Source organism: Mytilus trossulus, chromosome 10 (genome assembly GCF_036588685.1).
Source record: "Mytilus trossulus isolate FHL-02 chromosome 10, PNRI_Mtr1.1.1.hap1, whole genome shotgun sequence".
NCBI lineage: Eukaryota > Metazoa > Mollusca > Bivalvia > Mytilida > Mytilidae > Mytilus > Mytilus trossulus.
Genome location: NC_086382.1, coordinates 60,748,107 through 60,892,285, shown reverse-complemented (window position 1 = coordinate 60,892,285; position 144,179 = coordinate 60,748,107). Strand labels below are relative to the sequence as shown.

The 144,179-nt window shown below is 31.3% G+C and overlaps 6 protein-coding genes across 9 annotated transcripts in view; 3 read left to right on the top strand and 3 right to left on the bottom strand.

Moving 5' to 3' along the window:
* Positions 1–56,638, bottom strand: part of LOC134688313 (excitatory amino acid transporter-like) — a 70,222-nt gene extending 13,584 nt beyond the window's left edge. The window contains exons 1-7 of one of the 2 annotated variants that reach the window (XM_063548894.1): positions 56,478–56,638; positions 51,336–51,423; positions 46,494–46,546; positions 21,729–21,782; positions 5,462–5,615; positions 2,963–3,161; positions 379–589 (exon numbers count right to left, since the gene is read on the bottom strand). In XM_063548894.1, coding sequence (XP_063404964.1) covers positions 379–589; positions 2,963–3,161; positions 5,462–5,581 — 530 coding nt within the window. In that variant the 5' untranslated portion in view covers positions 5,582–5,615; positions 21,729–21,782; positions 46,494–46,546; positions 51,336–51,423; positions 56,478–56,638. Of the gene's footprint in view, positions 1–378; positions 590–2,962; positions 3,162–5,461; positions 5,616–6,116; positions 6,193–21,728; positions 21,783–46,493; positions 46,547–51,335; positions 51,424–56,477 lie in introns of those variants that run through there. The other variant, XM_063548895.1, reaches the window with a different exon arrangement.
* Positions 56,639–56,837: 199 nt separating this feature from the next.
* LOC134688312 (histone deacetylase complex subunit SAP18-like) lies at positions 56,838–61,035 on the top strand. The gene is made up of 3 exons (XM_063548892.1): positions 56,838–57,024; positions 58,609–58,715; positions 60,130–61,035. Exons 1-3 carry the CDS (start codon positions 56,959–56,961, stop codon positions 60,407–60,409), a joined length of 453 nt encoding a protein of 150 aa, XP_063404962.1. The 5' UTR covers positions 56,838–56,958; the 3' UTR covers positions 60,410–61,035.
* Positions 61,036–65,040: 4,005 nt separating this feature from the next.
* LOC134688311 (actin-related protein 6-like) lies at positions 65,041–85,416 on the bottom strand. The gene is made up of 12 exons (XM_063548891.1): positions 85,146–85,416; positions 81,611–81,728; positions 80,963–81,031; positions 80,203–80,326; positions 79,554–79,692; positions 78,721–78,777; positions 77,438–77,536; positions 73,792–73,912; positions 69,375–69,498; positions 66,837–66,912; positions 66,270–66,332; positions 65,041–65,246 (listed from the first exon to the last, which is right to left on the bottom strand). Exons 1-12 carry the CDS (start codon positions 85,226–85,228, stop codon positions 65,117–65,119), a joined length of 1,203 nt encoding a protein of 400 aa, XP_063404961.1. The 5' UTR covers positions 85,229–85,416; the 3' UTR covers positions 65,041–65,116.
* A 5,128-nt stretch (positions 85,417–90,544) lies between these two features.
* Positions 90,545–113,946, top strand: LOC134688310 (uncharacterized). Of its 2 annotated transcripts, XM_063548889.1 has the most exons (16): positions 90,545–90,898; positions 96,399–96,569; positions 97,589–97,755; positions 98,200–98,334; positions 101,201–101,339; positions 102,437–102,518; positions 103,586–103,668; positions 106,280–106,378; positions 107,751–107,941; positions 108,728–108,745; positions 110,124–110,310; positions 110,963–111,076; positions 111,367–111,489; positions 112,040–112,221; positions 112,493–112,594; positions 113,288–113,946. In XM_063548889.1, exons 1-16 carry the CDS (start codon positions 90,692–90,694, stop codon positions 113,424–113,426), a joined length of 2,139 nt encoding a protein of 712 aa, XP_063404959.1. In that variant the 5' UTR covers positions 90,545–90,691; the 3' UTR covers positions 113,427–113,946. The 2 variants fall into 2 exon arrangements, with proteins under 2 accessions (XP_063404959.1, XP_063404960.1); XM_063548890.1 differs by lacking the exon at positions 108,728–108,745 and having other exon boundaries at positions 90,547–90,898.
* Positions 113,947–115,310: 1,364 nt separating this feature from the next.
* On the bottom strand, positions 115,311–129,573 carry LOC134688309 (T-complex protein 11-like protein 1). Its single transcript, XM_063548888.1, has 10 exons — positions 129,400–129,573; positions 123,556–123,745; positions 122,267–122,399; positions 121,214–121,334; positions 120,665–120,885; positions 119,903–120,039; positions 119,265–119,443; positions 118,558–118,739; positions 117,753–117,919; positions 115,311–116,852 (listed from the first exon to the last, which is right to left on the bottom strand). The coding sequence occupies exons 2-10, from the start codon at positions 123,731–123,733 to the stop codon at positions 116,629–116,631; spliced, it is 1,542 nt and encodes a 513-aa protein (XP_063404958.1). The 5' UTR covers positions 123,734–123,745; positions 129,400–129,573; the 3' UTR covers positions 115,311–116,628.
* A 937-nt stretch (positions 129,574–130,510) lies between these two features.
* LOC134688308 (DEP domain-containing protein 7-like) lies at positions 130,511–143,272 on the top strand. Of its 2 annotated transcripts, none has more exons than XM_063548886.1 (7): positions 130,511–130,697; positions 138,366–138,565; positions 139,255–139,469; positions 140,311–140,510; positions 141,131–141,651; positions 142,101–142,302; positions 142,737–143,272. In XM_063548886.1, the coding sequence occupies exons 1-7, from the start codon at positions 130,607–130,609 to the stop codon at positions 142,934–142,936; spliced, it is 1,629 nt and encodes a 542-aa protein (XP_063404956.1). In that variant the 5' UTR covers positions 130,511–130,606; the 3' UTR covers positions 142,937–143,272. The 2 variants fall into 2 exon arrangements, with proteins under 2 accessions (XP_063404956.1, XP_063404957.1); XM_063548887.1 differs by lacking the exon at positions 130,511–130,697 and adding an exon at positions 136,899–137,029.
* The last annotated feature ends 907 nt before the right edge of the window (positions 143,273–144,179 follow it).

Here is a 144,179-nt window from a genome sequence, read left to right as displayed (position 1 = left end):
AATCCTGGATTGACTACGTATGCTAGTGATTGAAATACAGTGAATCAAAGAAGTTGATACATGTAATATGAACTTGGACTTTTTTTGTAATATTTCATTTGATTTTGTCTAAAATGCATGTACAGTCGACATATAATTGTAGTCATGAACTAACATATACTAGGTTTTATATAGATATGACCTATAATTTTCTATGTTGAAGACTGTACTTTGACCTATAATGGTTTACTTTTACAAATTGTGACTTGGATTAGGGGTTTTCTTATTGGCACTCATACCACATCTTCTTACATCTCTAGGGAACTGGCCATAAAATATACCTTATGAGACCAAGGAATGCATCAAGGGAACTAACTCTGTACTGGTTAATATACATACCTTATGAGATCAAGGAATGCATCAATGGAACTAACTCTGTCATCACCTTTACCGTCTCCTAAGTCTTTTGGTCTTAATTTTTCATCACCAGGGTGAATAGCTGTTACGAGGACTATTCCCAATATAATGGCACAAAAAGTAGTTCCAAAATAATACAATATGGCTCTGAGACCCATTTTACCACTAGTGTTTGCATCAATGGAAGCCAAACCTGAAAATAAAAATTAATAGATCAATTCAAAATATCTTATTTGAATTTGTCAGACATTATTTATTTTCCTTACTCAGGCTTACTGGTTCCCTTAATTAACATTGTCAATTTTTGTTCACCATGAGGTTATCTACAGATACATAAAACCCATAGGGAAGGTCAAGAAATTGGTTTCTAGGGGTAGGAGCACATCAAGAACTTCCTTTCTAGGGGCAGGGGATTCAAAGTTGAAAAAAAGTAAAACTTAAAGAAACTTAGATGCAGTAGGTGAACACCCAGGGGGGAAAAATAGGTCCCAATTCTCCCTCTGAGGGTTATGACTTATGGAAAAGAGATGTCGGTTTGACTAAGCAGGATACATAAAGATACAGTACATCCAATTGAAATGGGATCTTAAAACCTGATGCCCAGTCTTTTGATTTTCCAAGTTCTCTTCCCTTTAAAGTATCCTTTGAACAACACTTTAGGAGGTTTATATGTTGCCAGTGACCTCCTATTTTACATGCCTTTATTTTACAGGTCAAATTCCACACCCTTCATCCATGTGCACCCTGCTTGGAGCCCCAGTCAACAAAGGAACCAAAACTCCTTTACCCAGATTACCATGTAAACAATTCAATAGCAGGCAATTTATGTAAGCCTATACAGAGAGCTGTCATGTGCACATGTTTTTATTTTTCCTTTCTGCATATTAACACAATATACATCTCATTCTGATCAATACAAAAGAGAAAATGTTGCAAATATAATTGATTTGAATTCAGTTATATCATTTGTAATTCAGATGGGAAATTAATGTTGATTTCAGTTTTATCAAGTTTTTGCATTTTTCAAAAATATTCATGTGATAGTTGTACAGTATAATATTCAGAGGCATCATGATTACAAATTGAGTTTATCAACAAAGCCATCAATGATAAATATTTACAAATAAAGTATCATTTACATATCAGGTATTAATCAGATCCACCCATGTATCATTATTTTAAAAAGATGATGATAAAAATTATGATATACATGTATCGGTTTTTCATCATAACATTTTGTTGAAGAATTGAAATGAAAAGTTCAGCAATTTTTCTATTTATTAAGGGGCATTACTCAGGAACAGTAACATTTCCTGAAAAAAAAAGAGATGACTTTATAGTAGGTTTAACTGTACTCAAATAAATATTTCTTCATTTAACAACAAAATTATCGCTAATTGTAGTGTCATCAGGATAGATCCTCAATCTCAAAAAGCATTTTATATAAAGTCAAGAATTATTACCAATAATTAATTCTGACCAGAAATTTAACACCTCATCTGACAAGCAAATAACCATAAACTTGAAACAATATTACATGATATCAACAACTTAATGAATTAAAAGCAAAATGTCATTATCTTATCATCTTTGTCCATTATATCTGATGGTTCTGGGTGAACTTGGTTTTTATCTCAATTAGCCAGAAAAACATTCACTAGATCTATGAAATGACTATAGGCCATGTTGATGAAAACAAGTTTAATGTTAACTATAACATATTACTGAAACTAGAGACCATTGTAGTGTGAATTGAAAACATTACTAAAATCAATTCCCTAATGGCTTCATCTACTAAAATTAATAATGCAAACAGAACGTAATAAAATTGCATCAATGATTTCCTAAATTATGAATTCTCCTTAGATTTAAAACTAATCATGTAAAGGGCTCTTTTATTAATAAAAAAATAATTGTGCACAACAATATGAATGCATTTAACTATGGAACAATTTGTTTCACAGTTATTGTAATACTTTATGACTACTTTTTTTCTAACCTATTTCATTTGTATTTTAAAGTACATTCTGCTGAGCAAAAGATTGACAAACTTATACTGTCTGTAAAAAATTACACACTGATTGAAAAGGTCTATAGTTAATTAGTTATACATTTTCAAAAGGGTGTGTGTGGGGTGGGTTGGAAGGGTACCAATCCAGGATTATGTCTTATCTTAATTAATTATTTTTATTTTAATCAGAAGTAAAAGTGTTGGTGGCAATTCTTTAACATTTTCTGTTAAACTTATACACAACTTTTTTTGCTGTCTGTTAAGCATCTCTTGTATTCATATTCATGAATATTATTGTAATTGATTTACACTTTAGAGAAAGGAGGGTTGGCCATCACATATTTTCAAGCTTTATGTTATAGGTCATGTTGGCAAAATGTCATTATTAAATCTGATATCAAACACCAACACTTCTCTATGGATCCTGAATTATGATATTCTAAGAGGATTGTGTATCTAAGGGGGACAATTCTATAATTCATATAAGGGAGGTAATTATATTACAGGTATCAAATACGGGAGATAATCCACTAATCTAATTGAGGGTTTTCTTACCTGTTATCATACAAGAGGTAATCAAGGGAAGAATCATTAACTTTAACATCCTCATCAACACATCTCCTGGGAATGATATAAGTAGGATGGCTTGCTCAGAAGGTTCTGCTACCCGTAAACTAAACCCTAGAATTAGTCCTGCAAATACACTGGCTATTGTCAACGTTAATAGCAGATTGTCTCTACCCCAGGTTCCTAACTGGAAAGGAAAAACAAAATATGCTTAATTAATTTTTAATTCTAAATGCATACTATATATGTTCAATAATAAACATTTCTTTCTTGTTTTACAAATATAATTATCCCTGTTAACATGGTGACAAGTTACAAGTCACCCAATCATACATTTATTTAAGCTAGAGTAGCAGGATATGCTCACCCTTCCATCTTGCATCTAGGATTACTTTTTATTCAATCCTTGTTTGTCTGTGTTTGTTTTAAGAATAGCTGTTTGTTTTTGTCTTTTTTCTTTTGCCCTAATTAAGTGTTTGTTTGTGCATCTTAAACATACGTCTTTTAACAATCTTCTTAGCTTGTTATATTTTCCAACTATAACCAAGACTTCTCTTATTTTGACTGTAGTAGTCTTTTTTTTTTTCTTATTTTGACTGTAGTAGTAAATTTTAACCTGGATGGAGAGTTGTCTTATTGGCACCCATACTAAGTTTTCTTATATCTATAAAAGGTACTTTTTATTCAATCCTTGTTTGTCTGTGTTTGTTTTAAGAATAGCTGTTTGTTTTTGTCTTTTTTCTTTTGCCCTAATTAAGTGTTTGTTTGTGCATCTTAAACATACGTCTTTTAACAATCTTCTTAGCTTGTTATATTTTCCAACTATAACCAAGACTTCTCTTATTTTGACTGTAGTAGTCTTTTTTTTTTCTTATTTTGACTGTAGTAGTAAATTTTAACCTGGATGGAGAGTTGTCTTATTGGCACCCATACTAAGTTTTCTTATATCTATAAAAGGTGACAAAATGAAGGTCAACCATTGCAGAAGTTTACAATAAAGTACACGGTTCATCTATCACCACATGAAGTTACAATAACAAGGCCTTCTCAATATACTTGTAGGAACACTTCATGATGCAACTAAGGTTTGAAATTGGGAATTAAAAGGGGTAGACTGACTATATACACAAGGTTACTGTTTGTTAGATATCAAAAATATCATCTTCAATTTTTATCTTTCTATTTTTGTGTGCAGAGTTTCAGAAAGAATGGACAACTTTAGAATTTTATAATGCACTTTCCTGTAAATTTCTTATGTCATAATACAGTTACATGTATACTTATGTTATTATGTCAGAGTTGGAACCCATTGTTTGATGACCTTGGGTCATTCAGTGTAACTCATTCGTAAATAACAACTTGAGAAAAGTATTTACATCTTATATAATATGTTTTCATATAGAAGTTTCTATTGATATCTGCTTCTGCGTAAAAATCCATTGTTTCGTGTAGAAAGCAGGATCATTTTGATTTCAAAATAATTTTAAATTGTTCATTAGAGCATTTCAACTGGTAAAATCAAAAACATGATATTGTAATTAAAAAATATTGAATTTCAATGTTTAGTTGAATAAATGCTATGCCAGTTTTACAATGTATCGGCAGAACTTCCGAAGATTTTCTACCCTTCAATGAGAGCTAATTTCTGTCAAATGATATCCCTTTAATACTGTAGGATCAGACATCTCCTTGCTAATATGAAGGTATAGATTTGATCTGATATTAAATTACTTGTCATTATAAGCGAATTTCTTCAAGACCTGTCATGAGACAAGCCTGTCTTTCTTCATTGACTTTGACATGTGTCAAATCTCTGCACAGCACTATATTTATTTATTTATGTCGGTTTAATGTGCTAACAAACCTGCACATCTAAAAGAAAATAAATACATAAGATTTTTCAGGCAGATAAGATGCCATTTCTGGTAAACATTTTTCTGTGATATTTCTTGAAAAGAATGACAGATATGTGTAATATTTTTTTTTTTTAATTTGGTCACAGATACTATCAGAAGTTTAACTGAATGCAGAAAATGGTCCCTATTGTCTCTAAAAAGCAAAAAACTGAAACATCAGAAGTGTTCACTTATTATGCATTCTGATCTTAAGAAACAATAAAACTGTCTCTAAGGCTTCATAAATTATCTCAATGACAATTTCCCCACTAAAAAGTTAATTATCTATTGTCCCTGACTCACTATCATATAATGAATGCATGAAAATGAGAAGAAAAAAATATCACACCACCACTAATAAGAAGTCATTCTAATAGTATAAGTGAATCCACAGTATTAGGTACAACAAGTACTCAGGTACTGACTATTTTCAGGCAATGGTGCTGACTTTTTTCCAGAAATGTGATTTGTCATAAAAAAAGAATGTTGATTAGGTATCAAATACCATTGTTACAGAAAGTATATAATAAAGAATTGAATATTTTCAGGCATTCAACTGCATTTTGACTGGGGATTGATTCTCACATATTACCTTTTTTACTCTCTTCCTGACTTTACGAGGTTTAAGCCTGAGAAATCTGGACTTCTTTTTAGGCTTCTTATCTACATTATCCTGTTCCACCATAGGCTCAGACCCTTCCTGATCAGCCATCTTTTAATTTACAATGATTTTATCACTTTACTATCTGAAAAAGAAACACTATCATTATTGTCTATTAGATTGTCAAAAAATAATATTTATATGAAATTTCTGCCTGCTACCATATTATTCTTGATCTAAAACCTTGATCTAAAATCTTGATCTAAAATCTTGATCTAAAATCTTGATCTAAAATGCAAGAAGAATAGAATGGAGACGTTACATCTTTGTTGATTGAAACCTTTCAACAGTATCCAAATATTAAGCATAATTGTAAATTAATAGCATTGTCATGATGTAGCCCAGTATGTTTAAATTGGCTTTAACCTATCATAATGACAGTTCAGGATAAGTTAGATTATCAGCATACCAACAGCTTCATATTCAATCATTAATTAATGCCATAAATATTTCATTAGCTATATTGAAAAAAAAATAGTTTTCTTGAAAAAAAGTCATACGCTTATAAAATACTTGTATATAAAATTTATAGTCTAATAATACTTATTTTTGAATAAATTCCAATCAAAAATTAACTGTGACCTACCTACAACTGCCTTAACTCAGTGACTGCACATCTGACATTAGTTAATGAAATTCCCAAGAGTTAGTTATATAATATTAAGTATGTAACAATTTATAATAAAGTCAAAGTTGTCAGATAGAACACAATTAGACCACACATAACATGCTGCTAGATCTTTATTGATGTAAATTGTGGCAAACTGATTCAATTTTAGGACAGAAGCCTACTAACCTACATAGCAAAGTGGTTAAATAAGAAAGTTTAGTTTTAATATCATCAGAAATCATTAAGGCTACATATACAGATAAAATTAATTGAAATTCATTTAAAATATATATCTGAACATACACTGACTTATTTTAAATACTAAAATAATATTTTCAGATATAAAATAACACTGAAATCAATAGACAAACTGACAAAAAGTGTAAGTTGTAATTAAAACATACTGAGGAGCATTATCTACATATCAAACATGGCTGACCTGACATACATAATGTCCAAATATGGTATGTGCAAGTTTTACTCATTGTTGAAAGCTGTACAAAGTTTTACTCATTGTTGAAAGCTGTACAAGTTTCACTCATTGTTAAAAGCTGTACAAGTTTTAGTCATTGTTGAAAGCTGTACAAGTTTTAGTCATTGTTAAAAGCTGTACAAGTTTTAGTCATTGTTGAAAGCTGTACAGTGACTTATAGATATATTTCAATGTAATTTGGTCTCTTGTGGAGAGTTTTCTCATTGGCATGCATATCACATATTGACTACTAGATTATGAAACTGAAGTAACAAATACTTGATTACACATTCAAAATATTTCCAGAATTTCTTGTATTAATGTCTAGGTGGTACAGACAAATACTTGAAAACTTCATGACCCTTTTTGGTTAAACAACCACTATAGTGGAGCGTGAAATGAAGTCAGTCACATGGAGTTAGTAAATAACAGACTGACAGACATATGTTGACCACTAGCTGTTCGATCAAAATCCACAATCTCTATCCATGGTTTCACATTGTAAGTGTTATTGTTGGGTTTTGAGTGTGTTTGTACTTCGCGTTGTGTTCGTTTAGGGTTTGACTAACAATAAATACAATCGTGTGGTTCAACATTCAGTCAAAAGCATAGAATCATAAGATACAATATACATAATAACGCGACGTCACATCGTCAGTGGCGACAGCACACATACGAACGCATAACATTCCCGCAATCCTCGACAGTTACCATTATTTACAATATCTCCGGATATTCCCATAGTTATATCAATACTTATTATAATTATTTAGATTTCTATCATTCACATTATTGTGAAAATCTACAACAGTGTAACCTTTTATCTGTTTACTTCTCATAGTTTTACTAGAAAAGGCTATGGAAATCAGCAAATTGATCTCTTAAAAACTTCCATCCATGTCCTTCATTTATATTGGTAATAAACACAGAATAGCTAACAACTCTTAATCAACAAGTAGTTCCAAAAACTTCTAGTATGAAGCTTTACTGTAAAAATGTATTATTGTTCACAAATTTTGCCATACAAGTAAAACTAGGGATTGTTGCAAAAACTAACTGATATCAAATGAAAACAAATTAATTAGCTTTTCATCAACCTATTAGATTGCTAGGCCATTGCAAATTGTTACTTGCCGATATGTACATGAGGAATATGATTGTACATACAGTATAGAGTTGCACAAACAGATTCTGTATTTTTTAGAATGGTATTTTTTCAAATGAATGAACAAAAAAATAAAGGATACAAGTTGAAAGGTATCTTAATAAGGAATTCCTTCCAGTATATTAGTATCCTGAAATATTATTTACAAGTCAGGGTTCAAACATGGTGTCATTGTGGTACAATAGTTGAAAGGTGTCAGAGTAATAGTGTTAACATTTAAGGTTTCACTGTAATACGATCCTGTATAGTAAGACAAGTCAAACCAAATTGAAAATATGATATGATCAACTGTTTGACAAAAGTATAACAACAATCTTACCAAGAATGAGCGCTTTCTGTAAAAAAGGAAGTGTTGTAAGGTAACTAGTTGGTCAATGTACCATACATAACTCCCATACAATTAATTGTCAAATCAAACTAATATATGGTATGATGGAGAGAATATGAATTATCCTACCAAGTACAATGCAAGCTTTCTGTCAATAGTCTCTTAGCAATGTAGTAGTTCAGACTACTGTAAATCCCAGAATTATTTTGGTGAGAAATAAAATCACTTCATATAAAGCATGTTAAAATCCTTTACTAAATTGTCTTTTCATTTACTACGTTTGTATTTTACAAAAGATACCACTTCATCATTTGAGGTTTGACACTTATGAAGTAAATATACAAGAGGAATGTATCCTATTACCAAAGTGTTCAGATGTTAATTACATGTAATGCATTAAAGTTATCAGTTTTGATACATGTATCTAGTGAACAACACTGATAACTAATGTTTAACATTTAGAAATCAGTGTTAGCTATGTTTTCAAATTTTTTGTCTGTCAGAATGCCTTGATATTTATAGTATTCAGCTCAAAATGTAAGCTTATTGCATCATTAGGGTATATTTAAACTCAATAATTTAACAGTTGACTGTGACATTAATTCATTAGAGCCTGAACACTGATTGACCAGAATTGGTTCAATATCAACCCAGTTACACTTATAAATAACAAAGTAATGCCCCTTTATTTCACAATCTTCAAATCTTTAACTATGACACTGTTAAACACAACTTATTTTCTCTTTGGCCCTTTCCTTCTCAGACACCTTGATTCAAGTGCATTATTCCCAATTTTGTGATAGGCAGCACTATATAACTATGTATTTCAGCTCCCTACTGTTCTGCAGCTGTCCTTTTACATCTGCAAATGGTTAAATTGTGTTGAATGACATGATACATTAAGACAAGGTTCATGCCCCATCTATGAGAGTAATTGGTGTATGGAAATAGAGGCCCACAGAGCAGTTTCATTTTCACTAAATAAAATTTCGAACACATTGGTCAAACTTGCCAAAATACATGTGGTAATATTAAACTTAAAATAGACTTGAACCTAAATTAAGTAAATTTCACATCTATTTTTGTTAAAAAAATTGGAAATGCATATTATGCAGATTAATATATATGATGAAAATAGCTTCTTAAAAACAACCAAAAAGAACACAATGGAACAACTTGGATGAAGACATAATCAAGGCTAATGATAGAGATTGCATTTCAATTACAAACACTCATCAATCAAATACTAAAGGTCCCCCTTCTACATCCTCCATATCAATTCCATAATGAGGTAGATGACATGTGATGCACTGTTAGATAAGCCAAGGTGCATATTTGTTAACATATTTGACAGAGTGCATGTCTATAACATATGGTAAATATTAGTAAATACTGGAATAAACTTGTTTTTTTTTCTATAGTGTTGACCTTGTTGTACTACATCATCCAGCAATATGATATCTTTTAAAAGGTAAAACATTACATCTAGAAATGGGGTGGGGGCCTTTGGAAATTTGACATTTTTTTTTATGGTAAACATGATATACATGTGAAAAGTGCAGAATATTAAATTACATTTAAAGACACAATCGCTTAAGTAACGTTTGAAGAACACATCAGACCTCATTTTCTCAATTCTACAGATTGCTTGAGTATGAACCAAGAATGTCAAGGTCAAACAAACATGCACACCTTACAATTAGCCTATACTCTTGATAAAAATTGGCCTATTCCTTTTTGTAGATGGAAATTGATAAATGATATAATATGAAAAAGAGGTCAACGTCAGCTCATAACCCCTGTCAACAGACATGTTGGCCTATGGCTTAAAGTATTTGTTGCAAACAGACCTCACAACTAAAACTTATTATTGAAACAAGGTCATGATCAGTTGACCCTATCTGACAGAATTATACTTATACTGGTACATACATAAGTGAATTTGTTAGCAGTTGCTGAACCATAGAAATGAGGCCAAGCACAACTGACACATGTTAGACAGAATCTTTAGAAAATAGCTGGGGGATCTGTATTAAAGATATGAAGCATCCAATTCCTAAACCTTCTAAAATATAGAACTTTTTACAAATAATTTAAGTTGCCACTGCCATATTAGCAATTAAGCCCTTTGGCTTACATTCTGCGACTTTTGCAGGAACGTTTGGGTAAGTTACACAATTAAAGAACTATTGCAGAGATATATTGGTTTCCATGAGCATTCAAGGGATTGTTATATCATGTTTTATCATGTGCACTCACAGTGACTATATATATAACTCTCTCTTTTGTAAATTAAAATGATACAAAATTTACACCGTTCTGGTACTTTAAATAATCACTTACACATTTGATGGATAACTGTTTGTTTCCATATCCATTGAAATAATGACAATGATATACTAGTATCTCAATTGTTTGTAAAACAATTGAAAGGTCTTTCCTGTAAAAGTGATGCTTTCATAATGTACTTTGTACGACCTTTCGTTTGATATACGACAAGCATACCTTCTGAAACTTTTTACTTTTATCACTTAATGACCTCATCCGCCTACATTTTTGATATCGGAATTATTATATATGTAACATAGAGTAGATGAGCTTTCATTTGATATGCGACAACGCCATATTCTAGAAAGTTTGATTTTTGCACTCAATAACCCTATCTTACTAATTTTTGAAGGTCAGGAATTTGCTATTTGAAATGTACACATAATGACCTTTCATTTGATATACAACAACCCTACCTTAAAAGAACATTTATTTTTTGCACTCAATGACCCCATCCAACTCATTTTTGGGAGACGTCAATTTGAAATTTGAAATGTTCGCTTTATGTTCTTTCATTTGATATGCGACAACCTTACCATCTGAGAAATTTGAAGGTTTGCACTAAATGACCCCACCCGTCTCCCTTGGATGAAAAGGGGGTTTCAAATTTTCATTTTTAAGTAGAGTTTATTAAGACCTTCAATTTGATATATCAGATGACCCCATTTGACAAAGTGCAAATAATGATGCAATATCAACTATATAAATAGAAATTATGAAACTTACAAAGTCAATGCAAAACATGAAAATTTCAAATTGAATTTTTTAGTGTTTTTTTAAATGGAATGTTTTTGGTATTTTGTCAAACATATAACTATGTCAACCTCTTCAATTTCTTAAACATTTTAAGTGGTAAGCTCTTGATGATTCAGAAATACATGCCTCCGCTCGCAAAACTTAAAACTGCATTATCTCTAAAACGACAATAGATATCTCAAATCTGTTAAATGATAAATGATCTACAGTTAAAGGACAACATTATAGAAAAAGAATTAAGACAATTTTAAAGTTCACTAAGGTCACAATTAATCATCAAATATATGATGCAATACAAAACTTGAGAACCGGAAGTCGTAAAGACATCGGACTATCACCATTCAACTCAGGACCACTTGACCTTTTAAATATCACAAGGTCAAGGTCATAGTATAATGTGAAGGTCAAGGTGAAATTTCATCATGACCTGACATTGACCTCAAATTGAAGGTCTTGCACTACTGATCATCTTTTAAGTTTATAGTAGGTTGATATCTGTTACCTTTAAAAAGATATACACAAAATACTATACTTTTAATAATCATCCCGTTGTAACTTTTGAACAGACGGTCGGACATTTTTGGGCTTATTACATAAATTGTAGAGTTCGTCGAGAGGAACATTTTATACGCTGTATGTAGGCAGCAAAGTCTTATCGTTTTCCTAATATGTAAGCTTGAAATTGCAGCGTAATTTTTTTTTGCACTCTGTGACCTTTGACCTTGGGTGCATATTGAAGGTCACATGAATTAAAGATTATTGGTGAAGGTCCCAAGTCTCTACGACTTCCAGTTCTTGCAATAGATTTTTTCTAAAATTGTATACAATTTTTCAAGGGGAATAACTCCTTATACGGGTTAATAACAAAATGATTGTATATGTTCATTAACATTGCCATCTGTTCCTGTACATGTTGCCGTTTTCAAATCGATTCTATCTCTAACATTTTTTGAGAAATGAGCAAAGGAAAGAAATTGTTTCAAGGGGAAATAACTCTCAAAGGGGATGATGAAATTCTATGCAGCCTCATATGGTAATACATCATGATGAGATGTACCTATTGTAAAAATAAGATCATGATATCTTTAAAAACAACGAGGGGGGGTCATGTTGAAAAAAATCAATAAAAGGGAGATAACTTCTAAAGGGGATGATGAAATCCTACACAGCCTCATCTGGTAATACTTCATAATGAGGTCTACCGATGGTCCATATTTGGTTTTGATAACTCCAATAGAAACGAGGGGAGGCCATGTCAAACAAATGCTGGATGAAAAAAAAAAAAAAAAAAAAACTAGTATCTCAATTGTTTGTAAAACAATTGAAAGGTCTTTCCTGTAAAAGTGATGTTTTCGTATTGTAATTTGTACGACCTTTCGTTTGATATAAGACAGCATACCTTCTGAAACTTTTCGCTTTTTACACTTAATGACCTCATCCGCCTACATTTTTGAGATCGGAATTATGATACATGGAACAGAGTAGATGAGCTTTCTTTTGATATGCGACAACACCATGTTCTAAAAAGTTTGATTTTTGCACTTAATAACCCTATCCAACTAATTTTTGGAGGTCGGGAATTTGATATATCAAATGTACACATCATGACCTTTCATTTGATATACAACAACCCTACCTTAAAAGAAAATTTATTTTTTGCACTCAATGACCCCATCCAACCAATTTTTTGGAGACGTCAATTTGAAATTTGAAATGTACGCTTTATGTTCTTTCATTTGATATGCAACAACCTTACCATCTGAGAAATTTGAATGTTTGCACTAAATGACCCCACCCGTCCCCCTTGGATGAAAAGGAGGTTTAAAATTTTCATTTTTAAGTAGAGTTTATTGAGACCTTCAATTTGATATATCAGATGACCCCATTTGACAAAGTGCAAATAATGATGCAATATCAACTATATAAATAGAAGTTATGAAACTTACAAAGTCAATGCAAAACTTGAAAATTTCAAATTGATTTTTTGGTGTTTTTTTCCATGGAATGTTTTTGGTATTTGGTCAAACATATAACTATGTCAACCTCTTCAATTTCTAAGACATTTTAAGTGGTAAACTCTTGATGATTCAGAAATACATGCCTCCGCTCGCAAAACTTCAAACTGCATTATCTCTAAAAGGACTATAGATATTTCAAATATGTTAAATGATAAACGATATACAGTTGAACAACAACATTCTAGAAAAAGAATTGGGACAATTTCAAAGTTCATAAAGGTCACAATTTATCATCAAATATATGATGCAATACTAAACTTAAGAACCGGAAGTCGTAGAAACATGGGACTAGCACCATTCAACTCAGGACCACTTAACCTTTCAACTATCACAAGGTCAAGGTCATAGTATACTGTGAAGGTCAAGGTGAAATTTCATCATGACCTGACATTGACCTCAAATTGAAGGTCTCGAACTACTGATCATCTTTGCAGTTTATAGTAGGTTGATATCTGTTACCTTTAAAAAGATATTCACACAATACTATACTTTTAAGAATCATCCCGTTGTAACTTTTGAACAGACGGTCGGACATTTTTGGGCTTATTGTATAAAATGTAGAGCTTGTCGAGAAGAACATTTCATACGCTGTATGTATGCAGCAAAGTCTTATCGTTTTCCTAATATGTAAGCTTGAAATTGCAGCGTAATTTTTGTTTGCACTCGGTGACCTTTGACCTTGGGTGCATATTAAAGGTCATATGAATTTAAGATTATTGGTGAAGGTTACAAGTCTCTATGACTTCCGGTTCTCGAATATAAATTTTTGAAAATATATTTTTAATTTCTAAAGGGAAATAACTCCTTATAAGGGGTAATAACAAATAAATTGTTTATGTTTATAAACATTGCCATCTGTTCTAATACATGCTGTCATTTTCAATTAAATTCTATCTCTAATACTTTTTGAAAAAAATGCAAATAAAAGAAATTGATTCAAGGGGATATAACTCTCAAAGTAGATGATGAAATCCTATGCAGCCTCATATGGTAATACATTATGATGAGATCTACCTTTTGTCCAAATAAAGTCGTGATATCTTTTAACACATTTTGGGGGGACCATGTTGAAAAAAATCAACAAAAGGGAGATAACTTCTTAAGGGGAAGGTGAAATCCTACAAAAGTTCATCTGGTAAAAGTTCATGTTGAGGTCTATTGATGGTTTAATTTTGGTATTGATAACTCCAATAGAAGCGGTAGGAGGGCGAGCCAAACAAATGCTGGAAGAAAAAAAAGAAAAAAAAACATTAGAAAAACAATAAGGTCTTTCCTCACGGAGAGGAAAGACCTTAAAAAACTAGTATCTCAATTGTTTGTAAAACAATTGAAAGGTCTTTCCTGTAAAAGTGATGCTTTCATAATGTACTTTGTACGACCTTTCGTTTGATATACGACAAGCATACCTTCTGAAACTTTTATCACTTAATGACCTCATCCGCCTACATTTTTGAGATCGGAATTATTATATATGTAACATAGAGTAGATGAGCTTTCATTTGATATGCGACAACGCCATATTCTAGAAAGTTTGATTTTTGCACTCAATAACCCTATCTTACTAATTTTTGGAGGTCAGGAATTTGCTATTTGAAATGTACACATCATGACCTTTCATTTGATATACAACAACCCTACCTTAAAAGAACATTTATTTTTTGCACTCAATGACCCCATCCAACTCATTTTTGGGAGACGTCAATTTGAAATTTGAAATGTTCGCTTTATGTTCTTTTGATATGCGACAACCTTACCATCTGAGAAATTTGAATGTTTGCACTAAATGACCCCACCCGTCTCCCTTGGATGAAAAGGGGGTTTCAAATTTTAATTTTTAAGTAGAGTTTATTAAGACCTTCAATTTGATATATCAGATGACCCCATTTGACAAAGTGCAAATAATGATGCAATATCAACTATATAAATAGAAATTATGAAACTTACAAAGTCAAAGCAAAACATGAAAATTTCAAATTGAATTTTTGGTGTTTTTTCCATGGAATGTTTTTGGTATTTGGTCAAACATATAACTATGTCAACCTCTTCAATTTCTTAAACATTTTAAGTGGTAAGCTCTTGATGATTCAGAAATACATGCCTCCGCTCGCAAAACTTAAAACTGCATTATCTCTAAAACGACAATAGATATCTCAAATCTGTTAAATAATAAATGATCTACAGTTAAAGGACAACATTATAGAAAAAGAATTAAGACAATTTTAAAGTTCACTAAGGTCACAATTAATCATCAAATATATGATGCAATACAAAACTTGAGAACCGGAAGTCGTAAAGACATGGGACTATCACCATTCAACTCAGGACCACTTGACCTTTTAAATATCACAAGGTCAAGGTCATAGTATAATGTGAAGGTCAAGGTGAAATTTCATCATGACCTGACATTGACCTCAAATTGAAGGTCTTGAATTACTGATCATCTTTTCAGTTTATAGTAGGTTGATATCTGTTACCTTTAAAAAGATATACACAAAATACTATACTTTTAATAATCATCCTGTTGTAACTTTTGAACAGACGGTCGGACATTTTTGGGCTTATTATATAAAATGTAGAGTTCGTCGAGAGGAACATTTTATACGCTGTATGTAGGCAGCAAAGTCTTATCGTTTTCCTAATATGTAAGCTTGAAATTGCAGCGTAATTTTTTTTTGCACTCTGTGACCTTTGACCTTGAGTGCATATTGAAGGTCACATGAATTAAAGATTATTGGTGAAGGTCCCAAGTCTCTACGACTTCCAGTTCTTGAAATAGATTTTTTCTAAAATTGTATACAATTTTTCAAGGGGAATAACTCCTTATAAGGGTTAATAACAAAATGATTGTATATGTTCATTAACATTGTCATCTGTTCCTGTACATGTCGCCGTTTTCAAATCGATTCTATCTCTAACATTTTTTGAGAAATGATCAAAGGAAAGAAATTGTTTCAAGGGCGAATAACTCTCAAAGGGGATGATGAAATTCTATGCAGCCTCATATGGTAATACATCATGATGAGATGTACCTATTGTCCAAATAAGATCATGATATCTTTAAAAACAGCGAGGGGGGGCCATGTTGAAAAAAATCAATAAAAGGGAGATAACTTCTAAAGGGGATGATGAAATCCGACACAGCCTCATCTGGTAATACTTCATAATGAGGTCTACCGATGGTTCATATTTGGTTTTGATAACTCCAATAGAGACGAGGGGAGGCCATGTCAAACAAATGCTGGATGAAAAAAAAAAAAAAAAAAAAAAAAAAAAAAAAACATGCGAAAAACAATAAGGTCTTTCCTCACGGAGAGGAAAGACCTTAAAAAAAAACATGCGAAAAACAATAAGGTCTTTCCTCACGGAGAGGAAAGACCTTAATTATCTGGAAACATATCTATATTGTATTAACATGATTAACATACCAACAACCCAGTATCTAAAGTTTGGAGCAATTAATCAACATATGTAGACAATGTAGTAATGCAAATTTGTCTTTGAAGTTAAACTAAATATGTATAATTCACTACATGACAGAGAGATTAAGCTGATATAGCAAAGCAATGATAATTTTAACTTTACATAAAGTTAAAACATTAAGAGATAGACATTATCTCTGACCAAGTAAAGCCAAAAAACATGACTAAGATATAAGAAAAATCAAACATAACACCCATGTTAAAGTGAAACTAACTAAACAACAATCTACATAAGGCAGTGAAACCAAACAACTTTAATAAAAGGTCAAATGAAGCCAAAGCAACTATGATCAATGTCCAGTAAATCCAAAAATTAAGAACAGCAGCAACAACCAGAATTTTAAAGCAAAGGAAAATAGCCAGGCTAAAAAGATAAGACACAAAAACAAAACAAAACAAATCCACAATGCAACTTTGAAAACATCCATCATTTAGAAGAAGTGACATAACGTTTTCACTTTAAAACAGTACTAAGATAACCAATTGCTAAATCATGTTATTATCATGGTTCCAAAACCTCTTACCATGTTCACCTTACTTAAGTTCACCTGACCTAATAAAGTTATGCAAACTCTTTCTATGTCTAATTCAGTAATAAATTAGCTGAACCATTTCTTGCTCAAGATTAAATCAAGAAAGTGGTTTTGTAAGAAGTAGACAATACTAGTAGATTAGAGTACCAACACAATTCATACATATCCCTTGGTACAATAGAAAAGCATAAGTGTATTTGAGAAATTTTTAAGACAAAAGATGATATATTAGTAGAACTTTAACACAGAACATAATGTCACAATGCTCAAGAGAATAAAACATTTTTCCTGGAGACACTAAAGATTTCTAAGACAAGAATCCTTCTGCAACTACAAGATTTATTATTTCACTGCAGATGCTCCATTTTCAACACTGATGATCAATTACTAAAGATAAGTGCTGATAACATAAAACTCATGTATATCATAATTAACAAGCAATATAATGTAAGATTCTTTTACTGATAGAAAAATACCAACCCAAGATACTAAGTTGTCAATGGAATGATGGACAAGTTGGAGACAATATGATAACACACTGAACTATACAAATTTTGAATAAGTAACAATGATCAAAAGATATAGAAGGGAAACAGTCTTGTTGTAAAACTTGGTTGGTTGATAATATATCATAACTCAAGCTCATGTGGAGATGAGAATAAACATAACATAATAAAATATTCCATCATCTTTCTTTAAAACTTAAAGTTAATTATTTGTTGGGCAAAACTAGAAAAGTTAATGGTCCATGTGAGAATTTAAAATAAATACAGATATTATACACTTGTTAGATACAAAAATTAAATAGGTATAACATTACTGTTGAATTCTCCAGCTAATTGTGTACTGTGGATTCATTATTTTTCTTTGAATACTAAAATTTTTACATTTCAAATAAAAGAATATAAAATGGGAAAACACACTCTTTTCACATTTAAATCGTGTGTTAAGCCAATGTACCATAATTTTGATAAAGTAAAACTAGCCTACTGATCGATGTGAACCATTAGGCTCTGTGTTGAAGACCGTACTTTGACCTATAATGAAAAAATTGAGAATGGATCTATAATGGTTTACTTTTACAAATTGTGGCTTAGATGGAGAGTTGTCTCATTGGCACTTACTTATACATGTTCCACATCTTAGTTAAAATAAATCTGCATTCTATGAAAACATACCTTCACTTATCATTCAAAGATAAAATTTGTCTTAAGAATTTTTCACAAGGGAAAAGATAATATTATTTAAAATCTAGGAAAACTTAAGCATTATCAACAAGGACTCATAAAAAACATTAATCCTTAATAAATATCTCACATTTTATCATGTTTTAAGTCTATACAAATTTTTGTGTGCTTCATGATCATACATCCATATAAAAGCTTAAAACATTTCTGTTGTCATTTCCTTTTTCATAGAGATTTATTTCCTGTTCTGAGTTTTAAAAAACAACTGGAAGGCAAGTTATTCAAGATGTTAAAGCTAATCACTGGGTATTATAAATTTTCCTTTAAATTGAGTAATTGTAGTCACATAATAGAGAATCACATTAGCTGCACGAAAATCGATACAAAAACGGTCATTATTTTCTCAAGATGTTTTGTCTCCGTTGTAATAATTTATCTTTACTCAACAAGAAAACCTTCCTTCAAGCACTTTACAAAGATTTTTTTTCCAAACAAGAGTGATTTTTATCAAGTGTTAAACAACATACTACCTTAGGTGTCAATCCATTATATGACAATGATCGATACCTCTTAAGATCAATGGACAACAGAGTCTTCAGCATGGAGGAGTTATGCACCTATAGATTGTGTAATTAATTATGAATCATTTCAGATTTTATAGCTTAGAACATAAATTGCTTTATCAATATTTTTTTCTTTTAAATTTTAAATGAGATAATTCAATATGAAGGATCATTGATCAAAGTAGGGTAAAACAGAAAGGAGAGTATTTCTTAACAAATTATAAGGATCTGCTTAAGCATCCTGAATAAAGCAAAAAAATCAATCAAATGTATTCCTTTTTTCATCTATTCTTTAGCCACACAAGATAAATTTATATCAAATTTGATATAAAAAAAAAGAACTTAAAATTTGTGCACGAATCTAAAACTGCAAATTGTGCAATAATGTAAATGTTTTTTCAGTTATTTTCTAAGCCAAATGACAGGCTTCAACATAAGATTGAGAATTAACAATTAAAAATTTCAAAATGTTTTATCATTAAGACTTAAATTTGCATTAAAATGTTATGTTTAGAAGTAAAAGCTGGGTGTATTTCAATGATACACTACAAACAAATCAAAAGAAATCTAAAAGTCAACATGCAATCTTTAACATTTATATATAGGTGTTTATAAGCAATGTCAAGCTTTAAATTGCAGAGTCAACAAAAGTAGGAATAAATCTAACACAGATTGTCAATGATCCGACAACATCATCAAATTCAAGTTGTAAATGCTTTTTTAGGTGTATTTTGTTTAATACCAATACAGATCTTATATAATTCATTCTGATTAAAAAGTGGAATTCAGGTTGCTAACACTCTGAGATCTTTACATCATACAAAGATTGACTTCATCATCAAAATATACATTATATATGTGGGGTTTTTTTTACTAGTTTGTATCTTATTTAATTGTTTTAACATCAGATACAAACTGGACTATGCTGAAGTTTATACATATAGGTACCTGCAAAATTTTAATTAAAAATATATTTACTGTAAAAAAAAGTTTTGTGACTTAATTGGCTGCATGCAAGTGTCTGAACAAGATTGAATTTGACACAAGAAGATGGCCTTATTTCCTGTTTCATTTCCGTAAACTACAATTTAAGTCAAAATACCAATTTCATTCCAAATTGTATTTCAACTGAAAAACCCAAGGTTCCAAAGTCATATTGACTAATACTTCTAGTAAACATTGTACTTTCAGTTCACTTAGCTCTAAATCACAGACAAGAGAAAATTTCCATCAGTGTTAATTCAATATATATATATTGATGACATTCAATTATAGCCATCATTTCCTCAGTCAATCTGTAATGACCAGTAATTACAATGGTCTTATATTAATAAACATTGGTCAGTTAATCATGAAGGACATTCCATATAAATACTAAATATTGGTTATTTTTGTTCAATTCCGACAAGCAGATGATCACTTGGATTAAATGGTCACACTTAATAACATAATGACATCACTAAAAAGTTCACTTGATACTGAATTTATAAGTATTCACATAGTTTGTATAAGGTTTCACACAGAAACTTAAATTTAGATGGGTAATACAGTTATTGAGTACAGACCAGTAGTGGCTTCTTTCTCAAATAGAGGCAATATTCTTGCAATTTTCAGAAAAATCTTTTTGTATTCCTAAGTTCTAAAAGTGAAGGACCACAAAATAAAAAAAATCTACTTTAACCAAACAGCATTTTAGAAAACACTGAAGACTTAAGCCATTGAAAATATTTATTCATGTTCTTTTAAAAAAGTATTACTTTTAAAAAAAAAAGATTGGTTTATCATTTCTTGAATTAAATGGAAGAGACCATTTAGAAAAAGAGTTTTGAATTAACTATTGAGAAAGGGAAATTGTATTCTGAGTAGAATAAATATTTATTTAGTTGAAATGTTTGCACATGTGGCAGGGAGAACACATTAAATTACAATTTTCCCTTGAGAATTGTGAGAAGTCAGACTATCAGTTGATCATCAATCATGGGTAATTGTAATAAATCATCATACTATTATTATTTGAAATGTCAGGAAAAGATTAAAACAAAATACTCAAATATACAGAAAAAAATTAAATTCATGTTTACTTATTACATCATTAGATAACATTTTAAGTGCAGTTTTATTACGACAAATTAAGAACTGGGGGCTGAATATGAAATATGCAACCAAAATATTTAATGGCAATTTTCATGGATTCTTTACAATTTAAAGATCTAAATGTTAAAGTATGGTCTAAATTAAATCTATTCTGTTGTCTCTGTTTCAAATTTTGTATATTGCAGTGTTTGAAATCTTAAAACTTTCTATTCAAAACCCAATAATTTTCTATAATTCTTAGAGAATGACAAATTTGCTGGTTAATAAATAGTCCTGAAAACAATTAGTGTCAATAACTATTTTAAAGTTTTGCAAATCTTTTTTCATTGAACACTACAACATCAAACATGCATTATTTCGTTATACTTCAGTAAATACAAATCATATTTCTATGCACTTGTATGAAAGGACAGCATGACTGTCTTAACTTTTGCATCAAATTTATCAAAAATTATCTATTTAGAATAATTAAATATCTAGCAGTATAACAAAGACATGTTTTGATTAAACAAAACAAAGACCAGAATTATTTTTTTTCTCATTACAAGCATAATGAACTACTGTCAAAATAAATTCTACCACATGGGATACTTTCTAACAAAATTAATGATTATCTGTGATTCTTATTGTCTCATTAAAATGTTTTATCAAATTTTGTGACTTACCTTACTGACTGTAACTCTGTATAACTTCCGTGAGACTTAGAGAATCCTAAGAGACTGCAATGATAAAATAAAAGATCAATAAAAACACACGACAACAGCATCTGTTTCTGGTTTATATGACACCATTACACTCAAGGTTGAAATTCAGCATGCATGCTAAAAATAGAATAAATTAAAACCAATCTTTTGGTTACTAACAATGTAACAGCTTTTTCAAAATTTTAATGAATTTCAAACAGAGTTAAATATTGCAGGTGAAAAAAAAACCATATTAGTGAAATCAATACAACTATCTGTGTGAAATGTAATTATCTTCAATCAAAAAGTAATTATCAAATGAGGATGCAAAGGGTATATGGCAATTATATATTGAGGGGGCAGAAACTTGGGATGTGGGATCGCATGTTTTTAAGCTTGGGATTTGATCATTTCGGATCGATCATTTCAGGATCAAGAAATTCGTTTGTCAGGCTTTCAATTTCTTTAAATTCGGGATCAGGACCCCTCTGACCCCCTCTTTATTAGATCTTTATTCTTTTTTTTATAATAAATGTTTTGTTATTAAATGTATTACAGAGATCATACAGAAAATAAATCATCTGGTATTTATAAATTATTGGTAAAAAAAATTAAAGCTTCTATTACCAACAAATTCCCATGCAAATCTGTATAAAAGTGTTCTATTTTGAGTCATAATATTTTTCAATTATAGCATCTAAGTCACAGAACTCTAATATAACCACACAAAGAACATTATACAATAAGTTCAACGAATGCAGGTTAATAATAAAATCTCCATTGTAAACCAAATCTACAGCAACCATTTAAGAAACAAATTTTAGCATCGATAACAACACAAATCTGGTTTCAATTGGTTAAACACTGAAGGTATTTGTATCATTGTCATTGCACTATCTTGTTGGCACAATTCACAGATCCCAGCAATCAATTTTCATTCACCAAAGTATGAACAAATTTCATGAAGGCAAAACCTTTCCTGCTGATTGCCTTGGGCATTTATCACCTGAAAGCAGAAGGCCAAATTTCAAGGACTCATTTTAAACTTCAACAGTTTCTGACAGCCAGAAACTGTATCCATTTGTTATGAATATATTGGCAAAAGTTGCAAAATCCATGATATTGGGAACTGTTGGGCCATTAAATCACAATGGAAATTAGATGCACCACTGAATACCAAATATCATTGACTTTCCATATGTGGTTTCCCTTGCACTGACCTAATCATAATCTTAACATGTAAACTAGGCAAATGTTTAAGTAGTAAATTGAGGGCACAGCAAAAGTAATATCCATGGAAATATAATGTACAAATTCTTATATACAACTAAATACCAAATAAAATAGTCATTAGTGGTTTTGAGCTTTATCACAGCCAATGTCAAACCCTAATGTCAAGTATAATGGTCCAACCCTTATAAGGTCAAGTTAATTAGCTTTCAACTGTTAAAGTAGTTCAGATTTAAACAATTCTTTGATGCTTCAGTCAATTAGAAAAGGACATTCTTTTGAAGTGCCAATTCTAGCCTATTGAACTAAAGTGACAAACTTTTATAGAAATGTCATTATTTTTAAAGGTACTGGTTGTGCAAATTTTGTTCAAAACATGTATTTCAACAGAACTGGAAAGAAACTTAGTTGTTTAGTTGGGTTCATGTTTTGTTTTTTTTACTTTGTTTTTTATTCACTGATTCTACCTTAATTTGGTATATTTAATCTCTTTTTAACAACAGGATTAACGTTACGTTAAGTTTAGCAATACATTAGCAAAATTGCATGCCAAGCATCAGTGCAAACAACAAGTTGAACAACCGGCCCCAGATAAATAAAATGTCAATTTAAAAAAAAAGAAACACTAAGAGATGACCCAAAAATGTCATAGCCTTTGTCCCAGTTATTTAAACAACCAGAGTGGAAATCACATTCATGAGTCAAATAAGCCCTAAGATGCATGCCTTATAAGATGATAATGCTTTCGTCCATTAATTCAGTCATAATAAATTTCATGTTTTATAAAAGAAATCAATTAAAACCTTGATCATAATGACAATAACAATAAGTTGTAGAAAACTATTGAATATAAAAAATGTATAAAATCAAGCAGAAAATCCTAGAAGCCTACTTATTTTATTCCTACAACAGATCTGGTATTTACTATAACAATACAACTTTATAGACTTTCTCCATATTCTTCTGCAGAATTACATCCAATTTTATGCTGTATGCTTGGAAAAGAGATGTCCATAAAAAAATACATTAAACTTCAGTGATTTATGTTTATTTCATTTTTATGGAATTAGAGGGTCCACAAGATGATTCTATTTGTTGTGTTCATGGTATAATGCTAATTTAGCAATTCTGGCTTATTTGGCATCTGAAAAACTTTTTTTTATAATAATATTAAATTCGAAAATCTAAAAGCTAAAAAGTTCAACTTATGCAGCCTTAACTCCACTGAAACTGTAATTCTTATACTAAGGTTGCAATTGCACAAGGTTTTTTTTATGGATTTGTTCAGCTGTTTGATTAAGTGAGAAAAATGTCAAATATACGCTGTGTAACAAGTTTCTAATGATCTTTTTTAAAGCCTGGGAAATCCTAATTAATTCAATATATAACAAATCTTCAATTTATTTGTAAGATTTCCTGAAATGATGATTACACGTCTAGAAGACCTACAAACAGTCACTCTACTGACTGATGAAAACTATTTCATTGTTTGCTATTTAATGAACATCTTGTTCACCTTCAAAATATGTTTGCCAGTTGTTAAGAATTCACTAAAGAATTAGAAATATTGTAAAATCTAGATGTACTACAAAAAGTACAATATACAATATATATAGACATAAAAAGCTGTGTAACTCCTAAGATTCTTTGTTTCCTCTAAGGTAAAGGAGTAGGTTCAGTGAGACCCCTTTTTGGCCCCAAGATATAGCAGTTTTACAAAATGTTATCCTTTAGCTATTTATTGGAAAGCAGAATGCTTCTGCTACATAAATATGGGCTGTTTTTTGACAATACAATGCACATATATCGAGTTCTTACATCATTAAGTCATGCTTAATTACTGAAATCTTCACAATTTTAGCATTTAGTTTAATTTTAGACTGTTTCCGTCTTAAATGAAAGTGATTCGTGTTCATTCATAATATTGAAATGTAAGTTGTATTTGATGATAATACATAACATATACAAAGGACCTACTCCTTCATCTGTTCCTCTTCATACCCTCAGTAACTGACAAGATGATATGCAGCAATATCATAAAATGATTTTCATTCAAATATTGCAAAAAGTCAATGAAATAATATTTACAGTACCAATTTTCAAGCACCAAATGGGCATTTCCCTTCAGTGATGAAATCTGGTCAATTGGAAATATTCAAACTTTCATATCAATTCTGCTTGGGAAATATGTACCCATTATCAGGTTATCTGCATGTTGATATCGTAAAATATCAGCTTCGAGACATAATATGAAGCTTTTTGTCGAGTGAGCGTAGCGAACGAGATCAAAAAGCCTTCATATAATGTCAAGCAGCTGATATCTTACAATAGCAATATGCAGATAATATGATAATCGATTTATCGGGCTATATTTACTTGTTTCAGAAGTGTTTTCTTTGTTTCACCAGCACACAAAAAATGACTTGATAAGTTCGGGTCAAAGTTATTAACGTCAGTTCAAACAATATGACGTCGTTGATATGTCGGGGTCAAAGTTATTAAGGTCGGGTCAACGTATTTGACACAGAATAATATTAAGAGCTGAACAGAGTGATATAGACCGTGGGACGACCGATAAAGGGATGTTTTAGATAGTCTACATTACTTGTATAGTAAAGGCTTATAGCTTGAAAGAAAAATTCAGTCTGTAAAAAAAGCTTATAAATGAATACATATATTTTAAATGACAGTTTTGTTATATTTGATTCTCCAAGCTTTGAAAAGCAACTAACAATTTTTTCTATGAAACATTGAACTTTTCAGACATTATTTCAAGGTCAAAAAGCCATTAGCTACTTTAAAGAAGTTATTTAATTGGATAAACTTAATCAATTTACCCATAACAATTAAATTAGAACACATTATGTGCTAGAAATTGAATAAGATAACAGGTTTATAATTACAAAAAAATTGAATTAAGTCAGAATGGTGTCAAAAACAAAAGCTGGGTGTTTAATTGCACATGGTATTTCATTAATGGATTCCAAATATAGGATCTTTCTGGAAATAATGCAACCAATTGATCTGGTGTACTGAGCAACAACAGGTGTTTATTTACAGCCTGTTACAATGAGTGTGTAGCCTACTAGGTAATGGTAATATGTTTGTTTAGCTTGCTTGCTAGCTGAACCTTGAAGTCATTATTATGTTAGGTATACTACCCTCCTTCTAAAGTACTAGTCTAGCTGAACAGACAGATAGATTGGTTAGCTGTCAGACTAATCTACTCTTAAAGGATGGTAGTTTACCTAACCTAACAATGACTTTACAGTTCAGCTAGCTGGTAAGCTAACCAAAGATAATTACCTTTACTTACACACTCATTGCAATGGGCTGTAACATTTTCCAGCTGAATTGTTTCATTCAGCAGTTTGTGTGAATCTATTCAATTTTCTGTGTTCAGTTTGCTTGGCCAGATATGCACGAATAAAAAGTGGTCTTTTTGAAAAATATAAAAATCTATAATTTATATTATTTCATTAGAAATGCATTTTGGCTTCAAATTTCATAATTTTTTTAAACCAGTTAGCTTTGTTTTACATAATGGGATAAGGTACTACTTCAATATGAATTTCCATTATGACAAAATAAAGAATTTTTCAAGCCAAATTATTAACGCTTCAATAATTTTAATGTAATACTACTTGATGCTTATATGTTGAAATTAGAATCATTTTCATAACAGCGTGGGTCAGCACAATACTTATGTTGGTAATAATACTGAATCATTTACCTTTAAATTGGTTGTCATTGGCTACAGATAACAGTGATTTGAAGCTTACTAAGACAGTTTGGGATTTATATAAAATAAAATAGTAAAGTACATGCAGGTGCATGAGAATTTTTTTTTAAAAAAGCTTAAGTTTTCAAGATTTGAGTCAACACACAAGGTTTAGTCCTCTGCTAGTTATTATCTAAATTAGTCGTTTAGAACCTTTGGTCACCCACAGTTTAAAAGTCTATCGCATGTATGTGGCAACTAGATGAGTTTTACAGACAAATGCATGTTCACCAAATCTAACCCAGTAAATTGATAACCTTAGCATGTCAATAAATGGTCTTGTCCACACTGTCATGAAAATTATTCTACTTTTAAAAGAAATAGACATGTTGCATCCAATACTTTTATATCTTGTGAGAAAGACACCATTATAGCGACAATACAACACTATTACAAGGATAATCAACAGAAAACGCGATAAATGATGGCGAAGTCTATTGAAGTGGGGTAATCCAGGTTTAAGTCATTTCTCAGCATGCAGAGCCAAGATGACAACAAATCTCTGAATCAACAGAAAGTTAATTAGCAGCTGATTTACTTTTCAATTTACTTTCTTAATGATATTTTTTAATTTTTTCTTTCAGAGTGGTATAGATTTTAATTACCTTGCTGTGCATATAGAGAAATTAGTCCACTTATGATAGACTAAAATGGATGTTTCAGCACTCACAAAAATAGGAATATTTAAAGTAACAAATTCTTACAAAACGAGATGTTTATGTCAGGGTAAGTGGGTTAAGCAAACACGTAGCCCCATTACTTAATGACATCAACAAATCTTGACACTGACAGAGACAGATAATATAATCTATGTCAATCTATCCACATCAACAAACAACAGATTAATAAGCATCTGCTGTCATCATTGAAAACTCAATTGCAACTGTCAAATTCCATAAGCATATTGCTTTTCAAATATAGTATGAGATTCCATTATATTTTGATACATATAGTTTAACGCAGATCAGATCACTGCACAAGAAATATTACAATTACCTCTCTACACATGTGCAGATCAGATCACTGCACAAGAAATATTACAATTACCTCTCTACACATGAGCAGATCAGATCACTGCACAAGAAATATTACAATGGCCTCTCTACACATGAGCAGAGAGGATCACTACACAATAACTATTACAGACACCTCTCTACACATGAGCAGATCAGATCACGTCACAAGAAACAATGATCTCTCTACACATGAGCAGATAAGATCACTTCACAAAAAATATTACAATGACCTCTTTACATGAGCAGATAAGATCACCGAACAAAAAATATTACACTTGAGCAAATCAGAGAACTGCACAAGAAATATTACAATGACCTATTACAATGACCTCTTAACACATGAGCAAATCAGAGAACTGCACAAGAAATATTTCAATGACCTATTACAATGACCTCTTAACACATGAGCAAATCAGAGAACTGCACAAGAAATATTACAATGACCTATTACAATGACCTCTTAACAAATGAGCAATTCAGAGAACTGCACAAGAAACAATGACCTCTCTACAAGCAATTAGAATGAAGATTCCATCATTGGAAGGAAACACCTGACACCTTACAATAATCTCTATCAGAGGACAAAAGCCCTACAAGAATATTTTGACAGAAATTAATCCAGATAGCATTGTCAAAGACAAATGACCGATGTACAATACTTATCACTCGTTCTCAGTGATACATCAAGATTGTGAATACAATAGACTCTGAGACAGTGATAATACATCAAGTCTTAAGAGTTGATAACGCTGTATGGAGGAACCAATATTGGTCTCAATCAGTTAATAATTTCCCAATAACAACAAGTACATAAACTGCCACCTAGGGGCAACTCGTACTGTCTGTTTCAGTAAATCTTACAAATTGTAACTAATATCTTTGCACATAAATCACAAACAAGAGTCCATATAATATTGACTAAAAGTTCTCTCTGGTATAACTCTCTTATTCCATTCAAAGTTGTTTACATTTAATGGATGTTCCTTGGAGAATTTATCTGCCTGGTTTAGGACATGACCTGTTTACAACTTGCAGACAACTAAAAACATTACTATAGAACACAGAAAACCACTTAATAGCATAATGACTTCCCAGATAAGCACTTTTAATTATTCTGTTGTGAACTTTGTAGGATAACTGTTCCATAAGGGTTTAGAGAATACATCCAAGGGTTTAGAGACTATTATCCATAGAAATCTTGATGTTCAATAGAACATGTAGAGGGCTGGCAAAAGAGGAATATTTCTAATCAAAGATGATTTTTGTTGTAAATTTTGACAATAATATATCAAATAAAGCTACTTATTTCCAAGTATCACGGGCTTTAAGTACATCATAATCTATAAATCAGTAAACAGCTACAAAGTCTATGATCTCATGCCTTTTTTTCCTTATGCTCTGGAACAAATGAAATTCCATCAAACATGCAAATTTAACATTTAGATTTCGATAATTTCTATTAGCAAATTTATATTAAAGTTTAAACATATAGATTTTTATATAATTTTTTTTTTTTTTTTTCAAATTTAGTTGACAATATGTGTTGTTGTTCCTGTTGTCATTTCATCATTTGTCAAAGTATTGCTAACTCCTATCTGGCTTGCTATACCATAGTTTCACCAGATAAACTTTGTTTAATAATTCCTGTCAATTTATGTAAAGATAAAATGTCTTGGTTTATCTGCTAGATCATAGTTACAAGTTACAACATGAAGCAATCACAGATTTCAATTTTCAAACACAACTTCAGGTCTCTGAGGGTCTCATGGCTACATGCTTACTTGAGTGCGAGAACCAGTTGGTTTGATCTTGAAAATTAGAATTTGCCAATGTTATATGTCAGTTCGGTATGGTCAAGACATTTGGTTAAGTTAGCATTCTTTTATGAGAGTTATCTCTCCTTAACCAGTCATCGGGTTATGTGTATTGTTGATTGCATTCTGTAGTTGAATTGTATATTAGTTTGAATTGTTCTCTTCATTTATTGTGACCATTCAATGTACATGTGTTTAGGAAAAAGAATTATTAATTTGAAGATTAGTTATATTATCAATGCCAGAGTGAAGCATAAAATGGTGGTGGACCCATCCATGTAACATTTTTGTGTTAGAGCAAAGACTGATCAGTCTGGAGTCAGAATAATGTGTTATCTTGAGAATAAACATCTTACAGCCGCTCAGTGTATCAGTCTTGTACAAAGCAAGGTTTATATTTATTGCTCAACTTAATATTTCTCACCATGATATGCATTGTTAATTGGATGGAGAGTTGTCTCATTGGCACTCACACCACATCTTCCTATATCTATGTAATATTTGCCACTGGATGTTCAACACCAATTCATCATCATCATTTACTTGAATCAATGTTTTGATTTTTTTTAAAACAGCTAACATTTTGCAAGAAACAAACAATTAAAGGACATAGCAATATAATTATTGTATTTCTCCAAACAACATTTAAGGCCATACAAAATACATTTTTAGCTTCACATATTAGATTTCAAACCATTCTATGATATTTTTTTATAATTTCTAACCAAAAAATCTTAAGAAATATCTGTTAGTACTACTATAAATGATTTAATCGCTGAATTTATTTTGAAATTTTCAGTAGTTGAGTGAGAGCGTGGGAAGATAAATAGTTTTTCATTTGATTTTGCCTTTACTATATTTATGGTACATGTGATATGCAAAATTAACATTATGAAACCGATATTAGCCAATCACTAGTAATCTGAGATTATCCAATCCTATTTCTTTACAATGTTTTTGTTAAATTAATGAACTTCAAAGCCTGAAAAGGTTCAATTACAAATCTATAGCAAATAAAATAATATTTTCATTTCATTTTTTTATCTCATAAACAGAATGAAATGTTTATTAACTAAACTTAAAGTAAGCTATCAATTTACATGTGTTTAAGTACATAGTTTTGCTCCTAAATTTTATAATTCAACAAAAATAGAGGAATAATCAAAAGTCTGATAATCATGCCTCATACACCTATCTTTTGTTATTTTTTATGAATAAGTTACACTGGCTGACCACTGACCAGAGGTCAATTGGCATAAAACCATGTCACGGAACAATAAGTCCGGATAGTAAATTAGTAATAATACAAGTGAAACTGCGAGCTACTGCTCACTGATGATACCCCCGCCGCAAGTGGATAATATTAATAGTGTAAAAATATGCAAGTGTTCGGTAAACAGGAAGTTGTCAAGTGATGAATCTGAAAATGCATCACACGATATAGCTGACTTAAATAAATCCTGAAACCAAATTTCAGAAATCCTTGTATTGTAGTTCCTAATAAAAATGTGACGAAAATTTTCAACTTGGCTATCATGTGTAAAATCATACAAGTGTTCGGTAAACAGGAAGTTGTCAAGTGATCAATCTGAAAACGCATCCCACAGTATAGCTGACTTATATAAATCCTGAAACCAAATTTCAGAAATCCTTGAATTGTAGTTCCTGAGAAAAATGTGACAAAAATTTTCAACTTGGCTATCATGTGTAAAATCATACAAGTGTTGGGTAAACAGGAAGTTGTCAAGTGATCAATCTGAAAACGCATCACACGGTATAGCTGACTTAGATTAACCCTGAAACCAAATTTCAGAAATCCTTGTATTGTAGTTCCTGAGAAAAATGTGACGAAAATTTTCAACTTGGCTATCAAGTGTAAAATCATACAAGTGTTCAGTTAACAGGAAGTTGTCAAGTGATCAATCTGAAAACGCATCACACAGTATAGCTGACTTAGATAAACCCTGAAACCAAATTTCAGAAATCCTTGTATTGTAGTTCCTGAGAAAAATGTGACGAAAATTTTCAACTTGGCTATCATGTGTAAAATCATACAAGAGTTCGGTAAACAGGAAGTCTATGAATGATGAATCTGAAAACGCATCACACGGTATGGCTGACATATATAAATGTTGATACCAAATTACAGAAAGGGTGGATGTGTAGTTCCTGAGAAAAATGTGACGAAAGTTTCATGGGACGGACTGACTGACGGACTGACTGACGGACTGACGGACGGTACGACAGAGGTAAAACAGTATACCCCCCTTTTTTAAAGCGGTGGTATAATAATAAGCATTGTGACATCGAAAATGTATGACAAAGTTCACAAATTAAAAGTTGAAGACAGAATGATAGAATTTGTAGCAGTTCAGTTCTGGGCAGAAAAAAACACTAGAGCTATCACCAAATAGTGTTGAGGTCTTAAAATTCCCACCACTTTAACAGTAAAAACTTTTAGATTTTTTTTGTTGTTCCCAAAACAGCTAACAATCAGAACAGAATTAAAACAAAATTTTGAATTACCAAACGGATATGATGGTATTATAAAACCTATTTCAATTTAAATGGTAATTTTGTCACACAGTAAATGTATGTCATGGTATAGTCTATCATTACTGGGAACAGTATATCTAACGATCATTATAACAGTTCCTTAGACAGAGTCAATATAATGTAGAGTAAGCAAGTGTTAAATGGAATATATAAAAAATGTCTCAGATTCCAATTCTATTGGGAACCTAATCAATTATGAAGCTGTAAATCACATGTAATATAGCTAGCATAAGATATTAATGTAATAATAAATAAATTACATATTGGTACAATATTGTCTACTAGTACGGCAGCACATTTATAGTTGGAAAAATAAATCTGTGCGAGAGCAATCATTTCAAATCTACTGGTATAAGTACTCTAATGGCATTTGAAAAAAAGATTACCATATGATAAAAAAGTGATAAATAATGGAGAAATTTTCATGTAGGAAGTCATTACAGACATGAGAAAAATATTTCCAGGCGGAAATCAAATGTCAAAGGCGTACATGTATATTATGGTATCAGTAAAGCTGACAAAGGCCTCATCTGGCTATCGGGAGATTCTCTGTCATTACATATCATTATCTACTAATTACAACACTGTTCTAACCCCATAAATCTTTAATTATTTTCCTTTCCTTCCCATAATACATCACTTTTTACAGATAAAGTCGGGATATTGTTCAGGATTAGTAAGAAGCATTAAACTCTGGTATGGATGTTGTAATGTGTGGTGAATAATTGGAGCTGCTTCTTCACTTGGTGTGAATTTGCATTGTCAGCAAAATGGCAAATAAAATCGAAAATAGATGTGTCTAGTTTAAACATATTTATTTATAGTGGATTGGGAAACAAGTTTTGCAACTTATATTAATCCCTTTCCACTTTGCGGGTGCGAGTGCTGCCTTGTAGCAGCATTAGCCTACTCTTTTTCGAAAGCTACAAGGGTGTCTTTAACGTGCAAGAGATATGACTCTCTCTTAACATCTTAATAGATGTGTCTGAACAATACCAATGGCCCTGTTCACAAAAAAATACATATTGCCAGTTTAAGGAGAGCGAATTATTTTGGTGAAAAATCATCTACCTGGAAGCAAAAGTTAAACTTGATGTGTTACACATCATTTTAGTGGACTCAAATACTAAAAATTCAGCTCAATGATCCCCTACTACACTCCCCCCTTTTTCAAAGGATTCAGTCATCATTGAATATTTTGTTAGTTAACTATTATCCTTCATATCATCAACTGTAATTTTTTTGTCATCATATTATAAAGAAATCTGACACTTAACCTTTGTTGAAAAAAACAGCAAGCTCATCCGACTATAACAATGTCAATATAAAAACACAGCAGGTATCCTGAAATTATGAAAATAAGGGGTGAATCACCTAGCAAAGTAAACAGGCATGAGTGTCACATATGAATCCATTAAGAGTTTTAAGTGCACATCATTATTTCATCAATTGTGCAACAAAACTAATCACAGCTACCTTGATAAACACTTAACGGGTACTTTTTTACATTGAGCAATTGAATGTGGTTTTTAAGTCATTGAAGAGCAATTTATAATACTTATAAAAATAAGGAAACATGGTATGATTGCCAATGAGACAACTTTCCACAAGAGACCAATGATGCAAATGAAAGCAACTATAGGCCACCATCACAGCCTTTAAAATGAGAAAAAGACATACTTGAAACCTGACATCACTATAATAATAGATGTGCTGATCAAAGAGCCACAGGAACCTATTGTACTCATCACAGCAAGAAACCTACTGCTTGGCCTTAGAACACATTACAATAATCTGCAGCAAGAAACCTACTACTTGGCCTTAAAACACATTACAATAATCTGCAGACAGAAACCAACTGCTTGGTCATAGAACACATTACAATAATCTGCAGTAAGAAAACTGCTGATAGGCCTTAGAACACATTACAATAATCTGCAGCAAGAAACCTACTGCTTGGTCTTAGAACACCTTACAATAACCTGCAGCAAGAAAACTGCTGCTTGGCCTTGGAACACATTACAATTACCTGCATCAAGAAAACTGCTGCTTGGCCTTGGAATACATTACAATAATCTGCAGCAAGAAAACTGCTCCTTGGCCTTGTAATACATTACAATAATCTGCAGCAAGAAAACTGCTGCTTGGCCTTGGAATACATTACAATAATCTGCAGTAAGAAAACTGCTGCTTGACCTTAGAACACATTACAATAATCTGCAGCAAGAAAACTGCTGCTTAGCCTTGAAACACATTACAATTATTTGCAGCAAGAAATAAAAAAAAGGTAACATAAAGCAATAATAATCACACATCTCATACGATAGTCAAATCTCTGAAAGTCAAGGTCAGCCTGTTGAGAAATAGAAGGTTGTTTATGAACATTCTTAAACTGAGGAAATATTCAAACTAAACAGTTCTCAGATTATACTTACTTTTAACCTAAAATTGCCCTACATACAAATATTTCAGACTTAAATTGTTTGTCAGTTATAATTTACTTATCATTCATGAAAATACTTCAATTTCAATGGCCTAGCCCAGCAATGAACCATGTATATATATAATTAACCAGGGACCCAAATAAAAATTATTTATTATCATAACAAAGTTGTAATGGCCATAAATAAGGGTAATTGTTTGTACCTGTCAGCAGCTGCATACCTTAGGGAGGACACTGTGACAGTTACATATTATGTACTAATTTGTTAACATTTCGGTCATGGACATTCTTACCATTAATTTGTTATTTATTTATACAAATTGTGTGTTTGTACTTTTTTCATAAACTTTATGAAAGAGATTTTCTAATCACATATTTTATTATGTAAATTAAAGAAATTGGTCCAAAATCCATATGCATCCTTCATACTGGGGTTTTCATACCTGCAAACCTTCTTAGTATTACATAAGATGCACATTTAATTCTTTTCAGCATCAATAACTGTGAATCCATTGTATAACTGATTAACTAAATTTAAGGTTAATATTTTTCTTTTCAAACATCTTAGATGAACATGTTTTAACTTAATAATTATCAAATATGAAATTGTATTTCAAACTTTATTTAATCAACTGAAGACTCAGAACAAAATTTCAAAACACAGAAAACAATGTCATGTTTGCCAATAACTAAGCATATATCATGGTTTTTTTTCATCTTTAAATAAGAATGTGTCCATAGTACACAGATGTCCAACTTGGATTATCATTTTCAATGTTTAGTGGATTGGGTTCAAAACCCTGAATTTGACATTAAAATTAGAAAGATCATATTGTAGGGAACATATACACTAAGTTTCAGGTTGATTGCATTTCAACTTTATCAAAAATACCTTTAACCTGAAGAGGAAAAGACAGACGAAGGAACAAAACAATAGGCTCTCAAGAGCCTGTATCGCTCACCTGACTTTTCTTGGGTTTTTGAAATTATATAAAAAAAGATAAAATTTGGCTACAAAGTAACAACACTTGGTTAGCACCTCATAAGGAACATGCATGCTATGTTTAATTTTATTCCATTCAGTGTTTCTCTAAAAGAAGTCATTTGTTTGCATTTCCCATAGGGTCCTATGTTAAACTAAGTTCGCCAGCTGGCGGCCATCTTGGATGATGGATCGGCTACAAAGTAACAACACTTGGTCAGCACCTTAAAAATAACATTCATGCTATGTTTGGTTTCATTCCATTCAGTAGTTCTCTAAAAGAAGTCATTTGTATGCATTTCCCGTATGGTCCTATGTTAAACTAAGTCCCCCGCTGGCAGCCATCTTGGATGGCTGGATCAGCTACAAAGCACCAACACTTGGTCAGCACCTCATAAGGAAAATTCTTGCTTTGTTTAATTTCATTCCATTCAGTGGTTCTCTAAAAGAAGTCATTTGAATGCATTTCCCATAGGGTCCTATGTTAAACTAAGACCCCCACTGGTGGCCATCTTGGATGATGGATCAGCTACAAAGTAACAACACTTGGCCAGCACCTCATAAGGAACATGCATGCTATGTTTGGTTTCATTCCATTCAGTGGTTCTCTAAAAGAAGTCATTTGTATGCATTTCCCGTATGGTCCTATGTTAAACTAAGTCCCCCGCTGGCAGCCATCTTGGATGGCTGGATCAGCTACAAAGCACCAACACTTGGTCAGCACCTCATAAGGAAAATTCATGCTTTGTTTAATTTCATTCCATTCAGTGGTTCTCAAAAAGAAGTCATTTGAATGCATTTCCCAAAGGGGTCCTATGTTAAACTAAGACCCCTGCTGGTGGCCATCTTAGATGATGGATCGGCTAAAAAGTAACAACACTTGGTCAGTATCTCATACAGAACATTCATGCCATGTTTGGTTTCATTCCATTCAGTGGTTCTCTAAAAGAAGTTCAAAATGTAAAAAAGTTAATGACAACCACACCGGACGCCGGACGCGAAGTGATGAGAAAAGCTCACTTGGCCCTTCAGGCCAGGGGAGCTAAAAATGAACGGACGCTTAGACCTGAAAAAAACATATACTTAGTTTAGAAGGTAGGGGGAAATATTGGATGGTGACAGCTGCACGTTTTTTCTATTCTTTAATTTCTTATGGGGAATTCTCTTCTGTGAAATAGTAACTAACTGCCTTCCTTTTCAAAATAAGATCTGCAGTCTAGATGTTTTACTTAATAATCAAAATGAACAAATTTCAATGTCAATCACCTTTTTCATGCTAAAGAAATTGGCACCAAAAGTTGACAAGAATATCAAAAACACAAAAACAACATTCAAATATCATGATATGACTTAATTACACTACAGACAAAATATCACTTTCATGATGGGAAATATTATTAAATAAAAATTCACTTTTCTTCTCAAAATCAATAAGCAAGACGGGTTTTTGTCTCGTTTGTTACGGAATAATGATCCAAAAGTGCAAAGTGATCTCTAAAATAACTTGTAGTTTCAGTTTTAATCAGAAGAGATTTCTCCCGAGAAATTTTCATCGACACTTTAAAGCCACAGATTTATGTGAATGACACTCAAAATAAAATTGCTGTCTTTGAGAGATATTGCACCTCAAATTGTTTTGATACTTTTATTTTCAGATCAGGATGAAGATTTGATTACTATGGCATAGTATGCAAGACAAATTACTATATATTTGATGTAGTATTGTCTATGATTCCTCCAGAGAGTGATAATGTAGACCTGATGAATCAAAGCTTAGAATCAGCACTTTATTGGAATCAGAAATCTGCACGGAAATGCAATGATAGTAGTTTGAATCAAACTGATAGCTAGAATTCGTTTTTTTTTTTATAAAACTCATTACAAGTTTTCAATGGAATGACCTGATAAAATTAAATATAGGACTGAATAAATAGTTAAACATTTCCTGTGCTTCACAATATTAATGTCAAGTTTAAAAGGCCATTATGACAATTTAACCAATTTTAATGTACATATTCAAAAGGCTTTGTCCTTTAAATATAAAAATATCAATTTGCTAAAAATGTTTACCCATAGTTTGAATACATCATCTGTACAAACTGATGAACATTTTTACTCTTTGGTTCAATGAAAAACTGCAAGCAAGTACAGTGCAAAAAAAAATGTTTGTCTTTGGGATTAGCCCAAACTTCAAAGTTCAATCAACTACTGCTGTAACCTTGACATTTAACCTAAAAATCAAAGGCTGTCTTTTCTCCCCAAAATGCATTATCCCAACCCAGGTAAGGCTTAGGATCTGATACAGAACTACAAAGTATCCATGTGTTTAAAGTCTGTGTCTGTGACCCTGATCTTTGACCTTCTGAATTAGTAAAATCATTGAAGCTCCTTCTATCAAAGAGGTGTTTTCATGGAAAATTTAGTGGTGGTTGGAATTTAAAAACCAAATTTTGGCAACTGAATAATTCTAGTCTTATGTAACTTGACCTTTGACCTAGCGATCTCAAAATCAAAAGGTGCATTTGTCCTCTAATAGTGATAACTCAATCAAATTTAGTATCATTTAGGATCTTGTCCAAAACAGATTCCAGGATCCAATAGTTGATGTGACCATGACCCTCGAACTTTGAACTACAAAATGATAGTCCGTCAGAAGGGGTCGATAAATGGCTGACACATGTTAAGAGAGAGCCATATCTCTTGCACGTTAAAGACACCCTTGTAGATTTCGACAAAAGAGTAGGCTAATGCCGCTACAAGGCAGCACTCGCACCCGCAAAGTGGAAAGGGATTAATATAAGTTACAAAACTTGTTTCCCAATCCACTATAAACAAATATGTTTAAACTAACTACAAAATCATCAGGGGTCTATTTTTCGTATGGCATATTAAATTATAATCCTGGTACCTTTGACAACTATTTTCCCATTAGGCATTATCATACCATGTTTGGTATGATGATGATAAAGACTAAAAAGATTTTGTTCACTCTGACAAATTTCCATTAGTGTCCTGAGTGAAGAAACTTGTCTTATAATTTTATGACCATTTATAGATATAGGAAGATGTTGTTATTTATAGATGTAAAAAGATGTGGTATGAGTGCTAATGCATGCGACAATTAACTCTCCATCTAAATAAGCAATTTATAAAAGTAAACCATTATAGGTCAAGGTACGGCTTACAAAACAGAGCCTTGACTCACACCGAACAGCAAGCTAAAAAGGGCCCCAAAAATTAGTAATGTAAAATGCAACTGACTTTAAGGAAAAGATGACAGAATAATACTCTCTGGAGAAAGTTTCAAATGTACATCAACATCCTGGTGCATTCTACTACATTTGCCTTCACAGACATTTTCTTAAACCCAATGCCAATACAGAATATTTACTACCAAACTAGTCTTTAATTTTCAGTACAAGTTCAACTTTCTTTCACTTGAATACCAATCTGTCAAAAATTGCATTGAAGACAGCATAATAATTCTACAATCACTCAAGACTTCTCTGAGAAGAAACAATTTTCTTATGCAGTAAAGCAAAGCTTGCTGATAGATCTTATTGGTATCTACCCTATCAGATCAATTTCATTCTAATAATCGTAGAGATAAATAATGAACAGAGAGTTTGACAATGACGATCATTAAATTACGATGGCTTTAATTATTTATCATTTAAAGTCTGCTGAAGATTTCTACTCAAATGTTCCGTTCAGTTAAAGAAAGCTAAATTAGATTTAAAGATAATAACCACACAGAAGCCCTTATTACTGTATGCTAACTTCATCCTTAGCTATCTAAACGATATAATTATTTTGCCGCAAGTCAATCACATCACTGACACACTAATTATTTTCTCTAGAAAACGATCATTAGAAAAACAATGATCGATTCTTTTGAAACGTTTGAGTTTTTCAGTCATTCACGCCAATACTTTGACAAAAACAAGTTTTTAGAAAATGCTAATAACATCATCATTGTATAATCTGTGAATTATTGGTTGTGCATATACAATTTAAGATATAGACTTAATGTTTTTTGTACTCCTTCCTCAGTTGACTCAATAGCAGAAAAACTATCTTTTTAAGATGTAAATTTACTGATTAAGGTTCTGGAAAGAGTAATTGACCCCTGTATATATATAGTATGTCACCACTATCATGTATTCCAAGGAAAACTATATGTTTTGGTTCATTGGGTAATTCTTACCATATCAGTATGATGAATAAAAGGGGATGTTAGTATACACCAATGAGACAACAACCCAAGGACAAAAGTGACCAAACAAGTTATAAATTGTCCTGTTTGTCTACTATAAAACAGGAATGACGCTGATAGCTGGAAAACAATGAATTTGATACAGTACATATGTACCTTCAGCTCTTTTGAACATCTTGTTAAATAATCTCTCAAAATTCTTGTCAAAGCAAAAATTCAGCATGTAGACGACTTCAACAAATCAAATGGATTCTAACAGACAACAATTCTTTTCTTTTTTACTTAAATTTATTTCATTTTCTTTTAAATAAACAATAATAGATTACATGTCATGATAAAGACAAAAGATTGAGAATATTTTGAAAGAAATGATTGATCAGGAGTTTGAAAAAATTGATAATTAAGAGATTTTCTGGTAAAGTTTTATCTAAATTTTAAACAAATGACTGCTGGAGAATCCATTAAGTTTAAATATTAGTGACAACTTTCTTAGTTCAAATTACTCTAGAGGAATCTGATTTTGTAAAATATCTGTCAAACTATCAGACTAAGACATTATTCAAATATGAACCCATTCTATAAATGTTATATGTAGTTCAGCTTTTCAATATTTAATGTTTTAATGTAAAATAAAAACTGACCAAGTACAAATGACTTCATGTCATAATGAACATGCTCATTGTTGAAGGCCGTACTGTGACCTTCAGTTGTTAATTTCTGTGTCATTTGGTCTTTTGTGTAGAGTTGTCTCATTGGCAATCATACCACATCTTCTTTTTTATGTTTACATAGTTCTAAGTTGATGTGACTTCTAATTCATGGTAAATTACCTTGATAAAAACTTAAACCTCATACCAGACAGCTAGATGTGAGTACAGAATAACAGTCACACAGACCCGAACACATGTGTATCTACCTCAGTATGGTACAAGCTAAGGGCATAGAAATAAATTGACATTTTGCAATGGTAAATGTCTACCAAACTTTACAGTAATTTGAATTATTTGAAAGAAAATATATTAAACTTATATAACTATATATAATAGACTGAAGTGTGTATAGGATGTTATCTCAACAGAATTTGTTACAAACAATGAAAAATTTGTAGGAACAAATTAAAAGGTCAGTCACCTTTAATGGTCTGAAAAATACTAAACTGGAAAACTGACTAAAAGACAGCAATTATCAATCCATGGTCAGGGGTGTAACTTGGTCTCCTTTTGTAAAGATTTACCGGTACACAATTTTTCAGTTTTTTCTAACATGTTAAAAGTACAACAAGCAAAACAACTACTGATTTACTATAAATCCCATTACAGTAATTAAAACTCAATCATCTCCACATTCTACAGGTAATAAATTGTTGGTTCATGAAAGTGTGAAAACAGAACATGCTTGAAACTTGAAATACTGTTAAAAAATCCTCTCAAAGGTTAATTTTGTAACTTTTTTTATCATAGTGGAAAAAGGGTTGTATTTCAAGCAAATCATTATGTTTTGACCTTTGCTTTAATTTTATAAAATTTTATTCTTATTCAATTTTGCTTAGTTTCTGATTACATTAATAGTACAAAATAATTCTGCAATATTTTTTACCTTGTTATATTAAATTCTGTCTGATACATCAGGGGCGGATCCAGCCATTTTAAAAAGGATGGGGGGAGGGGGGTCCCAACCTTGGACAAAGGGGGTTCCAACTATGTGTCCCAAATGCATTGATTGGCCAAAAAAAAGGGGGGGTTCCAACCTGCTGAACCCCCCTGGATCCACCAATGTACATCTAAAATATAAGTATACATGTAGCATACACAAATGTTGATTGTTATCAGTCAATAAAAACAACTCTTTCAATAAAGAGAAACATTAAATACAATATCTGATTTAATACTGTAAAAAGACTCTTTTTAGTCCTATTATAATCCAAGCAAGCTGTTCATTTCACTATTGATTTTCAACTTTCTATTCAAGAAATGAAAAGATTCAGTAAGAGCATAATAAAAGGTGTATTGGAATATACAACAAAAGGTGTATTAGAATAGACTAATAGAACACAGTGTAAATTAGAATATACTATAAATACACATTGTTGACTTTAACAAAAATATAAAACATCATACATGTATGTCTATAAAATTATTGATAAAATAAAGTAATTCTGAAGAGGTATAAAAGACTCATGCTATCACCACCAATATTCTGAAGTTGTTGTCACTACACTATGTTATGGTTGCTATCACCAAACACATTTACTGGTTACATTCACAACAATCAGTTTATGATGCCATCCGTAGAAATATTCTACTGTTGCTGTTGTAGACCTAAGAAATAAAGGTAGTCTAACTAGAAGAGTTAGTAAAGCTCTTCACTCTATTAGAGTGCTGCCTTTAGATTCCGAGATTGATGGCTCAACTCCCGCTGTTACCATCCATGGATTTTCACAACATTGGTGCTGCAAGCATCAACCACTGGTACATGAGCATATGATAAGTACCTGTCAGTTTGATATGGTCATTAGGATTGACCAGGTCATAGAATGACTGGTACATATCTAAATGACATGCAGGGAACTGGTAAGAGGATTTCCAACTGAAAGACTCAGGGTTGTACAGTAGTGGACCAATAAGTTGCTGGATGGATAATACGGAGCCCCCAAAAAAGAGGGGGTAAGAGTGTTGTAGACCTGGAGATATAAGGGTAGTCTAACTAGTTGAGTTAGGGTAAATCTTTTTTGACTCAATTATAGTGCTGACTTTAGCATGTTTAGAGCACATGATTGAGGGTTCAAATCCTGCTTGTATTCTCACAACAATTGCAATCACTATTTAAAACAGTTGTATGTTGCTATCTATACAAACATTTTATGTCGCCACCATTAAAAACATTTTATGTTGCCATCTATACAAACATTTTATGTCGCCACCATTACAAACATTTTATGTTGCCATCATTACAAACATTTTATGTTGCCACCATTACAAACATTTTATGTCGCCACCATTACAAACATTTTTTGTTGCCACCGATACAAACATTTTATGTTGCCACCATTACAAACATTTTTTGTTGCCACCGATACAAACATTTTATGTTGCCACCATTACAAACATTTTATGTTGCCATCATTACAAACATTTTATGTTGCCACCATTACAAACATTTTATGTCGCCACCATTACAAACATTTTTTGTTGCCACCAATACAAACATTTTATGTTGCCACCATTACAAACATTTTATGTTGCCACCATTACAAACATTTTATGTTGCCACCAATACAAACATTTTATGCTTGTCATTCACTGTAACTCCTTTACCAGAACTAATGTTGACATCTATACTCATATTTAATGGTTGCCATCACTATCAACATTAAATGTTTGCCATTGATTTTAAAAATATCATTCTCTCAGCACACTGAGAACCTTTGCTATAACTCTTTGAGGAGTCAGTTGGTAGTGTGTTGCAAGGCTAAATTTCTATTCCTATCCATTACAGCAGTTCCAGGATATGATTTTTGGTTGATTCTGTAATGTGACTCCCATCACCATGTGACCAAAATATAGGCATAATATTTGAACTCACAATATAACAAGCAGCATCAAACCAAGATATTGTTACACCAGCTCAAAGCTTACCTAAACAGACATGTGCTTGATGGAGAAGCATCACTACTAAGTTGCAAGTCTTTGGAACCCATGACCTCCTACATTATCCTTTGACAGTATATGTACTTTTTATATCATTCCTTCCAATTCAATTCTATCAAAACATTATTTTCCTAAATTTTCATGACTTTATTTCATCTATTACAAAAATTCTGTAGTATTAGAACTGACTCTTGAGAAAATGTAACAATATTTTATGGCAACGTCGTAAAAATTGAAAACCTTTACATATCAATGGTAATACAACTGCTGTCAGGTTTTCAAGTGGAACATTGTCTTGCATTATTCATGTCAATTGTGATAAAAACTCATAAAATTCCATCAAGTCTTTTTTTCTTCAACATTTTATTTGTTTTCCTCTCAACATAATATTGATCATAAAGGGTTGAAATGCTACATTTTATTTGTTAACATAACGATGCCATTTTAAAGTGCTATTGGTGTGTTGATACCATTCATACTAAGGGTCAATCACTTTTGTAAAGTTTTATACAATAGGGGAGAGGTTTAATGTAATCCTGTTTCAATCTAAACAAATGCAAGATATAGATCTAAAACAAGATAAACATCAAACACTACAATAACCTAAAAGAATTATTATAGAAAAAAACTTATCAAAGTTCACAAAATCATCCCTCTTTAAAGCAAAGATCATCAAGATTAAACTATAAACATTACAACATTGGCAGTATGTATGATAGAGTGTGTGAGCAAGGCTTTGTTGATTCAGACTGTACTTTGACCAATAATACTTTTACAAATTTATACTTGGATGGACGGCTGTTTCATTGGCACTCATACCACATTTTCTTAAATCTATTTACCTTTTTGATCAAGTGGTTCAGATTAGCAGCAAAATTGCAGATACATGATGATTAGCATGATTATGTAAAAACTATAAAGAAAATATGCAATGAATACCCCTATTTTACTTATTTGGCTCTAATAATATTCTTGGACTAAATATTTAAGGTAAAATTCATCAAAGGTCCAATGGAAGTCGTTGAAGCTATCCTGCATAATTTAAACATTTGGCATGCTTAATTTTAGCCAGACTCAATCAATTATTTCTAAATACCTGGTAGTTCAGGTCTCAATAGATATAGGAAGATGTGGTGTGAGTGCCCATGAGACAACTCTCCATCCAAATAACAATTTATAAAAGTAAACCATTATAAATCAATGTAAGACCTTCAACACAGAGCCTTGGCTCACACCAAACAACAAGCTATAAAGGGCCCCAAAATTACAAGACACGTAAAACCATTCAAACTGGAAAACCAACGGTCTAATCTAAATAAAAAAACTCATTTTTGTTAATTTATTTGTCAATTTAAAAGAAGATTAATGATTTGAACTAATATGAAGAAATTTTACCATGTGAGGAAATATCAAACTTTGAAAACATGTATGAATAACAAATTACTATCATCTAACATTTTGAATGTTTAAGAATAGTATTTTCAGCCGGATACAGCAAAACTGAAGTGGTGTAATTCACAGGGTAAACAGTGGATCCAAATCGTAATTTCTATATCCTGTCTATTTAACTATTCCATAACAGAAAAGCTGTTATAAAGTGGGGTAATATTCCATATAATTTATTCAAGGTGGGCGGGGAAAACGATGATAGATGATTCCTTGTAAAAATAAACATAAACACTATTTTTTTGTTTATACTGTGACAACTACAGGTAAAAGAACATTTTCATTTCTGCTTCAAATAATAATAAAGATTACGTTTATGTCTACCAGTCAAGGTCGTTCCCTATTTTTCTAGAGGATGGGGTAGAAGATGGTCCTTTTATTTACAGTGTGATTTTGTGAACATTTATTTTTCTATATTCCTACAATGTATTCAACCACAAATTTTCTGCAAATGTTACTAGTATTTTGATTTAAATATTTTAAATGCAGATAAGTAGAAAAAACTGCCACTTTGATAGTTGAAATCAGGCTATATAAAGATGCATATATCATTTGTATATGTTAAGTGTAACATTAAGTAAGGTCAATAGAGTTCCAATATATTTTTGTCATCAGCTATGACATTATTTCTAAAAAAAAATCCTGAATATAGTAGAAAATAAAATGTAGGCTTAGGTAAAACTCACGGGGGGTCTCTTCCTATATAAAGGTATATACATATGTGCCGCTGGAATGGGTCCCTTTTTTGATCCGTCAAATATATCAATGGGGTGCAATTTTACCGTGGAAATATATCAATAGGTAGTAATAGACCACTTTCGAGTTCATCCGTCACCGGCAAAAACTCGTCAATTATACACGCCTTTATGACGTCATTTACCAGATAGAGGGGCTCGCCTGTATCCCTGCTCTATTTACGTTTTTCAAGCGTCTTAGTGATCGTCTTTGTGCAGGATAAACTAGAAATAATGGTTGCTCTGTAGGTACTTACTGACATTTCCCTAATGACAGCAGTGTTGATTGTCAATTTTGAGAATTCAATTTGCCGAATAATTCGTACAATATAGAATTATAGTTTTCCAACCACTCGCTCAACATTGGAAGGAAGTGACGACGCCCCTAAACGCACAAATGACGATGATAAAGGCGCGTATAATTGACGAGTTTTTTCCGGTGACGGATGAACTCGAAAGTGGTCTATTGACCGATCGTGATATATCAATGGGTCATAAATATATGAATGGGTTATGATTTCGCTGTGAAATATATGTATAGGTAGGGATTTCACAATTATTCAATATATGAATGGGGGGTGTTTTTAAAATCCCAGCTGCACACCTGTACCCAAAATCCCATGTTGAGACACCCCCGTGGTAAAACTCATTTCAAAGTTTTGTACAAAAGACTAACAATAGAAGTGACACTGGCCACCCACCATTATATTTGTATTTAGGTGACAACTGATGTAAAGAAAATGTTTTAAGTGTCAAGCCTTAATGAAAATTATTTCATGCAAAAACAACAAATTCCAGCATGCAATTTAATCATTAAAATTTCATGGACTACTTTCTATTTTTTTCCCATTTCCGAAAAAAAAAGTAAGATAAAATTCCTACCTTCTTTCAGGGGTCAAGCTTGCTTTTGACAGGATACAAAACTATGTCTTCCTCTGAAATCAATTAAAACAACAAATTACTGTCGGTATTGTCACCGTTCAGCAGCTTTTCACATACAGAAACTACCCTCAGGCTAATCCAACATACAAGCATTAAATGAAGTTAATCACCGGATGATTTGTACATGGTTGCTATTCAAAGACTAGATGAATGCAGTTTATAATCAAACTAATTTTAGGTATTGTGTTTTAATACAGTGTCAGTTTTAAATATGATTGTATTAGTGTAAATGGCTTCTGAATTTTTATAAGATTTAAAGATGATTTAAATATTTTGCAAAAAATTTGAACAATGAGAACTTATATATATAGTAAGTCTTAAATTCCATTTAAATTGCATGACATTTTTCCCTGTTATAATTCAAAAAAAAAAAATACTATGCAACTGAGCTAGGCCTACTGTAGTTTTACCTTGACTGAAAACCTGTTTGTTACATTGTAGAAAGGATACCAGTAAAAAACACTTCACTGTCTAACATAAGCTGCATTATGTATTTTCAATATCATAAGTTAACAAAATGTCTCACTGACTCACCATAGGGTCCTGCTGACCAGTTGACTTTTGATTTGATAGTCAGACGCTGATCAGAATCTATCAAATGTGACCTTTTAAGATTATTATTGGGTCCTGGCAGTCTACTTCTGATCTTTCATAAATGCTTAACAAAAGAGTTCTATTAGGTTCAATAATTGTTCTTGTCATTAACATGAATGAGACTTCTATGCATCAAAGTTTCAGTTCAATCCATTCTTTTTTTAACATTCACTGAACAGTGGTGTACTGCTGAAGTAATGAGAATAGACTCTTAGGTTACCTTTAAGTAGAGTCCCTTACAAATTGTTACTGCATGAAGTTCATTGTCATTACATTTGATATTTACCTAAACAATGGTTTAAAGCTTCTTGACTTCTTTAAAATAAAATTAACATACACTTGTTTTGTAACAGCCTTTCAAGTACTGCCGTGTTCAAACATTCTAGTCAAAGTTAAACAAATTAAATCAAATTATTCATGTATCAAAATGCAGACAAAATTTCAACATTGGGGTCTTAAGGCCATCGAAAAGGTATATCCATTGAGATGTTTAAGAAAGAGTAACTTTTCATGTTTTCCTCCGACTAAGATATAAACTGGAAAGTGGTACATCGCTATATAATACAGCAGACTTACATAAGCAACCTTTTCAGAAGCTGGACACTAGACTTACATAGGCAACCTTTTCAGAAGCTGGACACTAGACTTATATATGTAATCTTTTATAATGCTAGACAATACTTATACTGGTAACCCTTTTTTTATGCTAGAAACCAGACATATATATACATGTATGTAACCTTTTCTAATGCTTGACAATGGACTTAAATAGGTTACTTTTACTGATGCTAGAAAACAATCTTTAACAGATAGTCTTTCCTTACTTTGGACAACAAACTAGAATAGGTAACCTTTTACAATCCTAGACAACAGACTTATTTGGGTAAACTTTTCTTGTTAACCAGACAAACCCCATATATAGGTTAACTGTTCAAATGCTGGACAACACAAACTTATAAAGGTAACCCTTTCTTATGCTAGAAAATACTTATATATATAGGTTACCTTTGCTAATGCTAGAAAACAGACTTAAAGGGATAGCATTTGCTTATTTTGAACAACAAACTAGAATAAATAACCTTTTATAATCTTAGACAATATTCTTATATAGATTATCTCTTCTAATGGTTAACAACAAACTTTCTTACTCCATGTCAAATATTTGGAAACTGTAAAAGATCTATTAACATATTGTGTCATTTTTTTATTGTAATTAAAGGTGATTCAATTGAAAAAGTACAATTGGACACTTTTACTAGCAAAGCCCAGTTTTTATTCCAATAAATAACCCATGGGGGTATTTAAGCTTGACATAGAAACAAAATGTACAACATTAGAACATGTTTACCTCGTCAAATCAAAATGGAATATCTTATGGTTCTTTTCCTAGTATAAAAGTTCTGAAATTTCTACTAGAATCAATATAATTCTAGCATGTGCTCATTTCAACATAGATTGCCATCCTTTCTGTAAACATTTTACACCTTGCTTAAGCTCAGTGAAGAGATATTGACAAATGTAATGTCTATCCATGTTGAAGAAATTAAGTTTTAATATGTCCTGCAGCTTAACACAGAACTACTGAATCTGGTGGAAAACTACTCTACCAAATAGCATAAAAATCTTTTAGAATCAATACCATCATTAATTTAAAACATCACAAGAAAAAATTTAAAATGCAAATAAGAGTATTGATATCACTCCCAGATGATGAAAATACCTTGCAATTTGTTTTAATTATTGATGGTTATGATAACACATGGTGTTAAGTAGCATATTGTCAGCACATTGAAATCTGTCACCAAACACATAAAGGCACCTTACATATAAAATTGAGAATGGAAATGAGGAATATGTCAAAGAGACAACAACCCAACCAAAGAACAGACAACAGCCAAGGCCACCAATGGGTCTGCAATGCAGCAAGAAACTCTGGCACCCTGTCAGAGGCCTGCTTCAACTAACACATAAAGTAAAATTACACATAAAATAAACTTACAAATCAAGCATCTAAAACATAAAGGCACTATATTCTGTGGTTTGTAATTAACCATTATATGTAAATACTACCTGGTCTCTATAAAGTGTATCCAATGTCAAAAAGATGGGTTTTTTTTTTTAATGAAAATGAAGATTACATTGATTTTCAATATATATTTTAACAATATACTTTTAAAGTATAAAATGATTTTTGCAGAAACATTATTGACTGATGCATTGCAAATAAAATTAAATTTACAGTGTTTTTAATACTTTGATAGTCTATAAATGAAAGTCACAGCAAAATCTTACCAACATCAAATCTAACCAATAGGGCAAGAAAATGATGTCAAATTCTAATACATTTACCAAATATTCAATGTAATGGTACTGAGAAAAAAGCCTATTTTAAAAATCTGTTAACTAATAGACCACTTTCGAGTTCATCCGTCACCGGCAAAAACTCGTCAATTATACACGCCTTTATGACGTCATTTACCAGATAGAGGGGCTCGCCTGTATCCCTGCTCTATTTACGTTTTTCAAGCGTCTTAGTGATCGTCTTCGTGCAGGTTAAACTAGAAATAATGGTTGCTCTGTAGGTACTTACTGACAATTCCCTAATGACAGCAGTGTTGATTGTCAATTTTGAGAATTCAATTTGCCGACTAATTTGTACAATATAAAATTATAGTTTTCCAACCACTCGCTCAACATTGGAAGGGAAGTGACGACGCCCCTAAACGCACAAATGACGGTGATAAAGACGCGTATAATTGACGAGTTTTTTTTCCCGGTGACGGATGAACTCGAAAGTGGTCTATTGCTAGAGTTTAAAAACAAATTGCATATTTTGACATCTGTCAAATGAACTTGAACTTGTTTAAATCAATTCAGATGATAGATATTGTAGATCTCAGTTAAAAATCAGTGGCAGATCCAGAAATTTTCATAAGAGGGGGCCAGCTCCAGTAATTCCCTTTCAAGTCAACCAAATTTTTCCCAGGATGGGAGGGCTTTGAGCTATGGTTCACTAATTATACAAAGGAAGTAGAACATCTATGGACCTGAATAAGTATCCAATGGTTTGACATAGCCATATGAAGCTTGATGTCTTATGTCAAGATGCTAAGACTAGCTGTTATATTTGAAAGTTAATATGACAGTTAACAGAAATGATAATTGCTTTTTGTCATACAGGAAGTGGAACATTTAATTATTGCTCAGAATTTGGCAAAATTTATGGCTAAACTAAAATGAAGCTTAACTGGTGCTTCATATCAAGAAGCTATAACTTGTAGTTGCTTAGAAGAATGTAGCAAAAATTGTCACATGTGGGAAAAGGGATTTACAGAGGTTAACCAGCATACCCTATCCTCCTTCAGAAAATAAAAATAATAAGGTATGGTTTGATTGTCAATGAGACAACTATCCACTAGATACTGATAGAATATAATTTTTAAACTAGATACCACAAGGATGATTGTGGCCAATTTTGGTTCCAGTTGCTTATTATTTTCAGAGGAGATTTGTTGTAAAACATATACCAAATGATAACAACATTATCCCTTTATTCTTTGTATTTCAAAGGTCATTGACAAACATTTTTTCTACAGGAGCAAATGTTAAAATAGATCAAAGCCTTAATAAATCTGAGCGAATCATTTTAATTATTACAAAAAAACATGGTTCTTTTGTAAGCATACATGTATATGACAATAATGAAAATCGCTACATTATGAGCATCGATCATGCATGATAAAAATATCAAGACCTAAAATACAACTGGCTAAATGTTGTCCTGAAAGATGCTTTTAATTCTTATGACAGAAATTACAAATACATAAATTACCTTTATCAAATAGAGAACACAGTCCAATGTGATATAACTTTCCCAAATAAGTATATGCTTTACATAAAATAGCAACTAATGTTTTAACTTTCTTCTGCCTGAATGAAAATATTCTCTAAAATTTTAAATTACATTTAAACTTTATCATTTTTGGGGTGCATCAAAATGCTATCAAAACAGATAGTTACGGTTTATTTCTTTATAGCATTATTTACTGAAACATTTAAACAGCTTACCTATACAAGCAAATCCATTACCTTTAAATCAGTTTTACTTTTTTTTTAAATTCAAATATTATCATAATAACAATCAAATATAATAACTATTGATAAAATCAGAAAACAAATAATACTTACCGTTTAGTTTGTCCAATCTTCTTTTGAAAAGCTATGTTGCCGCCTAAAAACAGCTTTATGTTTACTGAAGCATGATAAAGGGCTGTCCCTGTTACAATAGACAACTAAACAGCTATACAATTTTCCTATAATAGATGCACAGCTCTGCTATTAACAATTTTACATTCAAATCACTACAGTATTGATGAAAGTTTTTTTCAACAATAGAATACAATCCGCTGAATACCTCAGAAAGACAAATATCGATAAATCTACCGATAGTGAAAAGGCACTTTGATTCAAATTACAACTAAGATTATATAACCCGTTAAAAAAAAGAGTAACAATGAACATTTAAAATTAAAAGTATCATTATTGTTAAAAATAAAACATTTACACTTTTTACAACATTGTTTAATATGGTAATTTCTTGTATTATCTAAAAAAAAAAAGAGGTGTTTATTTTCAAATAAATATAATGCTAATTCATGCATACATAGAAAATAGCTATTTTGATCAGATTCAGAAAGGGCTATAAAAAGTTATGTTCAAGGCAAAATTGAGTATCATTTTACATTAGGTGGTAAATGATAATCAGTACCATGGTTTAAAAGGTCTGTAACACATGATTTAAGCTCTGATCATAGACGGATTCGACTGGAGTGGGCCCCCTTAGGTCAGTCAGTGCCCCCCCCTCTTACAAAAAGTTCTGGATCCGCTACTGCTGATTATCAAAAAAGGTGATTTTCTTGCCCTGATAAACCCAATATCCTCTAAATCAGTAGTAACTAAAAGTTATAGTCTAATACTGGTTAAAATATTTTTTAAAAGCCTATAATATCATGAATACTGGTTTTTAAAAATATGGTTTTGAAAATTTATGAGAATTAAGAATATATGATTATAGTTCAATGATTATAAACAAACAGATTAAGCTTAGCATACAAGACAATGGTATTGGTTTACTTCTATAAATTTATATTTAGATGGAGAGTTGTCTCATTGGCACTCATACCACATCTTCCTATAACTATATAAGACAACACTTGATTGAATTGAAAGGATGTAAAGTGATGATGAAAATAACCCCTAGACGGAAAGAGCAAATCAAAACATGAGAGATCCCTTTTTTGCTACCCAATAGACATAACTCTCTTGTTTGTTGCATTTCCATCAAAACCTTTGGTTTTCCTGAACATCATTCTTGAATTTTTAAGGGCATCATCACTTCTGTTCCTATGTTGAGCGAGAGGCTGAAAAAATATGATGATATATTGCACTAATTTTTCAGCACATTAAATTCTTATGATTGATATTTAACACTGCTGTCATTTGGGAATCTTTTAGTTAGCATGCATAATGGCAATCCCAAAGATGCTTGATGAACTTGAAGAGAGCAGGAATACATGGAAAACAGGCGATATCCCTTCTATCTGGTAAATGACATCATAAAAACTCTTAAAATTTGTGATCCCTTCTATCTGGTAAATGACGCCATTAAGACGCTCAAAACTGACAAACTTTTCCAGTGAAGGACATATTAACTGAAAAGTGGTCTATTAAACAAACATTACAGGTCACCAAATCTAACCTGGCACATCTTTTTTTATTTAGAAAAGGGGGAGGGCAATTCTTCTAATTATCATAGATTTACTTTATAAAACATTTGTAATAGAGTACTCAGTGGTAATTTATATTTTATTTATAGAGGGTTTCAAAACACATAAAACAAATCATCCTTGTTCAGATCCTCGGAAAAATTAAATAAGTACAAATATAACAATGACATTCAAATATATAACCTACTATGTATATAAATCATACTGTTATAGTCCATCATGCTAAATTTGGAACAAATTATATTTATATAAGTGATGAAAATATTCACTCTGGTATTAAACTTTTGTTTCATTGATAAAATGGTTAGTTTGCATTTTTAATATTTTTTTGTAATAACATTTCTTCTTCAAATAAATCCACAGTTGAAATAGTGCTGATTGAGCATTTTATGTTTTACTTTCAATCAATGTTAGTAAAATACACTTTTAGAGTCCAATAAAAAATACAAGAGGCTCCTAAAACCTATCATCTAGCAACAAGATGACCACCAATTTGAATAAGGATATAAAAGATGTCATGTGTTCTGGAAAACAGGATAGACTTGAATACATGTTATAGGTTATTATGGTCTATTTTCTTGAATTACACATTTGTACAAAGATTTGTACAAATTGTTTATACTGCCATACACTGTCAGGTCAGCATGCACATCTCACCTTCAGATATTTTCACCAGACATAAATGGTATGTATTTCAAATACCAAAAATATAGATAAAGCTGACACAATTTTAGCTTTGATGGCATTCAAAACTTCATGCTGCAAACATGCTAAATTTTACTTGTCAGAACTTTTTTCCTTTGGTACCAGACAATTAGACAAGGGTTATTGTTATATAGCCCTTAAGAAACACAACTTGAAAATTTTACATTTTTACAATTTCAAAGTTATTAGATGGCAAATTGAATTTTCAGGAATACGGATAGTAAAGGGAGAGAAAGTACAGAATTCAACTTAATAGATTTTCAATATTGAAATTATGCTGCACAGCCCTACGAGACATGTGCAAATAATAATAGTACATGTGAACTTTTAGTTCCAGAATATTATTGTTTACAAAACTGCAATTTTAGCCATTAAAAAAGTTCCTATGGGAAGCATGGTCTTTATTTACAGAAGTGCAGCCTATATATATTTTGTTATATTGATATTAGATCATGTCATATATTTGTGTTCAATTTAACAAAATATTTACCAAGCATTTCGATAATGCAAATGTTGAAATTAAAGAAGTCAATGAACCATGACTGAAGGTACATGGCTAAACAATCTCCATGGAAAAGAGATTTGCCAATGCTTTTACAACTGCATACTAAATACCATTGACTTATCATATGTAGTTCCTTTTAAACAAACCTAATCCCCAACTAATTTATGTAAACTAAGCAAAATTTCAAAGTCAATAGACCGTGACAGAGAGGGCAGGACCAAATAATCTCCATGGAAATGAGATGTACCAATGCTTAAACAACTGCATACCAAATATCATTGACCTACCACTAGTAGTTCCCCATAAACTGCCTAATTCCAAACTAAAACATGAAAACTAAGCAAAAGTTTCAAAGTCATTAGACCATGACAGAAGGAGTGGGGCCAAATAATCTCCATGGAAATGAGATGTGCAAATGCTTATACAACTGCATACCAATTATCATGAATTTACCACAAGTAATTCCTCATTTAGTGACATTAACTGAGCTAATCACAAACTAATACATGAGAAATAAGCAAAATTTCAGTCAATAGACCATAACTGAGGCGGCAAGGCCAAATAATCTCCATGGCAATGAGATGTGCCAATACTAATACAACTGCATACCAAATATCTTTGACCTACCACTAGTGGTTCACCTTAAACTAGACCTAATCACAAACTAATACATTGTTGACACCACTGATGCTGCCAGAAACAGCATAACTAGGTCTTGCTTTTTGACTCCGTCAAGCGAGACATAAATGAATATTGTAAACAACAAAAGAACAAGAGACTCATAAAAACCTTGATTGTTCATGGGCGAAATAAACGACAATCAGATGTTCTTTTTTTAGCATTTTTTGCACTCTATGAAATATGTTTCGGCACTGAATACTTAGCTTCTAAAATACAGATTTTCAATAGCATTCATGTTATATCAAGGGAAATAATCAATTTTCGTTATTCAGTTACAGGGTCACAATAGTTATTTTCAAAAGAATCAAGTTCAGGATTAATTTTTTTCTAGCCAAGTCTTCCAACCCTCACAACTCCACTCCTCTTTTTTCCAAAATAGCCCTCAGCTATGTTATAATTATTATATCAAACAGAAATCAGATTGTTTTAAGATCATAATTAATATTGTTATTTAATTTTTTTTAGTATAATTTATCAGCTCTGTCTAACCATCATAACCAGTACTGTTGTCAAGATTATAACCATATACATAAAAATCATCATTGAAGCAAAAAACTCATATATGATGTCAAATGTCTGGTTCAGTCACGCGAGCATTTTTTAAGTTAATGCTTTACTGTTCATTTTGGCTGCTAACATTATTTGGACTTTATATTAAACCTTATTACAAAATAATAAACATCTTGCACTTTCAATAAAAAGATAATATATAAAGAACTTGTGTTCTGGTTAATAATTGGGGAATATTTTATATTGTTGCTTCAATGCTAAACAAGATGCTCCACAGGACGCAGCTTTATTCAACCGCAGAGGCTGAACCCTGAACAGTAGGGGCAAGTATGGCCACAACATTCAAGCTTGATACAGCAAAGGTTTCTGTACAGAATGAATGTGGTCTAAAAAAACTTAAATTTTTTTTTTGCTTTTGAACACTATGCTCATGATGCTGTTGAAATTTAATCCTCAAAAAATAAAATATTTGAAAAATTTTCTTTTTAATTTCTGAAATCTGAAAAAATTGTTCCCTCCCTTACACTGCTTTTAAATTGTCTAAATTGTTCTTAAACCAGAAACTCCCTTGTTTTTCCACATTGTTTACCCCTAATTGCTATATGATTTGAGCCATAACCCCCATAACCATCCCTTGAGGCTTTGTGGTATGGAAACTTGTGATATAATTTCAGAGAGATTTATACACTTAAACACAATTAAGATATTGACTGGAAATTACAAAAAAGCTTATTAGGGCCCCTTTTTATAAACCTTTGGGACCATAATCCCCAAAATCAATCCTAACCTTTCTTTTGTGGTTATATACATTGTGTTGAAATTTTATTGATTCCTATTGACTTATAATAAAGTTATTTTCTGGAAAACATCTATCTTCAGACAACACTAGCGACGCTGGGATATTTTCTTCTTCTTCAGTTACAGAAAATCGTCAACATAGTGATGTTTACTTTCAGGCGCATGTCAGGTAAATATTTTTTAAATTTATAATTTATTTATAAATACTGTTTTACAAAGACAGTCAAGTTTTTTTACGTTGAAAATTTTTTATATTAACAATTTTTACAGTTTTTCTTAGGGTTTTTTTTTATTTGTAAATTTAATAACTCCCTGTTGCAGAGTCCCTGTTGTATACTGTATTACCCTTAATTAATTCATGACATTTTCATTACGCCTTTTGTGCCAACGTTTCACTAATCACAACAGTCTTTGTGACCATTGGCATGTACTTTATCTTGTAATCTGTTATGTCTTTTTAGGATGTACTGTAAGTGACAACTTCATAAATTTCGCGGGATTTAGAGTGACTTCCCTTTAAAATATTTCACAGTAAAGTGTTGAAACTGGGTCTAGATTTAGTTTATTTCTTAATCTGATAATATATTTCAAATATTTATTTTGTTTGGTTGTGTTTTTTTTTTTTTTTAAATCAACTTATTTGTTTTAAATCAATTGCTTAACAAAACCAGAGAGTGACTTTATGTTTAGCATACTTCTCAATATCTGTAAATGAACACTGTATTGTGCTCATACAAAAGTTGTTTCCCCTTGAAAAAAAGCTTGCCGGTTTGAGAAATAATTGTTTATTTTTAATTCAGAGGCAATATAGTATTTAAAGTTTAAAATGCCTGTTGAATCCGTTGTGGAAGAACAGCCGAAAGAGACTGAAGCTCCAGTCGACAGAGAAAAGGTATAAAAGCACAGCAAAATCCAAACAACAATGATGTCCCATTTGCACAGGCACTTGTTTCTCTCAAAATTTATTCTGTGTGGTTTACTATCCACATCCGTACGTTTAGATGGCTATATTTATTTGTAAAGATGTTTTTCTAAGATTTAGACAATAAAAAGTACAATATTTATTAACAGCACAAAAAAGTAAATACATTTGTTTTGTAAGTCAAATTTTCTGGACAACCACTTCTTCATAATTTTTAATCTTTCCCCTTAAGGTTCATGTGTCTAAAATGTCTGTGTTTTCACCTCAAAATTTACTCTTGGTGCAGACAGACCTGACTAAGTGCCGATTTAACCAGGTGCTGATTCCACATTTCACTTTAGCACAATAGACGTATTTACACTTGTATGCAAATTTGTCTGCCATTACGTAAAATCACACAGGTTCCCTTAAACTTTGACATCATAATTTAAAATATTTGTCGTCACAATTAAAAAGTGATTGTTGCTTGACGTAAAAAGGTGATTCAGAGTCAATCTAATTATAAGGTCATTCGGAGGCAAGATACAGCTAAATACAAAAAGTGTAAATACATTTATACACATAATTTGGCCTCCTTAAGGGGGGATAAGACCTTAATCAGGACCCCCTGATCAGGTGTTTTTAGCTCAGGATTTCAGGATCAAGGAATTCTTTTTAGGAATTTCAAGATGTGACGTCAGGATTTCAATTTATTTTTAAATTTCGGGGCCTCAGGATTTTGGGTTTGAAAGCCCGGGATTTCAGGATCCCTTCATAACCCCCAACCCTTTTATTTGTTTTGTGTTTAATAATTTTGTAATTTAGTTTTGGTAAGTGTCTAATACACTTTATCATGTTTATTGATATTTGGAATTCTACATCGCTTTACCTGAGAATTTGTGCCTCTTGAACTTTTGACGAATTTGTGCCTCTTGAACTTTTGACGTCATATAACAATCACTTTTCCAATGTGTTGTCAAATATTTTTAAGGTTATGTAAACATTTGTAGGGAACCAGGGTTAACCTTTGTGATGTCAAGTAATTGCAGACAAATAGCCATTATATTATGTGTTTTGCTAATAGCTATGAATATATATTTTTTCTTTCTTTTCATAATAAACATGTACATGATAAATGGACATTCTGAAAATGTTTTTTGCGTTGAACAAATCTTAATTGTGTTTTGGTAAAGTGTTTTGCTATAAATATATATTTTTTTCAATTGTTCTAAATAAAGTCATTGAAAGTGACACTCTGACAAAGATTTTTGTGTTGAATAAATCTAAATCAAGTTTTGGTTAGTGTACTTGTATTTCTATAAATATTTGTTGTCATGCATTATTTTCTTTAAAAAAGTGCCTTTCTTTCTTGTGTTGTATTTACCTTTTTTTGTTGAATAATTTTTGTATAAATTTTTGGGTGTGTACAATGTACATGAATGATGGATTCTAAACAAATGCTTTCTGGGACATTACATTGAAGCCAAGTCACAAAAAATTTAAAACACAGTTACAAACAGAAAATTATATTTGTTGTTACTTCAATGATAATTAATAACTTTCTTGTAATTTCAGACATGTCCTTTGTTACTGAGGGTATTTTGTAATCAGGGTAGACACCATCAGTTAGGTGATTTCCAGAGAGGACAGACACCAAGTAATGAACTTCAAATTTATACATGGTAAGTTTTATTTGAGTGTACAATAGATTTGGTTTTTTTACCAATATTGCCATTTTTGTCGAGCCTTCGACTTTAGTTGAAAAAGCGAGACTAAGCGATCTAACATGTCGGCGGCGGCGTCCACAAATATTCACTCTGTGGTTTTTGAAATTTTAATAACTTTCTTAAACTATACTGGATTTCTACCAAATTTGGACAGAAGCTTGTTTATGTCAGATCATAAGATAGTATCCAGAAGTAAATTTTGTAGAAATAAATTCCATTTTTTTTCTGTATTTTACTTATAAATGGACTTAGTTTTTCTGCGGGGAAACATAACATTCACTCTGTGGTTAACGTTTTTAGAATTTTAGTAACTTTCTTAAACTATCCTGGGTTTTTACCAAACTTGGACAGAAGCTTGTTTATGATCATAAGATAGTATCCAGAAGTAAATTTTGTAAAAAAATTAATCCATTTTTTCCGTATTTTACTTTTAAATGGATTTAGTTTTTCTGCGGGGAAACATTACATTCACTCTGTGGTTAAAGGTTTCAAAATTTTAATAACTTTCTTTATCTATACTGGGTTTGTACCAAACTTGGGCAGAAGCTTATTTATGATCATAAGATAGTATCCAGAAGTAAATTTTGTAAAAAGATAACTCCATTTTTTCTGTATTTTACTTTTAAATGGACTTAGATTTTCTTCCAGTTAAAATTACATACAGTCTGCAGTTAGAGTTTTCAAAACATTTATTAGATTCATTAACTATCCTAGATTTTTACCAAACTTGGACAGAAGCTTCTTAAAATCATAAGATAGTATCAAGAGGAATATTTTTATTGATTTTTTTCCTAATTTTGGTTGTGCCTGCGATTTACAGCAAAAGTAGGCGAGACACTGGGTTCTGAGGAACCCTTACAAATTTTTTAAACTCTTTTCCGTTGTTGGTATATCCTTACATGTTTCTGCAAGCATGTTCTAAAATAAATCAAGTTTTGCTAAAATTTACACATTAAAGGCAATATCAAAATAAAAAGATGAAATATAAAATATGATTGCCAATGAGATGTAAATATCTATGAAGACCAAAGACAACAAAAGAGGCATACTGTGATTACTTGAACAAAGAGTTAAGGCGAAAAACATAAATACTGTAGTAAGCTGTAAACATTATTAAATTATAGGACAAAACCCTGAAATGTCATAAATGAAATAAGTCAAATCCATTTTAGATCAAATTTGCCTTAGTGAGTGGAAAAGTTCCCTACTGGCTAGACCTACATGTACATGTATTAGAATCACTGTAGAAGAAAAAAATAGAATAAAGAGAATGATAACAATACATGTACATGAAGTTTGGTATTTTTTAAATGCTGAACTTCATTGATAAATTATTCTTACAGTAACAATTTTACATTAATATTTTCAGGAAAGATGCAACATTGAAGGAATTAACAAGTTTAGTAAAAGAAGTAAATCCAGATTCTAGAAGAAAAGGAACATTTTTTGATTTTGGCATAGTGTATCCAGATTTAAGAACTCCAGTGTATAGACTACGGGAAATTGGTACAACCTGTTCTGGTCATAGAGGTCAAGATGATAATGTTACTTTAGCCTCCAAAAGATTTCAGACAGGAGATTATATTGACATAGCCGTCACTCCACCAAGAAGTGGTCTTCCAATGAGAAGAGGTGGTCGGCCATTTTGAATTTAATGTAAAATATTTTATACTTGAATTTATGAATTGACTTTTGTTAAAAAAGAAGGGTCGACAGAGAAAGGCAGGAGAAATATTATGGTTTACTTGAATAATATAATAGGCAAAACTGTTTAATACATACATTGATGATAATTTGAATTGTGCTGATGTGGTAATAAAAGAAAAATGTGTAAACCCGGGACAAAATGAAAGAAGTATTGTAAACGATCATGTACTGTCATGTAATATTAAATTGTAAGATATGTATGACACTGTTTTATTAGCTTAAACATTTTTTTTTAACTATTTAGATATTAAGTAATTAAGGTCATTTAAAAAAAATGGAAATAAATCATTTAAATTAGAACTATAAATATACAGGATATTCCAGGAAAAAAAGGTGTATTCTGGGAAAAGGCTGTCTATATATATATACATATATATAGCTAGAAAATCAAGGAGTACCACCAACAGAATAAAACTAAAATGCAATATTTGTATTACTTTCTGTAATAGCCCTGAGGAAACATTCTTTCATCATGGTTTAAATAAATCATCTGATTGTTATTTTAGCACCTGAATCAAATTTCATTAAATCATTTTACATTGTACAAAATAAAAGTTTCATTTTTAAATGGTTTTATTATTTTTGATCCAGAAGATGTGGTATGATTGCCAATGAGACAACTCTCCACAAGAGACCAATCAACACAGAAATTAACAAATATAGGTGACTTCAACAATGAGCAAAGTCCATACCACATAGTCAGCTATAAAGGCCTCAAAATGACAAATATATAACAATTCAAACAAGAAAACTAACAGCCAAATAATGTACAAAAAATAAAATAAAAACAAATATGTAGCACATCAACAAACTATAACCACTGAATTACAGGCTCCTGACTTGGGACAGGCACATACACACAGAATGTGGCGGGGTTAAACATGTTAGCGGATCCCAAACTCCCCTATAAACCTGGGACAGTGGTGCAACAGTACAACATAAGAACGAACTATAAAGATCATTTGAAAAAGGCTCAACTCATCAGATGGAAATAAATAGAAATACTACACAGAGTGGACATCAGTGTAACATGGCTGGGTACTATCCCAACAACTAAGAATACACTAAGAACAGATCTGAGATTACTTTCAGTTACTGTCAGCTAGTTCAAAGCCACTAACAACTAATAAAAAAAATCATGCATCTAAGCCTAATTATCAATGAGTACACATCCAACATCCAATGGATTTAGTTTAATGTTAATGTTCTCCAGGGACCAATAGTGTTGAGAACATTTCATAAAAGTGATAGTATATATATATATATATTCCCTGTTTGCCTGAATACTACATGTATAAGAAATTTGTGGAAAAAAACATTGGATCATTGAGATGAGTGTTTGACGTATAATTCATACCAACTGGACAAAAAATGTGTCCATCATTCACAGATTATGGTTATTTCTCTTTTATGGAAATTTATCTCTTTCCAAATCCATTGTATCAAAAAATTATTTAACATGTGGTGTCTGTTGATCTCAGGAGATGATTGGGTGAATTTGAGGGTCATCAACTTCATCAGCTCACTGAATGTATCAAAATATGCCAGCAGATGTTAATGAAATTGAAAACTACAGGAAATGGTGAAGGCACTCCAAGAGGTTTTTCCTTTAACGAAAAATGAAAGTTTACTTTTCAATCTTTAAAGAAAAAGATTCTCAAATAGTAACTCTTGGATAATGGGATATATCCAATCTCACCAAGGCCCACTCTTTAAAAATTCATAATTTAACTATAACAATTGGATAAATCTGATAAACAAATAGTATCAATATAAGAATCTATATGTATGGCCTTTACTGATGATCATAAACAAGCCCAAAATGTCTGTATCAGCACATCCCGATAATATTAGTATATCTTTTCAGCCCATTTCTAGTTGCTCTTCCTGCCCCACAAGGTAAACAGATGTTGAGAAACCCTTGAGAATATTTGTCAGCGGAGTTAATTGGTAGCTTGTTTTCGTTAACTATTGCAGCACATTTTGATATAAAAAAGAAGATATGGTATGATTGCCAATGAGACAACTATCTACAAAAGACCAAAATAACACAAACATTAACATTTATATGTCGCCGTACGGCCTTCAACAATGAGCAAAGCCCATACCGCATATAGTCAGCTTTAAAAGGCCCCGATAAGACAATGTAAAACAATTCAAGCGAGAAAACTAAAAGCCTTATTTATGTGAAAAAATGAACGAAAAAAAAAATATGTAACACATAAACAAACGACAACCACTGAATTACAGACTCAAACTATCAAAGTTGTGTGCTATAATTCTAATTTCCCTCATTCTAGCATAGTTAATGTAACTTTGTGGTCATCTTGTTGGTAGCTGAGCTGTCTGTATTGTGAGTTTTACTTTTTTATGCCCCACAACTGAAATGTTGTGTCACTCAGACATAATATGTAAAAGCAAGTACTACATTGACTTTGTGAAAAATGCACACATCCAACTCCTGGTTGTTAAGCCTGCCACTTCTGTCGCAGAAAGCTCAACATCGGGTCTGGAACAGTGATCCAGTGGTGGTGACCAAGTTATTTCACTTCTTAAAAGCTTTATTTTAGAAGGTGGAATACCAGGTTGCTTCATATATCCTGTATATAAATGCCTTTTGTTACAGAGTTTCTGTATTTATTATGTCCAATGTCCTTGGCCTTATGTGTATGGTTCAGTGATCATTTGATAAAAACATTAAGATTGTTAAATGTTAATACTTTCTTATTATGAGTAATATGATATTTATATTTAGCATACATGTACCTGGCAAGGTCCTCCTGCCCACCAGACAGTTTTCATTTGACCTCAACCTCATTTCATGGATCAGTAAACAAGGTTAAGTTTTGGTGGTCAACTCCCATGTCATATGATATAAGCATTATGCCTTCTCTATGGTCTTCTATTGTTGGTGTATGGAATGATTGCAAGGTGAACCAAATGGCAGGTGTCATGTGACCTTGACCTCATTTTCATGGTGCATTTGTCAGTTTTGGAGGGTTTTTTTCTTTTTCTTAAACTTTAAGCAAAAGGTCAACTAAACTTGTTATATGAAATGATTGTATGGCTTATTGTTGACCCTGCAACTTTTGTTGGAGAAAGCACGACATACGGATAGTGATGCGGCGGCTGGATACTTCATACTTTGTATATAGATGCCTCATGTTACAAACTTTCCATCAGTCATATGTCCAATGTCCTTGACCTCATTTTCATGATTCAGTGACTACTTGAAAAAAAAGTTAAGATCTTTTGTAATGTTGAATTCTCTCTTATAATAAGTAATTGGATAACTATATTTGGTATGTGCATTCCTTGCAAGGTCCTCATGCCCGTCAGGCAGTTTTCACTTGACTTCGACCTCATTTCATAGATCAGTGAACAAGGTTAAGTTTTGGTGGTAAAGTCCATATCTCAGATACTATAAGCAATAGGTCTAGTATATTTGGTGTATGGAAGGACTGTAAAGTGTACATGTCAAACTGGCAGGTGTAATCTGACCTTGACCTCATTTTCATGGTTCAGTGGTTATAGTTAAGTTTTTGTGTTTTGGTCTGTTATTCTTATACTATATGCAATAGGTCTACTATATTTGGTGTATGGAATGATTGTAAGGTGTACATGTCTAGCTGACAGGTGTCATCTGACCGTGACCTAATTTTCATGGTAATCAGTGGTCAAAGTTAAGTTTTTGAGTTTTGATCTATTTTTCTAATACTTTATGCATTAGATCAACTATATTTGGTGTATGGACATATCTTATGATCTATATTTCAGTTGCACAGGTTTATTTGACCCTGACCTTATTTTTACAGGTCATTGCACAGTGTTAAGTTTTTATGTTTTGGTCTGTTTTTCTTAAACCATAATCAATGGTCAACTATATTTGTTGTCTGGAAGAATTGTTAGTTGTACATGCCTGCCTGGCATGGTTCATTGGTCAATGTTTAGTTTTCTTGGTTAATGTTAAGTTACTGTGACAGTTGTAATAAAGCTTTATATTTAGGACTATAAACATAATACCAATGATTAGTAAACAAGGCGCGATATTTCAGCGTGTGCACTCTTGTCTGACCTTAGACTCATTGTCTTCTCATGGGTTCTTTGATATTTTGACTCTCAATGTATTTAGATTTTTCGTATTAGACCATAATAGGTAATTGTTCAATTTCATACTTTTAATTTCTTAGACCACATTCATTTTCAGTCAGAAACCTGGTCAATCACAATCACAATCTAAATTTAGAGATGCACCAAATTAAATATTGTGTCCATACTTGGCAAGACTGTTCAACTCAACTTTTAGAGTTGTATCAACCTGCACCCTGCAGGTCAGTTTATTTTTAACTGAAGACAAATTTTCATATTTTTATTGCATTTGGTAGTACATGTATTACATGTATTATATACAATAGTTGACAAAAAGCATAAAATACAATTTTCATTGTCTCTTTTTAAATGTGTTCGTTACTAGTCTAGTATCAATCTCATAGATTGTTCACAACAGTCTCTTCTCTGTTTTCAATCTGCTTTTTACACAACATTATAACTATGAAACACATTAGTCTAATGTTGTTGTCATGCTATAACAGGCTTCGTAAGATATATTGTACAAAAATCTTGTTCCGGATTATGGGAGTTTTTATCTTTCATACATCAAACTTCTCAAAACAAATGTTATGTCCATTCTCTTCGTATTCCTCCCTGGTGACTGACATTTTTTTAATCTGTGGATCTTTGGCCAACAAGGTTCCTCCTTCCCATGCATATGTACTAGGACTAAGAAAGAGAATTGATAAAAATCTTTGAGAAACAATCATCATAGCTTCTTTAAGTGTTTACTTTATTAATTAACCATAACTTGAATAGTTGTACTTTTCTTGGTGAACATTTCTGTGTCATTTAGTATCTAGTGGAGAGTTGTCTCATTGGCATTCATACTACATCTTCTTATATCTATATAAGTTTTAGTACTATGTACTTTGTACTGGTAGGATTTCAAATACATTTTATTTTTCTGGTGTAATAATACTGATATTGTGATGCAATAAAAAAGACTGTCAAACATCTGACATCTAACTACAAGTCTAGAAGGAAAATTCCACAACCACAAATGACAGTAAATGATGTAAATTTGAGAATTATATACATTATCTGAAAATTATTCAGAGTAATATATTCTATTGTTGTTAATTGTGAAAATGTACAGTGTTTGACAATGCTTTCAGTCTTAATTTAATATTGTTTTCTAAGGGGCGTTTCATAATAACTTCTCTGAGGAGCATTTATAGGATTGTTTCTGCTGAAACATTTTTTAAGTGCTGCTTGACAATCATTCTAGTCTAAATTTAACTTTTTTTTGTATAACCATTTTTCTTGGGGGTTGTTTCATAACATCTTTGCCTGTAGCTTTTAAAACAAGAATTTGTCCATAGTCACGGATGCCCCACTCACACTATTATTTTCAGTGGACTGTGGAACTTGGGTCAACACTCTGATGTGGCATTAAAATTATAGAGATCATATCACAGGGAACATGTGTACTAAGTTTCAAGTTGATTGAACTTCAACCTCATCAAAAACTACCTTGACCAAAAAGTTTACCCTGAAGTGGGACAGATGGACTAAAAAACAAACAGACCAGAGAACATAATGCCCATAAATGGGGTATAATAATAAAGGGGCATAAAAATGATGTCTGTTCATTTTTAGGATTACATAGTTTATTTTAAGTTGAGAGTAATTTACAGGGTATTGTCTCATTCATTATATGCATACATCCTTTGTCCATCTAGTACTTACTTTTCAGGTTTTTTCATACAAAGGTCATACTCATCAGGGGTCATACTTCTGGTTTCCCTCTCCCTAAAATAAATCAAATCATTATAAAGACAAAAACTTAGGTGACTTCACTAGCAATATTCTTACCAGTAAATACTTCTGTAAATTTAGAAATTATTGTATGCATTAATTATTTAGATTTATGAACAAATGAACAAAAATGCAATTCTATTTTTGGAATTCAAGAAAAATTCACATACATGTATATCTATATTTAGGCTATCAAAATATGAGTTCTTATTATTGTGATACTCACCTTGTCACATTACAAAAACTTCACAACAATTTTGATTTGACAGTAGCTCTGTAAATACCTAAGGGGTGTTCCAAAAAATACTATATTTCTGTTGGTGGTGGGGGTTAATGAAGAGTGTCGTCCCTTGAGAGGGAATATCGTTTTTTTCTGTTATCTACACACATTATATTCTCTGTGTATACTCTATCCCTTGTGTACACTCATCTGTATTTACACATGAAGTCCTACTCAATTATTATGGGTTTTTTTTAACTACTCCATTATAAACTTACATTCTACTGTAAAAGCCTGGCATCTTACAGTTACCTCCTGTCAGTATTACATTATTGTACATATGAGGCTGCATTTCTGTATTAAAGCAAAAAAATATATATAAATATTATGAATTAGACAAAATGTTTACTTCAGAGACACAGATCAACAAGACATCTCTAGGTCACTGTTTACCTCTATCTAACCTCACAAACATAATCTGATGAATATTCATAATACAATGATAATAGACTTGTTCAATTCTGGAAATTATTTATTTTCACTGATCTTTGAGAAATTTCTTGTTAAATTCTGATACTCCATAATAGGTCGAACTTACAGAAAAGGAAAAAAAACATCTTATTTTTGTATGCTTTTGGTTTTATTTTATTTTTTTGTTGTTCAAATATATACATATATCAAATAAATTATTTAATTTGTATGACAAGAAGAGAAAACAAACTAGAGGCTCTAAAGAGCCTGTGTCGCTCACCTTGGTCTATGTGAATATTAAACAAAGGACGCAGATGGATTCATGACAAAATTGTGTTTTGGTGATGGTGATGTGTTTGAACATCTTAATTTACTGAACATTCTTGCTGCTTACAATTAATATCTCTATCTATAATTAACTTGGCCCAGTAGTTTCAGAGGAAAAGATTTTTGTAAAAGATTACTAAGATTTACGGAAAAATGGTTAAAAAATGACTATAAAGGGCAATAACTCCTAAGGGGGTCAACTGATAATTTCTGTCATGTTGACTTATTTGTTAATCTTACTTTGCTGAACATTTATTGTTTTTTACAGTTTATCTTTATCTATAAATACTCTAGATAATAACCCAAAAGAGCAAAATTTCCTCAAAATTACCAATTCAGGGGCAGCAACCCAACAACAGGTTGACCGATTCATCTGAAAATTTCAGGGCAGGTAGATTTTGAGCTGATAAACAATTTCACTTCCGTCAGATTTGCTTTAAATGCTTTGGTTTTTGAGTTATAAGCCAAAAACTGAATTTTACCCCTATGTTCTATTTTTAGCCGTGGCGGCCATCTTGTTTAGTTGACCGGGTCACGCCACACATTTTTTAAACTTGATACCCAAATGATGATTGTGGCCAAGTTTGGTTTAATTTAACCATGTAGTTTCAGAGGAGAAGATTTTTGTACAAGATTACTAAGATTTACGAAAAATTGTTAAAAATTGACCATAAAGGGCAATAACTCCTAAAGGGGTCAACTGACCATTTCAGTCATGCTGACTTATTTGTTAATCTTACTTTGCTGAACATTATTGCTGTTTACAGTTTATCTCTATCTATAATAATATTCAAGATAATAACCAAAAACAGCAAAATTTCCTTAAAATTATCAATTCAGGGGCAGCAACCCAACAACAGATTGTCTGATTCATCTGAAAATTTCAGGGCTGATAGATCTCGACCTGATAATCAAATTTACCATGTCAGATTTGCTCTAAATGCTTTGCTTTTTGAGTTATAAGCCAAAAACTGCATTTTACCCCTATGTTCTATTTTTAGCCGTGGTGGCCATCTTGGTTGGTTGGCGGGGTCACGCCACATATTTTCTAAACTAGATATCCCAATGATGATTATGGCCAAGTCTGGTTAAATTTGGCCCAGTTGTTTCAGGGGAGAAGATTTTTGTAAAAGATTACTCAGATTTACGAAAAATGGTTAAAAATTGACTATAAAGGGCAATAACTCCTTAGGGGGTCAATTGACCATTTTGGTAAGGTTGACTTATTTGTAGATCTCACTTTGCTGAACATTATTGCTGTTTACAGTTTATCTCTATCTATAATAGTATTCAAGATAATAACCAAAAACAGCAAAATTTCCTTAAAATTATCAATTCAGGGGCAGCAACCCAACAAGGGATTGTCCGATTCATCTGAAAATTTCAGGGCAGATAGATCTTGACCTGATTAACAATACTACCCAATTTCAGATTTGCTCTAAATGCTTTGGTTTGTGAGTTATAAGCTAAAAACTGCATTTTACCCCTATGTTCTATTTTAAGCCATGGCGGCCATCTTGGTTGGTTGACGGGGTCACGCCACACATTTTTTAAACTAGATACCCCAATAATGATTGTGGCCAAGTTTGGTTAAATTTGGCCCAGTAGTTTTAGAGGAGAAGATTTTTGTAAAAGTTAACGACAACAGACGACGACGACGCCGGACGCAAGACGCAAAGTGATGGGAAAAGCTCACTTGGCCCTTCGGGCCAGGTGAGCTGATAAAACGTTGACAAAGAAATATGTCTCTCCTGTCAGCAGAAAATTCATAAAAGGCAATTTGATGATCAGAAACATTGCTGGACCATGACATACAGGGAGGCATGTCAAAATAATTGTCAAGCTGTGTAGAGATGTAATGTTAGTAATGCAGATTATAGTCCTATCAAATTAACTTAAGCAAGAAACTTAAAGGCATACAACTGATATGTACTGAGTAATGCAACTTTATAGAAATAATCATTGATTTATCATGTGTAGTTTCTATCAAACTGATTAAAGCAGAAAACATAACTGACCTTCAGGTAGAGACTGAATTGTATGGACCACAGCTTCAGCCACGCCCATTTCATGGATACCAACATCTGAGGGGTGAAATAAGAGTTCTGGTATGGTGAATCTTTCATTATTCATTCTTATAATCTAAAAAAAATAAAGAATAATATGAAAGTGATGGAGAGAAAGAGTTCTACTAAATTTCATGAAATCCTGATTTGTACTTCCTGGGGGAAATGCAACAATATGTGTTAGGATTGACAAACAGATGAATGGACAGAGGTAAACTAGTTTGTCTCTTGTCTTTACAGGAGGAGAATATTGAGAAGGTTATGCATGTGTCTCCTAATCCTCCAAATAGCACTAGGCAATATAATTGATACAAGTTTTAATATAAGTGGGCAAAGTTTTCATATGACAACTTTCAAAATCTCTTCTCTCAAAAAAAGGAAGTTAAAACTTATTTTTTTGGTTACAGCAGCAATTTTTGAATATATGCTGCCAAACCTCAGCATACTTAAAACTAAATTCACTGATATTAAATTGAGAATGGAAATGGGGAATGTGTCAAAGAGACAACAACCCGACCAAATAAAAAAACAACAGCAGAAGGTCACCAACAGGTCTTCAATGTAGCGAGAAATTCCCGCACCCGCAGGCGTCCTTCAGCTGGCCCCTTAACAAATATATACTAGTTCAGTGATAATGAACGCCATACTAATTTCCAAATTGTACACAAGAAACTAAAATTAAAATAATACAAGACTAACAAAGGCCAGAGGCTCCTGACTTGGGACAGGTGCAAAAATGCGGCAGGGTTAAACTTGTTTGTGCGATCTCAACCCTCCCCCTATACCTCTAACCAATGTAGAAAAATAAACGCATAACAATACGCACATTAAAATTCAGTTCAAGAGAAGTCCGAGTCTGATGTCAGAAGATGTAACCAAAGAAAATAAACAAAATGACAATAATACATAAATAACAACAGACTACTAGCAGGTAACTGACATGCCAGCTCCAGACTTCAATTAAACTGACTGAAAGATTATGATTTCATCATATGAACATCAGGCACAATCCTTCCCGTTAGGGGTTTAGTATCATACCATCATAACATATATGAGAAGAACATAACCCGTGTCATGCCAACAACTGTTTTTAGAATAAATGTCTTTAGTTCCGATGCAAAGACCTTATCAGTGACTCAATATTAACGCCAAAATATGCAATCTTTAATGACTTGACAACAGTATCGTAATCAGTCTATTTAAAGGTTTTGTAAGTTTCTGAGGTGAATACTGACACCTTTGTGCTTTATAAAGAATATTTCCATAAAAAATTGGATGTGAAATACCTGAACATATAAAAAGTCTGCATGTTGAGCTATATTTACGAATGATGTCTTTATACCGATGATAAAATTTAGTAAATGTTTTGACTAGTTTGTGATATCGAAAACCCTGGTGTAATAATTTTTCAGTAATACATAAATTTCTCTCGTTAAAATCTAAAACATTGTTACAAACACGAGCGAATCGTACAAGTTGAGATATATAAACACTGTAAGATGGTGACAAGGGAACGTCACCATCTTAAAACAGATAATTAACGATAGGAAATGAAAAATCATCCCTTTTATCATAAATTTTAGTATTCAGCTTTCCGTTAGTGATATAGATATCAAGATCGAGGAAAGGGCAGTGGTCATTATTAGTATTAGCTTTATTTAAAGTAAGTTCAGCAGGATAAATTTCATTAATATACATACTGAAGTCGTCATTATTGAGAGCCAAAATATCATCCAAATATCTAAAAGTATTATTAAATTTGTTCATCAGATGTTGTTTTGATGGGTCTTTGCTTATTTTTGTCATAAATTGTAACTCATAACAATACAAAAAGAGGTCCGCAATAAGTGGTGCACAGTTAGTCCCCATTGGAATTCCGATAATCTGACGATATACGGAATCCCCAAAGCGAACAAAACTGTTATCTAGTAAAAATTCAAGGGCATATATAGTATCAAAGCATGAACAATTAACATAGTTTTTTTGTTTATTGCTACTAAAAAATGACCTAAAAGAGTTTGAACATATATATTCACATTCTGATTTTTTGAATGCCTATTTAATTAGGTGTGAATTTTTTCTTAATGAGAATGTGAGGCAATGTGGTATACAGGGTAGAAAAATCAAAACTTTGAACAGATTCAAAATCACCAATATGAGCATGCAATTTATCAAGTACTTCCAACGAGTTCTTAACACTCCAAAAGTAATTTATTCCACTATTTTCGAAGGCCTTATTTGAACAATTTATTATAAGGTTTTTAATACACCTATCCACTCTACTGTCAATCATCAGTTAATTGACCAATCACATGTGGTCAATTTACCACATGTGTAAACATTTGATAGCAGCACGTGTAGTCGGACATAACCTCGGTCAAGCTTTCTTATCTGAACAGTTAATTTGATAGAATTTTTTTGAAATTTTCGCAATTAAATCATTAATAATATTGTTTTAGAGAAGTAAATAATGTAGGAGAGTAGAGGAAGGTCAAGTTGTCAATTTCCAACAAAATAAAAGGTTATTTCAATAAATGAAACTAATTAATAAATCAATTAAAAGGGAATAGGATGACAGTGCTTATTGATTTTAAAATATTGTTTACATGCTAAAAGTTTTTTTTTTTTAAATGATGAAAAATGTATATTTTGAAACGCAAGATTTTTTATTACAAATTAAATTAACATTCAAATTGATATTTTTTTCATTCATTTAAGACTTTATTATACTATAAAACATCCAAGTTAGAATGTATTCTTTCTTGAAATTTCATTATATTTATCATAATGTAAAGATTCAGCAATTAAAGAATTGAATATAGAAATGAAAGTATTTATGTTTGTAATGTACTGTCATTCTTAGAATTTTGTTAAAAGGTAGGGGAAACTTGAATAATTATAATAAAAAGACATATTTGAATAGATGCTTCATAAGTAAAATAAAGTGTAATTTTGATACGACTTGGTCTTCGGTAGGAATATTTACTGATTAGACAGGATTATTATTATATATTTTATAAAAAGAAAAAAAAAGTAGTGAGAAGTTTTGGATATTTTTTATTTTCTTAATTTGAAATTAAAAAGGTACAATGTGCAATATTTTATATCTTAAAAGGATAAGAGTCTATATGAATTTAAAGCCAAGACGAACTTCAATGACCAAATATACATGTAAGCAAAAAATAAATTAATTTTCTTTTGTTCTTTATTTTTTACTCAGTGATAGGAATTTTAAATATCAGTATAAGTTATCTATGGACATAAAAAATAAAATTGGCTAAATATTATTCAATAAACAATTATTAGGTACTGGAATAATGATGCTTGTTTTACAAGTTGACCCACTGCTGTATTTGTCTACATAGTAAACACACTTACCAACATTCATTAGCCATGCTTAATTAATCTTGTAATTTATCATTATAATTTATCTTATCAATCATATCATATTCTATATAGTGTTATAAAAACTACATTTTTTGTGAATGAAAGTAATCTAGTACAGCTTCAAATTTCAATATTCTATTAGTTTCTTTTAATTTAGTTTAAATGGTCAGAATTTCATAAATCTATCTCTCAACGTTTGAGGAGTAACTATTGTATCACATTTTAACACAAAAAACATATATATATTGCTCTTCTTTATATTTTTTATAACATTTTCTTTACTTTGTTATTATCCAATGTTCATAATAACCGCCATTTTGTTGATTAGCTTGACCTAAGATGCTGGGTTGCCATGTGTTGCTAAGGTGGGCGGGCTTATCAGTAGATAGTGGAAAGGTGTATTGTACCAAGTGTGCTGGTAAGAAGAATAGACAATTTAGTAGTTGAACAATGGCTTGAAGACGAAATAAATCTATATTTGTAAGGGGTTTTGTGTAGCTTCGGAAGCCAATACATAGCTGGGACTTTCATTGTATTTGGCTCTGCTTGTAAAGCGGTTGCTAAAAGTTTATGTTTGTTACAGATTTCGTTTTCTGAAAATGGAGTCAGTTGGAATGTTGGTGAATTGGTGATTTCCTTTTTCAGAACCTCAATGTAAAATTTACGTCAAACAATAATAATATTATTAGCAGCTTTATCAGCCGGGACAAAAACAAATTCCTTGGCTAGTTCTTTTAGTTTATTTTTGATACGAGAAATAGGTTCATTGTGGTTATTGTTAATAGTAAAATGTTCTTTAAAATGTTGAATACGTATATCAACTATCTTCATTACTGAATTAAAAAAAGAGTCCAAAGATTTTTTATCAGCTTTTTCCCGTTTCCTGATAGTGTATGTCATTGTAATAAGATTTTGATTTCTCTTTGGTTGTGTTTTTAATATATCTGTGCTTGCTTAATTTAACAGAATTAAGCATATTAACCTGTTCTCCATCTTTAGCTCTGCCAGTTGTCTCTTCTAAAGGTTTGACATAACCTCTCTTTATATGTGTATAGTCTGGTAAAACATAGTCTCTGGCTATTGTATTCTCTTTTCCTTTCTTCCTATTAAAATGAAATAGTCAGATTTTTAACATTATAGTCTTGAAAATAAGATTTAATTTAAAGAAAGTTTTAACAAATAAGCATTTTAGTTTGAGAAAGAGGTGTTATGGTAGGAAAAAAAGAAAGCATTCTTTCATGGATTCCTAAAATTAAATCCTCAATTCCACAGACCTGATAGGTGTAAGTCTGAAATTCCCACAAAAAACACTGACATCCAGAAAACAATTTGTTGTCCATCTATAGAGAATTGTATCACCCTGTATAACCCCGATACAGATGAAACCGGACGTTGACGCGTTCGAGTCGAGCACACCTTATAGCACTGAGTTCAGACAGTAAGGAATTCATACTTTTAAAGACAATCCAATATCTATTCTTCGTATATTTTGCGCCAATATATTCTTTGCCATAATACTCATGAGTTACTAAAAGATTTTTCAAAAATGTGACATTTTTTTATACAAACATCAAAAAACGCACGACGATATCAATGATAAAACGTGCTTGGTATTTTTAAACATTCAAAACTTAATGTTTCTCGTATCTCATAGTTTTTAAAACATACATTTTTGAAAACTTCATAGTATAAATTAACAAACTTATAAAGATCGTTTGTTTATGTTGTATCTAGAAACAAAAAAATACACGTTTTAAAATGTCTCTATTTTCATGTTGTGTACGCTTCGTTGTCATTACACCTTTTTATACTGTACGCTTCATTGACAAAATATTGCGTTTGTCAATGAATTTTGCATGTATTAGATTATGCTTTAATATGATTATAACCAATATGCATGTTTGAAAATAATAATTTACCACCATAATATGCAGACAGCAACCCATAATGTCAGTTGTATTGTCGAAAAACACTTGGAGGAAAATATTACATTTAAAAAAATCCTCACGTATACAAAAGTGTGAATTGGTAGGAAAATACTAGTACAATAACTCAACAGATGCAACTATGACAAAGCATACAGATACACACGTCCGATTTCTAATTTCATAGCATATTTGAAAGTGTTTACCATACAACAGTCAATGTACGGTTAGGTGGTGGGTTGGGTGCCCGCTAACATGTTTAATCCCGCAATATTCTGTATATGCCTGTCCAAAGCCAGGAGCCTGTAATTCAGTGGTTGTGTATATTTTTTTGTTCACACTTTTGTGCTAAAATTGAGCTGTTAGTTTTCTCGTATGCACTGACTACATTTGTTATTTCAGTGTGCTTAATAGCGGTGTGGGCTTTGTTCATTGTTAAAGGCCGTACGGTGACCTATAGTTGTTCATTTTTGTTTCGTTTGGTCTCTTGCTAAGAGCTGTTTCAATACCGCATCTTCTATTTGATATATAAAGCAATCAAAAATAATCAATGGATTATTGGTTAAGCCTTTTGGCCTGAATCTCAGAGGCGGGTCCAAGGGGGTCATAGATTACCATAGAGTTACATTAAGGCTCAAGCATAGGTGTATGCAAGGAACATGTAACTGATAGCCATCAATAGTAATACAGTTACTTTAATGTGAAGATATAAAGATGAAGAGACAACACTCAATATTTTTTGCTTTTTTTTTAAGGTATATATATATAAAGATTATGCTTAAATTCCTCGGAACATTACAGTCTTTCTACTGTGGTGCAAAAAATCTAAATGATTGGTCAGGTCTGGTTATTATAAACACCTTTAAAGTCTATACTCACCCATATGCATTTCATTCAAATTTTGATTTATTTCACAGAAGACCACAGGGACCATATTTATATTCCACAGTTACCCTTGGCGTCATTGGTAAATTATGGGTTAGCAAAGCATCAATCACTCCTTTGTTGATATTTTATGTACATGTATATGGTTTTTGTGCCTTGTACCGACATTTTGAGTTTAGCCAATTGCAACTGAACTTTTTTATCATGTTGTGCTGTTACGACAGTGTTCTAGGTTCAGGAGAGGGTTTGGGGCTCACATGTTTAAACCTGCCGCACTTTGTTTTGTCGGTCCAACGCCAGAATCCTGTAGTACATTAGTTATATAGATCTGTCATTTTTTTTTTCTTTACATAATTCATAAGTTATAAATTATTAACCGTTAGTTTTATCGTTTTTTTCATATTTATTTTTCATATCGGGGCCTTTTTTAGGCGACTGTATGGTATAGGTTTTCCTCATTGTTAAATGTTGTACATTGGACTATAATAGTTTATACGCCAACTTCATTTAAACTTTGATGGACAGTTGTCTCACTGGCCATCACACTACATCTACAAAGCTCCACATGTAAAAAAAAAAGTAATAAAAAAATTAAAGCAGTTGAAATGCCATCTATGGCATTCGGCAAATTAAGTTCAACGAGCTCCTTCATGTATGTCTGCTTTCGTCTAGGCGAATTTGGACCAACATCGGCATTTGGAAGAGCCTCAAATTGTGAAGAGGAAGTCATTAAAGTTTAAATGACTGTACTATATATACTTTTTGAAACTTTCTTTCCTCTGTAATATATTTATTAACTGTTTATTTCATCTGGAAAAACATTGAAAGTCTCAATTTTCAATAGAAACATTCCAAGCAGATGTACGCGGGTTACATATTTCAATTTTGGGTTTGTATGACAGATATTTCAAGTTCAACTACTTTGACTAAGTTAACAGATAAACATTGAAAATAAATTACAGAAAAAGGGTCGCCGACACCATCTCGAAAACCTTGACAAGAAAGTGTGTGTCATGATTTTTGTCAACGAACTGTACAGTGATTATTTCAAAACGCACAACGAACGCGACACATTTGGTGGAACGAACAATACAGTCAGAGAAAATTTATTTTGTATGATATTGCGTTTATTCTAAGTTCTAGGGCACATTTGAAGGCACGTAGTAATTCAATGTATAGTTATTTAGTATTGCTTAAGGTATTAATACTGAAAGGTGTATGCACGAAAAGATATTCAGCATTGTTTACATCGTAAACCGTATGAAATTGCACCATGTCTGTGCGTTTTGCATCTAGCAGTTTAATCAAACGTTTTATACAATATCTAAAACTTACAACAACTGTATAATTGAATAAAGATACTAACATGCTCATTGACATATTTATATATACTCAAATAAGTTCTAGAGAGGCATTCAAAGTTATTGTCATCCCAAATGTTGTCCTGATTATCGCTTCGAACGCGTCAACGTCCGGATTCATTTGTATCGGGGTTATACAGGGTGTGTATGAAAATATAACACATGAACTATATCGTCCTTTGGCCCGAAAAAAGAAAATACTTTAAAGTAGCGTCTTTTTTAAATTTGGATAAAATAGTGAATTCAGGAATCACCATGACCTATTGTTATGAACTTTAATAGTGCAGGGATACAGGTGAACCCCTCTTTCTGGTAAATGACCTTATAAAGGCATGCTACTTGATGAACTCTTTCAGTAAAGGAAAAAACTTTAAAGTGGTCTATTGGGTGATAACTTTTCATAAATGATCACATATTCTACTTTAACACATGAAGCATGTTATGCTATGTATAATACCTTCCAATCTCCATATCTTTCATGAAATCTTGAGAAACATAACAGACATCTTCCTTTAACTGATTAAGAACATATGTTTCATCCATTACCATTAACTGTCTGAAATATAAGCAATACATGCTATACATTGTATATTTTATGATTTGGATTATATTTTGTTGTTGAGGAAGGTTTCTGCAGATATTTTCAGGTTTGTTCGAGACATGTTGTCAGATGGGATCCATTAGTAGTTTCATGTGGGAAACTATCAGACCAATCTATTTGATGTCTGAGGGTTTTAGCTGTTCCCATAATGGATCGGTAGTTTCTTTTTGAGATCTTTTATCATAGGATTTTCGGCTTTCCTCTACCAGGAATACAGCTTGGCATTCAGTGGTATCAGTTTGGATTCCCGTTGGTTGTCTAGGCATTTGTGTGGCATCCGGGGTGACCTTATTCTTTATTTTGTATATTATTTTTTTTTTGTATAATGCATTTTTTTATATTTTTGAGGACAAGCAAATCAGGTGAGTGGGTGTGTTCGTATACATTATTACATTGATTGTACTATGTTTTGGGGAAGGTTAACTTTCTGGTAGTAAGACCCATCACAGCCAGGCTGGGGAACTGGATAGACAAATGCTCACATTAAATCTGTACCGATACAGTGTGTTAAATGTCTTCTTTTTTACACCATAACCCATGGTGGTGCTCCTACTAAAGGAGGGAGATACATGCACGATTAATTCATATAATTCTATTACTAGGCTAGATGCTATTTTTTTGGTTTCTTAAATATTTAGACCATTGAGATTTGCTGGCCATATAATGCATATTTAATAATGTACAGTAAAACTCCAGATGTTGAGCTTATTAAAACTCAATCATGGTGGAAAGCAAATAATATTTGAAAGCTGACAGTGACGTTTCCTTAAATATTTTACAGGAAAGCATATTCACAAATGACAAATATTTGATAAAGCTTTAAAAAAAAAAGTATATGGATAGTCTTTTCCAATATCATCCCATTGCATTAACTGATGGTCTGTTTTGGTCTAGAGGTGATACTCAGGACTGATATCATTCTTTTTTTTATAGCTCAAATGTCATTAAATTTCATAATTGTCCAATAGTGGCAATACTTTCAGCTCAAAGGTTTCTTTTTTTATCTCTGAAATGTCCATTGCTGTGACCATACATTATAAGTTAATAATTGTCCTCTGGTGGCTTGTTTCACAGGTAAATTTATAAATGATATTTTTAATTGAGTTTTTGTAAAGTGTAAAGTATTAAAGTTTTATTACCTGTATGAGATCACTTCCTTCAAATGGTTGGTCATCACTTTACCACCAACATCAATCCTGAAAACAATCTAGGTATTCTCAAAAACATTGTTAATTATATGGCTTCTAGAATTAAGATCAGAAGCTCAATCAAAAACATATGGTAGTTACAATCTTTTTTTAAACAATGTATGGATAACTGGGTGGTATTTCAGATCCTTATTAAATTTGTTTGGCATTTCCATTTGTTTGAACTGCTTTTTGAATATCGAAAAACATAAGAGAGTGTTTCTACTTCTAGTGATAAAATTGATATAAAATGTGTGAAATAGATATAAAAGTGTTTAAAATGCATGTAAAAAGCATTGTAAATATTTGTTATTTCTTGAAAACCAGGATTCACCAGATTCATTTTTTCAGTAGATATCAGTAAGTCTGGAGTCTCGGGACATGTACATGTAGAGTGAAAAAATCCCCATATAGACAAAATACTTGTCTGTAAATTGATTTCATTATATCTTGTGCTGCTTTCTCATTGTTTAAACTTGGACATAATCTACTCTTTACAAAAGTGTATGACACAACAAACATTTTGTATATTCTGCCAGTTTCTTCCCTTTACAACATGTTATGATATGTGTGATTTGTTTCACCTTTTTATACATTTTGATTTTTTCTGTAACAGGATTAATCACTCAATGATGTGCCATATAATTTTTTCGCACCTTTTTGTACATTCAGCCAGTTTCTTTCCCTTCCAATAGGGTATAACCATTTTGGAAATGTGCTCAACTTTTCAAACATTTTAATAATGAATTCTGTTACAGTATGCTATTACTGTAACTTTTCCTCACCTTTTTGTACATTCTGCCAGTTTCTTGCCCTTACAATATGGTATAATATGTGTGAATGAGTATCCTGCATCTAATACTATTGAACACAATGGTGTCTGATCCTTCTCTTTACAGTGTTTGTACTGGGATAAAAATGAGGCTGGAAAATAAAAGTATCTTTTATATAAAATGCACATTTTGTAATAACCAATCAAAATCAGAACATGGAAGACCAAAATATTCCAAGTTTTATTTTGCCTTCAAATCTTCACATAGAGTGGAACGAAAATAGAAATCATAGTAAGATTTTTATGTATCAAAAGGCTCTAGAGAACTAACATACAAATACATATCAATATTTTTCAATATCCTTTATCCCGTTTAAAGCAATTGAATTAAACCTAAAATTGTGTCAAAATATGAAAAAAGAAACTGATATTCTAGGTTTACAATATTAATTAATACATTTTATCATCTTAATTACTTTTTGTGTGGGCATGACCTATGCAATTACATGCAGGTCACCTCCTGGTGCGGGAATTTCTCGCTACATTGAAGACTTGTTGGTTACCTTCGGCTGTTGTTTTTTCTACGGTCAGGTTGTTGCCTCTTTGACACATTCCCCATTTCCATTCTTAATTTTATTTATATGTTACTTATTTCTACTTACAATTGCATCTAAAGACTGAGTTAAACTGATATTCTTCAAAGAAAATTTCATCCATGGCCTCTTGAACAGAGTGGAAGTTAAAATAGGGTTCTGTTACAATTATATTACTGTCATGTAAATCTACCTGTCAATTATATTATACAAAAACACATAAAAACTCACACATAAAGAATAGATCATTATTTTAAGTAGCAAAGAGGGGCCACGGTGGCAAAGTGGTCTAAAAAGTTGAACTAGTGGCATGTGTACTTGTCTCCAATCTTAATTGATTAGGATTGTCAGTTTTCCTTATGAAAGCCGGTGTTTATCTCAGGGCAAATTATCATTCTGTCTGAGACACAGACTCATACTTAATTACAGTGAGAAGAGTAGTGGGTTTGCCAATATGACTCACTCTGTACTAGTTGGATAAGTGAACACATGCACCTTTCTTTATTCTTTAAGAGAACAAATTTATTAAAAGTAAAAATATGTACAGTATATTTACTGCAAATTATTTGAAAACTGGTTTACTTGCTGCATGGGCCAAACTAAAGAACTGACAAGAATATACCTGTTAGTCAAATGTGTTTTGTTTAAATATACTTTTTCACTTTTCAGGTCTTTTTGAAAATATTGTTTGTGCTGTATTTAGACCCTCTAACAACAAAATTTGTTTTACATGCACACGTATGAAAATTGCTGTTTTTATCCAACGCAATCATAGGTTTGAACGTAGTTTTCAATTTAGACTCGTTTATATATAATATTATATACAAACCTTTAAACCATCTTTATTAAACATGTAATCCCATATCTGTCTCTGAGTTTCCCAGTTCACTAAATAACCCTAAAATAAAACATATAAAATATAACAACTTTAATTTGCTATTCATCCTGAACAATTAGGGAAATAGTTCTCTGTTGAAAAAGAAGAATGCACACAAATGCCCCTGCTAAAGCTTCATAATATTATAAGTTACAAACAAAAGATGAATGGGTGACTCACTGCCCAAATTTGAACTCTATCTGCTAGTGTTTGGTTATCAGCATTGTGTATGAGTTTCATCAAATTCGGATGCGGGAAACTCAAGTTAGAGAGTGGAAATAAAAATTGGACATGAAAAGACAAGATAGTCAGAACAATAGACGGTAGGGAAGAGGATTGAGGGTAGCAGTAAATGTCCCCATTGCCTATGCAGATGCATAAAAACAGAACAAACATCACCTCAATTATGTATGTCTTTTTCCATGCAGATGCATAAATACAGAACAAACATCACCTCAAATATGTATATCTCTTTCCTTTTTATTCTTTTTTGTATTGCCATAACAAATTACAATATATTTGACTGTCATAATATTTCATGTATTATTTCACAGAATGAAAACAAATCATCAAACAAATATCATATATATAACATCTTACCTTTTGAAATGGCAACAAATAAAACAGCCCTGACAAATCTTTACAATCATCTATCTGATCTCCTATAAAGGTTCTTGTTCTCACACTCTTTGCCTTGGTAATACAATTTGGCATAAGTCTGAAAATAACAAGAAAATAATTCAATATTTACCATGCCTAAATCATCTACCTTCTGTAAACTCCTGACCTTAGCATAAGTATAAGTTGGTGATGTTATGCCTCCACTTTTATTTAATGTCATGAGCAGATTATTTTAAATGATTCTATCAAAATATGTAATCTCTATGTGAATAATATATGAAAACCAATCTAGAGTTATCTTTCTTTGAACAGAAAAATAAATTTCTCAGGCAATTTCAAAGATACTGCAAATATGGTTTAGAATTGATAAAAAGGAATACACATCTTTAGAACTCTGTTGGATAGTTGTCTCATCAGCAATTAAACCAGATCTCCTTATCTTTAACTGGGGTTTATTTCATGGCGACAAACATTTTTATAACATATTTAACCTAATATCACAATGCAATTTGTATCGATAAGTGACATTTTTCAGTAAGTAAGAAAATGTGGTATAATTTTCAAAAGACAATAGAGCAAGGATGTAATCAATTAAAGAATACTATTTTCTTCATAAATATTTTTTTCCCCCACAGAATCTTATGCTGCTTAGCTGTCAATTTAAAGTTCACTTGCTCCCTTGAATAAATAAAATAGCTTTTGTTCTATATTGATTTTATTCATTGGGATCATTAAATTTATCCTTTGAGAAATCTATCACTCATCTTTATGAATTTACTTGGTAAAAATTATCCTCTAAGCAAATGAACAAAATAAAATCCACTCACCACTTTGCATGTGATGTATTTATTCAGTATCAATAATATTTTTCAATCTTTTTGGATTTTAGTATTTCAAGGCAGGGATCTGTTGCAAGGTAAAGGAAATTTTGAAATTCCCAAGTATCAATATATTTGGCACCCTGTTTTTGTAACCTTTTTATCTAAGTACATTACAAAAGGTTTAATAAGTATGAGAACAAAGATTTTTTTTCTTTAGAACAACTATACCATTCCCATAATTCTGACCTTAAAATTGAACTTGTATTTAAAGTTCATTAATTTAGTATGTAACATAAAGCTATTCAACCAAGTTCCTTATTGTGATTTATGTCAAAGGTTTATACAGTTCAAACAATAGAAGAAAAAATAGGCATGCTTTAATAATTTCAATTTTCCATTTTAAAAATATCTTTGAAGAAATAAAAAAAAAAAGATTATTAATAAATGAACATTATAAAAGATTAACTTAAAAAATATTTTATTGAACTTTTTTCAATATCTTTTTTACTTTCTTTACTTATTTCATTGGTTATTTTTTTTAAATTTTAATCAATTGTGTCAATTTTAAGAAAGTTATGAAATATGTCTTTGACTCATTTGTATACCTCAGTATATATCTATGAACATAATCCTCGTATTGTACAAAACTGTACATTGACATGATTAAAACCTTTGATAATAATCTACGAGAGGATCTTTTTCCAACCTAATAAACAATGCCTACATGAGTGTACTTGGCTTAATGTTTTAAGTATTTAAATCTATTTTCATCAATCTTATATTGTGGTGGTTTGACAATGGACATTACATAACCTGATAAGCAACAAAACTTCTCTCTCCTTAGAAGTTAAATGTTTTCAATTTCAAGGCAAGTATACTTTAATTCCATACTTTTACTATGTTAATTCACACATTTATAGGAAAAATCTAAAGCATGAATAAGTGACTCTTAGAAGTTTAAGAGCCAAAATTGCTCACCTTTTAAAAATCTGATATTTTGATATTTATTAATTTTAACTTAATTTTTTTATCCATCTAACAAATTTTTTTTTTAAATATATATACATAATAATTTTCAGTAATATTACTTTTAAGTTAGTTAAAGTGAAATCATTGGTAATATTTTTCTTCATAAGTTTCACTCACAATCACATTTTTAATAATGAAAAATCTCATTCAAATTTGTATTATTCTATTAAATTTCAAGCCCCTTACCCCATATATAAACCGACTTTTACTTAGCATTCATCACACTATTTAAATATTAATGGTTTTTTTAATTGTTGCCATGGTCATGATGGTTGACATTTCTGCTCTTCAATTTTTTTCTCTTTACCACTTGAGAATTCAAGATAATATCCAAACTTTTTGAAATAATCATCATTAAAGGGCAATAACTCAAATTAAGTCAGAAGAAGAAGAAAACTTACCAGCAAGATCTTTTTTATGTAGCAGGAAAAATATACTAAGGACTTGCATCAACATAAAACAAATTTAATTTATACTTTAGAATAATAATAAGATTGATAAGACAATTTATTAATATTAAATATTTTCAAATAACAAAGAAATTAAGGTCTAAGGCCAAAAAAAAATATAGGTCTGTTTAAGGTTACATACTCTAAATAAATATGGTAGGTAGGTCAGTATTTCCATTTTATTTTAATTTTTCATTCTATTTTTTGTGTCATGATTTTGAGTCATGCGGTTTTGTCTTGTCGTGGTCCGAGTTGATCATGGGCCCAGTTTACACGTATTTTTAATGATTGGATTTTTTCCCTTTGTTATTGGTTAGAAAAAAATGGCGGCAAAGTATTTATTTCATCACACGAGTCGCGAATTTCCTTAAAACAGCTGTCATATTCACGATTGTTAACATTAGGATGTATCAGGCAATTGATTTATATTATTGGCAACACTAACTTCACTTTTGACACGAGTTCAGGATATTTTTCTCTTTACGACGGAAATAGGATGACTTAGGGTCAGCGCTTAAAAGTATGGTAGGTCAGGTAACCGTAAACAGACATATATTTTTTTTTTGGCCTAATGATCAGTCCTTATTTTTTTTACTGTAACAAGCCTACTTGGCTGTCTTGAGTTGCATCTCGTAGGGAAGGAAGTTTTAAAAATGTTTGGTGTTGCAAAATTAAGGCTAAAGCTTAAGATTGAATAGTCTAAAAAACACATAGTGTCTGAATGTATCTTCTTTATTATTAAGAAAATATGTGAAAACAGGAAATGAAGTCTAGAGGAACATGGGAAATTATAATAAATAAGAATTGCTTACATGCATAGTGTAAGTGGGATACTGGAATCTGACAAAATAATAAGGAGGATCTGGGATCAGAACCCCCCAATGAGACCCCCTTTTTGAAAGTCCCTGATTGACATTATTGTAAGAAAGGAGGAACCTATATATTTCCAGTATTAGTTCTTCTCATTAACATAAATTTGATAAATTGTTAAAATCAAGTACCAAGAAAATACTTATGATGTATTCTGTTTTAAATAATAGCAAGTTAAAACAATGTCAATCTAAATTATATTCAAACTCATACCCAGTGCTCCCCCTTTTTATAAATTTTAATATTATGAGATCTTTTACATATTCGTTCAAAATCTTGCATTTGTCTATATTGGTGAAATAGTTTCAAATAATGCGTGTTACAGGAAACTTTGTTTATAATTACCTAGGGCTTTTGTCTGTAGAATATCCAACTTTTGCTAAACCGGCGCCGTTATCCAAAACTACAGTCGCCATTTTTATAGCCATGTGCAACCTATTTTTAGCTGTTTGTTTATTGTTGTTATGTTTTTGATATGTTCAAAGTTTTAAGTCCTAGGTATCCGTTAATTTTACTCTTTTTGTTTAATTGGAAAACATGCAATTATTTGCATAATATTAAGTAGTAGGATTGACGCCTTAGAAATACAGAAAACACGTGTATTTCGTGATAGATAAATTTACTTTCACTTTCACTTTGAAGTTATAGTTGATTTCAGCATTCAATTATCGTTTTAACTTACGTGTATAATAAAAATAAATTTGATTTTATTATTGTGTCACATAATGATATAACATTATTCAATGACATAATTAGAATATACATTAAAACTTTCAATACCCATGACTGATGCACTATATTTTTCATCAAGTCATGAAGGTGTTGGATTTTTTCCGTAGTCGGGTGTCTTCTTTGACGTCCGCATTCAGATAATAATCAAAATGCCTTAAATATGGGAATAGAATAGAATAGAATATTTTTATTTACCAAATTAGGGCCCTAGGAGGGCATATGATTATCATACAGACAATATTATTATAAACAATAATATATCTGCAATAGACACACAATAAAAGATATGTAACAATTAAGTGTTAAAAAAAAAACTATATTATGTTCTCTCGTCCTGAGCACTGGACGTTAAACAACTAATAATCAAACAATTAATATATTTAACATATCAGAGAGATATACATGTATTATCGCTGTTTCTGATGTTATGTCATAAACCTGATTGATAAGTTTAATAGAATGTGTTATAGTAGACTGGTATCAGCCTAAACCAACTTCGTGTAGCGGTAAATGAATAATGAAATAGAGATAATTTTAATAACGTTAGATATGACACTTCATTTTAGCTTCCTGATATTGATTCCCATGGTATCACCTTATTCAACAGATTTTTATGGTTCTTTCTTTTGTTGCACTGTTGCACTACTGTCCCAGGTAAGGGGAGTATTGACCCTGATTCCGCTAACCGTTGCTTAACAGTGGCCGCCACATTGTGTATCAAGTGCCTGTCCCAAGTCAGGAGCCTGTAATACAGTGATTGTCGTTTGCTGCTGTGTTACATATTTGTTTTTCGTTCATTTTTGGTACATTAAGGTGGTATATATGGGAGTCTAGAATAAAAATGATAGAATTTGTTCATACTTTGCCAAAACGTAGTATCTATTGATATATGTTCAAAAATGTTATAAAAATGATAGGTCGCCGCGCGTTTTCTCAAGCTACAGGTCGTGACAAAATGGCACATTTTGTATGGTTATATACAGGAATAAAATTGAGAATGGAAATGGGGAATGTGTCAAAGAGACAACAACCCGACCAAATAAAAAAACAACAGCAGAAGGTCACCAACAGGTCTTCAATGTAGCGAGAAATTCCCGCACCCGGAGGCGTCCTTCAGCTGGCCCTTAAACAAATATATACTAGTTCAGTGATAATGAACGCCATACTAATTTCCAAATTGTACACAAGAAACTAAAATTAGAATAATACAAGACTAACAAAGGCCAGAGGCTCCTGACTTGGGACAGGCGCAAAAATGCGGCGGGGTTAAACATGTTTGTGAGATCTCAACCCTCCCCCTATACCTCTAACCAATGTAGAAAAGTAAACGCATAACAACCATTTTGTGATTAGAAACTAAACAAAATGATAGAATTGTAAAATAAATTAGGAAAAGATAGCTTTCAGAAAATGCTTTGAGAATATCAAAAGAAAAGATAGGATCACCGTACTTTTTTCTGGCTAAAATACAAAATAGGAAAATTCCATGTAGATTCCTTCAGAAAATGCACGGTTTTAGATTTACCTCCCCTTAAAATGCCAATTTGAAAACATTTAAAAACAACCAAAAATGATCTACACTTGTATAAATATTAATTTTTATAAGTAATATTCTTTTAAATTGGTTCCTTTAAATGAAAACTAACAGTAAATATTTCCATTCCTTCATCGAATTTTGCTAACTTGATTGAAAATCTAGACCTAAGATTCTCTGTTTTTACAATCAAAGATGGCGAAAGACACCCATACTACCTTCAATGGTAGATCGCTGGTTTACTCGTTTCAATTATTTTACGTTCGTCGTTTGGTGTCTTTTATACCGGTCTATATGATGCGGCATGCCCATTGTTGGTGGCTATATGGTGACATATAAATGTTAATATCTGTGTCAGTTGGTCTCTTGTGGAGAATTGTCTCAAGTTTTTGATCCAGAAATGTTCATTGAGGGGGACCAGTAACTCCAGTCATGCTTCGGTGATTCTTTCTATAACCAAACATTTTTTTTCCACAAAAATGGGCTGCTAACGCCCATTGTAAAATATCGACAAATCTAGTGTCTACCCAAGTTATAATGAGCATATATAGAACAAGACATGCAGAGATTTATTCTTAAATAATAACTATATCTTTTCATCTGACATCAGATTTTTAAGATGATAAAAAAAAATCGCGTTTTTTTCCTTTAAATGAAAGATGAGTTGGTTTGATTATTTAATTATCCGTTAAAACGTCCTCTGCAGTTGACAAATGATTCCTATTTTTCTGATAGTATGCGCGTTTTGCCAAGTTGGTTTGTATAAGATTTCCCAAACGTTTGGTCTTTGCCGCTTGGTATTAAATCTATTCCAGAAACACATATATTGTGTACACTGAAACTGGTATCCACATGATTGTTGTTTATAATCTTTCTCATCTTGTCTTCCACGTAAATAATTTGGTCTAGACCGTATGTTGGCATGTTGTCTTCGAATCAAAACCCAGAAGGGGACTACAAGGGACCTGTGTTACGATAGACTGAGATCTTTGGCATTCAGTCAAAATGCAATGATGTGACGGCGTGCACAAAGTTGACGGTAACTGTAAAATGCGCTTTTTAATAGCTTTAAACATATAATATTTATATGTATTTTTAATATTTTTTTAAGAGAAATTCTTTTTCATGATAAAATGATGAATGCATGCCAATCCACATTACTAGTAAGGTAAATTAATATTTAATCTATAAAGCATGAAACGGACATAAAGAAAACGGCAATAAATCGGTGTAACTTGTAACATTAAATTTATAGCATAAAATAGAGTTTTTGACCCAAAACTTATACAATTTTAACATTTTATCCCACATTTTCGTATAATAGAATTGTATAGATTCGGACTCTGACATTATATATGAAATTTACTGCAAAAAAAAACAAAAACGACCATAGTAGATATGCTTGGGATGATCTTCGTTACGTGAAAGAAGTAGTAATTTGGAAGGACTAATAATCAAAATGGAAGAATCGGTAAGAAAAAGTATGTAATTGCTATCTTTTTATATTCAAAATAACTTGGTATTCGAAATGTGCAAAACCAGAGGTTTAATAAAATCTGCAACATATGAATGATTCGATAGTCCAGACTGAACACCTGATTTTTTTAAATGTCCAGCTATTATGTTACAATCTAAAAAAAATGTCGTTTTACCGCTGTTTTCTGAAAAGGATCCACCACATCGTCGCTAATTATTTCCATTATACTGCTAGTAGCAAATATTTATTTATATTTTCAAAATGTGCATTTGCAGCATATTTTGGTTCGGAAAAAAAACGAAATATGTTGAACGTGAATGTTAAGAATTATGTGGTAAACTTAGTGTCCAGTGTTTTTGTTACGCTTACGTTTTCTGAGGGAAAATACCGACGTCGTAAACGGTTTTTGTAATTTGAAGACGTTACATTTGTAGACTCAGCTTTGTGCACGCCGTCTGACATGCCTTCAACATAAAGAAGATCATATCTAATTTTAATTTTATGATAGTTTATGATAGCACTGGTTTAAGTACGTATACTTTGTGGTAGAACTTATATGTGTAAGTCCCTAATATCTTCTAAAGGGGTAGTATTTGTTTATATACTCCCCTAGTAAAGCTTCAAATTTAAATAGTGGTAACATTTTTGTTTGTATCGGTGTCAATTTATATAAAGAAGTATATGTCGTATACCCCCCTCCCCCACACACACACACAAACCACACACAATAGTGTCAAAACGTATCTCAATCTTTACAACATCGTTGTTTCCTATACGTAGTTCTATATGTCGCTAAACTGTAATCTCACAAGAATTTTGACACTGGATTTAGACGTATTTTTTCTTTCAAAAACAAACAAGAAGAATATTGCTATAGCATCATCAATTTTCACCTTTCTTCTTTAATTTAAAGGATGATTAAACGAAGAATGTACACATTAAGAGAATATTTATGTAACGAAGATTTTCATAATGTTTTTTACAAAAATCTGCTTGTGTTTTTCTGTTAAAATAAAAAAAATATGTGTGTCTATCCAAAGGTTAAAAATGCCTAAAATTTCGAGCCCGCTTTTATCTCTTCAAGTAGCACATGAAGACAGGTGTATTATTTCATGATTACATATTGAAATTGCTTAGGTGAAAAGAGTTTGTTCAAAATTTAACATGCTTGTCATAACAACAATAAGCCTATGGTTCGATGTAAAAAAAAAATAACAAAAATACCGAACTCCGAAGAAAATGCAATTGGAAAGTCCCTAATCACATATGAAAATCAAATGAAAAAACAAATAGACAACAACTGTCACACTCCTGACTTGGTACAGGTATTTTCAAATGTAGACAATGGTGGATTGAACCTGGTTTTATAGCGCTAAACCTCTCGCTTGTACCACATACGCATCAAATTCCATTATATTGACAACGAAGCGTGAACAAAATGTCACAAATAGGGGTACAACAATAACACGAACCCCACAAAAAACTGGGGAATTCAGGTGCCGGGTGCTCCATATGTGTCACCCGTCGTGTTGCTCATGTAATTACAAAGCCGGTAAATAGTCCAATTCGTTAGGTCACATTCGTGAAAATGGAACAGGATTATTGTTACAGGGATTATCAAGCACTGTTTGGTAAAGATGTTCTCATCAATGTCTCAACCATTTGTTCGCGCATCTTGTACCTGTGAAATCAATGAACAACACACTTAAAAAAAAAGCTTTCGACTCTGACCAGTGTGTTTCTGAGAGCATGACCCTTCTTGAAGATTGAGCAAGTCAGAACCAATCATTGGTCGTACTGCTCAATAATGTATTTCGGGTTTTCTTGATTTATGAAGATTGAGCAAGTCAGAACCAATCATTGGTCGTACTGCTCAATAACGTATTTCGGGTTTTCTCGATTTACAACATGATTTGCGATCACATCTTACGTTCCGAGCTACCTGACGTCACGTTCAATAATCGAAATAGACTATAGTAGTGAAGGTATTAGTAACCAAGTACGCTATACCAATCAATTTCACACCGGGCATTTAATTTACCTGTAAAATTTTCATTTAATGATCTTTAATTATAGGGAATGGTTTAAAAACCAACAGGATGCATTAAAGGTGGTAAAAAGGCAATAACATTGGATAAAATAATAAACATGCAAACAATGGAGCGTGCTCCCGTATCTCTATCAATTTTGCGGAAGGATGGAGATGTGAAAAGGGGGGATAAAATTTCCACTTTTACCAGCTATTTGCCAAATTGGAGGGGTCATGGAGGGAGACACCCGACCCATAGTAGTGTAGAGTTTGACAGACAACTGGATAAAATATCTCTTTGGATTGAAGAATGGAACCACGAACAGGTAAATACATAACAACAGTTTTCACAAATTTTATTTCAATATTGGTATCGAATCAGTCCTGCTTGGGTACTACAGCAATATATGGTATACTGGTATACTATGATAAATTAGTACTAGCTTCTTTGTTACATTCCATACTGTGTCTCACCCTCACCCCTAAAAGACTCAATATCATAAACATTTCACTTTATTCTAAAGGATCATGATCCTAAAGGAAATACTGGTCAATGAGTTGAGAATATTTCAATCCCCCCCCCCTTTTCACTGTAATAGATACAAAACGGACCTGTAAAACCAATCCTCGGCATAAATACACAATTGAGAAAAAAAGATGATATATTTACCTTAGGTTATAAAACTTATTTAGTTACAACTAACTATAGATATTCTTTTCCTTTGAAAATAAAATTATTGGCAAATACGATGAGAAGAGGGTTCCATAAAAAAAAATAGAAAAAAGTTTCAACATTTTACGCATATTTCCTCTAAAAGAATAAAAAAAAAAGCTTACTTATTTTCTCATTTAGAATAACTTAAAAATCAAATTATCAAAGCTATCCTTTGAACTTGTATACAATTCAAAACTTTTATTCATAATAAAATATATATATATATGAATCATTTAAAAAAGAATTAGTTATCTTTCATATTTATTTATTTATATAACATCAAATAATACAAATGTTAAATTCCCACATATGTAAAAAGATTAAGCATCTGTAATAGAAATGAAAGAATTTTAAAACTTCTAAGAGATCATTTTTCCATAAGTGTCACTCTGTTTTGTCAAACAAAATAATAAAATAAAGAAATATCCCATTTCAAATGACAATACATGTTTAATTTGTTTACATTTTTCTTGGTAACTGACAGATATGTTTAAAGGTAGATTAGAAAAATATAATGCAATCACTTTTGTTTCGACCAAATTTATTTTTGTTAAGTAATTAGTAAATATTGATTAAAGAATTGAAAGGAAATGTATTAATTGTTCTATTATAAGGCTATTTAGTATTAATTCAACTCTTTAAATATTCAATGGATTTAAGTGCAAATCTTACAAATACATTGTTCGAAGGATATTTTTGTTAGGCCAACTGATTTAATTTGAATCATTTAAATGTTGAAAAATATATAGTTAATGGAGTGATTTGAATATATGATATTATTCAACAATCAAATAGTAAGAAAAAAATCTTAGAACCGCAGAATATGATGAAATTAACTTTGGGTGAAACAGAAGCTAAAAGCTTATTGTGAATTCATTGAAATTGAAAAATATGACAATACTATTTAAATAGAAAAATGAAACAAATGACATTACTTAAAGTGCAAACAAAGTATTTCTGAAAAAAAAGTTGATTTAAAGATTAAATGTACTTCATAATTTTTTCACAAAACTTTTAAAAATTAATTTTATACAAACTGAAGGCCATTCACAAAACTTGTATACCTGTAAATTGAATTAATTCAGCACTCCAATTATAGATAGAATAACAATTTACAATTTTTATTGCCATATAATAGATATCCTGTTTAAATTCCAAAGGATCAATGAGAAATCAAATGTTTACTATCGTAAATACTTCCTTATAATAAAGCATAAGTAACAAATATTTATGTCTGTCATTTGATTTCCACAAAATGTTTATTTGATATTTAACACCGCTTCCAGCACTATTGACTATTTCTTGACAGCCAGCTTTTACTGGTGAGGAAGTCACAGTGCCCTAGGGAACCACTGACATTCAGTTGGTAAACTAACAGTCAGTGGGACTCAAACTCACAATATCAGATTGGAAGACTTTTTGAGTCCTTGATATGATAATCAAGTAGAGGAAAAAGATCATGATCGCTACTGGCATATCTATACAAATAAGTAGATGTGAGTGATTGCAGATGAGATATTTTACTATCAACCAGAGTTCCAATGATGTGGATATAAGCAATGAGTTGACAAAGAATGATAAACTTTATTGTTTGAATTATCCCCCTTGCTGTTGACACTTTTGTCTGTTGTAATGGTTGTTTGTAAAATTAGTGTTAAATGCCACTTTTCAATTATTTAAACAATTTCTTTGCTTTCTGTTTTATTTAAGGGGGATACAGTAAGTATGCAAGATGAACCAAGATAGACCAGGTCTATCTTTCCATTTTTATTTTTTCTATATGGATGATTATGAGGTGAGGAGTCTCGATGCCTGAGTTGCTAAGTACTTCATCTATTATAGTAATAACTAGCATGTTAACTCTGAGGTTGTTAGATCAAACCCTGATTGTGTCAAGGTTTGTTTGACTCCCAACTTCATTGACTAGAATTACCATAGTTCCTCCTGAAAGTCAGTGGTTCTAACCTGGCTCTCTAATGTCCTCCAAAAATAAAAACTTACCACTGTGATATGCATAAAGCCAAGGTTGTGGAAAGTGGTTTTGAACACCAACAAACTAAACAGTTGAGGTGATCTGAAATGGTATATAACTACAATTCACAGATATGCATACAAGGAGTTGTGGGCTATACACATACCTTATTGAAACAGCAACCTAATAAAAAATTACAAAAAAAGGCATCTTGATGGCATTAGTCTTCAACAAGTGTCGATACAATATGCCAACATCTGAATTGTCTCTTCCTCACTCTGGCTTTCCTTTACAATAATACAAGTGGTTGTGAAGTAAGAACTATTATAAATGTTATGCAGAGTGTTATACTTGAACCTCAAAGCAATGTTTTAAAATTACCCTTTGCTTGCTATGAACACACAAAGTAAGATACTGTAATATATACCAGGGTATGAAATTAGCAGGGGCCAAAGGCCATTGGCCCCTAAAATTTGGTGTGGGCTACTTTAATTTCTGCTTTTCTTGTATAGGATTTGTTATGTTGGCTACCTACGAAATTTTAAAAGCTGTGGGCTACTTTTGCCCAAGTCTTAAGTTCTATCCCTGAATTGTATATGAGAGACACTTTTGCTTTAAGATATCCTGTTAATTAACCCTTTCCTCCATAATGACGCCTTTTGACGCCACCCCCCTTACTCCATAATGACGCCTTTTGACGCCTGTGTAGTACCTCAGTTGAAACACTTTGACTACAAAGTGTTTGCAGTTGAATTAATAAAATTTGTATCCAATATGAAAAGGAATATCATAGGAATATCCTACTTCAATTTATTTGATGAAATATTTGTTTTTTCGCAATGCCTTAATGCTTCAAAGCATATGTTCAGCATTTTATTGAAAAAATCCTATGCGAATCAAGTATGCAAAAAAAAAAATTCAATGGAGGAAAGGGTTTAGGTACAATTAATTATTTTACAATATGTTCGTCACAACATTAAATAGGTTAAAAAACCATTTTATGTTCCAAATCTTTATCTTAAACTTAAAATAGAGATATATGATTCCAATTATCAAGTACAATTATTAAGTAAATGAAATAATCAATAAACTACCATTTTATTGCCGTTTTAAGTAAGCAATTTTGTAGAATTAAATATTTTTTCTGGCCGTTTTATTTTCAGTGTTACAGGGATAAACATTGATTTTATGTTGTTACAACATGATATAGAATGACACTTGTTGTAGAAACTTAATTAAAATATTGATATTAGTCTAGCTCAATAGCAAAGGTATATTTTTGAAAACAAAAAAGGTGGAAATTAACGGAAACATTATATTTGGATTTACTGTGTATGAATATCACTACATACTTTTAATAGACTATGCAAAATTCATGATATATTGACAAAACAATTCAGATAGACAATTTTAATGCAATTTCATGTTCTAACCATACAGTTTTAAACTACGATCGTCAGAATTAGATTCAGAGCTGCCTTGATGGCTAATTGGACTCTTAGTAGTCACACTACTGTATTTTACCAGCCTCCCAACACTGAAATTGCTAGTTTGAATCCAGCACATTGCAAGTGCATTCAATAATTACCATTATTAGTTTTTCTACCAAATTTCCAAAGGTTGGTTACACACTCACTGGTTTTCTATCTCCACCAATAAAAATAAACTGCCAGGAAATTGTGTAATTGTTTGGTGATTAATGATGTTTAATAAATCTATCAGAATTATATTCAAAATTACTTTTTTTTTAAAAAGATATCACCCTCCTGTGACCCTAGCCTTGATGTAAAGCCTCCCTTTAATTGATCTGCAGAACTCTCAAACATTATGCCAAAAAGATCGTGAATATTGCTGCACAAACTTTGAACTTTTGTCACCAAGTACCAATTTTCGGCTCCACAGAAAGATTATAGAAAAATGACATAATAAAAGTTAAAAACACTGTGATTTTAAAGCAATTGATTATATTTGTTTGGAAGTTTGATCATATAAACTTTTATGGATTGATTTGCAGACAGCATTGGCTATTTCTTAAGTTTCATGATAAAAATTAAATATGAAAATACCAGTGTTAATTTGATAATAAAATGTTTTGTTAAAATTTAATAATCTTGGACCCTCAGATCATATTATGACAACAGTTGAAGTATTATTTTGTATACTAATGGGTATTAAAGACATGATAATCAAAAAAAATTACAGTCATAGAGGATATTTAATATCTTTAATACTTATATTTACTTTTCTCTTTATTACTGCATTAAATATAAGAATTTGGCACCTTAATCTGTTTTGGTGTTATGGAGAATTTAATAAAGTAATTTCATTTTGCAATCAATAAGTCCAAATATTTACACACTTTATACTTTATGATAAAACATATAACAATTGAACTTAGATCAATTATTTTGCAAGAAATATTGAATTTGTTAGTACAATTATACAATTGGAGAGGTGTCATACAATGTAAAAAAAGCACTTAAAATGTTGTTATCTCTGTACCAGGCCTTTTCCTTATTGTTTCTTTCATGCACGGTAAATTTTAATACATATAGACATATATAGAGCACTCAGGGGCTGAACCAGCCATTTTGAAAAAGGGTGAAGGGGGCAACCCAGGATAAATGCATTGATAGCCCCCCCCCCCCCCCCCCCCCCCCCCTGTTCTGTTACTTTCATAAACTGTAATCCCATGTAGTAATTAGCAATGTTGTATGATACAAGTTCGCTACATTGAAGACCTGTTGGTGACCTTCTGCTGTTGTTTTTTTATTTGGTCGGGTTGTTGTCTCTTTGACACATTCCCCATTTCCATTCTCAATTTTATCAACTTTGTAATTTTGATATCCTAATATTGCTCTTCCCTCAAATCTGTTTGTTTTACAGTAGAAAGCTGTGTACTGACACAGATCCAAGATTTAATGTTAATGAAGGGGCTAGCTCCCACATAGGGTCAGGGCTGTGTTTGTGGGAGGGAAAGCCCCATGAAGTTAAAAAAGAAATTAGAGATAAGGTGACCTTGTTTTAATACAAACTTGGCTGTTATTTTACCAAATGATCAACAGCTGATTCCTTCTCTTTATCTTTAATTAAGTAAATTAATTATCTGTTGTATTATAACACTTGACTTTTCTTTCAGAGATGCCAGTTGATAGAGGCCCTTTTAAGGAGAAGTAATCACCAACAATTTCAGTTTCTATATACTGTAATGCAGCCACATCAACATAGAGATTTTATGTATACAGCTCAGAAACAGTTCCCAGAGACAGAGTTCACACCTGTCAGCACGCATACAACAAGAGAGGTCAAGGTCAGTATATCATGTGGACCAATATATATTTTTAAATCTGAATTCAAAATGTTTTTCTCATTATTTGATGAACATTTCAAATCTAAGGATCTTGCAATTTGTAGGTGTTTTTAACATAACATTTTGGTTACATAGTGACAAAAAAAAAAAAACTGATTTGGGCCAATTCTTAGTTCGAAATATATATTCATCCTTGTCTGAGATTTAATAGTTATGTTATCCAGTCTTTGCTAACATTACAGTTTTATTTTATTCCAATCTGTTTAAAATCATTACTGAAGCAGTTACGAACTTTACACAGATTATCTTTGGATCAATGCATTATTTATTTGATTTGTAATGTTTAAGAAAAGTGTCACATTTGTATACAAAACTGTTTAGGATTAGCATACTGTGAGATCTACTTATTTTATTTACATATACATGGAATGATTGAAAGGGAAGTATTTTATACATATTGGAAAATAGACAACTTATATGAACCTTCATGCTGTGATTTAGCATACAACTTCAGATTATTAAGAGACAAATACATGAATGAATATGGAATTCTTTATTATCTGTCAAGATGAAGAAAGGGGGAATGGCCTTACACGCTGATTTCAACACCATATAAATGATGAAAAGACTAACTATTTAAAATTTTTATTCATTAAACATTTAGAATGATGAATGAAAAGAGATGTGGGAAAATTCTAAAAACATCTAACATTTGATGACGTTGGCATTGAAAGTTGTAATTTCAAATAAATATTGTGTTGCACTTCTTTTTCACATAGAAGATTATTATGCCTGATCAAATTTTGTTACAGATCCCCAGATGTAAGGTTGATGCTTAAAAAATATTGAATATAAAAAGAACAAAATGCCTCATTAAATTTATATAACAAAAACTATTATTTACCACATGTACCTTAATTATCAGAAACCCTTAATTTTTAATTATTATAAAAGTTTTCCCTCAATTTATAGTAAGGCAAGTGTACATATCATCAATCTGTCGTTCGTCTATTTTCTAGAGACGAGTACAGCTCCACAGAGAGGATAATTATTACAGAGTTAAGAGTGCTTATTTCCATATGGATGATGAAGTTAAGGAACAAAACAAAGTGGTCCGTCGTGTCAGATTACCAGAAATTCTACAAGACAACCACATCATTATTCACAAAAATGACACCAGTATCAGGTAAAACTTGTTTGGTAATCAGAATTTGAAATTTATTGTAATATTCTACAAAAGAAATATCATAAAATATATCACCCCCTTTTCCCCAAAAAAAATTAAGAAAAAGGGGAAATAACTCGTAAAATTAATTTATTTTGAACTGAGATAAACTTGAGAATGCTTGGAGGTAATGAATGTCAATATTAGGAAAAAATCTAACCCATTTTGCAAAATTCTGTTATTTAAAATCCAATATCACCAGTATACCAGTATATATGCCATAGTATGTATGATTCTCAAATAGACTGTTACATACCAGTTATGTGTGAAATTCCCATCATTGAAACTTTCACTTTCTCCTTTGAATTTTATGTATATTGGTTTTTTTCTAAGGTAGTATAAAGCATATGTAGTGAATGCTTATCAATGATTACATCAAATATATGTTTCATATACTTTTTAAAGTTTTGGAACCAAATCTATAGCCAGTCTACCAAAGCTGTGTTCAGTTCCAAAGAAAAGATCAACCAAGAGTATAAGAAAGTATAAACTGTTACAGGCCAGTAAAGAAGAACTGTACAATGGGCCAGCTAATGACAGGTATTTTATATTTTGTGTTTGGTAGTTGCTTTTTAGTTTTATAAGACTATTCAACCATTGTATGACCAAACTGTACATGCAGTCTCTGTCTTCCTTAAAAACAGTAAATTCTGAAATTTTGTTGAGGTTTTAATTATTGAGAATAATTGGGCTGGGTTATGATCTCAATAATAGAACTCGCATTTTGATATTTGTATGCAGATTTTCATGAAATCACAATAATTAGTTTTCAGTTCTCAATAAATCTCAATATTTTTTTATGAATTTAAAGTAGTAGATAATTTTGAATTTAGTTCAAAGATATTGTATGATAGATAGGCAGTGAATAATTCATGCTTTTCACTCACACAGCAAATAATTGTTTTTAACACAATGTAAAATTGAGAATTGAGATGAGGAATGTATTAAAGAGAAAGCAACCCAACTAGATGACACCAATCGGTCTTCAACACAGTGAGACAATCCTACACCCTAAAGCGGGCTTCAACTAGCCTCTAAACAAAATGTGCACTAGTTCACTGAAAATAGATGTCACATTAAACTCCAAAAAATATAAATGAACCCACTTTTCGCCTTCACTAAGTTTTGGAGAGTCTCTTATCTGTTTGGTACTTGTAGCATTGTGATATTTATAAATGTATAAGTACACTTTAAAATGTTAGATATAGTTCTTAAGTGGTGTTTTCTGGTCATATTTTAGAAGAAACTTCTTCTCAATAGTGTACATAAGCTATGATTATATGTCCACTCATGATAAGAACTTAGTTTATCTTTTTTATCCCAGATTTTAACATAAGCAATTGGCATGGTGCATTCCCCTCAAAGTCAAATACTGCTTTTCTTTTAAGGAAAATATTTGCCACTGGACATGAAGAAACCAACTAATCAATCAATTATTCAGGAAAAACAATGCATATTACTTACTGACCATGGTTACATGCATTTTGAAAAGGCATTTAGTTATAGATTATTGTTGATCATCTCTGTGAGATTGATTTTCTCGCTTAAGCTAAGACGGTGAAAGAGAGAAGGGCAATCAAGTTGAGATGACCAATGATAATCTGTTAATTGCTATTTTACCGATGACGATGTTGTCAATTTCATGTCAATTTCATTAGCAATGCCACATGCCTTTTAGTTTCTAGCAATTATTTTCCATCTCAAGCGAGAAGTATGATATGAAAAATTATCACAAAAAAGATTAAAGGAAAAATGCAAAAAAATAGCGATAAAATATTGTGGAACTTTTAAAAATAAAACATTGAAGAATCAAGGCCATGTTCGGAAAGGAATCGTAACTATTCCACGGCTTTTGTAAGAAATATTGTGGAACTTAAATAAAACATCGTAGAATCAAGGCCATGTTCGGAAAGGAATCGTAACTATTCCACGGCTTTTGTAAGAAATATTGTGGTACTTAAATAAAACATCGTAGAATCAAGGCCATGTTCGGAAAGGAATCGTAACTATTCCATGGCTTTTGTAAGAAATATTGTGGAACTTTAATAATACATTGAAGAATCAAGGCCATGTTCGGAAAGGAATCGTAACAATAATTATTGTTCTTCCAATTGTATTAATAAACTATGTATTATACATGTAGCAGTTTATTAGACTTTAAATGAAGGGTTCCTGTTTAAATCCTCTAAATTTATATTACTCATTGACATAATTATGTGCACATTTTAAGTTCTTTGTAAATATTTAATACCTGTAATATAAGTATATTAAAATTTCATAATCTTTACAATAAATTTTCAGCTATTTATGAAAAACGACTTAATTACTTTCTGTCAGGGAACATGATTAAATTTGTCATAATTTGAATAGAAATTATCACAAGCATATGTCATTAAGATTTCAGGATATTTTTCTATAAAACTTTTTAAAACGTTTTAGGGATAACAAACATTAATAGGAAATAGGATAGTCTGTTTAAATTGCAGTCTATATATAGTTTATTAGAAAGTGTTTTCTAAGGCAAGAATCATTAGAATCGTGGTTCATTTGTACCGTTAATTATATATTTTATTGGTTTATATTTTCTGATGGTATAAAGCCAAAAATAGCAGTTATATAATGAAAACAAATTAAATTAAAATTGCTGAATCATGTAGGATATTAAAGTACGCATACAAATACTTTTTGTACTATAGCATTAGAATAGATAACATAAAGTCATATTTGAAGACCAATTAAGCCTTTTTGCTGTGAAATATGTGTTACTATTGTGACATCTTGAATAATTGCTTTTATCACTATTTTGTGCATTTTTCCTTTGATCTTTATTTGTGGTATTTGTCATATCATGCTACTCGCTTGAGATGGAAAATTATTGCTAGAAACTAAACAGGCATGTGGCGTTGCTAAGAAATTTGACATGAAATTGACAACGTTGTCATAGGTAAAATAGCAATAAACAGATTATTGTTGGTCATCTCAACTCCATTGCCTTTCTCACTTTCGCGGTCCTGGCTCAAGTGAGAAAATCAATCTCGTTGAGATGATCAATGATAATCTATAATTACCAGCTTTTTCAACATCCATAAACATGTACAGGTTAAATATCGAACATTCATATCTGTATAACACTAAAAAAACAACCTCCTATCTTGTTGCTTGTTGCACAATGATTTCAACATACAAGTAAACAACATTCTGTACAGAAAAGCAATAACAAGAGCAACAATTTAAGAGGCCCGAACTGAAAACTCTTATCTTTCAAAATTTCCATTTGACACATTTTTTTCTCTCAATTTAATGTATATATTTTTCCATAATATGTTGGTCTTTATAATCATATTTCAGTTTCAAGAAAAAAGGATTGATTGAGTTTTTATAGTTATAGTTGACTTTATTGTTTTAGATTTGTTGACATGCCAATAAAACGCCACATTCAGGATGAAAGGTTAACACAAAGTGTTCCAGTCTTTAGTACGAGTAGTAGAGCTGATAAGAGTGCAATGTCTTCAACTAAAACACCTACCACTGCCAAATTTAAGGAGGTAATAACACATAACTACCAGTAATTACACCCATATATACCATGCGTTTTATATTTTTTTCCTGACTTTCTTTAATTAATTTTTTGCACTTGGATATTGTAAAGCAACCACAAATAAATCAATCAATTTATTGATAGACAAGTGTGGACACAGATGAGTGTGGATAGTATGTTTGGATGTTTGACAGTGTCTTATGACAAAAGGAGTTCTATGTTTTTCCAATGTGGTGTTAATGACTGTGTTGCACGTCATGACAACCAACCTAAACATTCGTTAATAAACTAAGAGCCTACTTCACAAGCATTACCTTCTAATATCAAACATCATCCGACTAATGTAAATGTAATATAGAGTAACTTGACCCATGTTTATTTCAATGCCCTATAATTCGTTAGTATTCCTTGTATTGAATCAAGTTAAAGTGACCTGTTATACTACTGGGATAAAAAAAAAATGGTTATAATCTTAGCCCTCTTTACACTGGGTCTCATTGGGGGGTTCTGATCCCAGATCCCACTTATTGTTTTATCAGATTCCCATATCCAGCTTACACTATACATGTATATGTAAGCAATTCTCATTTTATTGTAATTTCCCGTGTCCTGCTAGACGTCATTTCCCAGCACAATAATTTGACTTTCACGTAATCAGCAATCTCGCATCATGCTTAGACCCCAATGAGACCCACTTTATAAAATAATTAGTGTAAAACATTATTCAGAATGAAAGAAGATCAAATTTACAATGTAGGTGGAATACAGTTATCAACAGGGGCGGATCTAGCCATTTTCAAAAGGGGGGTTTCACAACCCAGGACAAGGGGGGGTTCCAACTATATGTCCCCATTTGAATGCATTGAGCAGCCAAAAAAGGGGGGTTCCAACCCCCGGACCCCCCCCCCCCCCTGGATCTGGCACTGACAAAGCATAACTAAATATTCCATGACCATGACTAGTACATGAATCCAGGATGAATACAGATTGCATGACATCAGACCTGGATGATATGTTGGGGGAAAAAAACAATAAACAAATATCTGCTAATAACCAAGAAGTATTCTTTTCTTTCATTTCAAATTATATTTTTTTACTTTCCAGTCCAAGCCAGACTCTGATCAGATATTTGACCTCAGTACAAATGCCAGTACAGTAGTACATTGGTATACAGACCTTTGGACAGGTAAGACATTTTTCCCTTATGGAAATCTACTACTGTATAAATTCAGAAATTATTGCGTTAATTTATTATTGCGATTTTGTCATTCTAGACTTAAATGCTATTTTAATTTTTACGATTTTGAGAAAAATTCTGATTAATTCACATAAAATATTTCAAAATGCGAGTTTAAATTATTGCATTTACAACTCTGTTGCATTTTTCGCAATATTATAAAAACCTCGCATTAATTTCTGAATTTACAGTATTTGCAGGTTGGTGAATGATGTAAAGATTTTTCATATACCTATAGGTTACCATAGATATAGGAAGATGTGGTGTGAGTGCCAATGAGACAACTCTCCATCCAAATAACAATTTAAAAATTAAACCATTATAGGTTAAAGTACGGCCTTCAACACGGAGCCTTGGCTCACACCGAACAACAAGCTTTAAAGGGCCCCAAAATTACTAGTGTAAAACCATTCAAACGGGAAAACCAACGGTCTAATCTATATAAACAAAACGAGAAACGAGAAACACGTATATATTACATAAACAAACGACAACTACTGTACATCAGATTCCTGTTCTCTTGTGCTATGTCTAACTGTAGTCAGTAAAATTTTATATATTTGATTTAAAATTTGTGTTTTTCTTACAAAATTATGTTTTAGATATACTGTGTAAATAAGTTATAACATTTTGAGATATGATTAAATATAAAATTGAAGAAAAAAGTATGACTACTATAACTAATCCTAATATTTTATGGAAAATTGAAAAAAAGCTGTTTAGGAATTTCAAAAGTAATAGTTTACAGAGTTTAAATATTTCAAGTTATCATTTAAAACATTAATTTAAATACTTGAAAGGGAATATTAGATAAGTTTAAATTTTGACTAGAAAAGTTTTATTTAAACAGTAATTCATAATCAAAAACAAACACAACTTCTTGATTTTCACTCTCTGTGTTTGTTCAACATTGAATTACTTAAAAATGTAAACACATAAAATATTTAAATTACAGGGTAACAAATTAAATTAATTGTATTTGTAAATGCATTATACAATTCTTCTTATATTGGCAGATGTAAAACGAAATGAATTTCTACATAAGCTGATATTAAAATTAGATCCCAGACAACATTACTTTATATCAAGTTTTATGTTGGTAAGTATATACTGTGATATTGGTCCTATTTACATTCCCCAGTCAATATTACTTTATATCAAGTTTTATGTTGGTAAGTATATACTGTGATATTGGTCCTATTTACATTCCCCAGTCAATATTACTTTATATCTAGTTTTATGTTGGTAAGTATATACTGTGATATTGGTCCTATTTACATTCCCCAGTCAATATTACTTTATATCAAGTTTTATGTTGGTAAGTATATACTGTGATATTGGTCCTATTAAATACATTCTGTTTAATCATGCTGTGTATGTATCCATGTAAAAAAAAATAGAAAAAAAAGAAGATATTTTGGACAATAATCAAATTTTATGCCCCACCTCCGATTGCCCCACCTATGTTAGTAGAGGGGCATTATGTTTTCTGGTCTGTGTGTTGGTTTGTCTGTTCATTCATTTGTCTGTTTATTCATCCATTCATTTGTCTGTCTGTCCCTCTTCATGTTAATAATTTTAGTCCAGGTAGTGATGAAATTTAAGATCAATCAACTTGAAACTTAGAACACATGTTCCCTATGATATGATATGATCTTTCTATTTTTAATGCCAAATTAGATTTTCTACCCCAATGTCACGGTCCACTTAACCTAGAAAATGATAGTGTGAGTGGGGTATCCTTGTACTATGGACACATTCTTGTTATAAACTGTGTTGAAGACCCATTGGTGGCCTTGGCTGTTTTCTGCTCTTTGGTAGGGTTGTCTCCTTGACACATTACCCATATCCATTCTCAATTTTATTGAAGCAAAATTTAATAAGTATCTTAGTGATAGCATTTATAAGAAACATTGGAATAAAAATACAGTCGGTTAGAAACTTTGTAAAAACTTGATAAATTATCTAAAACCAATTTATATTTAACCCGAAAAAAAGAGTAACTGTGATTCTTTTATTAAGTACTAAAAAATTGTCAACTAAAGATTTGTAAAAACACATGTTTAGTCAATATGTAAGTTTTAATTCTTCTGGATATAAGCTTACACTTCACAGATTCATAGTAAATATTACAGCTTTTAGTACTAAATAAATGTATTTACTTGTATTAGTTTATTTTCAAGACACTACTTGTCTCATACAAAATGAAATTTATATTCTAGACAGATTTGATATTTAAAATTTGATCATTATATAAAAACTAGATTATCATTAAAGAATATAGTCCTTTTAAAAAAGATTGATTGTATGACTGGTTTCATATTTTTAACAATGGGATTAAATTTAATTTCTGATATGGTAAATAAACGTGAATTGATGGCACAAAAGTATATTCACTACATCTTATATAAAGAATCTTAGATAAATAAATGATTTTAACATATATTCACGATAAATAAAAACTCAGTCATCTTTTGAGGTGCCAACAAAGCAATCGGAAATTCATTTTTAGCTGATGAATGTATGACCTTAGTTTCTTAATAAATTCTAGTTTATCATCTGAAAAATTAAAAAAAAAAAATATAGATCATCTCAGTTCTGAAGCACTAAATGCTATTAAGAATAATGTTATCTCACATATTGATATTCACTTTTTAAGTCAGCATTAAAATCTAATGTTCATTATTAATGGCTTCACGTGATAGATTTTCAATTGAAGCCAAGATGTTTAAAACGTGATATTTTTATTCTTCCTTAATTTCATTTAGAGTCTACTAATTGAAACATTTTTACATGTAATCCATTTTCTACCCTCATACTATTCCTTTTTAAGAAATTATAAGGAAGAGTGACTCCCCTTTTATGTGGGATATATATATTGACCTGCAACTTTAACCAACTTCTTTTTCTGAGGCAATTTAAATATATAAATTTCCCGTTGGAAAAGGGAATCACTTAAAAGGGGGTCTCATTGGGGGTTCCGATCCCGGATCCCGCTTACTGTTTTGTCAGATTCCTGGATCCCACTTACACAATGTATGTAAGCAATTCTCATTTTTTGTTATTTCCTAGGTCCTTCAAGACCTCATTTCCCGTTTTCATGTCACACTAATTTGCCTTTCAATTAAGTGTCACGCTTACAAAAAATCGGCAATCCCGCATCACTCTTAGACAGCAATGAGACCTACTTCATAGGTTTCCAGTCCCAAAAGGGATTCCTTTTAAAAGAGGGACGAAAGGTATCAAAGGGACAGTCAAACTCATAAATCGAAAATAAACTGACAACGCCATGGCTAAAAATGAAAAAAGACAAGCAGACAAACAATAGTACACATGACACAACATAGAAAACTAAAGAAGTTTAAAGGTATCCAGTTTGAAAAAGAATTTCCTTGATAGGTTTCCAGTTGAAAAAGTGATTCCTTTAATAGGTTTCTAGTTCAAAATGGGAATCCCTTAATTGGTTTCCAATTCCAAAAGGGATTCCCTTCATAGGATTCCAACATGAATCCCTTAAGAACCTAAATATTGTTCTGTATTATTATTGTTAAGTTTGCATAATTGGTTACCATAGAATTCTAAACAATAGGTTGATGAATTTAAGTTTTTTTATGAGACTCAGAAATAAATTTAAGAAAATAATGTAGTTAGCATGTGATAGATGCAGATGAAATTTAACTCATATCACATTTTTCATACTTATTTTTCAGGTCAGAAGACATAGAGATTTTTTAACCTTACTTCCAGAAAAAATAGTTTTATGTATACTGAACATTCTAGACCCAAAGGAACTGTGTAAATGTGCCGAGGTAAGGATAAATTAATTCACTGTAAAATTCATTTAGCATTGTTAAGAAGGGCATAAAAACCCATGTAAATTATAAGTCATACTAGTTACTGTTGATTCATTAATATTTCTTGGATACCAATTTTCGTGGGTTACAGGTTTACCAGGAATTTTATATATTCAAAGAAAGTGTCAGTTTTCCTTAATCCAGGAAAGTTGGTACCTACGAAATTAAATTAATCCAAAGTATATCAAAATAACATATTTATTCGTCTTCTTTTAATTGAGGATTTATATGAAATGTCTTACTATATTAATTATTTTATAATGAAATTTTATAAATGAGAAGTGTTAGTATGATAGAGGGTGATAACTAGTACTAGTATCAGACCAGTTTTAATGACTTAATGATATAAAAAAAAAAAGTTGATCGCCAATCATTTTGGAACTTGTCTGAGCATACCTGCCAGCTGTCACTATTTGAGGGGGATTTCCCCCATGGAGGCTCCCAAATTGAAATTTTGAAAGAGCAATTTTGTCAACAATTTAAAACAAAAACAATTAATTTTGCAATGACATTAGGCTAATAAAAGTATTTAAAGCCAAAAAACAAACATTAAAATGTATTTGAAGGCCCCCTTGAAGGTTTTTTAGGACTATGGCAGCCATCTTGCACGCAAAACCCCTTGAGCATTTTGAAAAGTTGGCAGGTATGTCTGAGATATTGATGATATTAACCTAAAGTATAAGTTTTGTGAAAAATCTGACAAGAATTGTACCCATGAGAGTGCTAACGAGGCCATTTTCTATACATTTAATGTTTCCAAGGGATCAAGAAGGAGGTTTCTGTGCATATTAAACTGGCTTAACTCCACCACATTGTGTGACTGTGCCAAGTCTGGCTCTCTGGAGCATTTGCTGTTCCTTTTTGTTTGTTTGTCAATCTTTTTTGGATGGAGTCTGTTGTGTATGTCAAGGTCTGACAAGTTGTACTGTTTTATAAAGTACAAGTTCAGATTTTTTTTATTATGGTACTTCATTTGTCAAAGGTTTGAATGAACAAATGCATATAAAAGTTTTAATGTCATGATTAACAATATTCAACATTGTGCTCTTAAGTCTATATTAAGAGTTTATCTAGAAGTAGTTCTTCTACTGTAAACACCAGTCAATACTGAGATTGTGACTTAGAAGCCTGCTAGTGCAGGTGCAATTTATCCGATTTTAATTGACAGTTTTCCTATCGAATGTTGTGGTTTTCTCCAGAAACTCAGGCTTCCTCCACCAATAAAAACTGGTCACCATGAAAAAGCCAAAAAGTGGTACCTAAAAGTGGTGTTAAAACACCAGCAATCAAGTCAAATCAATTTTATTGATTCTATTGCAATTTTCAGGTTAGTAAGTCATGGTACAGTTTAGCCCATAATAACCAGCTATGGAAATGGAAATGTGATGCTGTTAACATTAAAGTGACTATCCCAACAGACCCTGTATGGAAGAAAGTCTATAGAGATAACGTCATTCTGGAGAGGAACTGGCATCATGGCACTTACAGGACGGTAGACATGAAGGGCAACACAGCTCCGTAAGTAATTACATGTTGTCATATTGTATTATAAAGAAAATGCATATGAAATTTGACTCCAATCTTAATTGACAAGGGTTGTCAGTTTTGCTTTTGAAGGTCGGTGGTTTTCTCCAGGCACTCTGGCTACTTCCACCCATAAAATCTGACCGACGCAAAATAGTCCAAAAGTGGCACTAAAAGTGGCATTAAAACACTAACAATCAATCAATATAATACGCGAATATATGATATTTGCATGAAAATGCAACTGATTAAGTTCAAAAAAAATTTCAGTTGTAATAAAAATAAAAAGATGTGGTATAAATGTTAGTGAGAAAACCATCAAAGGGGGTCTCATTGGGGGGTTCGGATCCCGGATCCCGCTTACTGTTTTGTCAGATTCCTGTATCCCGGTTACACTTTGTACGTAAGCAATTCTCAATTTTTTGTCATTTCCCGGGTCCTGCAAGACCTCATTTCCTGTTTTCACGACACAATAATTTAACTTTCACGTTTCCCGCTTACGAAAAATCGACAATCCCGCGTCACACTTAGACCCCAATGAGACCCTCATCAACCTGAGACCAAAGAATGAAAATGTTAAAACTTGCTTTATACCAAGGAAACGAATTGACCTGGAGAAAATTTATGACTGAACTATCAAAGCCATAAGTTGAAAAATCTACCAATATGATTATTGATATTAGCAGCATCAAAGATATTGTCTCTCAACCAGGAGACAAATTCCCGTAAAAATTTAGTTTAATAATAAATATTTATCTTATAAGACCATTCTTTTTCCAGATGGGATGAAGCAGTTGGGTATATTTATTTAGCATTTTTTTCATTGACTAATTTATTTATATTTTTATTTTTATGATAGATGTGTTTGAGACCTTGTATATTGCATTATTAGCTTTTATATTTTTTGTATTTGTTTGTCTAATGTTGTGCTCTTTCTTCTTTTGCGCTATTTTGATTTTATTATATTTTCTGCTTTATTATATTCACTTTATCCATTTATTATTAATATTCTTGAATTTCCTTCTTTATATCTGTATATTCACATATCTTATAAAAAGGTTTCTCTGCTTTTTGAATTTCTGATGTAGATCGACACACAACTTATAAAAAGGTTTCTCTGCTTTTTGAATTTCTGATGTAGATCGACACACAACTTATAAAAAGCAGCTTTTTCACATATAGAATTGAACAAACTTAAACTATTTTTGTCTTTAGATTTTTCAGAAAAGTTCATCACAATTTTTGAAAATTTTTCTTTATTCTCTATTCTGTAGATACAATTTAGTTTAATATTGTTTATAAAACCCGTTCTCTAAATTACATATTCTTCTTGCATTCTATGCCAGTAGGTTTCTGGAGTCGATTTCACAAAAAAAAACTTACGACTAAGATTGGTTGTAAGTTATGAACAATTCAGTATACTTACGATCAATCTTAGTCATAAGTTTTTTTGTGAAATCTACTCCTGGTGGACTTCTATTAAAGTTGAAGATCAGTTTCTTAAGTTAATTTGAGATTGTTTTATAGTAAAAAAAAAAAAAAAGTATCATACTAGAGAAATGGTCAAATGTAAATAAATTATCAGAATATCAGATATAACTTTGGATTTAAAATTGAGAATCGAAAAATGTTCATTTTCATGGGTTCACATTATTTTGGAAAGATGAAGTATTATCCATTTATTTTAATAAAAACATAATGTGTTATCATCTTTCTTGACCAACATATCTGAATGAGTATTGTTTTCAAGGTCATCAGATAAAACAATGGCCTATTAAAATAATTGTTATAAGTGTCAGAAACAGAAGGATGCATTTACTGTAGATTCATTGATTTTCGTTGGATACCAGTTTTCATGGATTTTGTGGTTTCAGGTGAACCATGAAAATAAAAAATTAAGGAATGACAAAATTTTCTATAGATTTTTATGTTGACTTCATGAAAGCCACCCAATTTAATATCCATAAACATGCAAGTTTTCCCAAATCCATGAAAAAATTGGTACTAACGAAAATAAATGAATCCACAGTAGTTGTTTTTTGAAAGTATATCATGCATTCAATGTTTTCACTGTTGTTATAATTATTAACAGGACACTTATGCAAAACCCTTTCCATTTTCTATCTATCATGCACCAGCTATTATATTTATAACAGAAGATATTATCTTATTACAGGGTTGAAGCAGTCATCTTTGACAGAAATATACTTGTCAGTGGAAGTCAGGACAAAACAGTCAAAATTTGGGACATCAAGACTGGAAGATGTGCACATACATTTGAGGGACACCAAGGGGGAGTTTGGTGTCTTAGTTTCTTCACCCCAAACCTAATACTGAGTGGTTCTCATGATGGAACTATCAAGGTAATAACAATGGTCTTACTGCAACTAGTAATACAAAAAATCTCAATTATTCCAGTTTTCAGGGCTGATCTAATTTTATACAACAATAACTGAAATAACCAGTCTTAGAACTGTACTGTACCCAACTTCATCATGAACATGATCTTCATCATCAACATGATATTCAGCTAAGATCTCTGTTATGTTTTTGCTGATAATTTTCCGGAGTTTGTCTTTTTCACATTTTTCATTGAAGGATTTTTATGGTTGTGTTGGTTTTGGCAGAGGGTCTAAGTGGTGGGGAGCCTTTTGCTAAAAAAAAATAAGGACTAAGACTACCAGTAGATTGATCTTAAGCCAAGAACAGATATCATGAACAAGAAAAAATCTGAAATGAAATTACTGATTGATTAAATCAAGGATATATATAGTGACACTATACAGATACTTGACTAAATGAACTTATTGGCATGGATTTGAATGAATCACTTTTTAGCTACAATTAACCTAAACGAAAGCACTTTAACTTTGAGGGGAGATAACTCAATGATTTCAACCTGCAAATTACTTTTTTCTCTCTTAAATCTTTGATGTCTCTGGTTTGTTTTTTACCCTTCTCTCATTTAGTTCATTATTATCACTCTGCTTATGCAATAATTATTTCATTTTACAGATTTGGAATGTGAAAGAGAGAAAAATGGCGAGATCTATTCAAGCTCATGATGGACCAATATGGGCTATGGTCAGACATGGGAAAATATTAGTTAGTGTATCACAAGACAAAACTGTAAGTACCACTGGAATCAACAACAAACCCATAGCCACACATGAAATGATAAAAGTGTATTGGTTGTGTACAATCAATAGTTTTACAATAATTATAGGTCAATGGCATCATTCTTAAAAAAAAAAGTAACCATTTCAGAAATATTAAATCTAATTTGCAATTATTTTTTTTTTAAATTCATATTTGAAATAATTTTTTACCAAAAAGAACAGTCACAAAATATGATCTGATTATTTTGATGCATGTAATACATAAACTATAAAACATATATTTATTGACTCATTTTTCAGGCCAAGGTGTGGGATATTTCACGCTGTTTACTGCTGAAGACACTGTCAGGACATAATAAACCAATATTTGCTGTAGATATGAATGAAGATGGAACCTTAGTGATAACAGGATCTGCTGACAGGGTATGTTCAGATGAGTTTGGGTTTTTTTTCAGTTACATAAGGAATATCATAAAGGTTGCTATATTTATTGCTGTAGTGAAATAATTATATATGATCGTTTAACGCTATTTTACATATGACGACATTGTTAATTTCACAACAGCACATGCACCCTTAGCTTCTAGCAATAATTTTTCATATCGCTCTACTGATCTGAGAAAGGAAATTACCAGTCAGTAAGATCTTAGAAAAATTCATAAAATATCAATAAATCTTTGTTATTGAAATCTTTTCTCAAACTTTTTTTTATAAGTGAAAAAATTAGTAAGCATTTATAATATATATATATATGGTTGTAAGTTCAAAATTGATGTTATGATCATACCTATTTATTACTGAAATTTAAGTTATTTCTGTGTTTAAAATGTAGTGCTTCTTCTAGGGGGATGCTTCATGACCTTGACCACTCATGTTGCCCTTAAAATGGAGTAATCAAGTTATGTAGAAAACCAAATGAGGGGAGATAATTCATAACAATCTACCATTATTGAACCACTAATTATTTTGACAGACTGTAAAGATATGGGATGTGGAGACTGGTGAAGTGAAGAAAACAATATGGGTGAGCAGTACAACCTCTGTCATGACTGTCAGTTACCATAAAGGGTTCATCGCTGCTGGGTACGACAATGTTGTCTGTCTGCACAGAGAAACAGGAAAACTTATCAAAACATTCAATGAACATGAGAAAAGGTACAGTAACTGTATATATACAAAACATTTATTAGCATTTAGTTAATTAAAAAATAGCGAAATGATTGCATTTATCATATTAAAATATGTGACAAATTATACTCTAAGATTCATAGTTAATAGAAAACACAAGAAATAAAACCAATGCATTCCCTCCTCAAGCAATTTTGTCAACATGACATTTATATAAATATCACTCAGATTTATTGTGAAACACATGTAAAAAATCAGCCTTAAATCATTATAATATTGTTTTTTTTGGGTTAAACAGAGTAGAATCTGTGCAGCTGAAAATTGAGGATCCAGAAAAGATAACAGGATCAATAATAAGTTCTGGACAAGGTGGACTGGTCAAAATATGGAATACTAAAAAGTAAGTCTCCACTTTGGTTAAATTTTTATTTTTTTTAATTCTTTTTCTATAAGTTATCAATAGTGGAGTAAACATCAGAAACTGCTTAAATGAGTGAAAAGAATTAAACCTAATTTTGTTCCATTATAGAAAATAGAATAAAATGTTTTTTATATATATTCCTACAACCAGTGTGGTTTGTGTTGGATGCTATTAATCATAATTGATAACGATTGCCAGTTTTTCTGCTGAAGGTCCCTAAGGGAACTCTTGCAATCTCCTTCAATACAAAACTGACTGCAATGATATAGGGAGCTATGTTGAAAGTGGCATTAAATACCAATAATAATTCAAACCAGTGATTCTATATAAACTTAAGAAGATGTGGTAAGATTGCCTTTGAGACATCTCTCTACCAGAGACTGTTTAATGAGGAAGGTTAGCATCTATAGGTCATTGTACAACCTTCAGCAATAAGAAAAACACATACTGAATAGCAAGATTTAAAAGGCCCTGAATTAACAATTAAAACAAGAAAAATTCAACAGCCTGATTTATGTACAAAACAATACTGTGAATTCATTATTATTGGTTGCAAACCAATTTTCAAGGATTTTAGTGGGTACAGTTGAAACACGAAATTAAACGTTTGAAAAATGACAATTTTAGTAGGTCAGATGTATAATGTTATATGTATTACCCTTATTATTGTAGGCCACAGAGTATACAGACATACAAACTAAGTAAAGAAGGAGGAACTGTTAAATCAATCAAATTTGATGAACTCCGGATTGTAGGAGGACTGAAAGACAGAATTAGAATCTTAGATTTCCAAGCACCTAATTCTGATTGATTCCATTATTCAAACCAAATTACTGCTGAAAAGTTCCTGATGTCTGGAGAATTGCTTTAATTCATATAAATTGCTTTAAAGAAACAGGAATCTTTTCTGAGCAAAATAGTTTTTATCCAATTTCATCCTAAATGGCAACAGCCCTTTGAAATGGTAGTCAAATTCATTTTCTTAACTTTGATAGATTAGCACTTTGATCTAGAGATCAGCTGCTACTGTGAAATCAAAATAAGCTCTTACCGTGCTATAGATTTAGCTTCAACTGTAATAGAGATTAGCTGTGACTGTGATAAATAAATTAGCTGTGACTGTGATTTAGAGATTAGCTGTGATATTTATTTTCCTTTGTGCCAAAACAGTAGTTACTATGTGAATTTTTATTTGAAACACATGAATAATATAATGACTGAGATTTTAGATATTGAATTTAATATTATCTTGCCAAAGTCTTTCAGTACAAGATTGTAAAATGTTAAATACTTTGAACCAGTATTATTAATAAAAATACTATAAACAATTATTTCATTTTTGTTGAGCCGGCAACTTGTCACATAAAACATGACATAGGGATAGTGATCCCGCGGTGGTAGCATTAACATGTCCAACTAGCAGGTGTCATCTGACCTTGATCTCCTTTTCATGGTTCAGTGGTTAAAGTTAAGATTTTGTGTTCTGGTCTATTTTCTTTATACAATATGCAATAGGTCAACTATATTTGGTGTATAGAAATATTTTACATGTCATTCTGGCCGCTTTTATTTGGCCTTGACCTCTTTTCTAAGGTTCATTAATCAGTGTTAAATTTTTGTGTTTTGGTCTGTTTTTGTTAACAATAGGTCACATTTATTTGGTGTATGGAATGATTTTAAGACTGCCAGGTGTCATCTGTCATTTACCTTATTTTCAAGGGTCAGTGGTTAAGGTTAAGTTTGTTTGGTCATAATATTCATCACAGCACAGTAATACAAACAAAATTAATTACATATAACCAGACTCCTACCAACACATACATACAAACAAGTATGGCCTTTGCTCATTGTTGAAAGCCAGACTCCTACCAAACCAACACATACATACAAGCAAGTATGGGCTTTGATCATTGTTGAAAGCCAGACTCCTACCAACCCATACATACAAACAAGTATGGGCTTTGCTCATAGTTGAAAACCATACAGTAGCCTTTAGTTAAATTCTGGTTGAATCTGTATGTTTATACAAAGATAATTACCAACTGCAATAGATATGTTCAGCTTAATGTTTTAAAGTATGTTCAGCAAGACCATTATGAATAAGAAGATATATATATTGAAATGGTTATTTTGTATATAACAGTATTATATAACGGAAGGTCATAAAAATCAATACCAGTTATTAGAGCCATAAGGTTTTGGCTAAAAGAAGGGGCTTTTTTACCAACAATGCATGTAAAAAAGGATATTAAACAAGTGTACATACACAGTTTATTTTATAAGGAATGTATAGTTGCAATCTATTTAAGGAGTTAAATACATTTTGTACCAGAATTACTATTTCATAATTAATATTCATGGCACATGATAAACACACAACACAAAATAATCATTATTGAATTGTCTGTATTGAACTATTTAATCAATTACATATAAATTATTAAAATACTTCACAATTGAATATAAAAAATATACATATACCAAAAAATATGAAATACAAAATAAAAATTGAGATCAATCTAACTTTCTGGTACATTATTTTAAAATAACTTAGTAAAAATATGGAATGAAGACCTTTTTCTTAACTTACAGTGAAGCTCTATATAAAAATTTTAAGGATTTTAACATTATTCACTTGAATGGCAAGAACAAACCTTGATTAGTTATAAATTTTAATTTCACTGATAATGAAATATTTTTGTTTAACAAACAAATATGCACCATCAAATAAATAACCAATAATAAACATACTTGTGATGAAAAATATATCATCACACATTGTATGACGATACCCTTTACACTACCAGTGTCTAGTATACAAGTACATTGTGTATACCATCTATCTATTGGGTGTTCAATGTCCTACACAACAATTTAACGTCTAAAGCCAGACAGACAGTACAAGCATACAAATTAAAGTTAAACTATAAAACATTTCTCTTTTAATATCAACCATGGAAGCATGTAGATGAAGCTTGGTTTTGAATGAAAAGGCAGTTGACTACACCTATTTTACAATTCTGAATAATCACAACAGTAACAATATGTAAATATTTTCAATATTCAATCAGTATTTTGTTGTAAATAAGGCATAGAACAATATCTTCTTTGCATTCATTTTGAGGTTAGTTTGTTTTATATCATATAAACACAACCATATTGTGTGTGATATCTAAAACCTTACATCTAATACAAACAACATTGTTAGTCAAAATGAACGGCAGTGTTATTTTTTAATGCCCTAAAATAAAACTGGAAGATAAAAATTAATCAAATTGCAAGACAGTGAAAAATACTTTTAAAAAAATGGGGTATTTGTCCAATGGACACAGATCGATGCTGCCCCTGTTTGCATTTAACATTATAAAGAGACATAACTCAAAAACTGTAAAAGTGACACTTCTCAAACTTGTATTTCATCTGGGTTTAGCGGTAATAAGCATTGTGTATAAGTTTTGTTGAGGCAAAATAAAGTTACAGAAAGGAAACCAACTATGGCACATACAGACAGATGGTAGAACTTAATGCCCCCTCTACTATGGCGGGGCATAAAAATGTACAATTTCTAATTAAGTTTCCTGTAGCTTCTGATGCCATCAATGGTCAAGATTGATAAATATAGTTTTTCACAGCTGTAGATTATTTATTTCTGATCTGAAAAAACAGCATTTTTAACAACTGGTAATTTTGTTTGACAACATAATAACACTTAAACCTAAATATGGTGCTTACAAAAATACAGAAAAATGTATAAATGGTTTCGAACATGTGGTTAAATTGACAGGTTCATGTTGAAGACTAAAATATCACTGTAATACAATGCTTTTCAAGCACACATAAGCATCTAGTCATAAATAGTAATATTTAAAATTGACAAGATCATACATCATACATAACAAGTATTCTTCTGAGACAATACTATAACACAACAATATCTAATACTGCTAGTATTCCTATATATTCATACGCCTCAAATCTAAAATCATCACACAGTTCATTCACTGACCAGATGTTCATCCTCTGGGGGATAAGTCCTCCATTTGTATTTGCATTAGTTCATTGGCAATGTCAGTATAATAGCTACTAAATGTTGCCCTGTTATGTGAAATTAGTCTTAAGAATTGACCACAAATTTTGCCAAGTTCAATTTCCACCACAGAAAACCCTGGTGGCACTTTCAAAGGCCCAGAATGTCTTTGTGATATAATGTGTAAAATAAAGTCTCTTATTCTTTTGTCTGAAAAATAAATAGTAAACATTACATACTGGTTAATATGGTTGCTCAGTATATATAAGTAATTACATCAGATTAAAACCACTGTTACAGGCACATTGTCACAACTCCCATTTTTGAGAAAATAAACCATATGCTGTTGAATATTCTCTTGAATATTCTTTTACTTGCATTTAAATATAATGAATAACACTCTTGGTCAGTTCCATTTAAACTGAAAATCCCTCAAAAAATGCCCCCTTACACATGTTACATGGATTCACTAAATCTTCATTTGACACACCAATATACAGGAAAGTGAAAATCTTGTTTTAATCAACTTGCAATTTTTCACAAGAATGTTTATACAGATTGTTGGATACATTTTGTACAAAACCTCTGTGATTTCCATTGTAGTACAAAAGACAGTAAGACATGCTTTGGACACACTGATTGCAACAATTCAAATTTCAAAGGTCTTGAATTAAAAATTGCATGTTAATAATTGAATTGTTAATATATAACCTGTTCTGATGTTTCTTTGTTTCAATAATTTAGGGCCCCCTAAAAGTTTTTTATTATACACTTAGCACTTAGCATGTATTGTGTAACAATAAATAAGATTATTTCATGTATTAAAAAGAGAGTCCATTAAAATATGTTGCACTGTTCTAAGTAATGTAAAATATAGGATCCTTAAGTTTTCTTTCCTTCAGTCATGTTTTAGAGACTTTTGACTATGATGTATTGGTGTTACTCATTATTGAAGGTGGTACATTGACCTTTTCATTATTTCTGTATTGTTTTGTCTAATGTGGAGAGTAGTCTGGTTGGCAATCATACAACATCATCTTATTTTAATGGTGTTTTACAACCTTGACTATCTTTTGAAGGCTGTTGTGAGATTTTAACAAAGAAACTTACACATGACTTTATAAACTGGATGTTCTCTGGTAGATAAACTTGTTATCTGACCAGATAAAGCTGTTTGTTGGGTCTCTTCCCGAGGGTGGAATCCATGTTCAGACATATACTCATTGACATTTTTGTTCACTTGTTCAGCTACGTTACTCATCATACTCGGTAAATCTCTGAAATGTCATAAAATAATTACTATGTATAATTATTAATGAATACTAAAACTTATTGTTATCTAATGTAAATATGCAATCATCTAACTTTTAATACTACTGTGTGTATCTTACAAAACCCTTTCCATCTAAGAACAGGAAATTGTCTCCCTTTCCTGTTGTCAATATAACAACGAGAATAGTGTTTATTAATGACCTTCACTTGCAAAGTCAGTAGTCAATATAAAAATCATGTTTACAAGCAAAACTCTTTAAGGAGTAATGGAATATATGTCCCAATCAAGTTTTTTGTAGCTCTTGAAGCACTGATACTTGTTTGAAAGGACACTTTTCCTCCAGCCTTTATATATTTGAGATATAGACTATAGTTTACAAATTTCAGGGGCAACAACTTTTCAAGGATCTATCAGATACTTTCAACATATTTGTAACTAGTAGGTAGTAGGTGATTTTTTTATTATTTTTTCAATTACACTTTTGTCTAACTCAAAATATATTTTTAGACATAGTATACATGACATTTTTCTATATGTCTGAAATAAACATCAGGTAACGGCTTGGAACAGGACTTGTTATATGTCAAAGTAAATAGCATTATAAATTAAATTTTGAAATGAAAGACCAAATTGAAGACTTACTTTTGCTCAGTACCATCCAGTATAACCATTATTTCTGACTTGAGCTTCTCCTTAAGTTTTTGTAATCCTGCTATAGGAGCACCCACAGTACTGTATGTTACTAAGAGTATGGAAGCCAGTAGTGTCAGACTGTGTATTTTATCTCCTACATCTGTAAACCTTCCTTGGTCCATCACTAATGTCTATAAAATATATCATTTAGGATACAAAAAAAACTTAAATGAGCCCAAATTCACAGGGAAAAAAATCACTAAATTTCATATATTTAAATCATTTGGTTATCATAAGTTATCAAAGGTACTAGGCTTATAATTTAATGCGCCAGATGATCTTTTCATCTACATATGACTCATCAGTGATGCATATTTTTTTTCCCCTTTGATGTACATACCAATATGGTTTGTAATGTTGATGCTTTTAAGTGGATGTCTTAATATATAAAAAAAGAAGATGTGTAAGATTGCCAATGAGAAAACTCTCTACAAGAGACCAAATGAAACAAAAATTATCAACTATAGGTAACAGTTCAGCCTTCAACAATGAGCAAAGCCCATACCACATGGTGAGCTATAAAAGGCCCCAAAATGACAAATGTAAAACAATTCAAATAAGAAAACTAACAGCCTAATTTATGTACAAAAACATTATGTTCATATCTTAGTGTTATTTTGTCAATATGAGAATTTGTAATTGTTTATTAGTGTTACCTCAGGAAATAGTTGGTTTTCATCCCATGACAGAAGAGAAACATAACCTTCATTAACAATGGCCGCTGGAGTCAGCATGGCTGGTGATGTCGCACCTTCTTCTGCAGCTTGATCTTTTAATGCATCAAAACTTTTCTTCAACCAAATTTTTGTAAGTTCTAGACCATCAATCCCACTCTCTGTAAAAGGAAAATGTTTTATAGATCATGTCAAACTGAAAATACTTTATAAAACTTTATTCAAAATCAGTTTTATCAAAACCTATTCTAAATGTTGGTTGCTTTAACAAAACCTAACTACTTTCCAAAATTTTTAGCAAAGCCCAATTGGTAATCATTGCTTTCCATCACACATTGAATATTTTGTTTGAAACTGAATATTGAATTTCAATATAATTCAAAAATTGGACATGAAATCCACAAATTGGTCACTTCAATTTTTGAAATTGACAGGGAGAATTGATTTGACTTAGAGAAAAGAGCTTGTTCACCTGTATTTGGTTTTTACAATGTAAATATTGTACCCCATGCATTTAAATCATTTTCGTATTGTTCAAATCCATTTTCATTTCATGCTTATAGAATTTTTTACATGATTTTAAAAAAACAATGTTTATAAAAAAATATCCTTCCTCTTACCTCTCTGAGTTTTCAAAAACTCTTCAAATTTGGTCTTTTCATATTCCATGGACTGCTGTTGAAGATATGGTCGTATTTGTTGTATAGTAAAGTTAGCCATATCCATCTTCATTAAATCTAACATAGCAAATATTTCTCTACAATATGAAGTTCAAGCTATTATACACTTTCAAACATTTTTATTTAATTCAAACAATTGTACATGTAAGGTATGTGTTTTTACTATGGTATATGATGGGCTTTCAATTTTATCTTTGCTTAAAATTCATTGTTCTATGTGCTACTGTGTTTTGACATTCTCAGTCATATGTATTTTTCAATATTGATGTTAACTCAAGATGTCCAACAAATTCTAATTAAACATCAAAATTATATATGCCACAAAATTTATACTTATAGCAGTATTTAAAAGCTGAAAGGATCATGCATCTCATTGATGGAGAATAATGGCACTACTGTTACATATACATGTACCATAAAAATAGTGAAATATGAAGCATATTTATCTATAAAAAAAATAGAGGTCACAAAACAGGTAATCTCTTTTCTTTAACCAGACATTCAACATCATGTTAACTGGATTAACCATTCATTCAAACAGGCTTAATTTGTCATTTCAGGGTCTTTTAAAGCTGACTATGCAGTATGGGCTTTGCTCTTTGTTGAAGCCCATATAATTGTTTATTTCTGTGCCATTTGGTCTTGTGGAGATGTCTCATTCATACCACATCTTCTTTTTTTATATAAAATATTGTTACTTACTGAAACAAAGGTATAATATCTTTAATCTCTTTAAGTTTGGCAATATGATCATCTCTTGCTGGTGAACACAGCTTTGCCAGTATACCAACTATATAGTCTGAGTAATAATAAATATCAAATGCATTATTCTCTAATTTTTGTTGTATAAGTTCAATATCTAGGACTTCATTGATCTGTGTTTTCAATCTAACATGTTGTGGCAGTAGTAGAGCAAGTAAATTCTGTAAATAAATGTATGAATAAGTTTTAGTATTGGAATAATCATTTTCTGATTACCATTGGTTATTTTGTATTGAACCTGTAGTATAATTAGTTCAATTCATAAAGACTACTGTAACTTCAGAAATTAAGTATTTATTTTATATATGTGGATTCAATTATTTTCGTGGGTATCAATTTATGTGGATTTTTAAAAAACTTGCATATTCGTTGATATTTGATTTCGTGGTTATGCCAATCTTTGCATACAAAGCCTTTAGAAAACTTGTAATTCGTTGAACATTTGAATTAGTGTTTTTTTGGAAATCAAATATACATATATGTTCTTACTTCTTTAACTTCCTGTATTAACACAACAGCATGTCCTAACTCTGGGGGATCTTCGTTTAACTTTTCCTGGAATGCATCCCAGAATGCTTTGTGTACAACTTCCTTCACTTTTTTTTGAATACTAATTAAAGAAAATAATCAGAACATTTAAAAACTCAACTGTTGCAAGATTTTGTGAAATTTGCATATAATGTTAGAAAGGGACTTAACTCAAGAAATGATGAAGTGACACTACCCAAATATGTACTTACTCTGAGTTTTGTGGTAATAAGCAATTGTGTATAAGTTTCATAACATTTGCTTGAGGCAAACTTAAGCTAGAGAACAAAGACAAAAATTCTTCTTTTTTTTAATTTGTAAAGGGGCATAACACTGGAATAGTAATAGTGAGGCCACTAAAATTCAACTTTTCTCTGTGTTTAGTGGTTATAAGCATTGCATATAAATTTCATAACAATTGTTTGGGGTAAACTATAAGAAGAGAATTCTAGAATGGTTAATGTGACACAACCTAAATTCAATGTTAATCTGTGTTTTGTGGTTAAAAGCATTGCATATAAAGTTTATAACATTTTTGAGGCAAACTAAAATTAGAGAATGGAAACCTATTTTGAATGTAAGTTCTGTCAGATTGACAGGTATAAAACTTAAAGTTCCCTCCACTATGGCAGGGATATAAGAAACAGATAAATGCCATATTTTTATGGCTGGTTGTCTTATATTACCATAAACCAAATCAATATCTTAGGAAAAGCCAACTTAGATTCTGTTAAGACATTTTGAATTAAATATTAGCAACCAACAAAAAATATAAAAAAGAAGATGTGGTATGATTGCCAATGAGACAACTATCCACAAAAGACCAAAATGACACAAACATTAACAATTATAGGTCACTGTACGGCCTTCAACAATGGGCAAAGCCCATACCACATATAGTCAGCTATAAAAGGCCCCGATAAGACAATGTAAAACAATTCAAGCGAGAAAACTAACAGCCTTATTTATGTAAAAAAAAAGTATGTTAATACATGTATAATATAAATTCTGTACCTATTTTCTGAAGGTTCTAATTTCTCCAACTTGAAGTTAGCATCAACAGCTATTTCATGTGCCAATGACATGTTCTTTACTCCAGCTGCTGCAGCCATTATCTCATCTAAACTCATGAACTTTGGTGGGGATGCTGTAATCAGAAAAAAATATGGTAAATAGTTCTATTCATTATAGTATAATAAAAAAATAATTCATTGGGGCTTGAATATATTGTGATTTTACCACGGGTTGGCCCTTTATGACAAATATTTTACCCTGAGCAATAGCGAGGGGTAAAATATTGGCATAAAGGGACAACCTGTGGTAAAATTTAGATATATTCAAGCCCCCATGAATTATTTCGATTCTAATAGGACAAATACGGCAATTCTTTTACATCGAAGCGCTCTAGGTGGAGGCAAATATTTGCCATTCCCATAAATTAAAGCACTTTTAGATTGGCGGTAAAGAACGGAGGAAACAGAATTAGTGACATGCTCAAACTATTTACAATAACATATTTAGATAAATTTGGATGAATTTTAATGATAATTTACCTATAAATCTATGTATATAAAAAAAGGGCTTATACCACATTTTAGCATCGTTTGTTTACCTTCATTTGTTGTGATGATTTTCGGTATCAGAAGCCTGTATTTTCCCGTAAAATGCTTACATTATTACGTCATTATTCTATGACGTCATGTATTCATTCATAAACAATCATGTGACGTGGGAGTACAATCGGAACAGCCCAAACGATATATTCATATTTTACCACGGGTGTGTACTCAAAGCGTTTGAAGGACATCATGTTAGAATACATAATAAAAAGAAGGAGTCAATAGTATGGTAACATATTCTTAGCACAGCTACAAACTTTCAACAAAGATAATTCTCCGAACCATCAATATTCCAAAGAAGTCTTAAATAACTGTTTATAATAGTATATTCTTTAAATTTTGAGGCCATATTTCTCTATTCAAATTTTGCCTACACCCTCTATTCTTTAAATTTAACCACGTAATAATTCTTATTTTGTTTACATATTTTTGCCCTTTTTCTCTGTTCGTTAATTTGTAGCCCATTATCTCTATTCTGCAAACCTCATTTGAGTAAACTTGCATAAACTTGAAGCTGAACAAATTCTTAAAAGACAGGCCAGAATTCTAATGCATTCTTATTCTAACCAGTGCAGGTCATCAAAACAATTAAAAACAAAATTGGTGTGGGCTTTCCAGTCAATGATATGATATGAACAAGATAGTCCATAAGATTATCTTATTACATGCTGTATTTTATTTTACCTGGTACATTAACAAAAGCTGGTGGATATCTGTGAGGACTTGGGGTCTGTGTTCTTCTTTTCTTCTCAGCTTCTGGTTCACTGCTTGTACTTGCTGTAGACTTGTTAAGTTCATCTTGATCAGACGTAAATTCACCGTCTATAGAATTGTTTAATTTATCATCATCTTGCCCTTCCATTGCAAAAGTTCACTGCAAAAATTATTTGACTATTAATATCAGAATTTTTTTGATTTTTTTTTTAAATGAATGAGGAGTGTAGGGGTTATTTTTGGTGTGCAATGTGATAGCGGTTTTGACATATCTTAAATTTTCAATTTGATATTCAATCATGCAAGACAGGTGTCTCAGTCGTTGAAAGTGTTCTGTTTATATAATTTTACTTGCATCTTGATTTTCAAATGCCAATTATGCTGGCTTTGTATTTTTCAAATGAAATTCTAACACTTGGCATATAAATAATATGGATCAGCAAGAAACAATGGATTCAATAATTGAATTTCATTTCAATCTTGTTTTTTTAATAAAGAGTAAAGGCCTTTGATGTTTTTCCTTATCCATTTTGGAGCTTTGAAAATATATTTACAGGTCAACAAGGTAATGACGTCAGTAGTATAATAAAAATTGACATTGATAAACATTTGAGGATAAAAGTTTGGCTAAAAAGGCAGATTTAAATTCTTTAACTGAGAGACAGAAGAGAATTTAAAATCAGAAGATTTTGACTCCAACAGAAGAATCACATGTAGGTGTACTGTCCAGAGTTAAGAGTTAACCAAATGATTGTCCAAATCCCCCCTCCCCTTTTTCCCTTGAATTTGCACTATGCCTGAAGACAAAAACTGACCAAATACACAAATATTCTTTGGACAATACTTCGTATTATATTATTGTTAAAATGTGTTATTATTTATAATATATCTCCAAAAAAAACAGGTGGCGAATACTTTTGCCCAGGTTCTGTAGCAGTGTCAACATATATTTGTTCCACCTAACAGAAGTTCCACTGGAAAGTTTGTTATAAACAATGTCATAATACCTATTCCTGTTTGAACAAATATTATATTTGATTTCTATACTATTTATTCCGTTATGAAGGAATTTAACTTATATTCCGTGACATCCCCCCCCCTCTTTACAATGGCCAGTAACCATCCTCATGAATGATAAAATTGTAAATATGCAAATAATAGAAAATTCGATTTGAACAACACAATATAAACACCTCTAAACTTTAGCTCCTTCTGACTCTCAGGAGATCACCTTTATCAATAGACAATAGACAATATTTTATTGGCACAAACGCATTTACAATAAATGGTAATGACCGAATGGATAAACAATTTGCTATACATGGTAGTAAAATACAAACAATTATATATACATGTATATGTGAATAAACGATTAAAGGTATAATGAAAATCTATTACAATAGATTACTTCTTGCATTAAAACAATTTGTTATGAAAGAGGAAGATAATTTTAGTGCCTTATAGGATGTATTATTAAGTATGAGATTTATTATATTTTTATCACACAATGTGGTTACACTTTTTCCTGTAAGATTAAACATTTTTAATACAAAAAACTCTCTAATACTGGAGTAACCGCTACAGTGTAGCAACATGTGCTGTTCATTTTCAATTTCGCCACTTTTACAGATTTCACAAATTCTTTGATCTCTGGGCATTTTTAAATATCTTCCTCTTTCAATGGCAAGGTTATGAGCACTAACTCTTAATTTACATAATGATGATCGATCTGATCTATTTTTTAAAGCATCAACATAACCTGCCCGTTCATTATTTTGTAGACACTCTGGAAAAATATTAATTTAGGAGATGCTGAAATATTTGCATGTTGTTCCTGAAAACCCTGATCAGTTAGTCTTTGTTTTATGAAACCAAACAGGGGTTTAATAGTAAGGTTATCATTTGACAAATAAGATAAACCTAAGTTTTGAATAATAATATTTAACTTTTTAACCCATGGGTTGCTTTTTTTTGTAGCATTATATATTTGGTGAACTAAACTTCCTTCTGAAGTGATTAAATGATCCCAGAATTTAATGCTAGATAACATTATCCTATTTTTCAATGGCAGTCTTGCAAGTTTGGAACGACATGCATCATTCGAGGCCTTACAGTGTACTCCCAAGATTTCTTTAATAAATTTTATATGCAACTTTTCGTAGGCATCACTGTCTTTTAATGTCGAAATAATCCCCCAGATTTCACTACAATAAAGGAGAATAGGGGCTACTAAGGAATCAAAAAGTTTTTCCAAAAGTTTAAAAGGGTTATCTAATCCTATTGTTTTCTTTATTTTAAAATACGCTTTCCTAGCTTTTTCCATAAGCGAAGTGATGGCGACATTAAAACTGCCATTATATCTAATATTTATACCCAAGTAACAATATGTATTAACTGTCTCTAAGGATTTGCCATTATAATAAAATTCGTTCAGAAAAGACTTTCCGTTTGAATTAAAAACCATTACTTTTGATTTCTCTGTATTGACTTGCAATTTCCAAGAAGAACAATAATTACTTAATGTATTGAGACAATTTTGCAAACCCTCTTTGCTATCAGATAATAATACAATATCATCTGCATACAAAAGTCCATTTAATGAAACATCACCAACTACAACTGGATCTGCATTGATATTTTCCAAGTCTTTAAGTATGTCGTTTATAAAAAAATTAAAGAGAAGAGGACTCAATACATCTCCTTGTTTAACACCACAGTTTGATTCAAACGATGGGCTAAGACCATTAGAAAATTTATTTCTACTTGTTGTATTGGAGTACATTGAAAATATTATATTAAAAATATGTTTTGGTACATTACTTTGTAGTAGTTTATGAAATAATCCTATTCTCCAAATTGTATCAAACGCTTTTCTGAGATCAATGAAAGCAGCAAATATTTTTTTGTTTTTGGCTTTATAATTGCTGACAATAGATTTTAAGGAAAAAATGTGGTCTGCAGTTCGACTATCTTCTTTAAAGCCAATCTGGTTATTACTTATTAATTTGTTTACATTTATATGAGCAAGTAATCGAGAGAGGATTATTTTATTAAACAATTTTCCCAGGTTTGAAGTAATGGATATCCCTCTGTAATTACCAGGGTCACTTTTACTTCCCTTTTTATGTAGGAGTACTAAAAATGATTCATTCCAAACTTTTGGAAAACTTCCATTATTCAAAATTAAGTTAAATAGCTTTTGTAATGGTTTTGTTAACGACTGATATTCCAGTTTTCAACATTTCATTTGAAATAAGATCAGTAGCTGTGCTTTTCCCATTTTTAAGGGACTTGATTGCCTTTACAATCTCACTTGTTGTAATTTGTTCCTGAAAGTCATTAGCCCTGTTGTTTTTTTGAAAATCATCAAATAATGTTTCAAAATTTTTGAGAATTTTTTCTTGGAATGGGTTAAAACTCTCGTCCGTTTTGTTTAGTTTTTTAAAATAGCTGATAAATTCATCTTGTGCAAACTGTACAGAATCTTCATTATTACAAGATTTACTTAGTTTTTGTTAAAGATTCCAAAATGTTTTAGGATCTTTATTAACATTTGCACTTACAATGACTTATCTCAGAACATATTTTATTTTTGTATGATCTTTCTGCCTTTTTACAAGCTCTTCTCTACTTAGAGCGGCAGGAGTAAAAAGATTTTCTGTAAGTGTTATTATATGGAAATTTGTTAACCAGTTTTTCATAACTTTTAACTGTTTTGCGCAAATCATTACAAGAGTCTGAAAACCATGGCTTTCTTTTAGATTTTATTTTTTTTCTATTGGGCATTTTGTTTACTAATTTTGCTGATTTTTTTGCGCTTTCGTATAAAATTGATGTTAATGAATCACTGCTTTTAAAGGAATTATTTGTAAATAATGCTAATTTAGTTTTATTTTCTTTACTGGACATATCCTTCACATATGCCTCTATGGCTCAAGGTGACCAAATAAATTTTCCTGGAAGGGGATCCAGTTGTGTTTGGTTAACAAAATTTGTGGAACGGAAAAAAGTTAACAATGTACAACTGATTGGACAATGGTTTGATAGTGACGTTAAGTCATGTATTTCAAAATAACCAACTAAGCTAAGTAAATCAAAAGACACAAGTGTATAATCAACAAGACTGCATCCATTATATGTTATGCATGATTGTTTACCATGTAAATCACCAATCGTTCTACCATTCAATATTGTAAGGCTTGTTTCTTTACAAAGATCAAGCAAACATCTACCACTATTATTAATACGTTTGGGGTCAAGATTATTTCTTGGCATTATACTGTCTTCTACATAATAATTATCAACTACATATGGTTGTTTAGATTCATCAAATAACACATAGTCTGGTGAGGTATTTGTGTGGGCATTAAAATCACCTTGCACCATTATATCTCCTAGTTTACAATATTTTTCAATATCAGACAGTAAATGTGCATATACAGAGTTAATATCCGGTACATTACAACTGGAGTTTTCAGGCGATACATAAACAGCAGCCAAGTATATATCTCTTTTTAAATTAAAAAATGTATGATCAAGTGTAACCCAAGCTATATCAGAGTGATCATTATGGATTGATTTTACTCCATTATTTATAGATTTTTTTACAAATATGTTGATACCACCAGAATGACGTCTGGCTTTTTTGTGTTTTTTCCTACTACTTGAAGATATCAAATTAAATTCTGGTAAACTTAATTTTGGATCAGAATTACTCCAAGTTTCTACAAAACTGACTATATGAAACTTAGAAATTGTTTCCAAAAAGTAAGGATCTTGTGATTTATCTGTGGTCAATCCTTCAATATTCCACATAGCTGTCTTGAGTGAATAATGAGATGAAAAATGTTTTGACATGATTGATGAATTGACAATGTAATTTATTTAGGGATGTTGGGTGTGTGAAATAATTATATATATATTGAAAATTTCTATTTTTAGACTGGACAAAGTAATATAAAAAAATAAAAATAAAAAGATATATTAGGCAGAATGAAAGAGAAAGATCATTCCTGCTCAAATATATATAATTAAAGTGTCTTTTTTTTCTTTCTAAAAGATCAAATATTAAAATTAAAAAAAATAAAAATATTAAAAAAAAAAATACAAAAATAGTTATATTTAATGATAATACTTTATCAATATACTTGTTAAGGTTCATCATAAGGAATTGAAAAATATGGCCGTGTTTACGCCTCAAAAATTACTATGAGTACAGACAAACTGGTACAGCCAGGAAAGTTTTAAGGCATGGCAGGAACTAGATATATAAAAGTTATACGAAGTCTACGTTTCAGAAAATTAAAAACTTACCTGCAGTTTGATGTGCATTTTTTTCCAATCTGCAGAAGATAGCAAAATAAACAAACACCCGAGTTTCATTTGATACGGTCCACTCAGTTACACAGTTTAAACCTGTTAAATCACCTATTGTCTACAGGAGTCTATTGTCCATCTATTGTCCATTTAAATCAATACTACTCACAACATTGATTATATGAGGGGAGCTTCTCAATCGTTTTCACTACTTAGTTAATTTTTGCACCTTCTGCAGGAACGAAAAAAAATGGATAGCAAAATCTAGAAAAGTTTAAAATTTTCTGAAACATAAAATGCATTTAAAATTTATATATCTAGTTCCTGCCATCCCTCATAACTGTTCCAGGTGTATAGGTTAGTCTGTGCTCAGAGTAAAATTTGGGGTGTAAATACGGCCATTTTAGCCAAAAGGTTATGATGAACCTTAAACTTTATACAATGTCAATGTATAAACTGTTTATGTTGTCTTACTGTATCTTTGCTTATTTTTCTTACCGTGTGTCACTGTAAACTCAATGTTTTTTGCTGAAATTCAGGTATGACCTAATCAGTGCTATAAATTTCAATAGCTTTAAACGTTTTCACTTTAACCAGAAGGGTCTAGAAGATGTTGGAACAATGGATCCTGTTGAAACACACGAAAAAGTTTGTTTACGGAAATGACATCATTGAATAAATAAAACACAGTAGGCGACTTAGACAATCGACAAAAGTAATTACATTATAAGATTCGATAATCATTATTCGTTAATGATCGTTAATGCTGGCACTATTAGGTTCCCAGCTTAAATCAGATCCTGTTAAATTAGTTGTTAAAAATCGTTTTGATTGATGATAAGAGTTTATCTTTAAATTGACTCGGTTTCAAGAGCCGCGACTATCGTATGCTATCGTTTATACAATTAATTGGCTCCTTTGGTTTCTAAAGGTCATTGATCGTAATTAATCCTAATGAAAGATAATAATGTGATAATTTTTTATCAAATCTTTTTTTATTGACTTTATTAATATTAGTATAAAAGTCCCAGTTAAAACAATATTTTTTAAAATTTGGTGCGATTTGGATTGATTGATTGATTGATTGATTGATTGATTGATTGATTGATTGATTGATTGATTGATTTTGATTGATTGATTGATTGATTGATTGATTGATTGATTGATTGATTGATAAAAGACCAAATTAGTATTTGCGTGATGGGTCTTAGACCCTTTGCATTTCAAGGATATAGATTAAGATGTAGCGGATAAATTCCACAGGCACTTGTCTCAGAAAAAAATTCCTATATACTTTATTATAACACAGGTATATGGGAATTTTTTTTCTGAGACAAGTCCCTGTGATAAATTCGGTTTACTTTAAACAAGGATTCGTAAATCAAAAACCTAGCTATAGGCCATCCTAGTGCGGACCTCGCTGAAAGCACCCAAATTTCAGCGACAGAAGAAATATCTTGTTCAGGACTATTTCTTTGAGGATAACAAACATTTTGTGTCAGCCGAATAAACATTTAATGTATGTCATTTTATATGTTCAATTTAATCAATTCAAAATCGTGTTTTCTTTAAAAATTTACTAAACGATAGCTGTTTGTATTATCAATATTTTTCGATTAACGGTTTCTGCAGTGTGCTAATGTTGATGGCGGAAGTGAATCTCACCTGTATTGTGGGAAATTATTAGGCACGAAATTCAAATAGCATGGCTACAAATGATGACAGCCTGTTGGATAGTCCTAGATTTTCAGGTTTCCAAAGATCGATTCCATGGAGAGCGTCAAAAGCTCATATTGGTAAAATTCCGCACAAAATATTTACACGCGTCACGGTCAAAATTATATCCCCTCCTGAAAAACTGACCTCGAGGTGACGCCTCTTTTGGTGAAATTTTATCACTATCAGTTTCCTCAACAGTTACCTGTAAAATATTCTTTTTTTTCCAAGTATAGCATTGCATAAGTTATATGATTTCTGTGATATAACATCAAAAATAAAAGAAAATCTCCAAAAATGCAGATGGCAGTCCCCCCTTTTTCTAACTATTATCCACTATTTTGTGGTACACAACAAGCATTTATGAGCAGACAGTTTTTCTCTCTCTATGTTGTGATGTTGTACTATTGTTTCAGAAAAGGGAGAAGGTCTGGTTCCATTAAAACGTTTAATTCTGCTGCTAATGTTTGCACCTGTCCTAGAAGTGGGTCTCATTGGGGTCTAAGCGTGACGCAGGATTGCAGATTTTTTGTAAGCGTGACACCTGAACGTCAAATTATCGGGGCGTGAAAACGGGAGATGAGGTCTAACGGGACCCGGGAAATGACAAAAAAATGAGAATTGCTTATGTTCAATCCCCCCTAATGAGACCCCCTAGAAGTCAGGAATCTGATGTACAGTACATGTAGTTGTCCTCTGTTTATGTAGTTCATACATGTTTCTCGTTTTTATTTAGATTAAACTGTAGGTTTCTCATTTGAATGATTTTACACCAGTAAGCGTTTGGCCCTGTATCATTGTTTATAGCCAGCTTTTCAGTGTGAGCCCAGACTCTGTGTTGAAGGCCATAACTTGACCTATAATGGTTTACTTTTATAAATTGTTCTTGGATGGAGAGTTGTCTCATTGGCACTCATACCACATCTTCCTATATATATGTAGCTTCAAAACTCATCATATTAGATAATCGTTTAATAGGTTAGAACTCACTTATCCTCAATACCCTTTAATTTCATACTGTAGTCATGGTATTTGGTCTTTATTACATTGACTTTTTCTAATTTAAGCGTCACTGAAGATTTAAATATTTTGTATATACATGTATGTATAAACTGGACACTTATGTCATCATTTATAGCAAAAGTTTGAAACTCAAAGTATTATTAAATGAATCTTATTAGGTCATTTTGTTGTTCTATTAGGTCATGGAGACTAAAAATTATAATTTGTTTTGCAATCAAATATCCTCTTTGTTTTGTTTGACTCACCATGGCAAAAAAAAGACATCCCAGGACTCCTCCCTTGAAAAACCTTCGTTAAAACCCTGGGGATATGTAACCAAGGTTATTTTTTTCATGGTCAAGTTCTAACCTGGTAGAGTATTTATGTACATAAGTTAGGCCTAAATTAATATGTTTGTTTCCCCAATCCCGACCCTGCCAAGCCAGGTGTGGTTAGGTAGGTAGGGAAATAATTTTATTTTTTCCTAAAAGCTGGAACAATGCCGGTTGATCTGGTAAGAATGAAAATCAGAAATGAATAAAATATTATTTGACTAAGTTTGGACAATAAAATTTTATGAGTAGGACTGTTTTTGCAGGGTCGGTCAGGATTGGGGAAACGAACAATATTTTATTTTAGGCTTTAGGCCGTTAGTTAAATTTAGGGCCTTTTTATTATGTTAAATTATTAACTGACTACGCATTATCATGTTTATCGGCTTTGCTCATTGTTGAATGCAGTATGAATGGTGACCTTTAACTAATTGTTAATTTCTGTGTCTTTGGTCTTTTGTGAAGAGTTGTCTCATCTTCTTTTTTATATGTCAGCAATGGATCAGCTGTATTTCGTGTTTGTTATGATTGTAAAGTCTTGTCATGGCAAGCAAGAATATATATGGTTTTGGGATGACACCTACAAAATTATTTTACCTTTAGGTCTTCCAGGTTATTTGCAATACAATGCCAGATATCAAAAGCCTATGAATAAGGATAAATGTGAGGTGATAAAAAGATTAAGGTCACATGAATGTCATGATGATAAGCAGGTTTCAGTATGCAGATCACTGTGTTATGGTAAAAAAATCGCACAATAAGCCTTCACATTCATGACATTAAATGTTGAACAGCTAAGTGTATCAACAATTATGCTGTTTAATATCTTACAAACAGGCTTCATTGTGTTTCAGACAGATTTAATCCATACCCCTTTAGAAATGCTTTTCAAGAAAATTATTCCTCCTAAACCAAAATGCAATTTTTTGAAATAATACAAGTATAAAATGAAGGCTTTTCATATCAGAGGCTAGTCAGATGGATTAAGTTAAAAGACATCACTAGAAGCATATCAATTCATATCAATATGAATTGCTATACTATCTTGTCTTTTTCTGGTTTAATTGATAAAACCTTAACTTTTTGTTAAAAAATGATAACATTTCTATGTAAACATTATAAATATAGCAGGGACTAAAATTGGGAATTTCAAACTGGGAGCCCAGACCAGATATTTCATAATTATTTTCTATATGTTCAACTTAACTTTATCTGAAAGTTTAGGGGCCCAGCTCAAAATCTAGGAGCCATGGGCGACTGGGCTCCCTTTAAGTGTTTTCCCTGTATAGATACTAACAAATGCAAAAGAACAGATCATTTATATTGAAATCACCCTTTTGATAACAATGTTTATTATTAATTATTTTATCATGTTTTATTTGCATAAAATATCATAATATGGTATCATTGCTAATGAGAACTAGTCACCAAATTTTGAATGAAGTGGATATATTAAAACATTATAGGCAACTGTACATCCTTCAACAATGAAAAAGATCCATACAGTATACATACATTACTAACACAGCTATAAAGGGCCCAAACACAAAAAATCTTTAAAAAAAATCCACTAGAAATAAAACTGAAGGCCTAATTTCTAACAAAACTATTTTCGATTAAACACAAATGGAAGACATGAATCAACAACAACAATTGAACTACAGGCTCCTGACTTGTCACATAATCATGATAATGTGGCTTGGTTAATCATGTTTGATGGCACCAAGACTCCTCTAATCTGGGACAGTGGTTTAACTTTACAATATAAGAACAAACCATTAAAAATCAGTTGGAGAGGATAAAACAAATTAGATCGATACAAAACAGAAAGAAAACTTACAGAAACACAGACTGGATGTGGCAAAATATTCATACCTCCCTTGCAATGATAAAGACAAAAGTACAGAACTGAGAGTAATCACGATCACTGACAACTAGCTCAAATCAATAAACAATTAATAAAAGTCATATTTCTATAAATAAAATATCAATCAGAACACATCCAGCACAGGATGTAATGTAAAGTCATCATTAGCAACTTGCCATTTACATGTTTGTATTTTTGTTTTTTTACAAAGTTTTTAAACATTTAATCAAAATTCAAGGAATCACATCATTAAATCATAAAATGATGAGTCAGTTCTGTAGGCCAAAAAGTTCAAACTTTTTAAATTGCAACTTTATACTAGATAAAAATATACTGTAAAACAAATTTAATGATTGAGCTCCTCAGCTCTCAAGTAAGATGATCAAACTTACTCAGTTTAAGTAGATATATTTTCAAGCTCAATTTGTTTGCTCTATTCAGTATTCAGAGATGAAGTTGACATCTCATTTATATATATATATCTTTATTCTCATCAACAAATACATAGGTACAGAGAAGACATGCATGTATAATACAATATATTAACTACATAAACATAAATATACAACAACAACAACAAAGACAAAAAGAACTTATTCAGGAGGACACACTCGCTTGTTTATAATTCATATAAACTTACATAAATTAATGAGATCTGTCCTATTTGAAGACGACATAATTTCAGTAAATACTATAATATTTGGCCTTATACTAGTATTTCGATTTATAAATTTATTTCTCTCTTCTGTAAAATGTGAACAATTTATAATGTAATGAAATTCATCTCCTGGTAAATATCTAGCTTACATAAATTACACTTTCTTTTTTCCCTTTCTATATTGTACAATCTTCCAAGTTCGACTGGAAGTTTATGGTTACATATTTTAAATTTACATAATGTCAAAAAATCTTTTTCGTCTAAAATATTAAAATGCTCTTCAAAACACAATAAATTCTTAAAAATACGATAATTCAATGCTTTGGAACAGTTTTGAATAGTCTCCTTCCATGTTTGTTTGAATTGATCACACAATCTTACTTTGATATTATATTTCAACCATACATCATTTAAAAAGAGCTGTGTTTTCCAGATACAAGAAAATCCACATTCATTCAATATATTTTTAACACATATTAACCATTTAAAATCTATGTGTTTAGTACAATACAAGTGGTACAGTAATTTATAAATAATACATGAATACTTTGACTGCTTTCCCATAATGAATTTAGACCAGTTACAGTAGGATATCATCCTTAATTTTACATCAATTGAGAGTTGAAAACGTCCTAGCTTACCGTATATCATACAGTTTGGAGTGGAAGATTTCAGATTTAGGAGCCACTTACAAAATTTTAGATGAACCTTTACGACAATATCACAGTTGCTGAATCCCCATATTTCTGATCCATATAAAAGAACAGGTTTTACTACTCTATCAAAAAGATCTAACTGACAAGAAACTGATAGGCTATGAAATTTCCCCCTTTTTAGTATCTTATACATCGCTTTTGTCCCTTTTTCAACTTGTGATTTAATCGCCTTTTTATAATTTCCCAATTTTGTCAATAAGATACCCAAATAACTAAACTCTTGAATGATTTCTATTTCTTGATCATCTAAAACAAAGTGTAAATTGTCCAGTAATTTTCAATATATGGAAAACATTATATTTTGGTTTTGGATACATTTACTTTTAATTTCCAGTAGTTACAGTATTCATTAAAAATATCTTACTGTATTTGAAGATCTTGTGGTGTTTCAGACATAAAAACAGTATCATCAGCATCTAATGATGAAATGATATTGAGAAATACATCAAGTCCATGTTCTAATTCTTCTGTAACTGTGAAAAGGCCCTTACAGTTTTTTGTTTTTAAAAAAAAATTCCAAGTCATTTAAAAAGACTGCAAACAAAAAAGGGGACATATTTTCCCCTTGCCTTACCCCATTATTACACGGAAAAAATCAGACTTGCTGTTATTAAAAATAAACAAAATTTACCCATATCACTTTACCAAGTGTATTGAAAAGAAGGATTTTTGTTATCATTGTTGAAGGCTGTACATGGACTTATATTTGCTACATCCATGTCATTTGTATAGTTGTGACGTTACTTGTCTTATCTACAATCACAGTGTAACTTCTTATTAGACAGTTTTAAAAAGATTTGTAGTTTGAATGACTGCTATATATACCCCCATCAATTTTAATTATGGAGTTATATATTGGTGGCCTATTAATTTTTTTTTAGACAATGTGGCATCAACCCACGTTACCAATTGCAGGTTAATATCAATAAAAATCATGAAAATAGTATAACAAAATAAACACTTGAACAACAAAGCTTATAAGTTAGGCAAATAAAACTTAAATTCAGAATAAATGGGGAAAAAAAACAATTAAAATCTAAAAACTACATTAAAACAGTAGCTAGTTGTTCAAAGTGTTTTATCATATCACAATAAGTTGAAGACAGATTCGAAATTTGTTTAAAAGTTTATATGGAAATTGTTTTATTTATAGCAGTTATAAAAAAAAATGTAACTTTAAAATTTTATATAAATTCAAGATTGATGAGAGGAACAAATAATTGGGTCTATCGGACTTCTTCATTTCATTATTAAAATATATCTAGAAATAAAATTATTATTCAAGTAAATTTATATCAACTAACTAAATAGAATAATATAAAAACCTTTTTTTTTCTTGTGAAGAGTACAAAAGTTTAGCTTCTTTTTTTCAAATAATACTTTTAAAGGAAATAATTAAATCACCACATATTCATGTATTTACAAGTTTGATAATTTGATGACACTTATGTTAATTGTAGTGATAAGATAATTACATTGTAATAACTTCTGTTTTCACACCTGTCCAATACACCAGGTATTGTCTTTATAATCTGTCACAGGATACAGGTAATTATACAGGTAATGTTTATTGTCAAACAAACAGTGGCACCTTCTGGCTCTAATATACAAACATTGTTTAAGGTGATAAAATTGTCCTGACCAACATCAATTTTAACACCAGTAGACCCCTCTCAATACTCAGGTGACAAAATGTTTCCTGTCTTGAACTTTATATATAAAGGAAATTAAAATTTAAAACATTTATAAAAAAGATTAAGAGAGACACACTAAGATATTCACTAGATAATTTATATATACAACAGAAGTTACAGTATGGTGCAGTCCATTCTTCAAGGTATTATATTATTTTAATTCTTAGAAAGCTTATCAGTACTTTCTAAGTAATAAAAATCAATTTAAAATGGATTCATTAAAAAAAAAATATATATAAAATAGGCAGGTTAAAAGACTTTATGAAAATGATGTAAACACATTATTCATTGAAAACATCCTAATAATAAGTAGTTAAGTAAATATGTTAATTATTTAAATAATATTCAGAAATATAGAAATATGAAATATTGTTACTATTAATTTATATTCATAAATACTATGTTTATTTAGTTTTTTAGACAAAATACTTACTTTCTGGATATTCATATTAAAAACTTCTTTTAAATTTAAGACCTACATACATTGATAACAACAAAAGTCTGAGAAGATAATTTTAATTAAATACTTATTTTAAAAAAAAAGTAAACTACTCTCCTTGAGTAAAGATTTTATTAAATAAACAATAAACACCAATCAAGAAATAATTAGTTATTGAAGTACCTGGGCACACTTTTTTAATTAATTTATAATCTTAAAACAACAGTCTGTTGACCCAAGCCTTATACTTGTGTGTTTTTAGTCCTCTAAAAGAGAAAATACTCTTGAAGTAAAGTTAGTGTTGTTTTAACTATTAAAACTGAGAAAGATTGTAAGTTTACTCAAAATGGTATATAAATAGGTGTCTTGCATTAGTCTAGACATTCTCACAAATCCTTCCAACATTTTACAAAGATAATTCAAATCATTATATTGTTAACCATGACTAGAACTACTGGTACAGTGTCTCTTAATGCTCCTGGCCTCATCAATTCTTCAAGAAGAGGTAAAGAAATTGGTTAAATATGATCGGATGAAATTTCAATGTTAAAGTTAAAAGTAAACTTAAAAACTTGACTAAGATATTTGAGTGAAGTAAAGAATTATTTGAAAAATAACAAAAAATTTAAATAGCTTAATCACCTGTTTGTTTCTTTAACATAGAGTTGATTTTCAGTTATTTGAATCCCATATTAAATTGAGATAGTACCTGTTAAATCCTACAAATAAAAAAACTACAACCTAAATGATAATCAAAATAAAATAACAATATTTTTTCTCTAAATAGTCTAATATTTCCAGCTTTATTAGAAAACTTATTTTACTGCTCAACCATCTTATCTTATTTTGTGACTATATCTGTAACATAGAACTATATGATCAGAATATCATTTTTTTTTTAGATTATTAATATGATGTCGCATCCCTTTATGGCAATTTACAATGTTATTAATCTATAAAACAATATGCATTTAGGTCTACAGATTTTCAAAAATTTATGTTCTTTGAATGTAATAACTAACTTATTTTGTATCTTTCAGGTCCATTTAGGGCAACACAGATATGGAACGAGATCATTGACCACCTCAAGGCTCGTGTAGAGCTGAAACGTCGTCGTATGAAGATGAAGACCTACGAGAACTGCTTCACTGGCCAAGATGCTGTAGACGTTGTTCTTACCTACCTCCTTAGTGAGAGGAACACCTTCAGTTCAGACCTCTCTAGAGAAAAAGCTATTAAGGTAGGACTTTAAACTATACTTAAAATAGAATGGGTTTTAAGAACTGGGCTAGAATTACAATTCAGTTTTACATTAACTATCTACAATTATATAGAGTTATATGGTTGCAAGGGTGAAACACATACAAAGTCTGAAATTTGCTATGAATGCACTCTCTAACTTCAAATAATGTTAATAATAAGATAAAAGCTAGATATTATATAGTCATAGTATTGTCTATTGTATTCTGATATGTTTCTAAGAAATGCCTGTAAAACTTATAACTTCTATTATGAATACATTTGTCCACATGAAATAGTTACAAAAGCATGATTATGTATGTCATATTTAAAAAACAAAACATGCAGAAGTTTATATAAGAGCAAAAATACACTTTTTTAAGGCTATTAATTGAGATAATTCTGAAGCCTAAAAGATAAGGTTTATTTGTGTAAAGAAAGAGCTAGAGTTATCTCCCTTTGTAAACTAAATACCTCAATATGAATAGCTTTACAATAGTAAAAAATTAAAAAAAGGTGTGATGAAAATGAAATCAATAATTTAAATGACATTTTAAAGTAAATTTAATGCTTAATGTCTCAAATAAAAAGTATATACTTGTGTTGAACTTTGTCTTATATCACGCATATATGTTGCATTAAAAAACTAGTTAAGAGTTCAAGTTTTAATCATTTTGTTTTATTTTTCAGCTTTGCCAGTCTTTGATGGATCGTCAGGTATTTTCACCAGTCAGTTCCCGTAACAGTGAGGTAAAGAAGTCCTTCGACGACAGTCAGCATAAGTTATACAGATTTGTTGGTTCCGACACAGAGAGTGAGACAAGTTCTACCATTGCTGAGTCCTCAGACGAAGACCAAGAGTGCTCCATCATGGAGGATGCCAGACGTAAAGACTTAAGTTTAAGGTAAGTCAAATTATTATCGTTAATAGATATAAGAAGATGTGGTATGAGTGCCAATGAGACAACTCTCCTTCCAAGTCACATTTTAGTTTAAGTAGATTGATTTTATTGAATTGTGATGTTTGCTTAATTGCTATTAACCAATACAATGTGCATATTCAAGATGATATCATGAATACAAACTCATTAGAAATAAGAAATTCATACCTGTCAACTCATCCGTTTTTTGCGGGTGACACCCGTTATTTTCACCTCTCACCCGGGAGTTTTTCTTTACCCGGCGGGTCCCGGGAATTTCTAACATTACCCGTTTCACCCGGATTTCTGACCGGAATTGTTTCCGGTATTTAGAAGTAATACGACCTTCGGTTCAAATTAAGATGAAATTTGTCAGAACTTCTTGTGTCAAAAATCTTCACATTAAAAGATCAACTCTTAATTTGCAAATAAGTAATTTTCCTTGTATCGTATAGAAGAAAAAAAATAAACAGCAATACAGAAAAGGTACAAAACTGAAAAACATGTGTGAAATATTATGAATTCAATAATTGAATTTTAAGTTTCGATATACACCTCTTTATTTCAAGTATGCAGTTTCCTAAATTATGCTGGAAATCCAAGTATTCACAACTTTATCTATTTAATTTTAAAGATTGAACTGAAATACCTTCCAGTAAAATTCAACATTATTTCATGAGCATGGTAAATTTTACATTTACAAAACATTAAAGAAATCCATCACTTTGATGTTTTCATAATTGGAAAATCTATATTGAACTTGACAGAACTATATATGTTAGATATTATATGTACATTTTCATAACATATTTATTTTACTTTTTAGAATCAACCCTGACATGGAACCAGACTTGATAGCTGATGTCTTGTGTAACCCAATAGCTGTCAACAAACAGGGCCAGGTTCTACAAGAGATTGTCAACCTCCAGATGTCACTCAAGTCTCGCAGTCGTAGCTCACTCAAGGCAGACAACTCACTCATAGAACGTAGTAGACTGAAAGTAAAGACAGATTTTTCTCCTGATGGTAAATATCTTCTTTTTTTTTTTAAATTAATTGTTGATATATAAAAAATATGTGTGATTGCCAATGAGACAACTCTCCACAAGTGACCAAATGACACAGAAATGAACAATTATTGGTCACTGTACGGCCTTCAACAATGTCTATATCGCCAAGGATTTTCAGCTGATTCCAAAAATCTGTTAAATAATAAACTCTTAGAAATAGACCTTGGAGTATAAAATGAAAACAACAATTGTCTCTTTAGACAGACACTAAAAAAAAAGATTGACTGATTAATATATTCATGTTAAGCTTAAATACCATGAAACTTTAGTGGCTTTTTATAGCAATTGTTAAAATTATATATTTTATCCATGTTTAAGACAGTTATTGTTATATATGCAGTGATCATTAAACACAAATTATTTAAGGGAAAAAAATATTCAATTACAAACAAATGCCTGAACGGATTTGAAGTACTTATTTTTGTAATGACTTTCATTTTTAAATTTTGCAAGGAAATTTTATCTCATCTTGAAAATGCTATGATATAATCATGTTTTTTTCAGATTTGTTGAACTTTAAAAAAAAATTTAAACCATCCTTTGTATAGTGTTTTAATATAATTATTTATATTACAGCTTTAGAAGACTTGTGGAAGGAGGTTGCTCTCTGCCAGTTACTCACCATTGTCGATCTTCCATTCCTTGACGGTCTCCTCAACGAAGAAAAGTCTACCAAGAAACAGGTCCGCCAGAACCTCATCATCTCCAACGTCGTCTCCAAACACTGGAACATCCCACTGACAGGTGTCAAAGACCCGTTTATGAAGACCGCCCTCAACTGTATCGAGTGTCTACCCAATGGCATCTCAGTGTTAGAGAAAGACTTTGTACGTGAAGCCACACCAGGTTCCAAGGTTCAGTCCTGCTACGTTCTCAGCGAGCACTACACCAACGTTGACGAGCCACTCCTACCCGAGAGCTTCATTGATCTTCACCTTGCCATCCTGAACCTAGTACTCCAACAGAAAGAACAGACTGCCATCGAAGCCCTTCGCCTTGACATGATCCTGTTACCATGGCACACACGTGAGGAGCTTCACCGTCTACTGAAGTTCATGTCTGCTGCTTCTGAAGAGTCCATTCAGATTGATGCTAAGGTATGTAGAAATAACATTGTAGATTAAGAGTAAATAATAGATAAAAAAGAAGATATGATATGATTGCCAATGAGACAACTTTCCATAACTGATGAAATGACAGAGAAATTAACATCTATAGGTCACCGTACAGCCTTCAACAATGATCACATTAATCGAATTTAATGAAATTAGTTTATAGAAAGAGATGAATGAATTTCTTAGGCTCAATCATTGCATTGAATTTAAAAGTGTTTGATATGCTAGATAATGAAATGAAATAATGAATTAAAAAAAAATAAAAAATAACTAGATGCTGTGTTAATTAGAATGTTAACCTATGAAGAATTACAAAGATGTCTTTGGGATTTGAAACAAATGTAACTATAAAGTAATGTTTATTGAGTTTATTCTTTAATGACTTCATTACAAAATGATTCAGTGTTTATATTTTTTTTTATCAATTTCAGGAAAACAACGAGACCCTTATGTTGATGACCTTCACTGATGCCATCCTGAAGCACAAGGTCGTTGCCAACAAGTTAGCCAGGATCCTCATCCTCTTCATGGTACAGAATGTCAAGGCCATCTTCACTATTCCCAAGGAGATCCGTGACCGTGTAAACTCTAGAATCGACGACCTTAAGACAGGGGAAATCTCACCAGTTAGAGGTAATAATGAGTTGTTTTTTTTTTGTATAAAGAAATCATAAATAAGATTATTGAGGTTTAAATAATTTATCGTACTATACAACTTGTAAAGGACTGATTAGGAAACAAACAAAAAAAGTATATGAACGCTCTTCAATTTATTTTCAACAGAGTTTTAAAATATTTTTAACTGTCAGATGTGAAAATGTATGCAGATTGAGTTGAGTTGATAGGTATAAGCACATTTTCTACTGAGAGCCCTGCTGTGTATTCAATTTATATACAAAAAGATAGCAATTGTTCTAAAACAAAATTCAAAATGGATTTTACATGATTTGATATAAGGAATATTTATTATCCATTAAAATATTGTAATATGGCTTTCAACCTATACTAATCAACAACAGAATACATTTTTTTTTATGATTTTTAATGTTTTATCTTTTGTTCTTCAGATAATACCTACTGTACCCAAGTGACTGTTGTTGAGTACCAGAAACAGTCTGAGGTTTGCACTGAGAACGCACTCGTCCAAATGATGAACTCCATCCTTGACGACACCAATCTTCATCTGAAAGACAAGAAACAGCGTCTACGACAGTTCCAGAAACATCATCCAGATCTGTACAACAAACACTTCAGCGGCATGTTGTGAACATTCTCTAGTGTAATTGTAAACAATCTCCTTTCATACAGAAACAGTGCAATAATTGTATAATATTGTCTCTAAGACATTAATTTATTTGCAAATTGTATATAATACTCCTTATTTGTATAGAATTTTATTTGTAAATATTGGTTATATGACTGATTTATTAGATGATCTTGTTGTTCTCTGACAAATGTTTCTAATTTTATAGTGCCAAAATTTAATTGAATCATAATCAGTTTAGTTGCTAAGCAACAGTTTTGTGAATGAAACGTTGTAAATATTTGATATTATGATATTATATGATTAATGATATGATCAAATAAAATACCTCATTAGAAATTCTGTGTTTTTTTATCTTTGCTTGATAGCTGTCATTATGGTCATTTTCAGTATTATACAATATTTCAAAATTTTCATTGTTAACAACCAATGTCAAGTCAAGGTCAAATATTTTTTCTGGTCTGTAATTATAATGGAAGAAGAGGAATCAGTATTGCTTTCAAATATGTTTGTTTTCATCTACAGTAATTTTGGTGCATTTGCATTTGTTTCTTTTCATTTGAAATCTAGACAGACCTAAAATTATAATTTTCCAAGATCACTGAAATGTTTACATTGCAACCTTCAACAATACAAAGTAAATTATAAAATATGTTAAGCTCTGAATTACTCTTGGCTAAATTAATACATTGAATGGAGGCTGTCAACCATTCTATTATTTACACTGAAGGTACTGAGGTAGACATACAATAAAAAAAGAACAACATTTACCTCACTGATTTAAGATTAACAAAAAACAAAAACAGATATTATCAAAACAGTAATAACTATCAAATAATGCATAAAAATACCAAAAGGAAGCCATACAAAACTGCAGTTATTTAAAACTCCCATATTGTCTGTTCTTAGCAGAAAATCTTAGATATCCACATAATAAACAGTGTCTGAATACAACCTGTTCAACACCAGATTATACAGGATAAAATTATCAAGAAAGATTTGGAAGGAAAATCCCTAATCTTTTGCTTTATGAATAATACATAAGTGCACATGCTGAAAGGCCCTGCCTTCTTTAAAAACCAAACTAAAAATAAAGATTTACTACAACCGTCACATAACCTAAACATAATCAAAGAAATTGAGGTCAAGGTCAAATAAACCAAACAAGAAATACATGTACACCAAACAATCATTCGGTACTCTTAATACAAATGACCTAGCTATTACTTATAGTTTGTAAGAAACA

Coding starts and splice junctions, on each gene's coding strand:
- LOC134688312 (XM_063548892.1), top strand. CDS start 56,959: ATGCCTGTTGAATCCGTTGTGGAAGAACAGCCGAAAGAGACTGAAGCT. Junction 57,025..58,608: donor CTCCAGTCGACAGAGAAAAG/GTATAAAAGCAC, acceptor TTGTAATTTCAG/ACATGTCCTTTGTTACTGAG. Junction 58,716..60,129: donor GAACTTCAAATTTATACATG/GTAAGTTTTATT, acceptor TAATATTTTCAG/GAAAGATGCAACATTGAAGG.
- LOC134688311 (XM_063548891.1), bottom strand. CDS start 85,228: ATGGCTATAAAAATGGCGACTGTAGTTTTGGATAACGGCGCCGGTTTA. Junction 81,729..85,145: donor TCTACAGACAAAAGCCCTAG/GTAATTATAAAC, acceptor TGTTATTTTCAG/ACTTATGCCAAATTGTATTA. Junction 65,247..66,269: donor TGTATGAAAAAACCTGAAAA/GTAAGTACTAGA, acceptor TCTCTTTCTTAG/TCCTAGTACATATGCATGGG.
- LOC134688310 (XM_063548889.1), top strand. CDS start 90,692: ATGCAAACAATGGAGCGTGCTCCCGTATCTCTATCAATTTTGCGGAAG. Junction 98,335..101,200: donor AATGGGCCAGCTAATGACAG/GTATTTTATATT, acceptor TTATTGTTTTAG/ATTTGTTGACATGCCAATAA. Junction 111,077..111,366: donor GTGTATCACAAGACAAAACT/GTAAGTACCACT, acceptor CTCATTTTTCAG/GCCAAGGTGTGGGATATTTC.
- LOC134688309 (XM_063548888.1), bottom strand. CDS start 123,733: ATGGAAGGGCAAGATGATGATAAATTAAACAATTCTATAGACGGTGAA. Junction 120,886..121,213: donor TAATACAGGAAGTTAAAGAA/GTAAGAACATAT, acceptor ATTTATTTACAG/AATTTACTTGCTCTACTACT. Junction 117,920..118,557: donor CTGGATGGTACTGAGCAAAA/GTAAGTCTTCAA, acceptor ATGACATTTCAG/AGATTTACCGAGTATGATGA.
- LOC134688308 (XM_063548886.1), top strand. CDS start 130,607: ATGGCTACAAATGATGACAGCCTGTTGGATAGTCCTAGATTTTCAGGT. Junction 138,566..139,254: donor CTAGAGAAAAAGCTATTAAG/GTAGGACTTTAA, acceptor TTTATTTTTCAG/CTTTGCCAGTCTTTGATGGA. Junction 142,303..142,736: donor GGAAATCTCACCAGTTAGAG/GTAATAATGAGT, acceptor TTTGTTCTTCAG/ATAATACCTACTGTACCCAA.